The sequence below is a fragment of the Xyrauchen texanus genome, chromosome 41 (assembly GCF_025860055.1).
Source record: "Xyrauchen texanus isolate HMW12.3.18 chromosome 41, RBS_HiC_50CHRs, whole genome shotgun sequence".
NCBI classification, from domain to species: domain Eukaryota; kingdom Metazoa; phylum Chordata; class Actinopteri; order Cypriniformes; family Catostomidae; genus Xyrauchen; species Xyrauchen texanus.
In genome coordinates, this window is record NC_068316.1 from 22,180,718 (window position 1) to 22,293,598 (window position 112,881).

A 112,881-nucleotide genomic window follows, 5' to 3' on the forward strand; every position below is an offset into this window, starting at 1 on the left:
CCAATCAACAAGCATGCCAAAAGTGTCATAGCTGCACCACAAAATTATGTAGTTATCTCACATTTGCTTTTGACACTATTGTTAGGTTTAAATTGAAGGTTTAAGGAAGGTAGGTCAGTTTTGTTGATTTACGACTCAATAGAACAATATCCTTTAAAATTTTATCTTGCTTTTATCGCAACACAGTGGACATTTCACCTCAGAACTGCCACAAAACGTGTAATGAACCACCTAAAATAATATTAAAAATGTCGCCACCATCATGTAATTTTCCGCTGATTTGGACATTTAAGCCACACTTAAATATGAATGAATGTCTGTGCATTCTAAAACAAAATATCAAACCAGTGGCGTTTACTCTAAAGAAAAATTGCAAAAACACTTTGGACATGTTCCACAAAGTTTAACAACTACATAGTTAATGTGATGGAAAACACATTTTTTTACTCTGCTTGTACACCTGTATGAACTTTAGGGGAACTGACTTTATTGACTAAAAATCATCTTGAGGCCAGTTGCTTAAATGTCATTGCAAAATAGCTGTGAAAAGTTCAACATTAGCATAATTTGTTTGCAGATGGCACTTAGAATGGTAAAAAAAAATAATAAACCCATCCATTTTTAAGTGCAACAAAAACTTTTTGTGGCCACTGCATTACAATCAAATAATTCACACTATATCTGTTTGTTAGAGAGTGTGTATTATACAATGTCTGATAAAAATGAGTTTTTCTGTGGTTAGAAGCTCTTGGGTCTTCGGCCTTATAACTGTTTGAGTATGTCCGAGGTTTTCATTGCTATGCAGACAACTGCGGATGTGTGTGTGTGTGTGGTTGGCATGATCTTTCTTCTCTTGTCTCCATCTGGTCTCCATTACAACTGGGAGTATAAAACTGTTGCGCTGACAGAGAGCTCAGCAGAGCTGACAGTCTCTAAACCCACATACTGACTCCCAACACACTCTTGCAGCTATGGCCATGGTGCTATGGGTTTGTCTGCTCTGGCTGCAGGGATGTCTTCTCACACATGCTCTGGACTGCACGGACACACAGGTTACAGAGGTCAAGGTAAGCATTATTGTTTCTTTTGCGAGGTTTTGTATGGTTGGAGAATGTTATATGCTCCATTTGGGCTGTAACAGCACTGTGCTTTGCTAAAGTGTTTTTTTTATTTTTTTTTATCCAAGCAACACATTTTCAGTGGTATTTTCACAGCTGTTTACATTTTATGCATGCCGTTTTGAGTAATTACATATTAATTACAAATTAAATATTCATTTATTTCAGATTCATTACAAAAATATGTCAAAACATAACATCAGTGCACAATGCATCAGTTAGTTTCATGATAAATGTAAATCACTTAACTGACTATAGTAAATTACACAATTTGCAGTTTACAGTTTGCAGATCTAAACTGTATAATGATAAAAGCACTGGAATGTGAAACCACAAGTTTCTATTCCAGCTCTGTAGTGCATCGCAATGGTAAAGCTATAGGATATGGTGGAAAAGAATAAGACAATTATGAGACATTATGAGTATTTTTAGACATTAAAGATGGTAGTAAAGACACTGACCAGATGTGTTTGAAGTGTCATGACCACAAAGCCAGATGTTATTCCACTCTTCGCTTTCTGTCATATACTACTGTGGAGTCTGTACAGTTGCTCAAATGGTCTGTCAACTCAAAAATACCCCAAAAGAAACAAACGTCTCCAACTTTCTGTGGCATTTAAACATGTCAGGGCTCTGTTTAACTTTAACAGTTACTGTTAAAGATTTCCAAATCCTTTGTCTCATGTCCAGAGTTAACATACAGACGCAAATATACACACCTGTGCATGAACCATCTCATATACTCTCACTAAGATGGCATGTGGGCACTTCAGCTTTGGTTTTGTCAGTTAAACAGACTTCCCTAGTTCAGCAGGACTTGGCAAACAAAACTGGCTTTTTCTTGGCTTTCTTAGACTGTAATTTTCTGAGGAACTGTGTACTCATCTTCGCTCAGCACAGATGTGGCTGGTTAATAAAGCAAGGAAGATCATAAATTATATGCTGCTTCTTTGATGTCTAAGTTGTTTTAAAATAATTCAGTAAATCTTAATACAATGGGGGAGAAATGGAAGGGGAGGAAGGGGTAGAAGCGCTGATAAAGAAGCTTTAAAATTCAGAACAATAAAAAAATTCAATAAAACTAAATAGCAACTGTGTCAAGCATCAATTACCAAATAAATAATTAATATATATATATATATATATATATATATATATATATATATATATATATATATATATATATATATATATATATATTGATATTATAGCTCTAAGAGACGATATGTGCCAGTGGCCAATTATCAGTGTTTTATCAATATTTATTTGCCGATTTAATAACTCCAGAGAAAAAAAATGAAATGCACAAACTGTTTGGGTAAAGAGGTCACTGGCTTCTCTTAATGTGGATTGCTTTCTAAACAAATAAGTCTGAATGTGAAGAGTTTCCAAAGACAAAGACTCCAAAATCAACAGAGAAGCCTGGAACAACACAGTTCTAAAATGGACTGAGTTAGAATTGATAAGCTGCTGTTAAAATAATACATATCCCAAAATATTCTCTTTTTTTCACTTCCATAGGTTGAAGATGAATCCCTCTCTTCTTTGGTGAGTCCATCTTTCGGAAATGGCTTTTGGAATCTCATGACAATTCAAACATAAATTACGAGTTGGCCATTTCGTATGGTCTCGCATGCATAAACTGGTACGACTTCATCACGTGCAAATTCCCGGATGTCAAATGTTGATGGAAGGAGTTAAGGACACACTAATTAAAATGATGCCCTTACCCAATCTGATTGGTCAATCTGGCCAAATATTTTTGTATAATTATGACCGATAAACTGTAAAATTGATTGTTGTCCCTGCCAAACATATTTTCTCTAGCTGTGCTATGGTTTTTCCAAAAATTAAAAAGTCCTTGCCTCAGTAACACTAAATAATATATGAAATGTGAAGTGAGATGAATACTGTACCATGCAGAGACTTATTTTTTCAGTTAGCTACAGTACTTCAGTTTGCAGTCACACAGATTCACTTAAACGGAGTGGTGGTGGTGTAGTGGTCTAAAGCACATAACTTGTAATCAGAAGGTCGCTGGTTCGATCCCCACAGCCACCACCATTGTGTCCTTGAGCAAGGCACTTAATTCCAGGTTGCTCCGGGGGGATTGTCCCTGTAAGAAGGGCTCTGTAAGTCGCTTTGGATAAAAGTGTCTGCCAAATGCATAAATGTAAATGTAAACTCACTGAGCACTTTATTAAGAGCAACTGTACACCTACTTATTCAGGTGATTATCTAATCAACCAATCCTGTGGCAGCAGTGCAATGCATAAAATTATGCAGATATGGGTCAGGATATTTTCAACCATCAGAATGGAGAAAAAAATAATATTTTTGTGATTCGTGGAATGAATGTTGGTGCAGATGGGCTGGTTTGTGTATTTCATTAACTGCTGATCTCCTGGGATTTTCACACAACATTATCTAGAGTTTACTCAGAATGGTGGCAAAAAAAATACTGCGGACAGTAATGCTTTGATGAGAGAGGTAAACGGAGAATGGCCAGACTGGTTCGAGCTGACAGAAAGGCTACGGCAAACCACTCTGCACAATTGTAGTGATCAGAATAGCACCTCAAAATGCACAACACGTCAAACCTCGAGGCAGATGGGCTACAACAGCATAAGACCACGTCGGGCACTTTATTAGGACCTTAGTGTTCCAAATAAAGTGTTCAGTGATTGTATGTTGGGTATGTACAGTGTACATTAGTGTATAATAAGAATTTTATTTGGCCACACCATTAAAACATTTCTGGAGACGCCACTGTCTGTGCAGACACTGATCATGTATAAACGTATGCCTTTTAAGATTTTCTTATAATGTTTTCAGTTGAGGATTCGAAGGCAAGCTCAACCACATCACACAGCTCAAGTCCATAACCGGCCAGGAACCTACTCAGTCAAAGGATCCCCTAACACACTCATCCAGGTGACACAAGTAAGAAATTCATTCATGTGCACAGAGAGAAAGAGAGAGAGAGAGAGAGAGAGAGAGATGAAGTTCATGTACTCTCTGTTGCATAATTTAGGCTGACAGGTCGAGGGGACATTTGAAAGCCAGCAAGAAGAAGACCTACAGATCTCGAAGTGGCTCTTTCTCTCTGCTCAATCTCAACCATGCAACTAACCCCTTAAAGGTGCGTATCCATAACAACATTGACCCATTTGACCCCATGACTTCCAAAGCTTGCAAGAGTTGCACAAATGATCAAAGGGATATACAAAAATTATTTGAGATAAGGAATGTCATGATAACATTTTGGAGAGACATTGGAGGTTATTTCCGTTACAAAAAAGTAACCTGCTTTTTGGACATGTATACAGTGATACCAAAGACTATGGCCAATAATACTATGGTATTTGAATATGGTAATCATAGAGTGGTACTACCATCTGATACCAATTTTGGTACCATCAAAGATATTTTTTGTACAACTTATGTACAATAAACATTTTTATCAGTTGGATGGGAATTGATACTAAAGATGTGGCACCATGCTGTTATATTTGAAGAGATTTTATGGATCTCTGTGACAGGTAATGAGCGTTCAGAAACACTTTGAGGGTGACACCCATCTAAAAATGGCTGCTTTAAAGGTGAGTTTATCTCAAAGACATGCACTCAAAAATTAACAATTCAGTGTCGAAGGGAAGATGTACTGTACAGTTTCATCTGTGTTTTTAGTCAGTGAAAAAGAGGTCCCGGAGAAGTGCACCCAAGAGAAACAAGCAAGCAAGGATGAAGACATGCTCATGAGAGGTTCTTAGATGCTCCTGCCCCAACAGGAAGTTGCCTCACACTTCACTTACCTCTTGTCACTTTACACTTTCTTCCTTTTGGGACTCTGTCTGACTTTCTAGCTCATTTACACCTGTATGTGAGGTGACATACAAGAGTGAGATGAGATCACAGAGTTATGATAATGTGATCGAAACACTTGTGATCACAATTAATGAAAATGAACGGAAAATCCAATGTTTGCATTATTCCAACATAGAAAAAATGACTTAAATAGGAAAATATAGGCATATATGTAAAATATACAGCATACTAAGCTTTAAAAGCTACATTATAGTCATTTACAAAATGTTCTTTTTTATCTGAGGGGGTTCTGATGAACATTGTATAGTTATATATAGTAAGTCTATATACACTGCTTAACCAGATATATCCCATTAAATAAACATTCTTAAATTTGAATGTGTTGAACTTTATTTAAATTATTTTATCACACTGTTAAGTGTTAAAAGCTGTAATTAATATTTTAGGAAGTAAAATTAGCAAGCATTTACTTTTTGATCCGGGAAGTCTGTTGGTGCAAAACAGAGACAGAGATAAAATTTAAGACGAATGGCACAACACTGCTGTACAATTATACCAATTCATTTGTTCAGCACCAGTCCATTATTGTAGTAACTTTTTCAGATAATTATGTGCCCCTAAGCAGCACAAAAAATGAAAAATAACAGTGATTGTTTGCTTTGCATGTCAGCCAAACAATTTCTTCCTGTCTAAGTGGGCATTGGTTCTGCTAGAATAATCCGAAAGTGGAACAGACTTTATGCTGATTCAAAATTCTGGCAATGCAAGTCTAGCCAGAAGCATATTTGCTTGCACACTCTCTTTGACTGCCAAAGCATTTTGGCAGGGACTTCACTGATGGGGAAACACTCAGACTTAATTTGAGTCTACAGCTATAGACGACCCATTGTTGCAGTGTGTGCATGTATCCGTGTTACCAAAATACTAGCCCACCTGTGCATAGAGGAGCCTTTCCAGTTATGCAGGAGGAACATTGCTAATGCATTGGGCAAAGGCCTGAGCAATCCATTCAGAGAGAGAGCCAACCGTTCCTTTCAGGGCCAACTGACACAACAGACACATAAACACAAAGGCGCTTATATAAACACATTCGATTTCAGGATGTTTAAACAAGAACTGATGAGGTAGGATGGATATTTTTAGCGCTAGCCATGACACAGAGACATGGTGAGCTGCAATGTATCAACACAGACATTGTTCACACCTGTCTGCTGCAGTCCAGATAATTCAGCGCTTGTGTGTATGTGTGCAAGACAGAGAGAGAAAGAGAATGCAATCCCTTTACATTCAATAATTATATTGCTACTATCTGTAAGTGTTTTATTCTCACTTGGAACAAAATGTGTATATAATAACAGTGCTATTGCATAATACATTTCAAATTATTTGTTACAGATTAGAGCTGTAATTCTCTAAGTATGACTCTTCAGTTATTTCTATTCATTTTTTTACCAGGTTACTTAAGAGCTAAAAGCTGTTAATCTAAGAAAGACTGCGGCTGAGAGATTCTTGGGAAATTTTTAGGAAATAACTGAGAGATTGTGTGTGTGTGAATCACAGTTTAGCTTGGGTTCGTCTCAGTTGGTCTCTGATCTCCAGGAGAGTAACGGAGGACAAATGAACCACATACGGTCCATCAGCAATGCACCAGGTTCGTGCATAAGCATACTTGTATAAACAGAAAGCCACACAAAGAAAGCTTTATGAAAACACAAAAAACCTGTAGGAAATTGTTCAAGGTGCGAAAAGAACACATCACTCATTAAACATCTTTATACAAAAATCTGCTTTTGTTTTGTGTTGATTCAACAAAGCAATCAAAATGTATGGCATTACAAAAATAATTTATCCTAGTGTACAAAAACATCTCCAAGTGTTCAGAGGACTCCAAACAAATATAACATAATAATTGTACATAAGAAATAATTACACATGCAAACAAAATAATGATTTGATTTTAGCCATAAGATTTCACAGAATGAGTGCCATTTGAGTCATCATTAAGTCTTTGTCATGTACTTGGCACCATCTCCTGGTTGCCATATATAACAGTCACCAATCACATGTCTCTCTGTGCAAATATGTATGACTTTTTGCACCAATCTGTACCCAATCCAGTTGGTTTAGAATTCCATCACGCTGCATAATTTCCAATGATGTCTTCTAGGGTTGTCCCCTACCAAAGATTTTCCTAGTTAGTTTAAGCCATTAGTCGAATAGTCGCATGTTTATTATATTCATTTCATTACTTAAATATATATATTTTGGGGGCATCAGAAAATGGTTCCAAGGCTGAGAAAAATTTGTATTAGTAATATTGCTAACACTGTTCTACATTACAGAGCAATACTAAACTGTAATAATGAGCCTTTAAAATATAAATGTTACAAGTGCACGCACAAAGCGAGCTGCTATGACACCGGCAAAAGTGGCAATGATTCTGAATGTGTCGGAAAAAACAACAATAAGACTGTCTGAACATTTTGTTAATTTATAGAAAGAAATGCACATTAGGGTTGCGTCGACAGGCGATGATCGCCAATAGCTCAGGTCTGGTTCTACAGGGTTCTTGTGGGTGCTAGACGGACGTTAAAGCACCCTCAATTAAATAATGTTGGTGCATTATTGCATATTAACTTTAACTACTAGAGCACCCCCAAACTATTCAGAAGTACCCTCAGAGATTTTATCTGGAACATAGACACATAGACACGTGCTTGAAGAAATACAGTTTATTATATTATTAAGAACAGATGACAGAAAAGTTGCAGTTTCGTGGAACTCTCCATGTAAAAGGTTCTTACTCTTTGTTTCTGTCTTCTGAATTTTGTTTTGCAAGAACAGTATCGTCTATGAGTGCTGCAAATGACCTCAGACATCTCAACTCAGAAAGTGTTTTGAGTTCAGTTCGCTTTATTTCCACAGAGCAGTTCATTTTGACCACTAATCTGCAGCCTCTACATCTGTGATTAAAACATAAAATAATACAAAAACACATTCACCCCAAACAGTGATTATTATCATCATTATAATCATTATTTTTACATTTATAATTGTTTTTATGTCTTCATTTGTGTAAGTAATTTTCTGCCTGAATGTTTAGATGGATACTTGCCTGACTGTAAATGGAAAGGTGGTTACTCATATATCATTTTTTCAAACACTTCATTATTTTAATTGCTTTTTCATTTCATTTGGAGCGCAATTTGTATTTAGAAATGTATTTGATTTAAGTACACCCTCCTTGAATTCTATAATTTTACATATCAGGACACAATAAAAATAAGCTGGTCCTAACATTAGGTAAATACAACCTCAGATGAACAAAAACACATGACATATTACACCGTGTCATGATTTATTGAACAAAAATGGATAAGCCATGTGCTGCTTATCAAAAGCCCTTGATTGATTGATCATCAGCAAGTGTGACTACCTCTATAAAAGCCGAAGTTTTAGCAGTGCCAAGGAGGAAAGACATCAGCAATGATATAAAAGAAGCATTTGTTGCTGCCCATAAATCTGGGAAAGGTTATTAGGCCATTTCCAAACAATTTAAAGTCCAACACTCTACAGTGAGAAAGATTATTTACAAGAGGAAAACAAGACAGTTTGCCAATCTTCCCAGGAGTGGACATCCCAGCAAATTCACCCCAAGGTCAGACCGTGCAATGCTCTGAGAAATTGCAAAAAGCCCAAGAGTTACATCTCGGACTCAACAGGTTAGCATGTTAAATTTCATGACAGAACAATTAGAAAAAGACTGAAAAAGTATGGATTGTTTGGAAGGGTTGCCAGGAGAAAGCCTCTTTTCTCTAAAAATAACATGGCAGCTCAGTTTAGGTTTGCTAAGTTGCATCTGAACAAACCACAAGACTTCTGGAACAATTTCCTTTGAACAGACAAGACCAAAGTAGAGATGTTTGGCCATAATGCACAGTGCCACACAACACAAACACACCATACCAATTGTCAAGCACGTGGTGAAGGGGTGATGATTTGAGCTTGTTTTGCAGCCACAGAACCTAGGCACCTTGCAGTCATTAAGTCGACCATGAACTCCTCTGTATACCAGAGTATTCTAGAGTCAAATGTGAGGCTATCTGTCTGACGGCTAAAGCTTGGCCGAAACTGGGTCATGCAACAGGACAATGATCCCAAGCACACCAGGAAATCTACAACACAATGGCTGGAAAATAAAAGAATCAAGGTGTTGCAATGGCCAAGTCAAAGTCCAGACCTCAACCCAAATGAAATGTTGTGGCGGGACCATAAGAGAGCTGTGCATAAACAAATGCCCACAAACCTCAATGAACTTACGCAGCTTTGTAAAGAAGAGTCGGCCAAAATTCCTCCACAATGATGTGAGAGACTGATAAAGTCATACAGAAAATTAGTAATTGAAGTTATTGCTGCTAAAAGTGATTCTACAAGCTATTGAATCATAAGGTGTACTTTGTTTTTCACACATGGCTTCTCCATTTTGGCTTTAGTTTTGTTAAATAAATCATGACACGGTGTAGTATGTCATGTGTTGTGGTTCAGCTGATGTTGTACTTACCTAATTTTAAGACCTGCTATGGACCAGATTATTTTTACTGTCCTGATATGTAAAACCATAGAACTCAAGGAGGGTGTACTTTCTTTTCACATGACTGTATGTGTATATATATATAGTGAAGGAGGGAACAAAGCAAATTTATTCACACACACATGACATATTTTCCCAGACAACGAAATACCCTTCCGGAAGAGAATGCACAGATGAAGCAGGTTCTTTGCCAGAGAGATGTTGACAACTGTTCTGTTTTAAAGCCATCTTTCAAAATGTTGAACACAAGTTTTAATTTCACTTAATGTTTTTCCAGTTTCATTTGAATTTTTAGTTAAAATAAAGAAAGAATAAAGTTCAAAGTTTGAAATCAAGGTGTCCTGCTTTATTGTGTAGGCTTAATCCTAACCCCGCTTAACGAAAATTACCCCATAGTACCACATAACGTCCAACCAGCAGTAAAACCTGTGTTCGTCGGTCTCCTGTGGTTTTTTTTTTTTCTGTGACCAACCGACCAATCAAAACTTGGTCGACCAAGAATTGTCTCATCGACTAAAGTTTGGTCGATTATCAGGGGGCAGCCCTAATGTCTAATGATCCAGGATAGCTTAGTGTTTTCAGCCAGCAAGAAGCCAGATAGTCAGATGTTGTGTGGACATTGTGCTTCGTGTGAATTATCTAATGATCTATGCTTCTGATGCATCTATGAATACATCCTTCCTGCTGCCACTTTTATCATGGCAATCTGTAGAAATAAAACATTCAAACAAGGTCAAGATCTTCAGTAAACGTGGGTGGCAAACAGATCTTCGTGAATGCGTGTGTTTGTTTTGGCTATGTCCTTGATTTGAGTGTGGTCTAATGAAAAAGCATCACACTGAGAAGTTTAAGGCAGCAGCATCTCTACAGGCTATGCAGTAAAAGATAATAAGATTAATCTCGCTGACGGTAATCCTCAGATGTTTCGTACACTTATGGATTCATGTGGATATGGTATGCATCCAACAAGATATTTAATTTTAAATACACAGACATAGGAGGATGAATATGATATTTGAAATTATGTTTGTTCATCTGCTTGAGGACTGGTATTCTGTGCACATGTGTGTACGTGTGTAAGAGATTCAGATTGTGAACCTGTAAACTTTTAAAACCTTCCCAGCATGAAATGCTTGGAGTTTGTGGCTTTTCTCCGAATCAACAATATGAATCTAACATGAGGTGTTGTTTCAGCAATGTGAAAACAGCAGGCTGGATAACGCTAAAAGAATCGCAGCAAGCATCCATTTCATCCATTTTTACGGAAGCCTGATGCTGTGTTACCGTGACAACAGCCAGCAGGATACATTGCTATTCTCGCAGACCCTAAGGAACCTGTATTGTGGGAAAATGTCCCCTGCCAGAGCTGTGACAGAACACAGGTGCCCCTTTTCTATTATTTGGAACCATTCCACACGTTTACACCGCAAAAAAGGCAATTTGGACATCCGTTTCTTATTTATGTTGCGATGTGCAGCGTGACTCCAGACACTTTATTTTTTCTGTCTATAATACAATTATTTTATTAAAGGATATAATATGTGTGGAATGATTGCTTGGAATCCATAAGAGAAGCTTGTTCACGTGTTCTTTGGGAATGGCAGAAGGCTAGATTTTTACTGTACAATATCTTACATTCTGGGTTTTATCTCACCTTGCATGAGCCTTAAGAAGACTTAGAATATGACACACAAATCACATGGACTAGTTTTATGACGTTTTTTTGGCGTCAATTTTAGCTTTAGTCCTTATATTGTGTTCCGGTCAAAACTGACCGATTAACTTTTTTTCTGACAACGGGAGGTTATTTCACCCAGTTGGAATAAAGTTCTATGTCTTTGTTCACACAGGGCATCTGCATAAACAATTGTATTTTTTAGATAATTTTCATATCATTTTATTTGCTTTATCTTACTTTGTTACACCTGTGGTGTTCCTGGTCTAAAGTGACCGGCCACTGGATTAGACTACAAAATACTGATATATTAAGTGTTCAGGTGCATCCCAATCCTTTAGATAATCACATATGTGGATGTGTGTTTGGACACACAAAGCCTTGGACATGTGCACGCACCCACACACACGCACACACACACACAAACACAGACACAAAGTGTGTCGAGCGCCCTTTTGTGCATCGTCTTTCCATGTCCACTTTTTGCTGAATATTTAAAAATCTATTTATCGTATAATGTTGTGTTTGGGCTCGTTTGATAGTCTGACAGTCTGCCGTAAACTCCGATATGCCATTTTCTATGTTATATCTATGTTTCAGGAAGAAATAAGGACAAACGTGACAAAAAGACACTTCTGTTTATAATATTTATGTGTGTCAGTGGGAATTTCATACACAAATACTCACTGCAATCTGTAATAATTTCTCAAAGATATTATTCACAAAAAATATCTTGTGATAAAATATGCAATATGAGAGACATATTAACAATCTTAACAATTATTTTTGTGTTAGCATAAACGAATACAACACAAGGGTTAAAGTGAGCCACTATCAAATGTCATTGTATGAAAATCAGTGAACAGGACATCCTTTAAAAATCCAGTTGTGTTCTGCAAAAAATAAATAAAAAATTATAATTTCATTATGGGTTCGTAACAACACGAGGGTGAGTAAATGATAACGAAGTATTAATTATTTGCTGAATTATCACTTTAAAGTACTTTGGAGGTTCAAATATGTTTTGAAAACTCGGAAGAAGAACACGAATGTGAACGGAGAGTGTTCAGGTCTTGAAAGGGGATTTTTATCATTCTTATGCTCTGATCACCCTCATCCATTCTTGTGTCATAATTCAGGTGGCTCTACTGCTCTCTGGGTCTGATGAATCCCATGTGAACATATCACGCCTACAGACACATCTGTTGATGCACAGTGACAGAATGATCTGATGTTGGAGTGTCTCTATGCGTATGTGATATTATGCAAGGTCAGTCTGTCAGAAATGATTTCTGCATTTTTTTCGTGATCTTATGGAGTGTCAGATCATGAATTGGGTAGGAGTGACTATGATTTTAACCCTCTGTGGTCTGAGGGTATTCTGGGCACTGGAGAAGTTTTGACATGCCTTGACATTTGTGCTTTAGTCAGTTGCTTAAGAACACATTAATGGCTAAAGTCTGATAACACTGTATTCAGCTACAATAATATGTGAGCATTGAAATAAGGCCATATAACACATACTAAACATTTGTCCACAAGACTTTTGAGAACTGGATCTTGTAGCCTAGAGTTTTTGCTACAAAATTATGTGAAAACCATCCTGATCACTCACTCATTCATACAAAACAATATAGTAATTGAACTTTTGTAAGACAATTTTAGTGTTAGAAATGTCATATGCGAGGAGGGGTTAACTATCATGAATATTGAGGTAATTCACAACTGAGGAGACAAAAGACCCTCCCCTGGGCATATCAATGAGGAGTGTGACAAAGAGAATGAATGTGAGACTTAATGATCAAAATCAAATTTTAAGTTAAAAGAAGTAATCAGACTATACATTTTCTTTACATAAAGACTTTACTTAATTTTAGACCTACACTACCATTTAAAAGAAGTCTCTTCTGCTCACCAAGACTGGATTTATTTGATCCAAAATACAGTAAAACATTTTACAATTTAAAAGAACAGTTTTCTATTTAAATATATTGTAAAATGCAATTTGTGATCAAAGCTGAATTTTCAGCATCATTACTGCAGTCTTCAGTGTCACATGATCTTTCAGAAATCATTATAAGATGCTGATTTTCTAATATGGGCATATTTAAAGTGCATTTTACTCATTTACACCTGAACACATATTTGCAAGCACAAGCTTTGTTGATGATAATGAGGAATTATAAACACTAGATAGAATATAATCTAAACATTCATATTATTTTTATATCATATTACATATCATATTTATATTATACAGCATACAATTTAAATACCTGCTTCAGCTGAAACAGAATTTAAATGTAACTAAAACTTGCTTATTAGGACATATTTCAAATCTCAATACTCTGAATCCTGGCTGGCAAGTCTGGAAACAGTCCCACTTGTAAAATATGTACATGTTTATATAAAATAGCATGTCAGCTAATGAAAACTAAATGACTTACTCATCCGAAATTGTATCCTCGTCTGGATTAAGTCTCTCTTAAAATTTTTCTCATCGTGAAGTAAAAGTAGACATTTTAAGCTATCTTTAGACATATGTTTCATGTTTGTGTGATAAGTATTTGCGCAGTTTCAGTTAATTTTAGTGACGTGTTTCTGAAATATGCTCGCAAACCCAGAGAATGCTGAAAGCTCACCCTTTTTATTTTCTTTATTTTACAAAAGCACAAGGTTTTGTTGTTATTGTGAGTGTACACAAATACAAGTAGACCCTTTATAGTCTCTAATGATGTCTTACACTTACCTGTATGCCCCAAAATGACAGGAGAATTTTATGTTGTTTCCGTTGTAATGCCGAAAAAATCCAGCAGGACACGCCGGCATGTACGTCGACCCCAGAGGGTTAAACAGCATGAGAGACAGACTGAAACAGGGGGACAGCGAGAGGGAGACAGATGTCAAAGTAGTCAATTTGTTTATATCAAGTGCAAAAGTGTGCACTTTCATAATAAATGTCATAAGACAATAAATAAACCTATCAAAAGCTACTGCACTACAATCATGTGATGATTTTGTGATCATCAAACAATGTTATTGTTTGCATTAAAATGTGTGTATTGGTGTAACCAGTTTCCTTGCAGCCTTGTTGTCCTGTGTGTCCAGTGTGTGGGCCGCATGTAGCATTAACAGACATGTCTGTGAGATGGCGATTCGACACTCAGCTATCCAATGAGCTACCACCTCCTACAGCCAGGAGCACATCACAGCATAATACCTGAACAAGCAAACAACCAAACTGTCTATTTTACTTACATTTCTACAAAGTGGTGAGTAAATACATCCTTCAAATAAAAATTGCAATGCAACTCTCATCCTCTGGGTGTCACTATTGAGCTGTTTGCTCTGGGCTAACGTCAGACAGTGTCCAATCAAAACAGATACCAAACATTTATCTGGCAAACATCTTGCATTATTGAGGCTTAAACCAAACCCTACGCACAGTAATATTTAAAAAGAAAACATTTAGACTCCTTTGTAACATCAGTAAACTCTGAAGGCCAGATAATAGTTTCCCCTTGTAACAACATCAGGCTAGCTGAACCCAAACTCCTCTTTTATTATAATAAACAAATCTTACCCCAGGGGCATCTTACCACAGCTTTCCCTAACAACAAACAACACCTAACCACAACTTACATTCTGGTACAGTTTCTTTCCAAAGGTGTGTCTCTGGGCTGCTTGTTGGCATAATATCTCCAGTGCCCACTCTGCCAACCCCATGGACCTCATGCAGTGGTTAAGTCTATCTGGCCCCAGCCATCCCTGAGCTATATCAAAACCCCTCCACTCACCTGCAAACAGCCAATCAAAGAGCTTAAAAACATGTGAAGCAAATCTATTGAATAAATCTGTAACACAAGTAGCAACCTTTAAAGACATTGTTCAGATTGCTACTCAATGTAGTAATGTAATATTATATAATATACAAGTAAACATCTGTTCATGGCAAATTGACTGGGACATTTTAAAACCAGATTTGGATGTTTAAAAAAATGTGTAGGTCATCCAACCAGTAAGTGCCCACAAGGTATTTCATTTTAAAGATCATCTTGTTAAGTGTTTCCTTAAAGGCTTTTTAATCAATATCTATTATGGTTTAATAAATGAATTCCTGGTATCCCAGAAGAAGCTGACTTCATCCCTGCGAGCTAATGCCTGGGGTGCTGAAGTTATTGAAGTTTTTGTGGGCTCATTAGGCAGTGTGCAGGAAAAGCTATCTCTCTCTCTCTCATGCACGCATGCACACACGCACGCGCGTACACAGATTCCAATGGTTTAGTATCTCATCAAGGAGAATGTTGGAGGCAGGATTTCGCACGTTGTCAAAATGTATCTCAAAATGGCCCCCATGGAATGCATCTGCATCATGGTAAATCATGGTAAAAGCAAAGGCCCCTTAGAGCGCTACCCATGAAACATACAGGGGTGAATTCACTAAATATTTGCGCGTATCTCAGTGCAAAAAATGGCGCTTTATTCTTTAACTTTCCACAATCTAGTTTAACCAGGCGCTATTTGCGCTGACATAGTGCAGCGGCTTGAGTATTTAAAGGAAGTAATTTACATTCTTGTTAGCACAAACATGCCTCCTTTCTATGTAAATTTGGCTTGTTATACATTTATTTACAAAATTGAGCACTAATTTACCTGCACAAATTAACACTGTATTATTACCGCCCGTACACAGCCCACGGTAAACAGAACTTTATTACAAAGAGATGTTTGTGTACTATTGCAACCCTGGGCTTGATGCAATTTTTTTGTCCACCAGATGGTGTTGTCTCTTCCAGGGTGTTCTCAATTACCTGAGATGAGAGCTGGAATGAGCAGTCTATAAATAGGCCCTTCTCCCAAGTGTTTGCCCTCCCCCTCAACAGCACCTTGATTTGTTTCCGTTAATTTTCCTGATTTATTGTTCTTTTGTCTTTCTTTTTATTTCCTTTTCTTATTATAGATTTTGTTACTTTATCTTCAAAATAAAAACCTTTATTTTTGATTAAATCTTATCCATGTGTGGTCTCCCCTTCATGTTACTCTGCCTTGAGCCGGGTGGTTTGTAACTGTACAGTTTCTACTGATCATGGCAGCAGGAAAAGAATGCTATAACTAGAGATGCACCAAAATTTCGTCCATCGAACATTTTCAGAGAAAAATGCCATAAAATGCAGAACATCTTTTTGAAAATTTGAAGCAATCAATCTCTTAGTTATTAGTGCATTAATAAAAAAACACTTTTCCATGCTTGTGCAGAGGTGCAAAAAGGCAGAGTTTAGTGCAAAATCTCCTGTAATACATGAGTAGTGTTGGGTGTAATTCAATTACAAAGTAATTAGTTATTGTAATCGAATTACTTTTTAGTCAAAAAAGTACAATGCATTACATTTTAAACACTTTTAATCGGATTACAGTTACTGACTTTTAATTAATTGAATGACTTTTAAGTATATCATAGGGTTATACTTATTTGTAATATATTATTTATGTAGAATACATGATTTATGGCCCCGTAACGAGTCATTGCGAATGAGAAATGAGAGGTGTTGTGTATGATGTGTGTGTAACAATGAACAAGAAATAAATATAGACATTCATTGGAATTTGTTGAGCAGAAAATAGTTTTAGAAAGTAACTTAAAAAGTAATTAGTAATGTGATTACTTTTTCAATAAAGTAATTGTTAAAGTAATCTGATTATAATTTTAGTGAATTCATAAGTCATTTGTCGTGTATTACAACTCTTAAGCAACTAATCCAACATTGTACGAGTAGAGAAACGGCCTTGCAAGTGAAAATGTAGCTTCTATTACTTAAAAATCTGCCACTTCATTAAGAAATTAAAAAATATGCATTTTCCCTTTGTTGTGTATTCTTAAGCACTACATTAGCACTATCTGGGCCAACAGTTTGCATATATTAGCCAAAAGTCAGTTTTTATATCTACAGTATAAAGTCTTTCAATATTTAAAAAATGTCATCCACAATGTACATTTGTTTAAACAAAGTCTAATTTAAAATCATAATTTTGAGCCCAAGTTTGTCCAGAATTTTGATTTCAGTTTTGACAAATAATGTTCATTTCGGTGCACCACAAGTTAAAACAGGGCATACATCCAGATTTGCTGTGTAGACAAGCACACTTTCAGCATTTCAAAGTTCAGATCATAGTTGTGATGCCATGCTGAATATGCTTGATCATCATAATCTTCACAACCTAGCATTCAGCCTGCAAGATGGAGAATTGCGGAGTGCAATTTCCATGTAGCACAAATGTTTTGGAGTGTTAGTGCTGTTACCCGATTTGCAGAATTCCTGCAGAATCTGTTGCTAAAACAACACAGACAGCGCATGCACTATCAGCGGGTGCGATTCATTCTCAGTGAATTCCTCCACAATCTTTAATCCGTGTCATCTTTTCACACACTGAAAGACAGTGGTTAAAGAACAGAGAGAATATAAAAGAGGATCGTGAGAGGATGAAGGTTTTCATATGGGTAGATAGTGGTTTGGAGAGATGGTGATGCATGAGAGACTTTAAAACAGAGATGAAACGAGACAGTCACAGAGTGAACCTGAGGTGAGGATCTGATAAGCTGTGATGTGGCACAGCAGATTGTGTTACTGAGTACTCACCGTCTTGTCCGAAAACTGTGAGTGGCCTTATCATCTTCACTCCAGGTGTGTTCATAGGAACGAGGATAATGCTGTGCAGCCCATGCCTGGAAAAAATCACAGCTACATTCACACCATTACTGGCTTGGGGGGGAAAATGCTCCTCCATACTACTGAACAAATGCTAACACTTTACGGAGGCATTTTTGCAGCTCATTTGCAATAAATGGTCTATTTTGACTGGGGAGGAAGTTTTCAGTTTTGAAATTTGCAGCGTGTTTTCATAAAACATTGTATTTCTGATGATAGGATTCCTTTCAACCTTCTATAGCTGAACAGAAAGTCATTATTCAGAGTCAGAAAGTTATTCAGGGGATATCAGGATGAATCAGCAATAGCATTAGTTAACAAAGACTCAAAAGAAATGTGAAGAGTTAGATTGGAAAAATCTTTCTCTCTTCTCCCTCTCTGTATATCTCTCTTTTCTACTGGCAAGGTCACATCTCACTGCAGGGAAGATATCATTGTCATAAGGACAGAAGACAGCAAGAGATGAATTCTAATCAGAGAACCCTTTGGAGAAGAAGAAAAGCAGGAAATTACAGAAGACAGAGGGATAAAAAAAGACAGAAGTGAAAAGTTAATCTGTGCAGCTGTGAAAAATGAATGACGTCTTTAACAGCAAAAGGTGTTTAGAGTGAAGGACAGGAACAATGAAAGAGTGCAATGAAATCCATAAAACAACAACAACAATGGCTATGTTTACTAGCACATATTTTCTTCAATCAGAATAAATTCAATCCGATTGCAGATTCTGAATGTACCATTTATATGTCCCCTAAAGTTTGCGATCCGATGCAAATATTCGTTTGCATGTGCATTACATGTATTCCGGACAAAACGTCTGTGCACGCAAAAAGCATCAGTCGTTGCAGTCTGAAGAAGCAGAAAAAGGCTGAGAAAGTGAGAATGGCACCAAAGTCTGTAATTGAGATATCTAACAAATATGCCAGAGATGATTTCTTCTTATGTTACTCACTCTAATCAGCAAATGAAGAATCAGATGCAGCATCTAATACCCTGTCTGACTCAAGTCCATTCCTCCTCTAATATAATCGCAGGCATCTCTGGATGTGAGTAAGAAGTAAAGACAGGTGGGTGAGAGTTGTCCTTAAAGGAGTTTACAGATGTGGAATGGAACCAAAATAATAGCCACTTTAAGCAACAGCTGCGGACAGGATGCTACACAAAAATCATTCATCAATAATGATGGTGGAACGGGGCATTTAATAATGTATTTAAATGATTTAACACAGAAAGAGAAGGTATGCTTTCTGTGTTCAATTGTCAGAAGAAGAGTTTTACTCTTATACAATACAAATAGCCTACTTCTAAAACCTAGATATTATTATTAATAGGCTATTTACGGTGTTCACTTTGCATCATTTCTTGTAAAACCCATTCTAACATTTACTTTTCAAATCTGTCACATACGATCGACTGTCACTATGGCAAAGAAGAAATGCTTTAGAAATTATGGTTATGACGTCAGGAGGTGAATGAAGTCACATACACGCAATGGAGCACAGAACGCCTTATAACCGCACCTGCTGCTTAAAGTCCCTATTTAGAATGGCACAACGTTCTTATTTGCTTTATGTGATGTCATTAAAGAACATATGTACCATGCAGAATATTCACTGCGAGCCCACATACCGTTACTAATGTGTTTTGTCATTGCTATTAGGACCCACGACAAGTACCATGTATAAACATGCGCACCACTGCTCTGTGCATGAGCACAAGGTGTGTCAGAATCAGACTGAGAAAGTAGACGGATTCAAACGTTTACATGGCTAATATTTTTCTTTTAAACTGTTTTTTTTTTTTTTTTTATCTACACCAACCCTTTCAATCGGATAGAAATGTCATTTGGATCCAGCTCAATAGGATCATTTGTGTTTACATGAAGGCTTTTCAATCCGATTGAGCTACCAGTCGGATTAGAAACATTTGGTTGCATGTAAACGTGGTCAATGTGAATCAAAGTCAGAGATGGTGGAAAATGGTCATGTTACAACTAAATTAATTTGGTTACAGTAAAATTATTAAATATATTAGAAAGGTGTCCAATATGCCACCTATATTAATGTAAATATTGTAAATATTAGAAAACAGTAATAATTAATAAACGTATTAATACATTTAATTTAAAATATATTAAATATTTTGCATAAATATTACCTTAAAATATATAGTTCTTTTTTAACTAAAGTATCGCAATTAGCAATTTGAGTGTGCTGTGTCTTTTACATTACCGTGTGTGGTCTGAATCTTTTATGTATAGAGGAGATTTCATACTGGTCCAGTTTTAGGTCAGCAAATATTTACCTATCATAGCTCACCTCAAACATTTCCATCTCTCTACCTAAGGTCTGAACACTCCAATGCCACAGGATTTGTGGGAGGAGAGGTTGGGAAGAAAAACAAAGAAATCGAAGGGTGGTTAAACATTGAGGGAATGAGCAATTGTGGGAAGAGTGAATAAGATCATGTCTAAGGCCAGACTTAAAGGAACAGTTCACTCCAAAAACTTTTTTTAACCATCATTTAGTAATTCCAAACCCACTTCCTTTCCTATGCAGAACACAAAAGTAACATTTTGAATGAATATCCCAGTCTATCTGTTCAATATTTTCTATTCTTCAAAGCTTAGAAATGTACCGGGGGGACTTGTGAGGACTTGCATTGTTTAGCGTGAAAACCAACACAAGTTATCGCATAAATGCACATGCCACTCTAAACATTCAACGGCAATCAAGATAAAAAAAATGTTTTTTAAAACAATTACATTTGGGGTTGTTTCCTACCAAAACCTACCGTTTGCCTTCAGAAGACTTGGAATATGAAGCACAAGTCACATGGTCTACATTTATGACACTTTTTTAAGCTTTGAAGTCACACTATCAACTGACAGTGTATTGAATAGACAGACCAGAATATTCATTGTAAAAATGTAATTTGTGTTCTGCATTAGAAAGAACGTCATACAGGTTTGTAACGGCATGAGGGTGAGTACATATGACATAATTTCCATTTTTGGGTGAAATATTCCTTCGAACCTGTGTTACCACTATGCCACAGCTCCAACTAATCTCCAACCAGTTGGGTAACAGTCCGGATCTTTAACCACTACTAGGTAACACCACCTCTCTACACTTACCTCTTTAATTTTTCTTTCATAGCTGTCCTAAAAAAAAAGCCCTAATACTGTATTTCCTGTTTTGTCAAGTCTCTCTCTTTAAGACCTCTTCTAACTCTATTTATTTCATTTTATTTTTGTCTTACAGCATTGCTCCATATTCTTCTCTCCTGTCATGTTCTGAATAAAACTTCAGTTTTAATAATGTACAACCCATACTCTGTGAGTCAATTCTGTGTTTAAGTATTTCTTAGATCTACCCATTTCTCATATTTTGCAGCACTGAATCTAATACATTTACATTTGAGTAGTAAAGTAGTACTATGTAAGGTAGTAAAATGGTGTGTGAAGCTGGTCTTTCCCAAACTTTGTTTAAAGTCAGCTTTCTGGAAGAATGTAGGCAAAACAGAAATCTGTACTGACCACAAGATCTCAATGCCAGAATGTGTGTGTGTGAGTGTATGCTCATGCGCATGAGAGAGAGAGAGAGAGAGAGAGAGAGAGAGAGAGACCTTTATATGCACACAGCCTAATGAGCCCACAAAAATGTGCATGTACGCCTGATCAGCCAGTTCTGGCAATAAATTATTTTAAATGAACTTGCTTGACATTGACAAACTGTACACATATACATACAGCTTTAATATGACACACACACACAAACGCAAATTGTGATGTGTGCATGCTTCATTTTAAAAAGAACAGTAAACAAGAAAATGTGGGATTTTATACAGAACTTAGCAAAACTGTCTGACAGATAAAGTGCCATATGTCATATTTTGTAGAATTTTAAATGTTATCAATTTTTCAACCATATTATCGTCCACCAGGTGAAAACTCAATGATTGCTTAGACAAGTCACAGCACACCTCTCTTTAAAATCTTAATTATGAGTAATAGTAAAAGTTTGTATTAGCAAGCTCCTCTCATGGTCTAATGCTGGTGTAGTGGCAGTGGTGAGCAGTACCCTCTAGAGGGAACTCTTTCTCACCATTCCTGCATTTCTACATGCACATGCATTGTTGCGTTCTCTACAGTTGCAGACTCTCTCTTCCACACACACATACACATGCAACATAAGGGCTCAAAGCCCTTAAAACCGAAATAATTCACAGACCGCTATAATGTACACAATGACTCAAAGCTGCCATAATTTACAGCAAAGAGAATTGAACACAGGCCCTGTTGATCCGAGGTACAGATGGGTGTGCCCCACAATCATTATTTCCTGTTTATTGTCCAGTATTCTGTCAAAGGACATAAAGACACCAGATCAGCATGATAATGCCTAGATCAAAGCATATAGGCCATTTTTTTGTTTGTGAATGTGTAAGAGCTGGGTGTGCTATGAGCTTGTGGGGAACGATCCATTTAATGTCTTTGCATACCTTCAAATCTCCATGTATAATATGAGAAAAACATTAATAACATCATAAAAATCCCAAATGGCCCGAGAATTAGGTTGATAACTGTAAAGTGAAATTTATTTCTTCTGTGGAACAAAAAAAGGTAAACTTCCTGGGTTTATTTGCCATACTAAACGCGAATAGTGACAATATTCTGTAATACGGTATATCATGGTAATAAACATGCACAATATTGTTAACGTGGACACTTCAATATACTGTAAATAACTGGAACTAAAATGGTTAAGTTGGAAGTGTGGAAGTATTTTGGGTTCCATAAAAATGCAGATGGATTTTTAGTCAAAGATTGTCCTTTTGATCTTTGTGTAAAACATGTGGTAGAAAAGTGGCAGCGAATCACCGGAACACCTCCAACATGTTGGCTCATCTGCAGGAGAATCATCCCAAAACTAAAAGACAACACACTATGAGACAACCAGCTAAGTGACAACTAAGACGACAAAGAAAGTGAACTGTTCTTGCCATTTGCAGATAATGTGAATTGGCGGAAGAGTAGTTCGCTAGTTGTAGTAACAACTAAAATACAGTTGTAATCAGCTAATAAATGTCCTGTAATTAATAATGTCAATGTGGCACAATGATGATTCCAATATTAATTTTACGTTGGAACGCAACGCAATCGTACATTGCCATACACTTTGAGTGAACTTGCAGTTTTTAAATTTGCAAGTTAGCACCTAGCTACACTTTATATAAGCAGCTGGCTTGCTATCCAGAAAATACATATATACTATTGCTGTAGCCAGTTTGTTGTTCAATTCCTTTTTTTAATGTTCAGGGTTCTTTTCAAAGTTCTTTGTTATCTGTTAATTTTAAAGGCCAGTTTGGTATTAAAAAGTAATTAAACTTGTTATAAAAAAACAACAAAGTTTGTTAATCTTTCAAACAATTGTTGTAAGGTAATTCAATACCGTTATATTACCGAGTACCACGATAAGCTTCAGCAGTTTTCGTGATGTAAAAATATATACTGTCACATGCCTACATTAAAAGTAATTGATATGACTCATGCACATATGTTTTTGGTTTCCTTTGTGCTATGAACAGAACAAATTTTAAGTCCATATTTACACTGAAATCTGCATTATTTAATGCAAATTTAAATAACTGCATTATTTAATTTAATTTAATTATCTATAAATCTCACATGTGTTACCCTGATGGTGTTTAGTGTTTGTGTGAGTGACACTGAGCACTGTCTCTATATGTTTATTGGTCAATGCTCCTGGAAGAGCCACTATTGATCACAACGGTGATTAACAAATACCTTATGGAGTAAAAAGCAGATTTTTACAGTTTCAGAAGGCTAATATCAAGTTTATGAAATTTCTTTGCTGTAAATTTAACAGATTTTATTTTTATTACAGTTCCAGCGTGGTCATGTAAATTACAACCATTTTAAACTACAACATTTACAGGTTGTTTTTAACTGTATTTTTTACATAATTATTCGGACAACCACAGCTGCCAGTTTTTTTTTTTTTTTGTTGTAAAATCAACAGGATTTGTTTTTTACAGTGTACATATTAAATATATGTCGATAACATCAAAGCCCAATTTTAAATGACAACTTTTGTGTTCTACAAAAGACAGAATTTCATACAGGTTTCAAACAACGATAAGGTGAGTAAATAATGAAAAAAAAATGTAAAACAATTTTGGGATGAACTATCCCTTTAAATTAATTAAATAAATATTTTTCTCCAAAACATGTTTGCTACAATTATTGGGACCCAAGCAATACATATGAGTAAAATCTGAAGTATATTCCCATTCACATTTTAAAAACATTGTACACCTGGGTGACCAGGAACATGACATTTTCAATTTCCTGTTTCTCAGGGGTATATATATGAGGTAACACACAAGCCAAATTCACTTAGTCATCCATGACAATGGGTAAAACCCAAAGAATAACGTTATGATGTACGGCAAAAGGTTGCTGAGCTTCACAAAATGGGAGGTGCTATAACAAAATAGCTAAAGCATTGAAAATATCCATTTACACCATCAGGGCAATAATTAAGAAGTTCTAATCAACTGGAGGTGTTAGGAATCAGCCTGAAAGAGGACGTGTCTATGTCATCTCCCCGCACAGTGAGGAGGATGGTTCGACTTGCCAAAAGTTCTCCACGGATCACAGCTGGAAAACTGCAGAAATTAGGTGTGTCTTAGGGTCAGAAAGTTTCCAAAACTACAATCAGACGTCACAAGATGTTTGAGCCTCTGCTCTCATCCAACAACTAACTCAAGTGTCTTCAGTTTGCCAGACACTACTGGAACTTCAAATGGGACCGGGTTCTATGGTCAGATGAAACAAAAACAGAGCTTTTTGGCAGCAAACACCAGAGATGGGTTTGGCGCACACAGAGAGGTAGCCATATGGAAAAGAGCCTCATGCCCACGGTTAAACATGGTGCTGGATATTTAACATTGTGGGGCTCTTTTATGCCAGATGTCCTGTACATCTTATTCAGATACATGGTATAATGGACTCTATCAAATACCAACAGATATACAATCTTAACCTGACTAACTCTGAAAAGAAAGCTTAAAATGTGCCCTGGTTGGATCTTACAGCAGGACAATGATCCAAAACACACATCAAAATCAACAAAAAATAGTTCACTGACTACAAAATCAAGGGTTTGCCATGCCCATCCCAGTCTCCTGACCTGAACCCCATAGAAAACCTGTGGGGTGAACAGAAGAGGAGAGTCCACCAGCGTGGACCTCAGAATTTGAAGGATCTGGAGAGGTTTGTATGGAGGAATGGTCTCAGATTTCTTGCCATGTGTTCTCCAACCTCATTAGGCATTATAGGAGAAGACTCGGGCTGTTATCTTGGCAAAGGGAGGTTGCACAAAGTATGAAATAAAAGGATGGCAATAATTGTGCCACACATATTTTTGACAAAAATATTAGTTTTTTGATAAAACTTGAGTTGTTTGCAACTTTTGAAATCCATAAGAGGTTAGAATATAGAATACATTTCAAAAGGATAAACAATAAAAACACATTTTTCACAGCCTTCATTGCTCATATTTACCAAGGGTACCGATATTTTTGGCCACAACTGTAAATATGCAAGATTCCATAAAACAGACACAGACAGGGGCCCTCAATTGTTGTACACAACTGGTATAAAAAAAATGACAAGAATGTGGAGAATGTTCCTACAACTACATACACACGAACCTTTACCAGTCATTTTCTCAATATAGTATATTCTCTCTCTGTATCTATATCCTAGCAAATATATCAAAATGGCATTCCATAGACATTTTTTTTATTTATATCAAGCTAATTACAATGATAACTAAAACACACACACACATTTTTTTGTTTTTTTTACTTTTTAATAAAAAAATAAATAAAGCAAATTCCCCCAATTGTGGACATTTCTGGATGTCCCCAAATTATGTTTTTGTCAGATATAGCTAATTTCCATGGGGCAATTATTTCCCTACTATAGCGATGTAAACCCACAGTATACTAAAACATGTACCATCAGTAATATTAAACCATGATTGATGGCATTCAGTTGGAATGTAAAAGAAACTGTTTGACAATTTCTTATGTAACCATGGGATATCGAAACACAACATGGAACCACAAACCCACACATACGGTGACTCATGTGCTTTTATGAATGCATTTGGGAAGTACGCTGAATCCTCAATTCCTCACACAACTTAGATAAATACAGCAGATACACACATCCTTGAAACAAACACTCAAGGCTCTTAATTTCTGGGAAAGACCAGTGTTTTTTCTAAGGATCTATTAGCAACATGCCGGCAAGCATGTTTGTGTGTGGGTGTGTGTGTATGTACTGGTAACGGCCCTTGCTGAAACAATTCTTCTGATGAAAACGCACTTTGTTTCTCAGGGTGTGATACAGACTTGTCCTTTCATGTCTGAAAGTTGTCCCCATACCAGACAGCAAATACGTGAGCGAAACACTCCACCGTGCATTTTATAACCGCCAACCTCGGATTCAAACAAACAAATCACGAGGGCATCCGGAATGCCGTGCCAGGCCAAATAGCAGGATTAGTACATGAGCCACTGTGAGGAATTACACCAATCAAACGGGACCCTTCATCAAACAGTAGCTTAATCCACCCTTCAGAGTTAATAGACACAATGAACATGCTTTTCTTAAGAAAAATAAACAGCCACGTTCCTACGAAAATCTACCCACAGAATGAATGCACTCAGGAAAGAGCCTTTACAGGACTATAAAGATAATTATGCACACAGACTTTTCGCTCCAACGCCTCCAACTAGTTCAGGAAACATGGGAGTTGGGGGAATTTGTTGTTTCTTTTACCTCTAATTTATGTCCCTCTGGTCTTAAAGGCTTTTTCCAGATTAGGAGAGCCTGATTTTATCCTTGCCAGTTTAAGGAAACCAAAATTGTATGCATTTGATGTGCATTAACAGCACATTCTTCTGCTGTTTAACTGTACCCTTCAGATGTTACCCTTAATGAATGTTTGCAAACATCTTCGTCTGTGAAGGTTACAAATATAACTACATAGACTGGGTGTGGCATCATATATTCACTAAATAACTTCAGAGTTAGAACATATGGTCATGTAGGGATGAAAATATGAAATCTGAAATATAAACCGGATCTGCACCTGCATGCTATATTGATGTAAATTGTGTTTGAAATATTGCGATCAAACTGTTTACAGTTTTTTTTAACTGATGTTTAAATCATGGCATCAATGGTATTACCCTTATAAAAAAGTGAAAATGTGGAGTGAAAATAAGGCAAAATAATTGGCCAAATTGTGTCTAAAATGTAAGTAACTGGAGATTAACATCTTGTTTGTAGAACAGTTGTTTAAAAAAAGAAATGTCCACCGCAACTGTGTTATTCGGGCTCTGATTTGCTGTAGCCAAGTGCCCGCATTCGAATCAGAGTGGTGGTGGTGTAGTGGGTTAAAGCACTAAACTGTTAAGCAGAAGGTTGTCGGTTTGAGCCCCACAGCCACCACCATTGTGTCCTTGAGCAAGGCACTTAACTCCAGGTTGCTCCGGGGGGATTGTCCCTTTAATCAGGGCTCTCTAAGTCGCTTTGGATAAAAGCGTCTGCCAAATGCACAAATGTAAATGAATCACATGCTGATATTCAAATTCAATACAATAGCACTCTTGCTATATAAAAATACAATAGTAATAGCATCTGATACTGATCAGTGAACCATGGTACTGTCACAGTAATTTTTGGTTAGGGCAAAATCTTATTTTTTTCCATTAAGTTTTTAAGGCATAAGATAAGTGTTTATACATTTTATATGACTAATATTACATATATTACTGTATATTACTAATATTATAATATCTTATATTAGCATGCTATTATAATACAATAAAATATAATATTTAAGCAATACCACAACAGAAAGAGGGCTGGTTTCTATATCAGACCTGATCTTAAAATCTTTTGATCTGAAGGCATAAGCCCAAATATATTTTTTGTCTACAAAACTAAATTCAAACATTTAAGAATATGCCTTCAGATCAAAAGATTTTTAAGATCATGAGAAACATTTCAGTCAAGTGTTTCAAAACTTTTGACTGGTAATATATATATATATATATAAAATATACAGTGGGTACGGAAAGTATTCAGACCCCCTTACATTTTTCTCTCTTTGTTGTATTGCAGCCATTTGCTAAAATCATTTAAGTTTATTTTTTTTCCTCATTATTGTACACACAGCACCCCATATTGACAGAAAAACACAGAATTGTTGACATTTTTGCACATTTATTAAAAAAGAAAAACTGAAATATCACACTGGTCCTAAGTATTCAGACCCTTTGTTCAGTATTTAGTAGAAGCACCCTTTTGATCTAATACAGCCATGAGTCTTTTTGGGAAAGATGCAACAAGTTTTTCACATCTGGATTTGGGTATCCTCTGCCATTCCTCCTTGCAGATCCCCTCCAGTTCTGTCAGGTTGGATGGTAAACGTTGGTGGACAGCCATTTTCAGGTCTCTCCAGAGATGCTCAATTGGGTTTAAGTCAGGGCTCTGGCTGGGCCATTCAAGAACAGTCACGGAGTTGTTGTGAAGCCACTCCTTCGTTATTTTAGGGTCATTGTCTTGTTAGAAGGTGAACCTTCGGCCCAGTCTGAGGTCCAGAGCACTCTGGAGAAGGTTTTCGTCCAGGATATCCCTGTACTTGGCCGCATTCATCTTTTCCTCGATTGCAACCAGTCGTCCTGTCCCTGCAGCTGAAAAACACCCCCACAGCATGATGCTGCCACCACCATGCTTCACTGTTGAGACTGTATTGGACAGGTGATGAGCAGTGCCTGGTTTTCTCCACACATACCGCTTAGAATTAAGGCCAAAAAGTTCTATCTTGGTCTCATCAGACCAGAGAATCTTATTTATCACCATCTTGGAGTCCTTCAGGTGTTTTTTAGCAAACTCCATGCGGGTTTTCATGTGTCTTGCACTGAGGAGAGGCTTCCGTCGGGCCACTCTGCCATAAAGCCCCGACTGGTGGATGGCTGCAGTGATGGTTGACTTACTACAACTTTCTCCCATCTCCCGACTGCATCTCTGGAGCTCAGCCACAGTGATCTTTGGGTTCTTTACCTCTCTCACCAAGGCTCTTCTCCCCCGATAGCTCAGTTTGGCCGGACGGCCAGCTCAAGGAAGGGTTCTGGTCATCCCAAATGTCTTCATTTAAGGATTATGGAGGCCACTGTGCTCTTATGAACCTTAAGGGCAGCAGACATTTTTTTGTAACCTTGGCCAGATCTGTGCCTTGCCACAATTCTGTCTCTGAGCTCTTCAGGCAGTTCCTTTGACCTCATGATTCTCATTTGCTCTGACATGCACTGTGAGCTGTAAGGTCTTATATAGACAGGTGTGTGGCTTTCCTAATCAAGTCCAATCAGTATAATCAAACACAGCTGGACTCAATTGAAGGTGTAGAACCATCTCAAGGATGATCAGAAGAAATGGACAGCACCTGAGTTAAATATATGAGTGTCACAGCAAAGGGTCTGAATACTTAGGACCATGTGATATTTCAGTTTTTCTTTTTTTAATAAATGTGCAAAAATGTCAACAATTCTGTGTTTTTCTGTCAATATGGGGTGCTGTGTGTACAATAATGAGGAAAAAAATGAACTTAAATGATTTTAGCAAATGGCTGCAATATAACAAAGAGTGAAAAATTTAAGGGGGTCTGAATACTTTCCGTACCCACTGTATATAATGTTCTATAATAAATAAAAAAATAATTTACAGTTTCTAATTAGCAGCCCTAATATGATATAATCGATACACTGTATAAAATATAATGGATATAAACAGTGGAATTTCTAGAATGCAGCTTAAAGATTATCAAAAGAGCAGCACAGTAAAGAGGGAGTCTCCACAACCTGAAGCAAGAGGGCATTCCTCCAAAGATGTGTTTATTTCCTCTAACTCCCTCTCTCACTCTCTTCCTGACGCATACACACACACACACACACGTAGCTTTCCCCAGCTGTGAGGATCAACAGAGCATTTCAATCGTTTGGACTGAAGAGCAGCTCCTTCCTGGACTGTGTGTGACTAAGACACCACAAATAGAGGTAAGTCACCATTGCATTTCACAAGCAACAATTCAAATCTGTTCAAATCAGAGCTGCAGCTAAGTCAAAGTCAAAAAGGTTTTCAGATAATCACTTTGTTGAACTGTCACAGTGACAGCTGTACGAGTAACTTTAAACAATCGCCATTCAAAGTAATTGCCTGATTGAGAATACATCAAAGAAATGCCTGAAAATTAGACACAAAAGACAGGATAAATGCTGAAGTATGGTATTGAATATTTAATGCTTTCTAAACCATCAGTATTTCGTTAGTCAGTTATGTCTAAACGTCTACAACATTTATATTAGCAGTTAAGTATTCAGTATGACAGCACTCTTGCTTGTGTGATATTGCTTTTATAAAACATTTCCATAAACAAGAAGTTATTATCGAGTAGCATTTTAGATACAATCACCATTCAAAGCAATTCTGGACTACACCAAACAAATGTATGACAAACAGACCCAAAAGACATACTGTTAATGCTTAACTACTGTAATGGTAATTTAGGTATTATGCTCTCTGAACTCTCAGCATGTCGATTTCTTTAGTTGGCTTTGCTTGAAAGTTTACTGTATTCTTTTGATGTTCATTTCCTTGATGCTTTTGTATTTAGTCAAGACAAAGTCCTTCTTACTAAACCTCAAAAGGATTTGTGTGACATGAGAATGTGAAGTTCAAAATAAACAGTTAAGGTTACAAGGAAACATTTATCAATCAATCAATCAAATGTCTTTTGAATTTTTTGGAAACATTACCATTTTATGGAAAGCTTGTTTTTGCATCACAGTGAGACAGCAGAAAGGAATGAAGGTTTACTTGTACAATGTTAACCTTTTTTGACAGAATAAAAGGGTGTAACATACTCTGAGCTCCATAATAGACCGAGGTAACAAAACAACAACACAAATGATGTGATGGACTAAAGAATTAGAATAATGGTTCACCTTTTCACTAGCTTGACAAACTTCCTGTTAAAAGGTTAAAAGGCAACTTTTGCATTTGAACATAAAGTAGCCCCAAAAAGTATTCAGACACGTAATCTACACTTGATAATATATCGATTTCATTGCATTAGATAAATAAATATTAAAACATGTGGCATTTATTTAAACGAAAGTTTTCACAAAAAAGATGTTTGTTAAAAAAATATGTCAGATGCCACTTGCTTTGATATTTTGTTATTTATGCAATGAGATTTAGACTTTTTTTGGTTTTTAATCAAATGTGAGCTTAAATATCCAAGTACTTTTGAGGGTCTATGAAGTGGATTGTCTGCAGGTGTCTGTATAAAATATTATAAGCCAGAGGAAAAATGTACATCCAAAACAGTGGCTTTTCTTGAGGATACATGTTGTGGTCTAAATAAATATTGTTAAACTAAATAAATATTTTTATTTAGATTAAATAAAACATTGATGTATTTTGTCATACAAAGGCTTAAATGGTATATTATTGGAAATTATGATATTGAAAAATGTGCCATAAAATTCTAAATCCCTGAAAAATAACACAGATTACTGTCTGGAAATTTTGACTGCCAAAATATATGCTTTTATTCATTGGAATTTCTAGAACTGTAGCCAAACCATTTTCGCAAGTGGAAAAATTGACATACCAAAACAGCTTTTATGGAAGAGACATGATGTGGATCATAATTAAGTGCTAGGATGTTTTTTCAAAGTTTTCAAATGATGTTTGCTTGTTAAAAACATTTTAAACATTCAGACAGCATATTGTGGTGTTCCAATCCAAAAAATGGAACCAGCTACAGTGGGCAAAAAACATTTAGTAGCAAAACCCAAAAATAGACAATACACAACAGCAAAAATAAACATATCGGCATACCACAAGCAGGTACTCGACATCAAGTAAAGATCTTAACACCTTTCTTTATTGAACAGCTGGTCTGCTCATTACACACAGACACACACAATCTAGCGCACAGGCACACTTCCCCCGCTCTGCTCGGAGCCCCCATTTAAAGAGGACTGCATGCAAACATCAAGATGGCGCCGTGAAAGGCAGCCTCTGTGTGGAGCTCTCCAATTCTTTTGTTGTTTTTGCTTGTTTGTCCTGTGTTTAGTAATTTTTTTCCCAATCAGTTTTACCAGGGACAAACTGCTGAACATTCAGCATCACATACCAGACAATCTTTTCCCGATTTGGACTATTCAGATGTTTTGTTCGGAGGCGCAGCTGTGTTGTTTAAGCGCACTATGAGACCCAGGCGGGGGAAGTGTGTCTGTGCGCTGATCAAGCTCCGACAGCGCATCTTTCAAAAAGCTGAGGAGTATTCATCTAGTGAATCTTTTACAATGCCACTCTGATAAGCTGAAAAAAAGTTTTCAGCTAACGACCCGGCATCAGTGTGGAGAGGCCTAAAAGACTTAACTAACTTCAAGACACATCCCCCAACACTGTAGGGAACCAATAACTGGCTGACGACTTGAATCTGTTTTACTGTATATTTGAAAGGCCCAATCTCACACCACACACCCGCTCTGACCTTCACTTCACACAAATATTGACACCTCCTGCCACCTCCCTCCTCCTGCAACTCAACCTGCACTTAAGATCTGTGAAGAGGAGGTGTGCAGTGTCTTCTGGAACCAAAAGACAAGGAAAGCACAGGGCCTAGACAACTTTTCACCGACTTGTCTAAAATCCTATGCTGACCAGCTGGCCCCCATCTTCACACTGATCTTCAATAGATCACTAGAGCAGTATGACGTCCCATGCTGCTTAAAATGCTCATGCATCATAAATTCTGTCCCAAAGAAACCCAAAATCACAGAACTTAATGACTACAAACCCATCGCTCTGATGTCTGTGGTCATGAAGTCAGAGAGACTAGTGTTGGCCCACCTGAAGGACATCACTGGACCCTATATAGGTCCCCTTCAACTTGCTTATCAAGCAAACAGGTCTGTGGATGATGCAGTCAACATGGGATTGCTGTGGATGATGCAATCAACATTTTGTGGACTTCTGTTTGGCTTTCAACACCATCATCCCAGCTATTCTCTAGACTAAATTACACCAACTTTCTCTTCACACATCTATCTGTCAGTAGATCACCAGCTTTCAGAGGGACAGGCAGCAGCTTGTGAGACAGGGGAAATTCACTTCCAGCAAATGTATGATCAGCACTGGTGCCCCCCAGGGATGTGTGCACTCCTCACTTCTCTTCTTCCTGTATACCAATGACTGCACCACCAAGGACCTCTCTGTCAAACTCTTGAAATTTGCAGACAACACTACTGTCATCGGCTTCATCCAAGATGACGATGTGTCTGTATACAGAAGGGAGGTTGAATGGCTGACTCACTGGTGCAGTTAAAACAACCTGGAGCTGAATATGCACAAAACAGTTGAGATGATAGTGGACTTTAGGAGGAACACCCCAACACTGACCCCATTCTAAACAGTGCTGTGGCAGCAGTGGAGTCATTCAGGTTCCAGGGTACTACCACCTCACAGGACCTTAAATGGGAGACTCACAGCAGAGGTTGTACTTCCTTCACCAGTTGAGGAAGTTCAACCTGCCACAGGTGCTGCTGATGCAGTTCTACTCAGCAGTCATTGAGTCTGTCCTCTGCACTTCAATAACTGTCTGGTTTGGTTCAGCTATGTAATCGGATATCAGAAGACTACAAAGTAGAGTTCGGAAGGCTGAGAGCATTATTGGTTGGCCCCTGCCCTCCCTTCAAGAACTGTACAATTCCAGAGTGAGGAAAAGGACTGAAAAAAATCACTCTGGACCCCTTCACCCAGCCCAATACCTTTTCGAACAGTTGCCTTCTGGACGGCGCTACAGAGCACTGAGCATCTGAACAGTCATGCAGAAGAACAGTTTTTTCCAACAGGCAATCAATCTCATAAACAGTTAAAACTGCCCCATTGAGCAACAATTATGTGTAATACACAGCTTAGTCTAATTTATATTTATCCAACATACCCTACCTCTTCTGCCATACATTCCTTTGCATCTGTATATAACAGATTTGTATTTGTACATACGTTTATATATTTCTTTGGTTTTTATAATAATTCTTATAAGTGTTGTTGCTGCATTGCTTGTGCACTGGAAGCGTCTGTCACAAAGACAAATTCTGTGTATGTGTAAGCATACTTGCAATAAAGCTCATTCTGATTATGATGTGTTTGCCAGATTGGCAGGTATATTACGATGTGCAACTCCAGATGAGCACAGGCCAGTAGCAAAGGATTTGCAGGTTATGAAACGTAAACAACAGACAGAGAGTGATGGAGAGCATAAGCTGCAAAAATATTTAGTTAATTGGTATTTTTATCTTATTTCCAATAATTAAAAAAAATATATATAAAATAAATAAACAGATTAAGAATACGATTTGTGCAGTGTAGAAATTAGTTTCTATAATAGTCCTAGAATACAGAAACAGGAGTCTGACAATGCAAACATCCACTTAATACCTGATAGATTTCAGGGTTAAATATACTTTCCTCCTCATGCATACATTAAAGCTACATGGTTTACAATACAATCAACGTTCAGTTACAAAGCTGTCCTTGGCAGACTTTAATATTTGTATTTACATGCCTTTTTGAGCAACCATGCAAGTGTATAAAAAGATAACACCATTGCAAGTTGTTCAGATGAGGTTGGCTAACCAAGTAAACAATACACACACATGCAGAGTGAGCTCTGCTTCCAATTTCCATGTTTTCAGTCAAATAGAAATGTCAAAGTGTTGTGTATGATCTCACCCAAGACCCTCTGGGTCGTTGAACATAATTGGCCTGACAGTATGGAAGAAATAAGCATGTCTATGGTATCTATTGCACAAAGTAATCATCTTGCACACTTCCCACATTTAAAACATGCAACTTAAAAGTATGTTGTTGAACACATGTTAATAAAGCTGAATAATTCTCACACATACTATGAAGCCACAAGATAACCTGAACAATCTCAACTGAGCACAGTTGGCACAGTAAATCTAACAACTACTAAGACAGAAAAGAATAAAGCAAGCACGGACATCTAAAGTTTCAAAGTTAAACACGGTCATCAGATTGTGGTTGTTAGGCTGCAGTTATAGACAGATGTGATTTATTGAGGTACTGCATCATAGAAGATAATGTCCAAACCCTATAATTCCCAAGAAAACATATTTATTATGTGGAAAAATCAGCTGTGATAGTTTTTGAAGTTAAAACAACCTGCAATGCATGAAGATATACTGTAAAAGTGGTCTTTTCTAGTCTCACATGGCGCAACAAATAGTAAAAACTGGTTTGCCCCCAAAGGGTTACGTCCAAACTCCCACACAAATGTTGCCATCAAGTCCTCCTCGGAAGTTCATACTTACAAATTTGAGGGGTAATTAAAATGTCAAGTGAGTTCAAGTGATTTTGGTCGGAAGCAAACAGACACGTTGAGCAATTTCATGGATTTCTATTGCTTTTTCCACTTACTGGCAAGAACAGGAAATCCTATTGCAGCAAAATGAAGAGCAAAGGATGCACAGTTTTAAGTGACATTTTGATGAGGTATTTAACATGTATGTTTTAACATGAGATTGTATGTGACAAATAAAACTTTAAACATTCTCAAGCTGCCACAAAAATATTGCGCAAACCTGTCACCAATATTCACAATTTATACTTAATTCATGACCAATACCAGTTAACATTTACATGTAGCAGGGACTTACAAATGTGGAGCATAAGCCATTCCTCATACAAAAGCCAACAATATCTGCAGTATCACACTGCCATGTTCCAATATTAGGGCCCGCCATGGTTGATTGAAGACCAGAAGCACCGCCACATTCTAGACCATCCGCAGTAGGTTAATCGTGCTAGCTGGGAGGCCAGCCAACAGTGCATTGCTGTAGTCAACTCTTGGGATGACAAGAATTTGCTTCCATGATTCTTTAATTTACACACCTACAATTAAATGTACTTTAATAACAATAATATGGTGGTCATTGATGTGTGCCAACTTCATAGATATGATCATTTAAAAATTGCTTTATGCATATTTGTCCAAAACACCTATACAAACTAATGACTGTTTATTTATTTATTTATTCTTTTAAGAAATTATATTTAAGAGCTAGGTTGCATTTTATAATAAACCAAAACAAATCTTGAACCATCAAAAATGTTTATTATATTTTTCTCTTTTTAGATCAAGATGGGTGGTCCTTCGGAATTCGACCATGACTACCATTACAACGACCATGACAACAGTTCCAACCACAGTTACTATGATGATGACTTTTCAGACTACCCCACGGTCTGTGACAAACAAGAGATCCGGTCCTTTGCAGGGGTCTTTTTGCCTGTGGTGTACACCCTAGCCTTGATCCTGGGTCTGGCAGGAAATTCACTGGTTGTCTTTGTGTACCTTTCCCACAAGCGTTTACGAACCCTGACAGATGTCTTGATCCTCAACCTGGCCTTTGCAGATCTCCTCCTCCTCCTCACATTGCCCTTCTGGGCCGCAGATGCAGTGAACGGCTGGGAAATTGGCATAGCTGCCTGCAAGATCACCTCCGCCCTCTACACCACCAACTTCAGCTGTAGCATGTTGCTGCTGGCCTGCATTAGCATCGACCGTTATCGTGCACTAGCTAGAGGTTCCACTACCGCCCACGTTCTGGGCAGGAACAATGGCCGCAGGCAGAGTATAATAGTGTGCCTCCTAGTTTGGGCATTGGCCATTTTGTTAGGGTTGCCTGATATGGTGTTCTATACAGTAAGACAGCATTCTGGAGGGCGTAACGCCTGCCGGGCGGTTTACCCACACAGCATGGCGCGGGCGGCTAAAGCCACTCTGGAAATTTTGGAGGTGTTGTTTAGCTTCCTTTTGCCCTTCCTGGTGATGATGTTCTGTTATTGCAGGGTGGGAGTGGCGCTGAGTCAAGCCGCTACAGCAGGGGTACGGGGCAGCAGGAGATGGCGGGCATTTCGGGTGTTGATAGCAGTAGTGGGGGTGTTTCTGTTGACCCAGTTGCCATACAATGTGGTCAAACTGGTCCGAGCTCTGGATGTGATCTATATGTTGGTAACGGAATGTGAGGTGAGCAAAAATTTGGACAGAGTCACTCAAATCACAGAGAGCCTGGCCCTTACGCATTGCTGCCTGAATCCAGTGCTTTACATCTTCATTGGATCGTCCTTCAAAGTGCACATGCTGAAGCTCGCCAAGCACTGTGGTCAGACAGGAAGAGGTTATCGTCATGGCAATGAGCAGCCAACCGTGGAGATCTCCCTTAAGTCAGGCGAACAAAATCATGCTCACTCTTCCTCGGACAATGAAGACACAAGTACATTCACCATATGACTCAAACACTTACAGTACGTACCGTCTTTAATTTAGCTCTGGAGACTGTTGAATGTATTCTAAGATAGTGGATCTTAACAAGTAGATAGACACCCAAAAATGGGTCCAATAAAACTTAGTACTGGTGCAAAAAATGCTACATTTAAATAACAGTATTTGCTAGTAAGCAATAAAATTACTTGGAGACAGATTTCAACATCGACAGGTTGCATGACATACCCTCATCCTCCATTATCAAAACTATGCAAGGTCAAAGAAAATACAACCCACATTACATTATATACGGGTTACAGTACTAAAATCTGGTTAAACATGTAAATCTGGGTCCTCAAGCCAACCAGTTGAGAACCACAGCTTTAAGACACTATTACAGAAAAGACAAGGATGTCTAAGTAACTTTGACATTTCACACAACCACTGCTCTTAAATACTATTTTAGAAAAGGATGTTTATTTAACTTTGACATTTTCCATAAGCAGATGTCATGTACTATGTCTGGTTATATTGTCTTTGACATCATTTATGACATTTTATTTGTATATATGCCTGAAGATCAAAGCATGATATTTATCAGTAGGCCTGTACAGAATCCTTGCCTGCAGAATTCCACAGAAAGCTCTGCAAAATTTGCACACCTGTTATTCACAAGATCTTCCTAATCCTCGCATGTTTTTTTTTAAAGCAATAAACTATGAGGCCATGAGTTCCAGTGATTTTATCACGGGTAAAAGGTGTTCTTTTTTTTATTTATATTTTTATCCCCTTTTCTCTCCAATTTTGAATGCCCAATTCCCACTACTTAGTAAGTCCTCATGGTGGCGCGGTTACTCTTATCAATCTGGGTGGTGGAGGACAAGTCTCAGTTGCCTCCGCTTCTGAGACTGTCAATCCACACATGTTATCACGTGGCCCATTGTGCATGACACTGCTGAGACTCACAGTATGTGGAGGCTCATGCTACTCTCCGCGATCCACACACAACTTACCACCCATCCCATGGAGAGCAAGAACCACTAATCACGACCACAAGGAGGTTACCCCATGTGACTCTACCCTCCCTAGGAACCGGACCAATTTGGTTGCTTAGGAGACCTGGCTGGAGTCACTCAGCACACCCTGGAATATAACTCACGACTCCAGGTTATGGTAGTCAGTGTCAATACTTACTGAGGTACCCAGGCTCCCATAAAAGATGTTCTTACACTCCTAAATATGTTACGGCATAACCATAATAAATTCACTGTAAGCCTCGAGTGGCTTTTTTTTAATAATATAGCAGCAAAAGCAATATAATTAAAGGCACTAATATTAATTAAAAAGTTACATTTATTAATATTAATTCTAAACAATTGCAATATAGTAATATACTAACTTAGTAACTTGTAGTTGACCCATACATTTTAATTCTCTCATAATTTACTCACCCTCCTGCCATCCCAGATGTGTATGAACACAAACAATGATTTTTAGAAAAATATTTCAGCTCTGTAGTTCTAAACAATCCATTTGAATGGTGAACAGAAATGTGAAAGTCCAAAAAGCATTTAAAGGCAGCATAAAAGTAATCCATATGACTCCAGTGGTTAAATCCACGCCTTCTGAAGAGATATGACAGGTGTGGGTAAAAAACAGATCGATATTTAATTTAAAAATGTTTTTTTACTATAAATTCTCCTCCCTGACCAGTAGGTGGCGATATGCAAAAAGAATGTGAATCAACAAAAACAAAAGAAGAATGTGAAAGTGAAGTTTGATAGTAAAAATAATGTAATATTGATTTCTCACCCACACCTAGCTTCTGAAGATATGGATTTAACAATGGAGTCGAATAGATTACTTTTACGCTGCCTTTATGTGGTTTTGAGATTAAATATTTTGGTACTCATTCACTTGCACTGTGAGGACCAAAAAAGGTGAAATAATCTTTTACAAATCTTCATTTGTGTTTTGCAGAAGAAATAAAATCATACACATCTAGGATGGCATAAGGGCGAGTAAATAATTTTAATTATTTGGTGAACTATTACTTTAATGCATTAGAATTGAATGTGCATTCAGCATTCAGAGTTGAACTGTTTTATAAAACAAATTTTTTTCTAAAATGTTAAAGCCAATAAGTAGTGTTTTCTCTGTTGTCTCAGCTTGATTTAATACATATGACCACATTTAAATCCATTCCATACAATTCTGCGGATTCTCCCACACAATCAGTGCAGAACAGATTTCGTGTGGGCATATTTATGAACTGTACTGAAACCATGTATAGAAAGTGTCTACCAAGCTTGGGGGCCATATGTAAAAGAGATGCCCTGATAACCAGCAGTTATGTAGTTGTACAGTTAATGTCACCAATGTAAATATTTATTTCAAGAATAAAGCTTATTTTATAAACTTGTACTCGTATTTGAGTTGTGCTGTTAGAAGCTAATGAAGAATCACACATTTACTGTACTTGCATGCTATGTCCGCAAACTAATACATTTCACAAACACACATAAAAAAAAAAAAACATGTTCATGATTGTGCTTTATGCGATAGAAGCAAAACCATCTGATTCTGAATTGAATTTAAACAGACAGCTCTTTCCACACCTAAAAAGATCTTAATGCTCTGTAATGCCCAAATTACACTTTGGTCATTAGCACAGTATGCAAAGACTGTTCAAAGCCAGAGCAGCTTTTCTAGACACGCTGACAGTCCGCCAACTTTGTGCGGTGTATACACATGCGCATGATATTGATTGTACTAAAGCGTATCATAAAATATTGTGGAGTGCCAGTAGGCATGTATCTAATACGTACATACGGGCTCGTGGTCAAAAGAGTATACTTCAAAAGACTTAGCGCTTGACCATGCTTGAGACTTAACAGCTATGGATGTGTTAATTGCAACTTTACTTTTTATTATTCAACAAAAAAGTGAAAACTGAAAGAACGCATTTCATTGCATTTTTGCGTGAAAGTTTCTATACGTAGGTGCCTTAAGTCTTAACAGTTAGACGTAGAAGTGTACATAAAGTCACAATGCATCCAGAGTTCCCACACTTTTTGACAAATGAATTTGCATGACTTTTCCAGTCATGAATCCTGGATAAGGATTTAAAAAATAATTTTATAGAGACTGATCTCATAAAGAGACCTTTATAGCCAATGAATTATTGTATAGCTGAGCAAAACTGGAAAAATACATATTTACTAAAAAGTCCTGAGACTTTTTGATGATATTCTTTATTACCAAGATTTCTCCAGGCCTGGAAATCACAGATTTTAATTCCCAGATGATATTTCCAGGTTTTCATGATTATGGGAACCCTACCATTTTACTCCTGTCATACGACGTATTTCCTAATAAAACAGAATATTTAACAAGGAAAAAATGGTGATGCATCTCCTTTAAGACTTGATAGTAAACGCCCACTTTTATGATTGGCTCTCTGCTCTCTCCTCACCATCTCAATGCTCACTGAAGTGATTCAAGTGTTGATGTGTTGTTGTGAGGGTGGTCAGTGACATCAGAATGTGGAGGAAGAAGAAAATGAGTAATTGTGGCAGCTTGGGTATCAACAAATACTGTGAGAAGTTTTGAGTTCTGAAACTTACATTATGTTTTTATAGTACAATGATCTCTTATATGTCAAAATATTAGGAGCATTTTTTAATTGGATTCCTCATGTTATGACTCCTTTAAGAGATATGAACATTTGTTTTAAATTTAATCGTTATAATTGTGAAAGGCCTAAAACAGACAATTAATCATCAATTTTGTTAACTTTCGAATGGAAAAATACACTGGCAGATGTCTTAACACAGCTGGATTCAAGAACAGTTACTCTCAACTAATCTTGGGAGCAGATGGTCTGAGAATTTGGAAAGGGACAGTTCCCTGAAAAAAAAAAACAGAAGAAAAACAGAAAGAAAGAAGTCACGTATGACAGGATTATGGAACATTTTGGTCACAACTATCAAGCCACATCTAGTGAATCAGACTCAAATTCACCCTTAAAAAATAAGGGAAAAAGTAATTATGGGTGTGTCCCAGAGACTGCACAAACAGTATATCTTGATATTGTAGGAATCCATGCCAAACATTTGCACGTGTCAGTAACGTGTCAAACAAAACATTTGCTTTTGTGTAATGAACATACTGTCCTGCAAACATAGCAGGATAGTATGTTCATTACACAAAAGCAAATATTTTGTGTGTCTGTGGAGACAGTGCAGCTTTATAGTATCAAGACCTTTATAGCGTGTTGTGAAGTGGTAACTCACTCACTCAATGACAGAATATTTACTACAAATTACCAGACTTCTCCATTTATAAGAACACTTTTAATGTGTGTGGGTGTTCTTGAGAATAAATGGCTAGTTGAATGATACATCCTGCATGGGATGTAATGACACATAAAGCTCTTGTTAAAAGAGCCATTGTTTTGTTTGGAAACCCTATCCAACCTTTTATTTGACAATTGTATATAAAAAAGTGTCTTTCATTAAAAGTTACATGACAGTAGGGATGCTTACTCTTTTTTCATATGAAAAGCGCTTGGCGGCAGCTTGAAACATTTAGACATATTGTGAACCGAAGATGGACTATTTAATCAAAAAATATAAACTACAAGTCAAAATGCTTTACTGAATGTTTGTTTCTCATGACCTTAAAAACCTTTTGATCTAAAGGCTTACATGTTTGAAATTAGTTTCGTAGACACATGCCAATTGTGCCTACTTTTATATTTCATAATATACACATATACATCTATTTATAAACGTATTTTAAATAAATTAGTCCAGCAAACATGGGATCTAGACAAAGAATGTCTACTTTGAGGAAGCAAATATATATAAGACAGGTTTGATATGTTCACAAATGGAAGTATGCATAATTCTCATACTTCCATTTGTGAAATTGTATATTATGATGACTTTGCTATTATTCTAAAATGTGGATAAAGTAATAATTATGTCCTCCTTTCCACAAACTTCTAACTATCACATTCAAAAGAACCACACTGTCCTCACACAATAAGTCATACGCCAGAGGCTCCACATGCATATGGTAACACACTAAACTGCACTAATGCCTTCGGCCCTCTTCTTTCAAACGGTGAGACAGTGGTCTGGAAATCATTGCGCACAAGCACGGATGGGTAAAGGATCTGAGTTCAGGACCACCAGATATGAGCTAATCTGACCATAGGCCAGCAAGCCACCAAAGGAAATTGTCTAACCCCTGAGAGGAGAGTGAATGGAAAGAAATAGGAAGAAAAAAACAATGAGTAAGGACAGCTAGTTTAGCCTTCAGTTTTTGTGGCTTTGTGAATGCAACAGAATTGCAAAAGAAAAGGATATGAGAATGGTTAAAAGAGAAGACATGAGAAGGCCAGGGGTAAAGAACACACGGATGTCACATTCTGTTTCTGCTCGTGTGGATGATTCAATGTCTGAATCTTACAGAAATTTCATTCATACAGCAATGCCAGGAAAAGTGAAGAGTACAACCTAAATTGCCCATTCTGTGCCAACTCAGTGGTCACAAAAGACTCTAGTGAACAAATGCACATTAGTATTCAGGGAAACACAATTGATTTCCATCCACAAGTTTTGGGTACACAAAGTTATTCAGTTTTGAGACCAAAACAATTAAGTGTATATATATATATATTTTTCTCCCAATTTGGAATGCCCAATTCCCAATGTGCTTTTAAGTCCTCATGCACGCGTAGTGCTTAGCCACAAACGAATCCCAGCTGCCTCCATGTCTGAGACAGTCAACTCGTGCATCTCATCACGTGGCGTGTTGAGTGCGTTGCCATGGAGACATAGCATGGGTGGAGGCTTCACGGAGAATTAACCACATTATAGTGACCACGAGGAGGTTACCCCATGTGACTCTACCCTCCTTAGCAGCCAGGCCAATTTGGTTGCTTAGGAGACCTGGCTGGAGTCACTCAGCATGCCCTGGGATTCAAACTGGGATTCAGCAAATTCTAGGGGTGGTAGCCAGCGTCTTTATCACTGAGCTACACAGGCTCCCCAAAGTGTATGACAAAAAGTGAATATCCTAGCCATTCTTTTTAATATAATAACATGGAACTGAGTCTGTCAAGCTCCAAAATGACAATAGAGCACCATAAAGACATTATAACAGTATATTCAGTATTTAACAGTATTTCCTTAACTTTATTTACTAATAAATATTTGTTTGGTAAAGCCCAGATGGCCTTCCATAATAAACCTTCCACCAGTCTATTCCAATAAACAGTACAGTTTGGCATAGTGACAATGTCTTTTTGAAGTAAGGAACGAATAGTTTTATTATTATTTAAAACTCCAGGGGCAGGAAATGAAGCCTTTATATCAGTAATCCAGCATGGTGAACGAAGAACAGGAAGCACGGGTAAGTGAAGTAAAATGTTTTTGGACAATAATGTATTGTGACTGAAAACATAATGAGGACAGTATTGATACTTTTATTGAATAAATAAAATAGGCAACTTACTAATACTGAGAAAAAAATCTGAATATATATGTGTGACTCTAATAATAAAAACAACAACAACAATAATAATAATAATAATAGCAGCACAAAAAAATTTACTTCCCGTTCTTCGTTCGCCATGCTGGATTACTGATGTAAAGGCTTCATTTCCGCTGTAATTAATCCATATTGCGCAAAAGGTGCGCAGAATCAGTGGCTTATGATATGATTGGTTAAGCTCACATCTGATTGGCTAAAGAGTACGACAGACCCACGTGGGAAGAGAGCTCTGCCAGGAAAGTCTCAAAAACACACACACAAATCCGAGGGGATTCACACGTGAATGACGATTTGCACATTCAGATTCATGGATACACTCGTACATTTTAAACATTCGAAACTTTTTGCGACTAGTTGTATATCTATGAAGAATGTTTTGCGTTTGTAAAATGTATTTTACGTATGCATACTTTTATTTTGCGCATGTGAATAGCTTTTTGTGAATATCTATTTTTTTCACGCACGTGATTTCTTTTTTGTGTACGTGAATTAGGTTTCATGCATGTGAAAATGTCTACGCATGTGTGAATAATTTTTTGTGCGTGAATTATTAATGAGATTGATTTGGCTCCATATCTAACCACCAACCCTGCGATTAGCGGCCGACCTTCTCTACCACCTGAGACACAGCCACCCCTGTAGGTGTACAGGTGTTCCTCAAAGTGACCAGTGTGTGTTTCAGCACTATTCCAAGTCTTCTGAAGCCATACAATAGCGTTGTGTAAGGAACAGACCAAAATGTTGGTCACTGTTCTCTGATAAAATTAAACTCTGAATTGGACTATAAAAGTCATATAGACTACAAAAATGGTGCATCAACACCATTGCCACCAAATGCCTTTGGTTCTTGCATCTAAAGAAACTAAAATCATTCAATGATTTAAGACAACACTTAACCTTCCAGCAAAAAGACGCATGATTGCCAGCTCATAGATGAAAAATATCAGGTCTTACGAATAAAACATTACTGTGCTTTTAGCGGACAAACACCTACAAGATTTGAAAAGGTTGGATACCAGATAACAGAAATAGCTTTCCTTCCCAAATGGATTCACTATTGTGAAATGTAAACTGTTCGGCCATTGACTGCCATTACACCAAACTGTCTATGACTAACTGTTTGTAATTCATGCCACATGTGTCTCAACAATAAATATATGTTTAGCAGTCCCCGGAACTGATGGTGGTTTATGATAGTAGTTCACCATCTGCATGTGTTCACAAACATGGGAGATATAAAACCACCACACACGACAGCCTCATCTTTGAACAAAATGGTTTGTATTTGTCACAATGATCATTTTCTCTTTATATTGATACATCTGTACATCTGTGCGAGAGGAAACACAAGGGACATCTCAGACTTTTAACAGGACACAAAGAGAAGTAAAAAGTGTAATAATTCCCACTGCTCAAGGAAACACAGATCACTGTCGGCTTGAACTTCCAATATACTTGTAAGCTGCTGCATGGTTTTAAAAACTCATGAGAGAGAGACAAAACAGCTTTAATGACAGATCTTGCCAAATACAGATTGGATCTTGCAACTTGTGACTGTTCATATCTGAAATGTTTTCTCTTATAACTACTAACCAACCACCTGTAAACTTCAGCGTACACAACATCTGGTATGAGATTTGCATTTACAAATCATATTTCAGTGAGCAAGTTAAACAGGATTTATTAGGTAAGAAAATGATTTGGATTCATGTGAAAGAAGGACTTTAAGAGGGAAAACTGCTACATGCAATGAGTGTTGATGCAAAGACACACAATAAAAAGTTTGTCAGTGGCTTTAAATTTGTGTTTTATTAATATTTAAACTTTTTTTAACCTCTCACTTATTTAATAATTAATACACACTACCAGTCAAAAGTTTAGACCTGTAGACTGGATGCAAGTTTTGATAGGACTGATCTCACAGTAAATTCAAAGACAGCAGGTTAAAGGTTTCTCTTCTGAAATCAGTCTATGTTTACCGAAATTTGAACCATTTCCCCCAGTGGCTGAAGCTGGATGTGTTGTTCAAATTATGTGCATGTTTTAGATGTAAGTTTCCAGGTGAAATGTCCACAGAGCGGAGCAAAAAGCAAGTTTTTACTTATTTTTTAACATTTGTTTTTAGATGTAATACATTCAACAGGTATGGATATTTTACTAAACCTATCCCCTTACCTAAACCCTAAACCGGAGAGTCAGTGGAGTAAAACTGTAATTTTAGTTGCAATGCAATGCAATGTCAGTAGCGCAACAGGATAAGTTAAACACTTACGAACTGATGCAAAGATGTCTGATGGGAGATGCCACTTGTCAGTGACTCTGCAAAATGGGGTCAATGTCATGGTACCGGAACATCCGACAGCAACATGTCGAGGTTCCAGTGTGATCATGCTGGTTTTGGTTTTAAGGCTAATACTTTAATTCTTTAGATTAGCTTTGTAGACCAATTTAAATTGTGCCTACATATACATTTTAGGGCTGGGATTTCCCGATTTAATTTGATTCCAACTCTATTCGGTTCTGATCACAATTAGATATTGAGTCATATGGGTACATTTCTGTTGCAATGTTCAATTTGCTTAAAAATCGAATTAATTCTCTCTCAGCTAATGTTCTTTATTATAAAGGAAACATCTAGACAACCCTTCAAGGAAAAATTTTAAAATACAAGTTTTACTAATTCAATTGTATTATTAGTTTTTCATCAAATTGGTCATTAACGTCTTGTAATTGCATATATTATGTTGCATATGTACTGTATTTATGTTACATTTTTATAGTTAACTTGCAAAATTTGTACTATTGACCAGTATTTACATCAATAAAACACATGCTTAATCAGTACTGTCTCTTTAAGACTAACTGCATCAGCCAGTAAGCGCATATAACAAGAGAAAATGTGTGTAATTTCTTTAGCATATCCATGTGTGATTAGAATTAAATGTTTCTTTTATTGTTGTTTTTAATCCGTGGATCTCGTCTTTGGACACACAGAATGATTAAACCAAATTTTTACTCTTAACATGCAATGAAAGGACCTCTGTGCTAATAACTTCACCGTATTACTCAATCATTGTGAGTGACATCTGAACATTTACCAGCCAGTGGCTAATCACAGACATTTTTAGTCACATAGCATGAGATTTAGTTGCACAATCAAGTGATTTACTTGCATTATAGAGGGTTGCCACATAGAGTGAAAGATAGATCTTGATATTTAACTTTGGAACCGATTTTGTTCAAATGAAGATCGTGGTGCATCGGAAAATCTAAATTTTTAACCAGCCTAAATACATTCTTTACAAATTAAAAAGCAATTTGAAATGGATGAGTTGGACGATATGGTGAAGGAAAATAAGCCAACAAGTGCCCAGCTTACATGGAAACTCCTTTAATACTGTTTAAATAGTTTAGCAAATGTAAATTTAAATGTATTTTACACTAATCAGCCTCACATAGCTATAGTGGAAAGCACCGCGCTACCCCTCCCCTCTCTTTTGCTCGCACAGACTCACACAGACACACACAACCTTGTTGTTCCAATGCCGAAAAGCAGCGCATCCTCTGCTGCTAGTTCTAAAGTGACGTTTTCTAACTAGCAACGAAGGCTTGAGCTATATCAGAGCTAGACACACTTGATCAATACAACAGTTTCTATATTATCTGAAATATCTGTGGGAATGTTCTACAGGGACAATGTCTGAGAGACAAATACCAAACTATCTCTAAACATCCCATACAACTTGGAAAACGACCTTCAGCTCTGTAATCTGGATCAAATGCAATTTTAAAGCCTGATAATTGATGCTATCTCTGAAGTCCACAATTAAACAGCGTTTCAGTTCATAAAAATGTTTTTTACGATCTTTGTGTCGTGCAAGTGCACTTTGACACGTCAACAAAATGCAATTATGTAATTATGCCTGCAGAATGTTGCGGTCTGCTTTCCTAAAAATATATTAGGCAAAATTGATAATTAAAGCAAAAGAGGATATGAGTCTACAGTCTTTTCAATTTGGAGAGGACTCAAAAATTATTCAAGATGATTTCGATTTACAAATGTAAAATGAGGTAAATAAAAATAAAAAAAACAAGCCACAAGCTGGAACTTTTGCCAAATTATATTGCCCTCTCATTTGCAGTGGAAAAATCATTCCAAAAAAGTGAGTTTTCTCTAAAATTGTCAAAGACAAGAAGAGATGATGGTGGGCTTATCCTCACAGCTCAATTTGAGCTCTCAAAAGCTTGGTCGACTAATGGGTCTGTTTCTGCTTTGCAACCGTTGTGAGCACTTTGAGTTCCCCAACTCTGTGTTTATCATTCACAGATTCTGCATAGCTGGTTTGTGTAAACATCTTAAATGGTTTCTTAAATGTCAATGCAGTCATCATGAGGATCTGGACGAACTAGTTTTTTTTACAGTACGGATATTTCTGGTGATACATTTCTTTATAGCACTAATATATAAAAGCTTAGAAATCTGAACTCTCGATGTTCAGTATTCCTTTTAACATATTTGGTCTCCACATGGGTGAAACCCTAAAAATCAAACTTTATTATGTTTACAACTGACAAACAAATTATTTCTCTTGCTGTCATTCACATGCTTACCGCTGCTCCACCACTTTTTGCTGTAAATGACGTAATGGTCTTTATCCCTGTGAAGGGTGCACTCCATGTTTGTGGCATCACTTGAAACGACATCAGGCTCAAGGAGAGAGGGACAATGATAAAGTGAGTGTTAGAGAGAGAGATTGGTCTAATTTATATAATAGAAAAAGACAAACTCTCCTGAACAAACTAAAGCACCCTAGGTGAACAAAGCCTGCATTTACACATTCTTTGAGGACAAGAAAGAAAGTTACCTCCAAACCACACCCACAATTAGTTTAACAAATCATTACCAATGTTCGAATAGCTGAGTTCTCCTAGGGCAAGAATTTCTGGGATGAGCGTGAACAGTAGAAATATCTCCAAATGAACAACAGCATCAGTGAATTAGGGGAACTAAAAGAAGCCTGTTCGCCCAGTAAGTATAAATGGTAACAGTTTACAACAAGGTTCCATTCATTAACACTGGTTAATGCATTAGGTATCATGAAAAAATATATATATAATATATATATATATATATATATATATATATATATATATATATATATATATATATATATATATATATATATATATAAATGTATGTATTTTTTTTTAATCATTTATTAATCTTTGTTAATAAACGTAAAAATACTATTGTTCATTGTTAGCGTATATATATTACATGTTACCAAAATAGTATTGCTTTGTGGGGTTTAAAAGTTGTAACAAGACAGTTGAAGACTTCAGGGCCATAGAAGCAGTATCCGGTATCCTCTGCGACATGGCCGTAGTCTAGCTGAGAGAGGCCACTCTCTGCAGGAAGAAACAGATCCCACAGGCCTGCAGCGCGAGCTGAACACACAGTCCATGAAGACTCAGTGGTAATCTAATTAGGTTGATTTAAAATTAAATTTAAAAAATAATTATACTTCGCTGCAAACTTTGTGATGTAGAATGTCACAGGACTAAATTCACAACATTTGCTAAACTTTTATGCATTTCAGAGCAAAAACCTGCATATAATTAATTTGCCAATCACAATCTAGTTTATAGATATAGTTCACACAAAAATGACAAATATTTTCATCATTCACTCCAACTCATGCCATATCAGATGTGTATGACTTTCTTGCTTTAGCAGAACAAAGATTTTTAGAAGAATATTTCATCTCTGTAGATCAAGTGAATGGTGACCAGTTGAAGGTCCAAACATCACATAAAGGCAGCATAGAAGTAATCCATATGACTCCAGTGGTTTAATCCATGTCTTCAGAAGTGATACGATAAGTGGGTGTGAGAAACGGATCAATATTTAAGTCCTTTTTTACTATAAATTCTCCTCCCTCCCCAGCAGGTGGTGATATGCACGAAGAATGCAAATTTCCAAAAACAAAAGAAGAGGAGCACCAAGGAGGGCTGCTTGAAAGCAGAGAGCAGGGTTACTTTTATGCTGCCTTTCTGCTTTTTGGAGCTTCAAGTTCTGGTCAACATTCACTTGAATTGAAAGGACCAACAGAGCTGAAATATTCTTTTAAAAACCTTTGTTTGTGTTCTGCAGAAGAAATAAAGTCATACAAATCTGGGATGGCATGAGGGTGAGTAGATGAGAGAATAAACATTTTTGGGTGAACTATCCCTTTAATAAGACTCAATTGTCTTTCTGTGGTTTCTTTATTTATTTAGTTTGTAATGCATGTTGATATATGATTTTATACTTTTCTTATATGATATTCTGTTTGTAATCAATTCTTATCAGCTATAAGGTCAATGATATCTTTTAATGTCCCAGAGGGGCAATTTGTTGTACAGTCAGCAGTAAATGCACAACCAACAAACATGGCCAAAAAATGGACAATAGATACAACATGAACAAAAAAAAAAAACAAAAAAAAATCACATTGAATTATTTAAAAAGCCAATAGTAGCTGGAATAAATTAGTTGTCCTACATGCTGGCAGATTATACTGTTTCTGAAGCCAGATGGAAGTGACTTAAACTCCTTGGACAGGGGGTGGCTAGAATCAGCCAAAATGTACTTGGCTTTCTATAAAACCCTGACCTTTTACAGATGAGTTAAGTCATTCAAGATAGTGCCTGCAATTTTGCTCCACACCTTAATGATACCCTGCAATCTGTTTCTATTTTTAATGTTAAGTGAACCATACCAGCTGACAAAAGAAAATGTCACGGGTTACTTAACTGTAACCCCTGTTCCCTGATAAAAGCGGAACAAGATGCTGCGCTGATTTAGCGCTTTGGGAACTCTGTGGAGTGACCAGCAGTGAATATGTGTGCAACACGTCAATGAAATTGACTAAAATGTATAGCTTCCGCAGGTGACATCATCAGGATGCGCCATGAAAGGGGCTATAAATAGATGCGTCACAGGTGCATCGTCAGGTATTTTGTCTGAAGAGCAGTCCTGGGGCATCCCAGTGCGGCACTGAAGCGCAGCATCTCGTTCCGCTTTTATCAGGGAACAGGGGTTACAGTTAAGTAACCCAAGATGTTCCCTATCAAAAAGCTACACTTTGATGCTGCACTGATTTAGCGCTTAGGGAACGAAAATACCCACACCACTGCACTGTGGATGTCCGGACCACTTATGGTTGTGTAGTTGTGCTCACAAGAGCGCGAGAGGTCTCAGACACGAGCTTGTGATGTGGACTCAAGGACATAAGAGCCCGGAGTAGCATGAACATCCAAACTATAGAATCTTATGAATGTATGCAGAGAGGACCAGCCCGCCGCATTACAAACATGTTGCAGAGGGACACCTCTGGCCAAAGCTTTAGAGGAGGCGATCCCTCTGGTAGAATGAGCCCTGATACCTACTGGCAAAGCTTGACCACGTGCCTCGTAGGCCAGGGCAATAGCATCCCTCACCCAATGTGAAATAGTTTGCTTGGTGGTGGCCGCCCCTTTGTTATGACCCCCATGACAAACAAATAGTTGCTCTGACTTACGCCACTGGCTAGTGCGGTGGACATAAGTCTGAAGGGGCGGACTGGGCACAGTCTGTGAAGTCTTTCCTTCTCCGGCGTTATAAATGGTGGGGAGCAGAAGTGCTTCGAGAGTGACCGGATGTACGGTCGAGAAAGGAACCTTGACTTGTTTAAGTAATTCCATGAACTGAGTTACGACCCCTTTGTTAAAACTAATATTTCTCTGTATAATTGTGTTTTTGACAGATTTGGAGACCAATGGTTTATTATTTTGATAAATAGTAATTGATTTCCAGGGGATGACTAAATCCTCACAAAAAGTGATATATGCTGACAGTCTCTGTAAGTTCATCCAAATCGCCACAGACATTTTTAAACACGTCCCAGTCTTTGCCACTGGAGATATGTAACAGACTACTCCGACCAAACCGGAACTTATCGACATTCCGGCTTTTTTCTCTTCAGGACCATTTTATAGGACAAAACAAAAATACACAATATTGTGGTGAGACATAACAAGAGGAGCTCTACAAAAGGGATTTATAAGCTTCTTTGACAGATCCATAACAAAGGTCCAGACATTTCGTAAGTTGTGTCAAACAAGTCACATACTGGTAAAAGTTACACAAAGACTTTCCTGGTTTACAGGTTAAAATCACCCATGTGATTTTACCCATGTGAAATGCAGTTTTTACAATAGCTCGAGTAGCCATACCAACCTTCAGGTGAATATACGCAAGCGTAACAAATAACTGTGGAAACTACCTTGGTAAATAAAATGGTCGTAGGGATACAGTCATGAGTTCAATGTCAGGTGTGAGTAACATCTCCCTAACAACCACCGTTTTACATCAATTTTTGTCGTGGAGACACAAACCTCCACCACGTGATTTACCGGTCACTGTGAAGTCTCTGTCAAGGCAAAAAGGTACCCCGAAACCATCAATTTCCAGATCTGAATGGGAGTCTTGTTCTTTGAGTCATGTTTCCGTTAAAGCAAGAGGACAAGCGCTATCCATCAGGAACTTGACATTTGCCCGAAGCTCATCAACTTTGTTACAGAGTGACTTTTCTTCTGTGCAAGGTTACCATCAGATTTGCACAACTCGACATTTTCATCATAATCCAGGAACATTTTACACAAAGTCATAGTACTTTGCTGAATCAACCTTCTAACTTGTATAACTGACAAATTAATGATTATAGACTGATGGAACTCTTTAAAATTTGTGTAGCGATATGCAATCGCCTATAATTGATAAATATAATCTTTAATTCTTTATGAGTTATCTCATTCTACCAAGAATGGTAACTATAAGGTTTAACTTGATAAAATGCAATGATGTGAAAAACCAATATGATTTAGTAACCAGAGATGTTCATGTTTTATTACCTACACGTATAACATCCATGAAAAAATGCCATGTTTGATATCTAACATGGCATTTTGGTGTGGTGGTGGCGTAGTGGCTAAAGCACAGGGCTGTTAATCAGAAGGTCACAGGTTCTAACCTCACGGCCACCACCATTGTGTCCTTGAGCAAGGCACTTAACTCCAGGTTGCTCCGGGGGGATTGTCCCTGTAATAATTGCACTGTAAGTCGCTTTGGATAAAAGCGTCTGCCAAATGCATAAATGTAAATGTAAATGTAAATCTATACATTTGTTTGTGAATGAAGAAAAATCTGACAACAACGAATATCATGTATCTAGTACCAATCAACGTTCCTGATTAAGTATGCACTATTTTTGAGCAGGAGATTTGTTAGACTCTGAGACAAAGGGTCACAAATCAGTTGTCGGAAAGGACAGCCTAGTTGACCATGTGACTCTGAAAAGTCACTTCTGATTGGCGCAGGACACGCTTGGGGAATGTGGCCAATCTCAGTTCAAATAGTTCCAAACAGGAAGAAGTCTCTTTTTTGACTCTTGACTCTTCGTCCTCTTGCTCTTCTTTGACCTGCACGTGCTTCGTCAGGTCACGGTGTTGACGACCAGGTCCTCCCATGTGTGATCCAAGGGAATTCGGGACTCAATGTCCCGAGAAGGAGTGAGAAGGCCTTCACAGCTAACACCACAAAGACAAGCAAGTACATCTCCAATATTGTGCTCAAAGTGCTGATGAATATAATAATTTGGGTAATCCGATAGCAAATCGATGTAGACTCAAATAAGGTTAAATGGTTCTTAATGTGTTGTCAACAGAATCCATAAAGTTCATTTTCACTGTACTGATCATTTATATCACATTCTATCACTCTTTTCACCAACCTGTCTTATGTATATATGTGTTAGATTAGTTTATGTTTAGAATAATAATAAAGTTTGTCTGTATTCAAAGACGATTTGACTGCTATATTTTGATAAATAATCTCATCCCTGTTTCTGAAAGATTTCACTTCTAAGCTGTACCTAAATATGTGTGATATTATTTTCAATAAGCCATGAGAATAATATCACTCCAATAAGTGAATTAATCATAATTCCTTTATTAAAGCTAATTCCTTACAGTAGAAATTGTGAGCTGATACAACTAGCCGTTGTATTAAGATTTCAATGGTGGAGAATCTGTTAAGACAAATAATCTAGTTACTTGTCATTTATCTAATTTATAATGGTTGTCGAACGTGACTAATTCCATTATACATTTCATTACCTAATAACGACAGTTTAATATATTTCATAGCTCACATACTTCGAGACCCTAAATTCCCTCCTAAATTTAGCATGCGCGCAAATTACCCTACATATAATAGTGATGAAATGCGTGCAAAATACCCATTTTAACTGATCTCAAAATTTTATATGTAATATTCCTACAGTATCCTGCAGAACAAACCTCAAATTGGATTCAGAGTGAAAGTATATGCTTTAGGTGTGGGAAACTATCCTTCAACACATTTATTGTGTTCTGTTGACTTTTTCAATTATTGAAATGATTAGTCGACGTTATCGACAATGTAAATAAGTTGCAGAATAATTGTTTGATCTCATATAACGTAACATGAGATCAGATATGACACTAATGATGCCGTGCAAGAGCAGCACTGCAGCTCACCCCTGATTGAAGAGAGAAAACACAGCTCACAGTCCAGATGCACACCAAAATTTCCAAACAGCTTCAAGTGAAATAGATCACAAAGTAAGAGGAAATAACACAAAAATACAAAATAAGTAAAAACAGAAGCACTTCCATTGTGAAATACAGTGTAGCCGGAGCTGCCATTCCACTGAAGCAAAACTTGCATGTCAGAGCATCTTTAAAGGAAATACCCTACCATTATATCTTTAATGCATCCTTTATTAAAGTTCAAATAATAAGGAAGCAGATCATGTAAATAAATACAAACTCAGAAACTGGCATTTCTCTCTGCGTTCAGTGCCTCTTCTATAAGTCGCGTGATGTGACCCGTTCTAAGGGGGAGAGATTGAAACTACACCCCGCTCCAGTTAGATTATAACGTGATGTCTCACCACAAAGTCAATCATAATACATGTGTTGCGGTGTGTATCTTATCGTGAAGAAAATCAGTGATATACAGCTCTATTATGAAGAGTGAGTTTGTGTTTTGAGACTTAAAGATGGATTGATGTGAACAAAAAGGTGAGAGGGTATTCTTTGCCCCATTATATACACTGCAACTAAATAGGTTTTTTATTTGTTGTTGATTTGGCTTTAAAATAAAGTACATTTACTACTAATAGTGCTATAATGCAGAAAAACTATTTGCTGTCTGAGAATGTTGAATATATTATAAACTATTTATATATTTTAAAATATCAAAGAATCCTCAAAACAAGATACATTTACCCCAAGAAACATATTACATAACAACATACAAAATATTAAGACGTTCAGAGAATATATCTTGAATAAAAGTATATTTTGACTTTACTGCCCTGGCAGAAGAATAAATAAACTAATGAAAAATACAAAATACACTTATATTCAAGATACATTCTCTGAAATCAAGTCTACATATATTATACTGTATGTTGTTTATCAGGTAAATGTACCTTGTTTTAAGGACTTTTAGATATTTTTAAATGGAAAACAAGACAAAAGAGATTTTTTGCAGTTAATTTTCTACGGAATTAAAAATTATAAAAAGTATTTTTCCCCCTTTAATTCAATGAATGTTATTTAGAGGTGTTTTCATAAGATGATTTTGTCCTCTTTATTATTAGTAAACACGTTTATTCCAAACTTTTAAGTCAAGGTACTCGCTAAATAATCACTTAAGTGCTAGTGATTAATCGTTGCAATTATCGCCCAAATAATCATTCTAATAATCGTAAGATTAGACTTACGTAAGGTTGCAGCCCTAATATACAATATGGAGTAATAAAAAATCATAAATATTTATTTCTTTATTATTTTGCATTTATTCAGTATAATTTCAATAGATTTTATTTAATGTATTACGTTTTACTAATTGAAATTGTTATTCCTTTTACAAACCATCTGATTTATTGCAGTTATCTCCATCTGCTGGATTGTCATGCATCAGTTTGTTTGTATTTTAATGCCATGCTTCTATGGGCATTTTCATGGCAAAATCCAGGTTAAAATCTCAAAATAGGTCATACAACTAAAAACCTACTTAAATATCGATTAAATGGCTCATTCTGTGGCGGGAGCAGATCCTGAAACTTCATCGAAACACTTCAATTTTAGAATGCAGCTACCACTCTTGTGGGATGCAATAATGGTATGTGAACACAAACAATCAGTGTGCACATCATTACCTTCAGTTCCTCTATCACAGGAGGTGTGAGCCATCTTTCAGGTATGTCCTTGTGCTTGGCGTAGTATTCATGAACCTCCTAAAACAGACAATGAGAAAAGGGAAAAGTGTTAGGTGGAAACTTGGTATACACACCAACTCTTACAATAATAATGAAAATGTCAGAATACAAAAGACATTTTCAAATGTAGGTCGTGTTAACGTGGTTTTCATCGAGATGACGGCAGTGCTGACCTGTTGGGCAGGAAGTACGTACTTTCTCATGAACTCCCTCACATGTTGAAGGACAGCCTGACCTTTGGGTGACTGTAAGAACAGCTGACCGGAGATCAGATGTGGAGATGCAGATGAGAAATACATCACCTTTAGAAAATAGCATTTTTATTTATAATTATATAGAATCACAACCTTCAATTACATAACCTGACAATAAAATAACAAACGATAATTACGTACCATGATTATATGGCAACACCACCTTTAATTACATCATTTGATTCTTATGGATCAACATCAAACACCACCAACAAAATACCACCAGTAAACACTTGTCGTGAGCAAGAAAATACAGAAATCTTAAAGAGTCGTTTTGGACATTGAAAACCAGGAAATAATCAATAACAGAGGATTTGTCATGATGCTGCTTTTGAGTGTAGATTGTGATCATGGTGTTTTACCTGAGGGCTCTCTGTAAACTGAGCTCAGCCAACGGTCCAGCGCTCTCTCCAAACTCAGCTGTGTCAGCAGAACTGGCATTACCCAAGAGAAGCCTCACATAGATCCCCTTATCCAGAGAGAGAGAGACCGAGAGAACTACATTACTGAATGATATTTAGCCCTAGTATGCTTTCTTCATGAAGAACCCTGCTGCATCCTCTGTGTTTGGTGTTTATATGTGTGTTTTTCTTAAAGGATTAATTAGTATTGATATGTTTCTTACACAAAACTGATTTGCTTCAGAAGACATTAATTGATTGACTGGAGTCATGTGGATCACTTTTATGCTGCCTAAATATCAAACAGACAGCAGCCTCACGGCACCCATTCGCTTTCATTGTATGTGACACAACAAAACATGTGTCATTGCAGAGCTGAAGCTTCATTTCCGTTATGCTGAAGAAGGAACATACATACACAGACATACACATTTGGGATGGCTTAAAGGTCAGTCAATCATGAGAGAATTATAATTTTTGGCTGAACTAATCCTTTTAGGTTGCATGAAAGAAAGTTTTTTTAGTCATTCAATGGACCTTTTCACATATCCGGGTTTGGAATGCTGGATTAAACTATAGAATGGTAAACTTGTATACTGGTGAAAGGGAGAACACAGCAAAGATAATTTTTGCTTATCTGTTTGCTCCAACAGCAAAATAAAAAATCCACTATTATGCTTTCACAGCTTTTCAAAAGAAGAAAAAAAATAAAGAGAGGTGGATTGCAGCAGTCAGAAGAGAGAATCAGGCCAACTTTTCTGTCACTTCCTCAGCAGCTGTATGAGAAACCTCACTGCAGCTGTGGTAACTCTTATAAATGTTATACACAATATAACGAAGTATAATGTTATAAATGTACACAATTAAAAAATGGCAATATACAAAGGTCTGCTATATTATACTGCTAAATGTGATGGAAACACGTCATCAAAGTCTGGGAAAAGGGACCATATCTACGACATTCTAAGATAATTAATTAAAGGGATAGTTCACCCAAAAATGAAAATTCTCTCATTATTTACTCACTATCATGCCATCCCAGATGTGTGACTTTCTTTCCTCTGCAGAACACAAAATGAAGATTTTTAGAAAAATATCTAAGCTCTGTAGTTCCATACAATGCAAGTGAATGGTTACCAAAACTTTCAAGATCCAAAATGCATATAAAGGCAGTGTGGCAGGGCGGTGGGCGGGGCCGGGTCGTGATCCTACACACCCGGTCCCGCATTAGGGTAATCAAGCCTCCGTGAGGGATAACGGTCGACTGCAGAGGATCGTGCGAGAGAGAGAGAGAGAGAGAGAGAGAGAGAGAGAGAGAGAGAGAGAGACTTTGACTTTTAAGGGGTCTATTTATTTGCAAAAAATATATATATATATTTTTTTTTTTTTTTTTTTTAAAAGCGTTAATTTTTCACATTAACAAATTTTACAAGATTTAGATTTAAAAAAAAAAAAAAAAAAAAAATTATTATTATGTATACATATAAATAAATAAATAAATACGTTCCAAACACAGATACACTTAAATATACAATTCCAAGCAACCATCATTATCAACATCACAAATACATTGATTAACCCCCATTTATATTTAAACATTTCCATGTCTCCGACCAATTTATAGAAAGTAAATTCAATTTTAATGCTAGATTTTAGTAAACCCTTTAAAATGGACACCACATCAGTTGATGCATCACCACTCAACAGCTTTTTCCGTGACAACCATATGGCCAATTTTGCCTGCCCAAATAAAAAATTGATCAAAACATGAACTTCCTTTCTATTACTTCTATATTTTGGTCCATAAATGAAAAAAGTCGGTGTAAAAACTTCCCCAGAGTATTACACCACTCTTCCAATCTATTAAAAAGGTGTTGAAGCCTTTCACATTCTAAAAACAAATGAAAAACTGTTTCCTCTTCTCCACATAAAGGACAACCCCTCCCTGCCTGTGGGTCAAAATGTGCTCTGTGTCTGTTCGTAGCTATAATCCCATGTACAATTCTCCACTGCAGATCTCCAGATCGCTTCTCAAGGGGTGGTTTGTACACGGACCGCCAGCTACCTTTAGGGAAGCGCCCAGCCCAAACATCTCCTGCCATTTTGACTCTTTGACACTCTCTAGTGATTTGAGATGCCGTATTTTAACACATAAGGTATAAATGTCTTTCTTTCCAGCATCTCGAAACAGAACCAGCTGTGGTGTCTTAAAGGATAGCAAGCAACCCTCCTTTTCTTGCCATGTCCCAGCCTCAGCAGAGACACTCAGCTCTGGAAACACACATTTGTCCACCTCCTCTTCAAAGGTTTCTAGTGCCAGTCTATAATCCTGTGGCAGAGACTCTAAAATCTGATCCAACACTTTCTGTGCTAATCTGATTGATCTTAGTCCCAATTTAAAAGCCAAACTTTCAGCAGTTATCCATTTTTGTCTTTCCATTAAATGTCCAATCTTTGCAATTTTTGCTTCCCACATGGCTTTTCTGAGGGTGTCTGATTTAGAAATGTCCAAGTCTAATTCAAGATTAAACAATAGCGGTTCTTCTGTCAGCCATAATTTCTGTGTCCCGTCTCCACTCCGTGCAGACCTAAAAAGTGTCCATGATCTTAAAATTGATCTATAAAAAGAGCTCAGTCCAGAAAGGTCCAGTTTATTAATTTCCATAAGGAAAAGATGACGGTCTAGACCCATGTTTCCCGCTCTCCTCATGAGTGCACAAGCAATTCCAGCCCAGCTCACCTCTTCTCCATACAGCAGTCTCTGTGCCGTCTGGATTCTGAAGGCCTTTATTCTAGTCGCGACATCGATTAGCCCCTGGCCTCCTTCATGTGTGGGTAGATAAAGAACCGCTGCCTTCAACCAATGATGTCCTGTCCAGAAAAACTCCACCAGTTGCTGCTGAATTTCTCTTACCAGATCTTCAGGAGGTTCAAGTATTGCCATTTTGTGCCATAACGAAGATGCAACCAAATTGTTACAAACCAGTACCCTCCCCTGTAGGATAGCTGGGGTAGCAACCATTTCCAATTAGACAACCGAGCACACACTTTCTCCACTAGGCCCTCCCAGTTTTTTCTTTTGTACTCTTCTGTCCCTATAAAAACCCCTAAGTATTTAAAACCTGCTCTTCCCCACTGTAAGCCACCAGGAAGTACTGGACCTTTAACATCTTTTCCACACCACAAAGCATCACATTTACCCCAATTTACAACTGCTGAGGAGGCTTTACCATAACACTCTAAGGCCCCCTTAAGCATCTGAATGTCATTTTGTTCCCGTATTATAACAGTGACATCATCAGCGTATGCGGAAAGTTTAATATTCGAGATTGCAGTGTCAACCTTTAGACCCATTAACTCTTTCCTCAACTTACACAGAAAGGGTTCGATTACAATACTGTACAGTTGACCTGAGAGAGGACAGCCCTGTCTGATACCTCTTTTTACATTTATAGGGATACTCAAGCCACTAGACATTTTAATCATACATTTTGCCTCAGTATATAAGAGTTTAATTTTTGAAATAAAACTATCCCCAAAACCAAAAGCCTTCAAAGTATCAAAAAGAAAAACATGGTCAACCCTGTCAAAAGCCTTTTCTTGATCCAAAGATAGCAGACCCACATTTACATCATTACAGTGGGTAAAATCAAAGACATCCCTTATTAGGTGAAGATTATCTGTAATGGATCTATTCTTTATACAATAAGATTGATCCTTATGCACAATTTCTTGTAGCACCAAATTCAGTCTATTGGCCAAACATTTAGAGAGTATTTTGTATTCAGTGCATAAAATCGCTACTGGCCTCCAGTTCTTTAAAAGTGTCAAATCACCCTTTTTTGGGAGCAACGATAAAATAGCACGTTGACAACTTGTTGGAAGAATTCCATCAAAAAGCATTTTTGCAATATTTTAAAATAGTCTTCACCAATAGTGTCCCAAAAGAATTTATAGAATTCACCAGGAAGTCCGGTCGAGTCCTGGAGTACGACCTGAAGAGAGACCCTTTACGGCCGAAGTTACTTCATCGAAAGTAAGCTCAGTCTCTAGAGAAGCCTTTTGTTCTTCAGTTAAGACCGGAAGATCCTTGAGCAGCTCATTCCTGCAGTGTTCATCTGAACTTTCAGCAGAGTACAAATTTGAGTAAAAAGACACAGCAAGTCTACGCATCTCCAGCGGATCTGAGGTCACATGTCCGTTGTCATCCTTCAACGAGTACATCTGTTTTTGTTGGCTCTTTTTACGTTCCAGATTAAAGAAGTAGGTAGTAGGAGCATCCATGTCTTTTACAGTCAGAAAGCTGCTTCTTATGAGAGCTCCTTTAACTCTTTCATTTAAAATTGAGCTTATTTGATTTTTTTTCCAGTCCATAATTCTTTTAGATTATCAGCATCATTATCAGTCATTTTTTTTCAATATCACAAATCTCTCTTTCCAGCCACTCCAAAGTTTTTCTTAATTGAAAAGAGGAATGAGATGCATATTTTTGGCAAAAATCTCTAATATGCACTTTCCCGACCTCCCACCACTGTATAATACTTTCAAAAGACATTTTTCTGTTTTCCAGGTCTCCCAAAACAATTTAAAAGTTTCACAAAAATGTTTATCTTCCAAAAGTTTTGTATTAAAATGCCAATAACAACTTCTGTGTGTGTTTTTTGCCAAAGAAACTGCAACAGTAATGAATTTATGATCAGAAATAGCATTAGGAATGATATTTACATTGATCTGACTCTATTTCTCATATTGTAAGACAAATAAAAACGATCCAAACGAGCAGCAGAAATATTTTCCTTACAAACTCTCACCCATGTATATTGCTTTGTAAGGGGATTATGTTCTCTCCACACATCTAATAACCGTAACTTTTGTATAACACCAGCTAAACAGGAGGCTGACACTGCATGAGGCTCCTCCCCATTTCTGTCTAGTGTAAAATCAAGAGTACAGTTCCAGTCTCCTCCAACAACAATAAAAACATCATCTTTTTTCTTCCTTTATTATACTTTCTAACCTGGTGAAAAATGGTAAACGTTTCGCTCCAATGTTAGGAGCATAGATATTCACAAACAAAAAAATTAAATTACAAATTTCAGCCTTTACTATTAAACACCTTCCTGGCTCCACTTCATTTTTTGATATAATATTGGCTTTAACAGAAGGGGAAAAAGGACAGCTACACCGGCACTTAGATTAGTCCCATGACTCAAAACATAGTCTCCTTTCCACCATAATCCCCAATCAACTTCATTATTATGAGTACTATGGGTCTCTTGTAGGAAAGTGACACTTAAATCCTTCAATTTAATAATTTCTGATAATATCACATTCTTCCTCCCATCCCGCATCCCATTAATATTAAGAGATCCCACCCTCAAACACTCCATTAAAGAGAAGAGGAGAAAAAACAGAAAAGAGAAGCAAAGTTAAAAGTCATCATAGTAGTTTTGTTGTTCCCCTCGTTATTCTTTCTCTTCCTATTTTCTTACCCTGTCTTATAACAGTTAAATGTTTTTTAAGACGGAACCTCTTTTGTTGTGAGATTTCTTCATAACTACTCGTTTTTCTTACCTTCATCACAGAATTAACAAACTTTTCAATGTCAGGGAAATAATCATCAATTTCAACCCCAGATTTTCCTTTTGTCTTATCTAAGAAAGCATTAATCTCTTCAACAGTGTATAGATCATTATCAGTCTCTCCATCTGACCACTGCTCACCCTCTTTCCTGCCATCATCAGTAAACTGTGAACACTCCTCTACCTCATCAGCAATGTTCTCCTCTGAGCCTCCTGCCTGAGCTCCCTCATCAACTATCTCTTCTAAAACTCCTTTTCTTCCATCATTCATCACAATCATATCAGAATCAGCAGCATTCTGTGAGCCAATCTGTACAATAGCATCAGTATCATTCACACCTTCAGCATTGACACTCACCTCCTCCTGTCTTTTCGCCTCCTCTATCACTCCTTCATCTTGTTCCACACTCTGCTCTACTACAGCATTATTGTGATGTTCAACAGCTCCAGTATCATCTCTAGATGTGGACGGCCTTTGCTCATCTCGATGTGTACACGCGAAACGTTTATGGCCCAAATTACCACACTCGAAACACTTCAAACTCTCAGTGCTCGCGATAAATCATGAACGAGTTTTCTCCGTGATTCACACGGAAGGAAACTTCAAGAGTACGCGTGGGTGAAATGAGAAACATATAGAGCTGACGTCTAAAAGAGAGTACATGTTTGAGTGCCGCATTTTTACACCCGAGGGGAATCATTTTTACGGGACTCGCGATCTTACCGAACCTCTGCAACTCTTTCATAATCACTTCATTCGACACCGAACGGAGGCGCGTTTGATATGGTGATTTTAGTTGCTGGAGCGGATAACGGGCTAACAGCAACAAACGTTTCCTTAACCCATAACCCACTCACAGTCAACTGATTTACTAGCGGTTCAGATTTCAGAAATACCACAATCGCTTTATTCATTCGTGATGCCGACACTATATTATCGAAACCGATCTGCTCACCGATAACTACGAGCAGATCCTCCACTGTCACTCCAGGCTCTGGCACACACCTGCATCCATGCCGGAGTGATAGAGCTGACCCGGGAACAGATTCCATACCGGCGTCTGTCTGACGCACGCGGTTTGAAAACCGCGCCTTACCGTTCTCTAACCTCTACCTAAAACTAGAAAAGAAAAACGAAGGGAAGAACAAAAGAAAAAAGTAAAAATATATATATTTAGAAAAAGCACGATAAAGAAACGCACTCGCTCCCAACAAACACTCAAGCTTCTCACACACTCCCAGCATGCCCCAGAGAGAGAGAGAGAGAGAGAGAGAGAGAGAGAGAGTTTACGGACATGTCCGTCATGTGTGTGTTTGTCTTTTAAGTTTGTCATTAAAACTATTATTTATATTATCAAGCCGGTTCTCGCCTCCACCTTTCCATTGATCCCTTTTTACAGGCAGCATAAAATTAATCCATAAGACTCCAATAGTTAAATCCATGTCTTCAGTAGTAATATGATAAATGTAGGTAAGAAAAATATCAATATTTAAGTCCTTTTTTCCTATAAATCTTTCACTTTCACTCTCTTCTTCTTTTGTTGTTGACATTTCGCATTCTTTGTGCATAACACCACATACTGGGAAAGAAGGAGAATTTAAAGTAAAAAGTACTTCAATATTGGTCTGTTTCTCACCCACACTATTATATCACTTCTGAAGATGTGGATTTAACCCATGGAGTCAAATGGATTACTTTGATGCTGCACTTATATGCTTTTTAGTTTTTGGTCACCATTTAGTTGAACTGTATGGAGCAACAGAGCAAAGATATTTTTCTAAACAATTTTGATTGTGTTCTGCAGAAGAAAGAAAGTCGTACACATCTGGGATGGCATGAGGGTAAATGAGAGAATTTTCATTTTTGGGTGTAATATCCCTTTAACAGTGTCAGATTTACTTGTAAAAGTGAAATTGCATTTTATGTGGCTTTTAGTCACTGCATCTTAGCTTTAAGACCATCTACTATTGTACACCAAAAACATCTTGCAATATAATTTTTTTTGCAGATTTACAGTCTCTCTCTTGCAGGTATAATCAGACTAAAAATAAGATGACTTAATCCAATAAAGTTCAGGGTTCCCACTCTTTTCATGCCACAAAGGACATTTCCAGGACATTTATGTTCCCAACGGGTGTAATAATTATACAAAAATACACGAGAGGTCAAGATGTCTATTGTGTTTTGTTTTTTTAGACAAATTTGACATTTTGTCTAGACAAATTAATTAATTCTTTCATCAAATGAAAATATAATTATTATCATTATTATTATTATTTTTTTACATAACATTATGTAACAATCCTCAAAGCACAATCCAAAACAAAACTGGAGATATTTCTGTCAAATGAAATTCTGTTCTGCACTACAGAACATCACAAATGTGAGAAATTGCTTTAATACATTTTAATGATCACTATTTAATTACAGTTAACATTACATTTGTCATGATTCACTGTTGTTTGCCATGTGTTTTGACCCTGTCATCTGTTCCCCCGGACTACACTTCCCATAATTCCCTGCACCGATCACTTCCAGCTGTTCCCTATTGTTTTCAACTCTCTTTTCACTCATTACCCATTGTGTATTTAAAGCCCTGCTGTTTGCTTAGTCTTTGTCAGTTGTTATGTGTTTTGACCTCCTGTTTATTTACCTATTCCCATCGTGGTTGTTTCCTTTGTCCCTGTGTTTTCCTATCGTGGATATTTATTTTGTTACTGTGTTTACCCCGTTACACTGTACTTTGTTTATCTTATTAAATACAGTTTTGAATGTCTGATTCACAGTTTAATAGAGCAGCCTAGCAGAGCCATTATGCATTCTTAAAGGAACAGTTCACCTAAAATTATAATTCTCTCATCATTTCCTCACCCCTATGCCCTCTAACACTGCTGTTTACTATGCTCTGCGCATGCGTCAAGTACGGGTGCAAATATAATTGAGCTTCAAATCACAATCGATAAGGAGACTGCAAACGGCAAGATTTATTGTGAAAAAGGAGTTACATCTTGGTCTGTTTCTCACCCAAAACCGATCGTATCACTTCAGAAGACATGGATTAAACCTCTTGAGTCGTATGGATTACACTTATGCTGCCTTTACGTCTTTCTTGGAGCTTGAAATTATTGGACTTCATTGACTAGCATTGTACTGAATAACAGACATTTTTTTACGTCTTTACGTCTTTCTTGGAGCTTGAAATTATTGGACTTCATTGACTAGCATTGTACTGAATAACAGACATAGTATATCCTTCAAAGAATCTTCATAGGTGTTCTGCAGAAGAAAGTACGGCAGAATGGTAAATGATGAGAGAATTATCATTTTTGGGTGAAATATTACTTTATAGCTTAATACCTGTGCAACTGCAGCCATTTTGAAAATTGCCATGGCGATGTAAATGTTTTGCTGAGGCAGAGAGTTTGGGATCCCTCGACAGTGGCAGTAGATGGAGATCAGGTCATCTGGAGAGGGAATTACAGTAGAAATAAAATGCACAGATGACCAAACAGACTTAGTGGATGAATGGAGAAACATAAATGTGATAATAATGAAATTAAAAAATAACTAAGAACAAAAGCATTACCTGAATAAGCCAACTACAATCTTAAAAGGAATGTTATGGGTTCAATACAAGTTTAGCTCAATCGACAGTATTTGGGGCATGATGCTGATTACCACAAAAAAAAAAAAAAAAAACACTTTCACACATAAAAGCATGTATGGAAACTGGAATATTCTTTTGACTAGAGAAATCTACAGAAATTCCTGTCCTCTCTACTATCTATGAGAAGAAAACCTCAATAATACAATTTAAATGTGAAAACAAAGATATGTCCCACCCTCTATTCCTGTGACTCTGCCCATTGTGCTGATAACATTGTAGTAACTAGGACAATAGTGTTGCATGAGGAAGTAGGCCAAGTCTGCTATTGTCTGTCCAGTAGTGGACAGTTCCCAGTCCAGCACAGCCACCACACGAGTCTGCAGAGAGACAAAAAAGCCCCTCAGGAGATGTGCCACCAGATAATTTTATAGGAATAGTTCATCCAAAAATGAAAACTCTTTCATCATTTACACACCCTCATGCCATCCCAGATGTGTAGGACTTTCTTCTGCTGAACACAAACAAAGATTTTTAGAAGAATATCTCAGCTCTGTACTACAGAGCTGAGATATTCACACAATGCAAGTGAATGGAAACAAACTTTGAAGGTCCAAAGTGATTAAATCAATGTCTTCTGAAGCGATCCATTTGGTTTTGGGGGAGAATAGACCAAATTATGACTCCTTTTTCAATGTACATCTTGCCATTACAGTCTCTACAGACAATTTGACTGACTGATATCAAGACTGATAATGAAAATTGTTACATTTTGGTCTGTTCTCACCCTAAACTGATTGGATCACTTCAGAAGACATGGATTAAACCACTGGTGTTTTATGGATTGCATTTATGCTGAGTTTATTTGCTTTTTGGAGCTTTAATGTTCTGGTCACCATTCATTTTCAATGTATAGACATACAGAGCTGTGATATTCTTCTAAAAATCTTAATTTGTGTTCAGCAAAATAAAGTTGTACACATCTGGGATGGCATAAGGGGGAGTAAATTATGAAATAATTTTCATTTTTGGGTAAGTTATCTATTTAATGATTTTATGGGAGGTGCTGAGATTTTTGGTTTGAGAGACAGAAATATATATATATACATTTAAGGATTGGTTCAGCCAAAAATTATAATTCTCTCATGATTGACTGACCTTTAAGCCATCCCAAATGTGTATGTCTGTGTATGTATGTTCCTTCTTCAGCATAACGGAAATTATGCTTCAGCTCTGCAATGAAATATGTTTTGTTGTGTCGCATACAATGAAAGCGAATGGGTGCCGTGAGGTATATAAATTACTTATCGCTTCCATAATACAGAGAAAAGTGTTTAATAAGCTTATTAAGCGAGTTCTGATAAAAAGACATGTTATAAAAGGGGGTTAATATAAGACTTCATCTGCCAGTTGGTTTTAATTCACTTGATCTTTACAATTTTCTCTGTAATAAATCATTCGCTGACGGAAAGGAAAGCTGGAAAAGCCACAAGTCTCTGATTAAATCAAGGTAGGGAAGGCCACTGTTATAAATAATAATTTCACTTTCCATAAAAGTTGATTCAAAGGACTCTTTCATTGCAGTTTTTTATTTCTCCATATATTGAAAAAGAATGTTGACTGAGATGAATTTATTGTCTAACATCTCTGTGTGTTCCACAGAAGAAAATCCTACAGGTTTGGAACAACATTGCGAGTGAGTAAATGATGACATAACTTGCTATTTTGGGTGAACTATCCCTTTAAAATCACACACGTTTAAAAATTATATTCATATGGTGAAAAACGATATAATCTACTGCAAGTAAACCCAGCAAGTCTTCAGTCATAGCTATTCATTTGAACAAATTTAACATTCCAATATGTCTACTCCATGCATAACATGTGCCCTCAAGCACATCCCTGTTATCTGTTACAGTCAGTTTACACGATGCAGACGCATCGCAACCCACATAACCCATGACCAATTTGCACATCAGCACTTGCTCCGCTCTCATTTTTGATTGGACTCTGTAACTTCCAGTTATTTGTGAACAAAGCTGAATTCCAGCCTTCACCACACAGTTCGCCCTCAGCATCCTCGCAATGACAGATACGTGGAAAAATTCAGAGGATACAGCAACACCCTCTGCTCTCTCCAACAACAATTTCTCTCACACACCTCGACATACTGGTAGGAGTGATGGAACAGGATTACTCATACTAAACAACTGGACATTTTCACCACACTCCTCTCTATGTAACAATACTTATTTTGAATTTCATGCTATTACTACAATGCAACCCACAAAAATCCATATTGTTGTCATCTATCACCCTCCAGGTCAGATGGCAAACTGTCTTGAGGAGCTGGATGTCCTGCTATCCTCCTTCCTTGAAGTGGGCAGGTCACTTGTGTTTCTTAGGGATTTCAACATACACCAAGACAAGCCCCAGGCCACTGAACTTCAAGCTCTTCTGGCCTTGTTTGACTTGGAAAGAATAAGTAATACAGAAACTCACAGATCGGGTGGCTAGCTGGATCTCATTTTTATACACAAATGTACCACCATTAATATTCTTGTTACTCATTTACATGTCTCTGCTCACTACTTTGTTAAATTCTACATGACACTAACATCTACATTAAAACAGACTCCACATTTGGCTTCCTTTAACCATAACCTCCGTTCTCTTTCACCCAACCGCTTTTACACTGCTGTCTCTACCTCTCACAAAATGATTTTCCACTCCGGATGTAAACACTGCCACAGACACACTAAGCTCTACATTAACAATCTGTCAAGACAACATCTGTCCTCTCTCCTCTAGGTCAGCAAGTATGAAAACGCCCAGCCCCTGGCTCTCTGATATTCTTCGCGAACATCAGACTGACATCAGGGCGGCTGAGAGGAGATGGTGGAAATCTAAATATCCAGCAGATCTGCGTATCAGTCTCTGCTTGCTTCTTTTTCCGATAACGTTAAATCTGCAAAAACCTCCTATTCACAAGATCAACAGCACCGCAGACACTTGCAGCCTATTTAGAACATTCAACACACTCCTCTGTCCTCCCCCTCCACCGCCTGATACTACACTGACAGCAGATGTCTTTGCCAAATATTTTACTAATAAGGTTACAGCCATTAGCAATGCATTCTTAAAACCCCACCATTGTATGCACCTCTTCTATCTCCATGTTCTCTCCTCTGACTGACACTGAGGTTTCTAAACTCCTCCTTTCCAACCACACCACCATCTGTACCCTTGACCCCATTCCTTACCACCTTCTCCAAGTTATCCCTCCATCCATCCTACCTGTACTCACACACATAATGAACACATCTTTACTTACATGCATTTTTCCCACTACATAAATGCAGGCTTGAGTAACCCCGCTGCTTAAAAATCCTGCACTTAACCCCACACAAGTAGATTACTACAGACCAGTCTCTCATCCCATTCATGACAAAAACACTTGAAAGGGCAGTTTTCAATCGGATCTCTGCCTATCTCTCACAGAACAAGCTGCTGGATGACAACCAGTCAGGCTTCAAAAGTGGACATTCCACCAACACTGCCCAGCTGTCTGTCAGAGTCGATGAGACAGGCGACAATCTGGATACAGATCATCCATCCTGATTCTTCTGGACCTTTCTGCAGCCTATGACACAGTCAACCATCAGATCCTACTCTGGAATCACAGAAACTGTGCATGGCTGGTTTAAGTCCTATCTCTTGGGTAGGTCCTTCAAGGTAGCCTGAAGAGGTGAGGTGTCCAAGTCACATCAGCTAATTCCTGGGGTACCTCAAGGCTCAGAGCTTGGCCCACTCATCTTCATATACAACATAACTGAGACCATCATTTAAACACATGGGTTCTCTTACCACTGCTAGGCAGACGAAACAAGAGATGGCATTGAGAAAATGTAAACATTGTGTTCTACTTGTCTTTCCAGCCAAATGATACCATGGTGATGGCTCAAATCTCAGCCTGTTTGGCAGATATCTCAGCCTGGATGAACACCACCTGCAACTTAACCAAGTGAAGACTGAGCTTCTCATCTTTCCAGCCATCCCTGCTGTTGAACACAACATCACCATTCAGCTGGGCTCAGTTACAATAACGCCTTCTAAAAATGGTCAGAAATCTAGGTGTAATCATTGATGACCAACTCTATTTCACAGACTACATCACAAAGACAGCAGGATCAAGTAGATTTACACTCTACAATGTCTACAAGACCCTTCCTCTCTGAACAACATCTTGATCAGAAGCTAGTCATAACCAGAATAGATTACCGTAACGCTCTCATTGCAGGCCTCCCTGCATAAACAATTAGGCCCCTACAAATGATCTAGAATGCTGCAGCACTTCTGGTCTTCAATGAACCAAATTTTAAAGCACTCCTTGTCTCCCTTCACTAGCTGCTGGTTGATGCATGTATCAAATTCAAGGCTCTGATGCTGGCATACAGAACAGTCACTGGGTCTGCACCAGTTTACCTAAAATCATTTCTGCAGAGCTACGTTCCCACCAGAAGACTGCGGTCAGCTACTGATGGCACCATTTCGGTTTCACTGTACCTCATAGGTGGTAGGATCTTCCCAACTCCATCCATCAAAAAAATGGCAATTAATCGCAGTGTGATAAGGAAGATTCCTAGAGAAATGCAAGCTTGTAGTACCACCTAGTGTTGGTACTCAATCAAAAAATTATTTACGATACCAGAATTTCTGAAGGTACCGGGGTACCGAGTACCAGGTCTACCCGGTACCAATGCAGACTGAATCATGTCGAAATGAAAAGTGGAAAAAGCCAGGTAATTTGAGGCTGATGAAAAGGGAAACATCACAGATCAGCAAAACCTGTTTTTAAACGCTGCTTTCGCAATGTTCTGACGAAATGAGGAAATAGATCAAACTTAATAAAGACAGACACCCATATTTATTCAAGCAAATAAAGTAAGCGAGTTTAAAAGCGTATTATCATTTGCATTAGGGCTGAAACGTTTAGTCGACATTATCGAAAATACAAAATTTATGAGAAAAATGTTCGTTGTTGAATAGTCCTTTGATCTCATTTAACATAACATGAAATCACATTAAACTGTAACGATATCACATGAGAGCAGCAGTTCACACCTGACGGAAAAGAAAAATTACACAGATCAGTCCGAATGCACTCGAAACTTTCACAGTTTATTTTATATAGATCCCAAAGTATTAGGGAATGATTAAAAAAAAAGTACATTCAGAAGCATGTACCGTTGTGGAATAAGGCGGAGCTCTTAAAGGAAACATCCCGGCGTAACATCTTAAATGCAGTAAAATTGCTTTATTAAAGTTCAAATAATACAGAAGCAGATCATGTTAATAACTATAAACTCAGAAACTGGCATTTCTCTGTGTGGTCGGTGCCTCTTCCATGAGTTGCGCGAATGTCCCGATCTGGGGGAGAGATTGAAACTGCATCCGGCTGAGAGAGACTCTGCCTCGGGGAGACTCAGCCCTCGCTTGTGCGCATGCTTAATGCAGCTTGATTAGAACTTATTTAATCATAATATCTATATATATATATATATGTCACTATGCATTTCTTATTATGAAGAAAATTGGCAATATGCTTCTTTATTAATAAGAGAGCACTTTGCACATTAGTTTGGAAATAGTTTTTTATTCATTCTATTGTCTGCTTGTTTATTTAGTTTTTTTTAGTACTTGGTAAAAAATTAAAAGTTGCAAAACTTGAAGCAAATCTTATGTAAGTGTTCAAAAATACTTTAAGCATACATTGTTCAGTTTTGTTATAATTAAAAAATAATATATTTAAATTAAAGTGTTGCTCAATGGCATATTTCTGTTCTTAGTTCTGCTGCTAATGTTTTGTAGACTTTGTTAATAAAAGAGTGTTGGTTAGTAACCTGTTTTTGCTTTTTGCATTTAACACGAAAATGGTATCAAGTACTGTGAAATTTCATTGGTATTGGTACCGACTACTGAAATTTTGGTACCGTGACAACACTAGTACCACCTGTTTACTCCAGAGGGCAGTAAGTGAAACTTCAGCTGTGTGGTAACGCATAGTTTATACAGTGAAGAAAACGACCATCCGGCAGCCAACACAACACAAACATGTGTTACGTTCTTGGGTTCAAAACACTTGGAGTGCAAATCCGAACTAAGAGATCTCAAGATGTGTTTAAAGTATTAAACTCTATTTAACTTGACACAGTGACCTAAAAATTCATGTTTATGACGCAACGCACCCGAGATGCTACACAAGCATGTCTGACGCAGGTGTACATTGACAGGATGTTAAACAAGCCCTCATAATAAATCTCCAACTGATTGACAAATTCACTTGTGAAATGGATTGCTGTGAACTGTGTCAATGATTGATTTATGATCAATAATATGGTAGTAAACAATACATTGTATTCTAAAAATGCTTTTTGTATTGTCTTATCAATGATTAACTCTGTTAAATTATCTGAATATATATATATATATATATATATATATATATATATATATATATATATATATATATATATATATATATATTTTTAAATATTTAAAGATAACTATGTATAATTATTTCATCATTATATATTGAATTATTGTTATATGAGGGGGTTTCTCAGCAAATATTTGTATATGTGATTAAATGTGATTAATCGCGATGAATTAATCGGGACACCATTTAATTAATTCGATTAAAAATTGTAATCAATTGACAGCCCTAATATATATATATATTCTTGTTGCACTCTAATCTGTCTTGGATACTACTATTCTGATGCTAGTGAAACTTTGTAATGCAGCACTTTTCATACTGCTGTCTCCTTAAGATTTATTGCTTATTATGTATTATTCCTCTTTTGTCAGTCGCTTTGGATAAAAGCGTCTGCCAATGAATAAATGTAAATGTAAATTGTTATGCGACAATACCTCTGTAGGGTGCAAAATCAGGTTGTCAATTTGGAAATCCCAAGAACACGGGTCACTTCATTATCACTGGTTGGCAGGTTGTGGCTCAACCAATCAGAAATTTTCTCCATGGCAGGTAGATCTTTATGGGCAGAGCTTTGTACTGCTTGGTCCATTTGGATACCTAAAAACGAGAAATAAACTCTTAAAGCTTGAAAATTATTACCTTTATGGATCAAAAGATGGGTCACCTTAGCGTTGAAGTATAATAAGAAAGATTGTAAGGAGGATTAAAGTTAATCATTTCAAATCAAAACATTGTCATTACCTCACCTGTCTCTTACAATAACCTGCCACATTCCCGTATCCCAAGAAACCAAGTGTACCATGTCCAGAGAGTGAAGTTTGGATACGTCTCCACTGCTGCCACATACAGAGCCACCCGTTCTGCCACACTGACCCGTGGGAGCCTTAGGTCTCTGAATATACATTCCTTTGTGTACACACACATACACAGTATAATATCATCATCCCTCTATTCACATTCCATTAATAACTACTATTGATGACCTAATTTTAGTTCTTAAAAGCAATATGTGGGTGCAACAAAACAAAATATTTCTATCTATCTATCTCATTTATTCTATTCTTTAACTTATATAAACTCATCAAAAAAAGAAACGTCCCTTTTCAGGACACTGTATTTTAAAGATAATTTTGTAAAAATCCAAATAACGTTACAGATCTTTGTTGTAAAGGGTTTAAACAATGTTTTCCATGCTTGTTCAATAAACCATAAACAATTAATGAACATCCACCTATGGAACGGTCGTAAGACACTAACAGCTTACAGACGGAAGGCAATTAAAGTCACAGCCAAAAGATTGGTACATCTGAAAATCACACCTGTGGGACAGGTACAGGATGGCAACAACAACTGCCAGATTTACACCAGGAATACACAATCTCTCCATCAGTGCTCAGACTGTCTGCAATAGGCTGAGAGAGGCTGGACTGAGGGAAGGTCCTTACCACACATCACCGGCACAAACCCACTGGACCAGACAGGACTGGCAAAAAGTGCTCTTCACTTACAAGTCGCGGTTTTGCCTCACCAGGGGTGATGGTCGGACTCGCATTTATCATCGAAGGAATGAGCATTACACAGAGGCCTGTACTCTGGAGCGGAATTGATTTGGAGGTGGAGGGTCTGTCATGGTCTGAGGCAGTGTGTCACAGCATTATTGGACTGAGCTTGTTGTCATTGCAGGCATGACATGATCCTCCAGCATGACAATGTCACCAGCCATACTGCTCATTCTGTGCGTGATTTCCTGCAAGACAGGAATGTCAGTGTTCTGCCATGGCCAGCGAAGAGCCCGGATCTCAATGCCATTGAGCAAGTCTGGGACCTGTAGGATCGGAGGGTGAGGGCTAGGACCATTCCCCCCCAGAAATATCTGGGAACTTCTAAGTGCCTTGTTGGAAGAGTGGGGTAACATCTCAAAGCAAGAATTGGCAAGTCTGGTGCAGTCCACGAGGAGGAGATGCACTGCAGTACTTAATGCAGCTGGTGGCCACAACAGATACTGACTGATACTTTTTATTTTGACCCCCCCCTTCTGTTAGTCACATGTCTGTGAAACTTGTTCAGTTTATGTATTAGTTGTTAAAACACACAATATACAAATAATGAATATATCATTTTTGATTTGCCTTTTTTTTACTTTCTATGTGAAGCTAAACTAGGCATCAGAATATTACAATAGAAATTAGTAGAGTATAAGCTAAACTGTTTTGTAAGAATTACAAAAAGAATATACTCCTTGATATGATCTGCTTCCAATATTGGCATATTCAGACAGATTGACAAAACAGCCATCCATCTACGTTAGCTTGCACACATCCATGAATTATGTGCTTCTGTCTCCCTCTAGTGGTGCATTAATAGAAATAAATACGTTTGTTTCGTTGTCAAGTACGGCAGTAACTGGTGTCAAAGTCCTCGAAGCATGTTCACAACATGCTGTATTTCCTGTTTAATTAGTAATTATTACAGTTATTCTCTAAATCTCTTTCAGATAGTATATATATATATAGCCAAATTGTGATGGCTAGACGACTGCGTCAGAGCATCTCCAAAACAGCAGGTCTTGTGGGGTGTTCCCGGTATGAAGTGGAAGGACAACTGGTGAACCGGCAACAGGGTCCTGGGCAGCCAAGGCTCACTGATGCACGTGGGGAGCGAAGGCTAGCCTATCTGGTCCAATCCCACAGAAGAGCTACTGTAGCACAAATTGCTGAAAAACTTAATACTGCCATGATAGAGAGGTGTCAGAACACACAGAGCATCACAGCTTGCGGTGTATGGGGCTGCGTAACCACAGACAGTGTCCATGCTGACCCCTGTCCATCAAAGAAACGGGCACGTGAGCATAAGAACTGGACCATGGAGCAATGGAAGAAGGTGGCCTGGTCTAATGATGGCCAGGTGCATCCGAGTCGTTTACCTGTAGAAGAGATGGCAGCAGGATGCACTATGGGAAGAAGGCAGGCCGTTGGATGGAGTGTGATACTCTGGGCAATGTTCTGCTGGGAAAACTTGTGTCCTGGCATTCATGTGGATGTTACTTTGACACGCATCACCTACCTAAATATTGTTGCAGACCGCATACACCCCTTCATGGCAACAGTATTCCCTAATGGCAGTGGCCTCTTTCAGCAGGATAATGCAACCTGCCACACTGCAAAAATTGACATCAAGGTGTTGACTTGGCCTCCAAATTCCCCAGATCTTAATCCGATTAATTGGGTTTTCCACTCAAACTGTTATTCTGATGAAACCATTTGTAATTAAAAATAAACTATTAAATTAGAAAAATGCAAAATAGAAACATTTTCACAAGAAGACTCAAACTTCAGTGAGGTTGGCACAGCCATTGACCAGGAAAATAAAAAAAATGGCACTCAACGTGAAAAAGGTTGCCGACCCCTGATCTATGGGATGTGCTTGACCAACAATTTGGGATGCACCTTATCCACCTGTCCCAATACCCACACTTGCGGTCTTTATACTTAAGTGTGCGTGCATGCAGCAACGAGTAAGTGTTCAAGGCTATCCCATATCTGAAACATGCCAAAGCTCAGTGCACTTAATCCACACTAAATCCACACAGGCCCGAATACCGCTTCAGAGTGGTCTTTCAGGCTAAGCATTTCCCAGAGTTCATCACATTCAGGAGCCGACACCATGTTTGCCCGAGTGGTCGCCATATCTTCGCCATGATGATGTCAAGGAAAGCTTTTCAATACAAGTTATTTATAATCAGATGTTATGACGTAAGTGAAGCATATGTTATTGTTTTAAGTATGAATATATTTGACATAAAGTGCAATATTATGTTCACAACTGGTTGGGATGACTTAACAGCATCATTATTACTTAATATTTATGTGTATATTTACAGTACCACCTGTAAGCAGACTACACAGTCTGTGTAGGGCACCAACTCCCTAGTGGGGCACCATCTTATCCTAGGAGGGCACCAGAAAGTCCGCTGGCTGCCCTTACTCGCACATTATATGTTATTAAAGCAGTTGTGGAACACAGATGATCGCTTCGCGCTCATATCACATGAGCTTGCATAGGTAATGCTCTTGCACATTTTAGAGTTGATTGACATGTTATGTATGTATCTAAAAAAATATTGGTTCTTTTAACTGTAAGGCAGGACTTCCTATCTACATCCGTTGACCATTGGGTGCTCAGAGTTTCTTGGTCGAGCATTCCAATATCTCCCATTCATTTTAATAGAAGTGGCCCATCTCTGCTTAATAATCTATGGTAAGACAGCCGTTCAGCTGTGACATCAATTTGTAGGCGAACCCGGAACTTGGCGATACGTAGACGTTTTGTTCTGCGTGTAAAAAAAAAAAGTGTATAATTCAATATGGCTTCAAAATTAACATTTGAGTTATGATTGTGTGCAATCTATGTTGGAAAACAAAATGACCACGTATCGTCAAGTAATGTTTAACACAGACTTTATTTTACTCATAAGTTCAAAAACCGCATTATAAAAACCCATAGGACAATACAGAGGGAACCCATGGCAAATTCTCTTCCCGGTTTTTGGACTACAAGCTGAATAGAGCTAGTAGGCAAGTCCAAACCGCAAGTGGGGGTATTGGGACAGGTCCTGTATCTGTATCTGTATTCGGATATAACCGGATGCGGGCGGGGCTTAAACCGGAAGTGCGTCAAAACTAAATAAAATGCTAACACTATTAGATTTATATAAATAAAATATGCCTTTTATATGCATAGTCATAAAATATTAATAATAATATCATTTATTATTATGATTAGTATTATTGTTAATTAATTGTATTTTAATTTTAATCTTTTATTCTTACCAGATGAAGCTGAATATGTAAGCTAGGGAAGTATTTATGAACTGAGAGTGGCATGCATATGAAACTGCTAATTTGAATACCTTTCTCTGAATAACTTTGATCGAAAGGATTAGGTTTGTTATTATAACCCAGTGAAACCAGTCTGAGATTGAAGAGAGACCAAAACATAACACAAACTCAACACTATTTTACATAAAAGATTTTATGGCATGTCATTTATAAATTATTCACAAATATGCATTTCATTTCAACTATATGAAAAATTTAGCAACACATAATGTGATGTACCCTCTTTGAAACCCACCCAGTCAAAAATTAACCATGATATTTAAACTAAGAACTTGTGCTTCATATAAAATATGAGAGACACAGTAAAAAATAACCTTTCCATTTAATGCTTATAGAAATTATCATTACATGAAATAAAAATTCAGTGACCAGAAATAACTTCTATAAAATCTTTTGTTTCTGACATACAATGCGCTATGCGGTCATGTCTTGCTGCAAATAATGTACTTTAATCAGGCATACACACTCCATTCCTTTGCCCTATGTCCTATGTTAAATGAGACTTGCATGAGTGCAAGATGAAGGCAATGCTCTCGTAATCTAATTTGTTTACAGTTCAACACTTATGAGAAAACTCGTTTATACTGTAGTGTGCACTGTGCAGTCTAAGAGCATCTTCTGGTATTTTGCATGAGAGGCAGGAGAATGTATTGGATGTCACAAAGTCACAAAGGAATGTTTTATGGCTGACCAGTCAATGTCTGAGGCTTTGATCATAGTGAGACAAATTCAAATTAAATTGGTTCATTTGCAAAAGTCTATAAATACAATCTCAAATACCATTACCAATTCTTCCGTAGTATAAAATGCATCCTTAATGCTATTGATGTTTTTATGCTTTGTATTTCAGAGAAAGAGAGGGAAGGGTTAGAAAAACAGAAATCTGTGAATTGAAAAAAAGAGCAAAACTTTCTCACGGGTAGCAGGGAGATCATGGCTGAATTACAAATAGGGGTGTGTTTGTGCATGTGTGTGTTTGTGTGGACTAAGAGCCTTGTGCCAAGTGTGTGCATGTCCTTTGTATACACAGTTCTTCGCTAAAAGACCATAAGCAAGTATTTAGTATGCACTGAATAAAATTCTCAAAAAAAAATTTCAGAGAGGGATTTAACAACAACAACAACAACAAGTTACATTTATATAGCGCTTTTCTCAAACTCAAAGCGCTTTACATAGTATAGGGGGAATCTCCTCAACCACCACCAGTGTGCAGCATCCACCTGGATGATGCGACGGCAGCCATAGTGCGCCAGAACGCCCACCACACACCAGCTATTGGTGGAGAGGATTTAAAAGAATAGTTCACTAAAAAAATCTCACCCTCATGTCATTCCAAACTTGTATGACTTTCTCTCTTATGTGGAACACAAAGGATATGTTAAGAACAATGTGAACCTCAGTCACCATTTGCTTTCATTTCATATTTTTTCCATACAACAAAAGTGAATGGTGACTAAGGCTAACATTCTGCCAAACATCTCTCATGTTCCACAGAAGAAAGAAAGTCATATGAGTTTGGAACAATATGAGGGTGATTAAATGACAGAATTTTCACTTTTCAGATTTGCTACAGTGTTATTTATCATACCACACTTGTTAGATATTAAGATTAAAGGAAACAGATCGGATACATGTTTAGTCATTGACTGTTTATCATTTTAAAATGTTATGCTGATGTAGGCATTTTCTGTTGTAAACACTTTTCTACATACTGTTGAGTCAAAAAGTGAACACACACATAAAAAGATTACACAGACACAAGTTTTGATTGCCTCCACAAAATGGTCATATAGATGGTCGAAATTTGCTTCTTGTTTTTGGAGTGATGAGCAGGGTCTCATTCAAGACTGAGATCCCTCAGGCACATCAGCCATGCTGTTGCATAGTGAGGAGTGGAGTTTGGATTCTAAGAAAATAACACTTTCTCCAGCATTACACTAAAACAAAATGGCTAAAAAGCATTTGCGTAATTTTGCAATTTATTTTTATTTATTTATTTTCTTTTATCCCATTTTCTCCCAATTTGGAATGCCCAATTCCCACTACTTAGTAGGTCCTCGTAGTGGCGCGGTTACTCACCTCAATCCGGGTGGCGGAGGACAAGTCTCAGTTGCCTACGCTTCTGAGACCGTCAATCCGCACCTGTTATCATGTGGCTTACTGTGCATGACACTGCAGAGACTCACAGCATGTGGAGACTCATGCTACTGTTTGTGATCCACGCACAATTACCACCCACCCCATTGAGAGCGAGAACCACTAATCATGACCACGAGGAGGTTACCCCATGTGACTCTACCCTCCCTAGCAACTGGGCAAATTTGGTTGCTTAGGAGACCTGGCTGGAGTCACTCAGCACACCCTGGATTCGAACTCACGACTCCAGGGGTGGTAGTCAGCGTCAATACTTCCTGAGCTACCAAGGCCAATTTTGCAAACTTCTTGAAATGTAAACTTTTGTGCATTCATAAAGCAGTAGTTTGTGAACAAAATGTATGGTTTTGGTTTGCATTTTTTATGAAAAGTTGCTCGTTGTTGTAAAAGTGTAATATTTTGAACAACTGCCTCTTTCTGCTAACAAGATTTTATTCAGAATTCATCCAAATCAGAACACAAGTGCACCTTTACATATTTGAATAAGAAACATTAAAGGTCGAAGCCTGGTCTCATTACAATTCATAATAATAGTACGAGAGTGTGAAATTGTAAGAAATCATATGATTTGGCTCGTACAAAAACGTACAACTTTTCCTCAGAGAAACTTTAATGGTCCAATGAAACATTTTAGCACAGTTTTTCCTAAATTAATCCCTTAATCTAGACTTAACTAAAAAGTCTAACCCCATACCCAAACACTAAACATAACTGAAAAATGACTTCTGTGTACCATGAAGAAAGAAAACATCTGGGTTTGTAACAAAAGGACAAATATTACAGGTCTTGACATACATCAGTAATTTGTATTGCATGACTGTGAATGAGTAAATAAGTTTATCACTGATATTTCCTTGCTTAAAAGGGTCATGACATGAAGAATAAAATATTGCTTTTTTGGCATATAAGAGGTAATTGTAGTATAAAAAAATACTGTAAGTTTCAGAACTCAGTACGTCCTCCTCACTGCAAAAAGCTAATTTTTTGAAACCAAGATGCCAAAACGTCTCGATATTTACTTCCTCCACAATGTGATGTGATATGAGGCTAGCTAAAATGTGACGCCTGTATTGTGAATGTAAAGTTATGTTTGTTGATTGGTTAGTCTCTGTGGGAATAAAAGTCGTACCATTTTGTACAAGCCAAGTCGCAGAATATCTTACAATTTCGCCATCTTTTACAAATTATTACAAGTTGTCATGAGACTACTGGGGTTGAAAGTAACCAAAATTATTCCCCTGGAGAAAGTAAACAAAAGTTTACTCTAAAAATAATCTTCCTGCTCTCCACCATGAAATTAACCTTTTATTATACAATATGTAACTAAAGGGCAAATTTGGGAGGAGTGTGTGAAAGTTCATTACGGAAGCCAGATCAATAGAACCAGTCTTCCATAACAGCAAGGCTGATTTTTTTTTGTCAAGAAAATACTAAGCATTTGGCTATTTTAATCCAGTCTGTAAGTTCCAATGAGTTCCATTATGATTGCATCTTCCATTTTTATATATATTCTTATGCTGATCTGCTTCTGCATATACAAAGAGAACATAACCAAAGTCACAGGATTGTCAGAAAGCTTCTCACAGCATAGATTCTTTCTGGAGAATAATATTCAGGCAGGTTTTCTGGCAATCAAGCCTTGGAAAAACAGGTCAAATGAATCACAACTTCTAAAAAAGTCAATGCAGCCCGGACTTTAAATAAAAAGCCAGTGTTCCAGCCCTCCTCAAATCTGTACTCCAGAAATAGCAGAATTCGTCCTAATCCTTATGTTTGTTCCATGTATGGTGTCTTGTCTGCAGCTTGATATTAAGTTGAAGAATGAGGCACATAGGTGAGTGTTATTATGGGCTCAGACCAGCAAATCTGATCAACACAGAATGCAGTGAGTTGCTTCTAAGTAAGTGTTAATCCTTGCATTTTAAAAATATCCTTCTCTTACTGCCATCAAAAACACTACTGAGCAGCAGAAGCATATAAACTGCAGAGCATTCCCATCGCTGTAGGGGACGTGGGGTGCAGTATGCCCCAGTAAGTTTATTCCCATGCAGAATTGTACGCATCACTCCAGGATATCTGTTTCAAAGGGAACCAGGTGGTAGTAGGAAAGGTTAGTGACGTAAGCCTCTGGGTCATCATCACTCAGATCTTGATCCACCGGATCCAGGGATTCTCTTCCATCTTCATCATACCTACATGTTCAGAGAGAATATGGAAGAGTTTTAAACAGTGGCGATTTTTAATCGCATTCCACTCCTAATTAATCTACAAAGGAATAGCAAAAAAAAAAAGTATCCAATCACAATGTATTCCTCGATGCTTACAAGCAAAGTTTGAAAACTGTTTCACAAATCGCACGCCCGAAGTCGAGCTCCTTAGCCAAAGCAGCACGTGAATTTGTTCTCCACCCCATCAGACCTTCAGAATATCCACAGAATCCCTCAACAGTGTAAGTGAACAGACATCTAAAGTCAGATTGTTAGATTTATCAACCAATCAGATTGATTTCTTTGATCTTGTAGGTGTGGTCTTAAGGGTATATCCCAGTTCAGGCCTTCTAGCTGGCCTTGAGTGACGCAATCACGCTTTAAGTTATGTATGTATTTTTAAAGCGAAAAGCACAAGATTTTCCAAGTGTAAATTAGGCTTTTGAGCATTCAGTGTCGGATCAAGTTTTGAAAAGGCAAACGTGTACCTTGATGAAACTAAATTTATTGCAAGCAAAATTTAAATCGCAAATATTATTAGACAGTTTGTTCTTGGTATTAGACCTCCTTGGTTCTGGTTTCATGCATGGACGTGTTTTTAAAATTTCAGTTGGTATAATTACTTGACTTTCACGTAATGTATTATAGGCATATGGTGTCTTATTCATTGTGAAACAGTATAAAGTCATTGCATAAATCACACTGAAGGCCTAGACTTACAGTGCACGGGCCGCGGTTGGTTTTAAATACATGCAGTGATGTAGAAACTGAAGAAGTTATTTTACAACACCAACCTAAGCAGCATTTTAAGGCATTCACAACTTTCAAACAGAACACAATAGTGCTGCCTTATACAGTAGGCTGACCGTATAAGATACCTTGTTTTGGCCAAAATCTAAGGCAGTTTAGCATTCGTCAATCCCAGAATGTTTTTGTGACAAGCTAAGTGGAAAAATACAAGATGGCAAATAGATTTGAGAGAGATCAGAACATACTATAACTTCATTCAATAGTGCTATGCATCAATAAACATAGTTAAATTTCACCCACGATTTACGTATGCTATGTATGTTTCTGCTAATTAGAGTATTGTGTGGTTAGCTTAGCAACATGCTAATGTCAAACTAAATTTACATGGGAATCAACTGTGAGCATTAGTCAATAATTCCCGAGTCAATTCGAGTTCTATTTGTATGATGTGCATGAGTGACCATTAAGAAAGTTACGTAGAGCTGCCTGTGTTCCAAAGTTCTAAGTATTTCAATTCAGATACTTATGAGATTCCATGAGGGTTCGGTGCTGCCTTAGATTATAGCTCCCTATGTAGGCAATAGGCAGAGAGACAGCTCACTAGGTTTTGGGACAGAGTCTCTATTTTAAAGGGGTCATATAATGCCATTTTTGTACAAGTTAATATGAATCTTTAGGGTCTAAATTAAAACTTTGTAATATACTTTTATTAAAAATTCTCATTAGTATTTTAAGAAAACACAAATTTTACCTGCTCAAAAACAGCTCTGTTTTCAGCACGCCGTTTCAGAGCATATGACTTTAAATGATAATGAGCTTTGGTCACCCGCCCTCGTTCTGGAGTTATTCTCCGATAACTGTTTTTTTGACATTACTTCTTAATCAGTAACATACAAGTAAACCAGGTGTAACTTAGTGTTACCATGTTAACTGTAACACCTGCGTACACAGTTTTTAATAACACAATAACCATAACGCTTTGTTCATTATAAAAGTGGGATTATGAATTATATTGAGAACGTCAGTAACGTTATGGAAAACATGCCGTAATGTACCCTGAGTGTAAACATTAGCCACATTCATTGTGAAGCGTGCAAGCGATTTGCAAAGATTAATATAAAGGTTAATAAAACGTTACACTTACTTCTTCTGGAGGTGCAGAGGGAATATAAATAGTTGGTACCGAATCTTTTTTCAGCAGCAGCTTCTTAGCAAAACCAGCTTTATACTGACCCTCGTTTATAAAGCAGTCTGGTGAAAAATGATTCAGCGCAAACATGAACGCATTGACGTTGCTCGTGGGGAATATTCCCATCGTAAACAAAACTCAGCCACTGCGTCTTCAGCGGTTCAGATTTAGGAACATCAAAATGACTGCTGTGTTCGTTATTACACCGAAGAACAGAACACCACAATCGCTAGGCGCCATTCTGCTCCAGTGTATCAACAATGATGACGGACTATGATTGACAGCTCGCTCACGAGCGAGGGCGGTCTGTGTTGAAACACTGCTGTCAATCAACTATCCTGGGAGGGGCGTCCGACCGTGTGACGTCACACGGTCGAACGGCTCGATTTGAGGCAGGGGAAAATATATAAGGAGATTAAAACAAAAACACTGGATGGATTTTTATCATAATAGGATGGTTGTGTACAGGCACAGCCAACACACATTTCAGTACAATCAACTTGAAAAAGTGCATGTACCATTATATGACCCCTTTAAGGCATAATGACACCATTAATACAGTTAGCCTATTATTAACAGCAAGAGTCATGCCTAGACCAGTAACAAACCAATGACATAACATGGCCAGAAACAATACAAATAGTTATTAGTGTATAGTAAGTGCTCGAACAAGAACATGACTTTGCATGATGTATTTGTCAACAATGTTTCAGAGGGAATGGGATCAGTGTATTACTGTGGAAGTTATATCTTTAGATGTCTATGAGGGAGAATCATTCATTGAGGTTCATTCCAGAGATTCCTTCCCACTCCCAAGGAAGGAAGTACCACTTCCTGTGTGACAAACCACTGTGCACTCAAGGAATAACTACTACACATGTTGTCATTGGCTTATCTATTGTAATAAAGGTCCTTGTACAACAAGGCTTAATCAATATACATTTCCTTTATTTATATGTATTCTGTGTTTTGTACTGGAATGACAGAGGGAATGTGAGACACTTACGAGTGCTGGGCTGAGTCAGTGGAGGAAGGTCGCTCTTTGTCCAGTGGAACGCTCTCATCAAACACAATGGTCTCTGTGTTTGCCAGGCAAAAGCCATTAGACCTCATGATCTCTGTAAGAATGTCAAGAACACTCAGAAATCAAATAATCAAAATGATCTATAAAAACTTGGGGTCACTTTGGGACTTTATCATGTTTTTTATTGTTTCTTTGTTTTTGTTGTTTTTGTCGACATTATAATTACAGTAATAATAAAAAATTGTAAAATGTTTTATATTCATAATTTACATTTAAAATATTTTATATTTTAATATATATGTATTCAAGTGGTGTAAACAATACAAGTGTTTAAAATATTTTCCTGGCAACACGTCAGTGAACTTTAATTTTTTTAAAGGTAAACAAATATCTTTATTCACAAATATAAAGTTTTCTTATGGTTACTTAGGTTTTATTGACCAGAACAAAATAGCATTTTCATAACAATTTAAAAATATCTGAGATTTAAAAAAACTTTCATAATAATATAATATAATATAATATAATAACAGTACTTTAAAAATAAAACAAAATTGTTTCTCTTCTTTTTTTATTATTTAAAGAAATAATACAAATATTATTCCAAACTACTTAAGCTAACGTTTAATTTTTCAAAATATTCAGCTTTTAATGAGACTTAAATAAATATATTATATAATATATTTGTCCATCCATCCATCCATATTCAACCGCTTATCCGAAGTCGGGTTGCAGGGGCAGCTGCTCCAGCAGGGGGCCCCAAACTTCCCTATCCCGAGCCAACTTCCCACCCCAGCTCTGACTGGGGGGACCCCGAGGCGTTCCCAGGCCAGTGTGGAGATGTAATCTTTCCACCTAATCCTGGGTCTTCCCCGAGGCCTCCTCCCAGCTGGACATGCCTGAAACACCTCCCTAGGGAGGCGGTCAGGTGATCATCCTTACCAGATGCCCAAACCACCTCAACTGACTCCTTTCGACGCAAAGGAGCAGCGGCTCTACTCCGAGCTCCTCGCGGATGACTGAGCTCCTCACCCTATCTCTAAGGGAGAAGCCCGCCACCCTTCGGAGGAAGCCCATTTCGGCCGCTTGTACTCGTGACCTAGTTCTTTCGGTCATGACTAATATACAAATATTTTTATAAATATATTATTATACATATCAAAATAATTGAGAAAAGTAAAAGTTTCACAGTAGAGGTCTATTCAAGTAACTGTTTAGTGTGAATTGCTTTTGTAATATATTTTTTAATAAATTAATAGATTCAGACAAAATATTTGTATAACATCATTGACACATGTTTTATATATAGTATATATAAAATTATAATATAAAAGCCTACCTGAAATCTTAACTGGACTCTGAAAGCATGGCTGAATCTTGTGGACATTATCATTCTTCAGGATTTGATCTAGCGGTGAACGTTCAAAGAATGTTAAGACAACCTCTGACCTAGAAAACTGAGAAAAACAGCACATTGATTTATTATGCAACATCTAATAAAACTTCCAATAAAGGGGTGGTGACACTACACTTCATACTCCATTCACTCCCATTCAAAAGCATCCCAATGTGGAAAACCAGAAATGCAACATCATGCAAAGAAATTTCTAACTATACTGCATATCAAAAGTTAAAGTGTGGTGAACTCTGAACTATGAATCTGTATGACGAGAGGACACGTGACCAATAGGAGATTGAAAAGTCACACGCTGACCTCTTGACTCAATACAAAGAATACGTATTAAAAAATCTTTTTTTTTTCTTTTTTTTTGCAGGAAAGTGAGTAGAAAATATATTTTAACATTTTAAATACATTATTATTTGTGATGTATTATTTAATTACACCAGAAGTGCTCCCGTGTGGCATCATATCCTGGTCCGTTGCATGCTCAAAACCTAGTGTAACTGCCTCTTAAGTCATTCAGTAAGATGCTAGTCACCAAACTAAATTGTTAGCTGGTAAAGGGTAATAAAGTCACTATAGAGTACAGATGCCCTGCCTGCTTAAACCAGCCTAAGGTGCTTTGCTGGTGTTAGTTGAAGTTGGTCTGATGAGAGGAAACCAGTTTGGTGGCCAGCTAAGATCAGCAAACCACCTCAGGCTAGCTTAAGCTGAGCTTTCTTGATACTGATGTCAGCAGTTGGATTTCTCACCTTCAATGGCATGTTGATGGCATTCTTCAACAGTCTCTCCACTTCATTTAGCTTTGTCTCAATGTCTCCCGCTTCTTTAACTTTCACAAGTCCTATGTGAACATAAACAGAGCACAAACAGCATAAACGACAGCATATCTCGCCTTTTTAAGATACTTTTTATCTTCAGTAAAGCACTCTGCCTCTCAGTTTAACTGTTTTATGCACAATCTTAATGAGATGTGGCTCATTGGCTTATGTAAAAACAGGCCAATAACTATTTTACCTCTTAATTTATGACCAAACCAATTATTGTGCAGTCTAGACAAGCGTGTGATGATACCCCCTTAGGCCAATCTAAAACATAATAGTATAATGAATAGCACACTTCCAGCCACACATTTAAATGTTAAGTAAACTGACTCCATGAAAACAATACAAAGGGCACTGAATATTCCAAAAGTACCCCTGAAGTTCTATAAAAGGTTGCCTTAGATATAAGCATGAAGCTGAACAGATGAACTGATCTTTTAACAATACTCAATCCAGTATTAGTTCCAGTAATTCTTTACTGTAATTTCATAAATGTATACTTTTTTACAGTAAAGAGAATCTAATGAGAATCACCATTGAAAATAATGGGAATTACAAAAAACACAAAAAGTAAAACATCCATCTCCATTATGGTAATGAAAGTTGAAGAGGAAAATGTGCTTAGCCCTTAAATGCATATCCCGGGTCTTTAGTGTCCTGGAACATCATTCAACCTAATTTACCTCATCCATTTTTTGGAGTTATGTCCAAACTTCCTTAGTATTCCTCAACCTTACTCTTATGAATCGTCTAAAAATGAAAATGTTTTTGTTTGTTTATTAAAAACAAATGAGTGCCATATTCATACAAAATACTAGTAAATCATGTTGATTTTCCTTGCAATGTTGTTGAATTATCAGTATTGCACATGAGTGTACGCATACATATTATACATGTTATTTGTTACTCAAGGTGGCACTGTTGTTTCAGTGATGGATTTGATTTATGTTTGATGTTGCTATTTGACGAAGAAGCAACATGGAAGTAAACTATAGCAAGTACAACATGTGAACTGTATGATATGGCTGTTTACATTGACATGCCTGAATAAATACATATGTGTAACTTACGTATAGCATATTTTTTGATTGTAGGAATGTCATAAAATCTTGATTATTGATCGGCAAATTATTTTATCATTATATTTTTGAGGCATTCATATATTAACATCAGCCAACATTTAAATTAGAAGCCTAATTTGTGTGATTTCTATTTACTGTCAGTTGTATTCCATTCAGTGTAGTCTGGTGTAGCTTTGGGAGACCACAAGGGGGTGACATAACATTTACTGAAGCCTGTTGCAGTATGGACAAGACACAGATATCTCACACACATTACGAGCTGATGGCAGTCCATAGTTATGAAGGTTTTTGTACTTCTTCAAGAATGAACAAAATGATGTTGATGAGTCTGCAGGTTAGTGTATGAAACTGATGTAATTGTGCAAACTGAACTATTAGAAATGGTGTTTATTATGCCATTCCCCTATTCGTAGCATTGAAAAGGTCTTTCGTTCAAGCTGTCAAACCACAAAAAGACATACTAGTAACTGAAAATACAACGTGTAGGCTCTATGAGTCTATGAGGCTCTAAAATACTTAAACACAATATATCATCCAGTAATGATGAGAGTAAATAAGCTTTGTCCTTAGATAATGATTTGGGTCAAATTTAATGGAAAACTATGCTAATTGAGCTCTGTGGCGCTGCAGATTTTTGAGCAGCCTCCAGAGACAGTGTGCAAAGACTATTGTGCAATGAGCAGCCCTACATATATCTGAAAAAATCCTGATATATATCGATAATCATCAGGAAATTCTTACGATTACTGATACGTGAATAGATCAGCATTGACCCAAGCCTAGTTGATTATAGCACAATGTGTTTGACAGCCAGTTGAGTCTCATAAAATGTCAGCATATAAGTAATAAATCCATTTCTATCATTTGTTGCATCATATATTGACATATAACCAATAAAACACCAAAATATAACAGAATATATTCTATTGAATTATTTTACAATTGTCTTATCTGGTGTATATACGTTCCACGTCGCTAAAGACCCCAGGTTTGTAATAATGTTTGGCGAAAAACACCCTTGCAATAAGGGTTAATGCAAAAACATTTAATGATTCTAAAAACAGGTTTCATTTTCTTAATGCAAAATGAAATTTTTTCTTTTGATTTTGGCATGAAATGTGACCTGGACATGTTTTTGTGATATTTATCATGGATGAATACAGGCTTATTATGGAATGGGCCAATTGAAACCCAGCTATTTTAAAGAAAGTCAGACTGAAAACAACTATGCATCTGTGCTGTTATTCATCAACACATCAGAGCTTTAATTATAATGATGACAATAGACTTGACAACAGTGACCACAATCTTTGGTTACACAAAGAGTTTATACAGTAGTCTCTTCTTATAGGGGCTGCAAACTTGTCCACAAAACTCCAAACTGATGTAATGACTGCTATTCATGACTAATTCTCAAGCTGATGACCTCACCTCTCAGGGCAGTACAGAGGTTTTAGGTCATTATATCATCTTTGGATCATAATGAGTCTACCATCCCTAGTTGTGTTACTCTATGGCTTTCAAAGCTTCGATGTTTACCATTATCATACATATAAAATATCCTTCTTTACATAAAACAAATAAGACGCTTTGACTCGCTGACAGATTAAACCAATATGTCATTATTTTTACAGCACTAGTTTTTCAAGCGTCACACTTTCATTCACATCAGTAAGACAAAAAAGTTAAATATTCAGAAAACCTCTCTGGAATTAACAAAGACTACTATTAGTAAGCCATTTGTAGGTTAATGTCTGTCAAAGTGTAACTGTGAATCTGTGGCAATATGAAAATTGCTGTTTGGTTGAGCATCCTGACCAGCCTAATATAGCAACATTAACTCAACCAATGGTATTACTTCGGGTCAGAACTTTCTGTTCGGCCAGCCAATGTGAAACTGTGGGAGCGTTTGAGAAAAGAGCTTTAAAAAAAACGATTTAATATTTTATTATTGCAGTACCATTTAGTTGACTTTAGTGATCAGAAATTACACTTCAGCTTAAATGTCATTGTGGCCAGTCCGGTAATATGTAATCTGAACCCAAATGATGTTCTACTGAGATCCATGTAATTCATATAATTTGTTTTAGATATTAACATTTCACCAACACGAGTCAGACATCAAACAGATGCAAAACAACATTCACGTTGCAGCAAACCAGTCGAGATGCTTATGAAAGAAATAGCTCTTTGAAACAATACACTAGCTAAAACATACCAAATCCAGCTGTGCGGTTTGTACGGACAGATATTCCTCTGCTCTTCCAGCCAGGATTTGCTGTGGAAGTGTCTGTTTCCTTTGTTCAGACTATGTAGGGTAAAGATTGCTGTGCGGCAGTTTGCAACCAAACATTTAAGCCCCCTATCATTGTCATTCTCCCATTGGGACAGACCACACATCCGATCCATTTCCATTTTGCCACCATTTGGTTCTAACTATTTCCATATGGATGACAAAATAGACACCGTGTTAAAAGCCAGCTTCTCCTGAGCTCAAAACACCAAACAGATGGGGGAACCACTCTGACACCTGGTCTTTCATTGTGTTTATTGATTTTATCCCCTAACCAGCATGCACAATTAACAAAACTGCCCCTCAGACACAATATAACACTTTCAGATAAACATTACTCAGTAAATAATGTTGTAGTAAACACTCAGCTAAACAAGGACTTCACTGTAGCAGATGTACTGAAGTCAGGAAATGATAAGGGCAAAACTGTTTCAAAAGAGATCTGTCTCATGTTGAAAAAGACAGAAGTACAATATGAACACAAACTTTTGTCATCTTGTTTGTCACATTATCTACACATACCTGCTGGGACTGTTGCACATTTTTGCAGTCAGTTATCTGACCATGGATCTAGGTGTTTGCATTAGTTGTCCAATACAACACAAGCATACTTTGGTAGCGACGCAACAATGATGTTAAGATAAAAGGTTTGGCTAAAATGATAGTATTTACAAAGAAATGCAAGTCATATATAACTTTTAAAAATAACAAGATTTTAATAGATTATTCCTTAACATTTTTTGAAGAAAATGTGAGTGTTGTATGCCCCTGCAGAAGTCAGTAGCCCACCCAAGTCCAACATGATCACACAGGAAATTGACACGTTGCATGTTCATGTAACCTGAAATCAACCCCCACTCAGTCGAATTACTGTCATTTACAACTAAAAATACAACTCACTTTTGGCACCACACTGTGGACATTTCACCCGGAAAATAGTGCTCACACTTTCCCACAAGATTTAATGTCACCGATACCGAGTCTGATACCAGTTTTTTTTCTGAACTCCATATCAACAGTTTATTTCAATTTTATCATCAAAATGGTGCTTAAATAAATTCATTAAAACTTTACTCAAATGAAATTATAACAATTAATTGTCAACATGATATTGTATTATTTTAACAAATGAAGAGATTTTATACAGAACCTCACAGCACTATCTAAAACACAACATTGGACAACATTTTTGTCAAATAAAGTGCTGCATAACAGCACTTAAGGTTCAAAAAATTTACGACAAAAATTGTAATTGACGAATAGTCGTTTGATCTTATTTAAAATAACATGAGATCACATTAAACTGTAATGGTGATGCGCGAGAGCAGTACTGCAGTTCACACCTGTCTGTGGAGAGGAAGAATTACACAGCTCATGGTCCAGATCCACTCTAAACTTTCGAAATAGCTTCAGGTGATGTAGATTGCAAATTATGAGGGAATTATAATGCAAAAATACAAAATTAGTAAATACTGAAGCACTCTCGTTGTGGAATAAGTGGAGCTGCCGATCCGCTGAAGCAAAACTTGCGTGTCAAGCATCTTTAAAGGAAACACCCCCGGCGTTACATCTTAAATGCAGTTTTACTGTGTTATAGCTTAATTTAAGTTCAAATAATAAGGAAGCAGATCATGTAAATAACTACAAACTCCAAAACTGCCATTTCTCTATGTGGTCAGCACCTTTTTTATGAGTTGCGTGAAGTGTCCCGATCTGAGGGGGAGAGATTGAAACTACACCCGGCTGATGCACACTCTGTCACTCTGATGCTCATCCCTCGAGTGCACACGCTTAATGCAGCTAGATTATAACGTGATGGCTCACGACATATTGATTCATAAAATATGTCATTGTGCATTTCTTATCATGAAGAAAATTGCCAATACGCAGCTTTATTAATAAGAGAGAGATTTTTTTTATGAATTGAAGATGGATTGAAGTGATATAAGCCCCATTATACACTGCAACAAAATACGTTTTGATTTATTTTTGTTTTGGCTTGTTTTACAATATAAATATCTGAAACTCCTTTAAAACCATGTACATTTTCTTTAACAGCTATACTGCAGAAGTAAAACTGTTGTCTGAGAATGTTGAATATAATAGTAAAAATACAAATATTTTAAAATATCGAAAAAAAAATTTTTTTAAATATTCACATGAGAAGCAGCATATAAGATATTTAGACTTGCTTTTAGAGAATAGATCTTCAATAAAAGTATATTTTGTCTTTACTGCACTTGCAAAAGTATAACAAAGTGACAAAATACACTTATATACAAAATACTCTTATATACAGATATATTCTCTTTAAGCAAGTCTAAATATCTTATATGTTGCTTCTCCAGTAAATGTACGTATCTTGTTTTAAGGTTTTAAGAAAAAAAATTTATGGAAAACAAGACAAAAACATTTCATAACAATAGGATTTTTTGCAGTGAATTTCTTTACTGAATTAAACTTAATAAAAAAAGTTGTTTTTCCCCTTAAATTCAGTGACTGTCATTTAGAGGTGAGTTTGATGATTTTGTCCTCTTTATTGTTAGTAAGTATGTTTAATACAAGCGAGGGCACAAGCTGAATAATCGGTTAAGAGCTAATGATTAGTCATTGCAATAATCGCTGAATAGTCTAATAATTGTTCTAATAATCGTTAGATTAATTGATTATCAAAATAATCATTAGTTGCAGCCTTATTAGCCATGGAGTTTGTTGGAGAGGCAAATGGACTCTAATAATATATGCAGTAAACAATCCTGTGTGTCGGTCAGGACACGAATAGTGAAGAGACTGGACATTCATTTCCAAAGTATTGATAGTTTATTATCAATAAATCCAAGTCAATGTACAAACATTCTATTAATCCAAATGAACATCAATGAACAGTCTCTCAGACTCTTTGATACCTCTGCGTGGTATGTAGCAGCACCAGACCTTCCTCAGGTCTGCCTCAGGTTCCGGCCAGGGTGGAGGCTCAGGAAAATCTCCATCATCGGCGAATGCAGCCAACTCATACTGGTCTATGTGGCAGGGAAAACTGGATGGCAGTACGGAAGCAGGTTTGCTCGAAGTGCTAGAGCAACTTTAACTAGTTCTTTGAACTCCAGCAGATCAGCACGGAAGGCTTGCTGCGACTGAAGAACTTTTGGCATTCTCTCTATGGATGGCTTGGAGCTCATTATGGTATTCAGGTGCAGGATAACTGTTCCTCAGGACTGAGGATAATGATTGAGGTAGGTGCTCACTGTGCTCTGGATAACTGAAGCTAGGTGGTGCTACCTGTATGCCTGTGTGATGAGCTGTATCACCATAGTGGTTGTCAGGATAGTTCCATGATGACTGGAGAGGTATCAATCACATAGACAGGTGTCTCCCAGGGAGGTGGTATAACATTTTCAGTTACAGGTCTGCCCGCTACATACTGCACTTAAACATCGTGGAGTCAGGCTGGTGGTTGTGTTTGGCACTGGGGTCTGGTTGCTCTACTGATCTCATCATCTGACTCCATGGTGTCAGATATGAATACTGCATCCAGCTTGAAGGACAAACTTGTTGGAGAGGCAAATGGACTGTTAGGTTCTGACTTTACTCATATAAGCAGTAAACAATCATGTGTGTCAGTCAGGACACAAATAATAAGGAGACTGGAGCTTCATTTCCAAAATGTATTGAATCATAGTTGATTCAAAGTCGATTGCTAGTTTATTATCAATAAATCCAAATCAATGTACAAACATTCTGTTAATCCAAATGAATGCCACCAAATGAAAATAATACAGAATAACCCTTCTGCAGTATCAATAATTTACAGATTACAGGCAGATTACAAAGTAAACTGTAATATTTAGCTCAATATTTATCACAGGCAATTTATACAACATAACTCCTTGGTTCCCTGTGATGATGGGAATGAAATTTGTGTTTTGCTAATGCATATGGGGAGAGTCCTTCCACACAACCTAGCAAAGCTGTCCACTATAAAAGCTGGCATGCAAACGCCATTCCTCAGAATTGTCTAGTCAGACAAGGAGCACATTGCTCACACCTAAAAAGAACTCTGAGACCTGGCCTTGTCCCCTTTGTCTCGGGGAATCAAGGTTACGTACAATTCCGTTTTACAAACACAAATGAGGAACAGAATCCCATCAGTCAGCACTACCCGTCATAACCTTCCAAAGAGGAAACATGACACTGCAGTCCAGCTGGACGCCGACCGACATGAGCACAGATTGTGCTTGATAGTTGTAAACACCAGCACTGACATGCCTGTGAGTACTTGCCACACATTTGTGCAGCAGGACAGCAGGCTTATTAATTCATAATGAAACAACCTCTATCGCATTCTTCGTGAGAAGATTGTGTATTTCAGCTCATAACACTGGGGCGTCTTCGGACAGAACCGAGGAAGACAGAACACCGTTGAAACGGGGTGGCCGACGTGCAAGTTGGATCGTATAACCATGTTGGATTGTTTTATTAGCACCCAGTCACAATGCCAGTAAGAGCTCGCCATGCGTCCGCATAATGGGACAGTGGGCAATTTGGTATGTTCATAACATTATGATATAAAAGCGTGCGTGTGTCGTGCGAGCGCAGTACTCTTTTTGCAATCTTTGTATGTTCATGCATGATATAAGGCATCGCTCACCATTGTGAAGCGGTTGTGCATAATGTGCAAGCTTTATTGCATGCGATTAATGTGAGACACAGAAAACAACATATTGAACAACATTTTGAACAACAATATTCCTTTCATGACAAACAGCAGTGGGGAAGAGGGTAATAGTATTGTTTGTCAAGACCACTTTTGCTGCTCGGGGGGGTCCGAAGCATCAAATAGATTGGCTTTTCCTATGTCACGCATTTCCGTGAGGGTCAGCCAGATGTGACGATCCCAAAACACCAGTTTGCTCATTGATTTGCCAATGGCCTGTGCAGTTACTTTCGTGTCTCGTAGCGCTAAGTCTGTAGCGGTGGAGCTCTTTGAACATCTCTGGATCCTAGCCTTGCTCATCCATTTGTTTGTGGAGATTAGCTTGAAAAACCTGGAGCACCGCCATCACGAGGAGTACTGAATCAGTTTGGCCCACCACTGAGTATGATCTTTCAGCCAGTGCGGACATAAGTCGATACATCTTAGAAAGATGAATGGTCCGTGAGATCCACGCCCTGCTACTCGCCAGGCAGAGGTTTGCAAATACTGCCTCTTTCAGGGGGAGTAGTTGGGCATAACTGATTTGTTCCTTGTGATCCACATTAGAGAGGATGTATGGTGGGCTGCGTGGGCGAGCTGAATAGGGTGCGTGAGGATTTTGACAGTTTGCTATTACAGGGCGATTCGCAAGCAAAGCATCTTTAGACTCATGAGAAAATGGTGTTTGCATGGTTGCTTTAAAAGCAGACAGATTCGTGCCTAAAAAGGAGAGGCTCAAACACCATAGCCAATATTTGAATACAGGCATTATTGTAGAGAGGTAGTGTGGAAGGACACTCCCCATATGCGTTATCAAAACACAATGTCAAATGAACTGAGTCATAAGGGAACTAATTACCAGATGAATAGTTATCTATCACGCAATCACACATGAATCGCAGCATGTCCGTGCATGCACGGGCAAGAGCATAATGTTAAATAATACACTTCAAATATGGTTAAAACAAAGAAAACCAATAACCCTTACTTTATGGTCATGTACTAACACTTCACCAAAATAAATCCGAATAACAGGCTGGAAAAACTTTATCCACACCTCTGTAGTTCTCTCGGTATAACACAATGAATCAGCAAGCAGCGAACTAAAATAATACTGCCTTCTACAAGTAGTATAAGGAATTGCAACTTTTGTCAAAATAAAAGTCCTACAGTTAAAAAGTCTCTTATTGGGAGCCTTTTATACAGAGTTGTTAAATCAGAGTAAGCGAGCAGTACCATGTAACAATACGGAAGCTTGTACAAGTGTTCATCTTCAAAATTCATAATTAACTATAACACTTGATGGTCTCATGAATGCACACAAAAACATGAGCCATTCAATATTCTGCTGTATCATAATGACACAAACCAAAGAGTAACATTGCAAAATGCAGCTATTTTTTTAGCGAATAAAGAGTCACCCTGAAACTAGTAGTAACAGTTCTCTTACGAAAGGTTCTCTCGTATTGCATAAGCTAGCATACGCTATGGGAAAGATTCATCTTTTCTGAGATATTGAAGCCAAAAAATTATCCTTAATTTTGTATCCATTGTCAACGCAGTGCAGCAACTGCATACCTTGAGCGGGCTAACTAGCGAGCTCATAGGTTGCTCTGCGGCAACTGCTGCAGCCTATAGACGAACTTGAGTGAACCTGTGTCCAATGACAGGCGCCCGCGCCGTCACTGTATCAAAGCCCGCCAAAATGGGCGTGGCTAGAGTGCATATAAGCGTAAGTTCGTAGGCTGGAACCCTGATTTTCATCTGTTCAGCGAAGCTCTTCGCATCTCTGAACTGCAGAAGCCGCGTTGCCGTTCGAGGGGCATCTAGCAAGCTTGGACAGCGCTCGAAGAAGCCGGCCGTCTTCGCCACCTTCAGCCGTCCTGCGAGCTACGCCATCCGGCGACGTATCCTTTTTAGAGCAAGCTAGTTCCTCAGCGAACTTCACAAAAAGAGCAACGAGCGTCTTTTTAAAGATGCCTCGCACCACCTGCACCTCATGCCGCGCCCCTCTCAGCGCCGGAGACCGCCACCTCATATGCGCTCTCTGCCTGGGACTGGAACATGCAGAGCTCGCCCTCGCTGACGGCGGATGCGACCTCTGCGAGGAGCTTCCGATGTCGACCCTGCGGGCTCGACTCGAATCACTCAAAACCGAAGCCGCCGCGCCGCTTCGTTCGCCCGCGCAGAAAGAAGCGCCGCTCCCAAAGGCTGCCGGAACCGGTGTTAGAAGCGACTACCTCGCCGGAGCCTCTCCCTCGAGCCTCGCTTTCACCCTCCCGCCCCCGGACGCACAGTTGCCGCCGAGCGGCCGCACTGTTGCCATCTCGGATGACGAGGCGGAGGATAAGGGCTGCTGTTCCATCATGGCTTCGGACAGCGAGGAGCGGTCAGGCTCCCAAGCCTCCTCCTCGGCCCAGGAATCCAGCAGGACCCGCGCCGGAGTCGAGGAAGAACTAACGCGCCTCCTCACACAGGCCGTCGACCGCCTCGGGCTCGAGTGGTCACCGCCCTCTGAGCAGGCTCCCAACAGACTCGACAGCTGCTTTCTTCAGAGCCGTCGCCGCGCGGCGCCCGCGGCCCAGGCCGCTCCCTTCCTGCCGGAACTCCACGCCGAGCTCTCTAAATCGTGGAACGTGCCTCTCTCGGCCAGGAACCGATCCCATGTCTCCACCTCTCTTGCTTCGGTGGACGGCGCCACCAAGAGGGGCTACTCTTCCATCCCCCGGTCGAGGATTCGGTAGCAGCACACCTTTGCCCGCCCTCCGCGAGATGGCGGTCTAAGCCAGTGCTCCCGTCTAAGGCCTGCAGAACTACTTCCGCCTGTGTTGGCCGCGCCTATGCTGCCGCCGGCCAAGCCGCATCTGCTCTGCATTCCATGGCCGTTTTACAGATCCTCCAAGCGGACCTTCTTCGAGAGTGGGATGAGAAAGGCAGGCACCCAGAGGCTGTTTCAGATCTAAGGAGCGCGACGGATCTCGCCCTTCGCGCCACCAAAGCTGCAGCTCAAGCCCTAGGGAAGTGCATGGCTGCGCTGACTGTGACCGAGAGACACCTATGGCTAACGCTACCTGACATGGGAGAAGCTGAACGCTCCACGTTCCTCAACGCGCCGCTCTCTCCGTCCGGTCTCTTCGGTTCCGCGGTGAGTGGCATTGTTGACCGTTTCTCGGAAGTCCAGAAAGCCACCCAAGCCATGAATCTCTTCCTGCCTCGTCACGCTAGCTCCTCTGCAGGCCGCCCACGTGACCAGCCTCCTGCACGAGCCTCTTCACAGCGCCCAGCTTAGCAAAGCCAGACTTCTCAGCGTCGACAGGGTGGCTGCCCTAGAACGTGCTCAGACAGCCGCCGCAGACCGCCGCCCCCCGCGGGCCTCGGCCTAAGATTGCGCTGAAACTTGAGCAACCGAAGTCCTCCTAGCTTTGTTAAGGACACGACGGCTCGGTCCCGCCGCGGCCGGACCACCGTCAAAGCTTCGCCCCCTGTCAGTCCCCTTCTCTCAGGCTACTGCAGTGGTGGATTCAGCAGCCAACAAGCCGGTGATACTGCCCGCTTGCCTGCACTCAAATGCCATTTTCACGGCGACCCAAAGAAATCTTGTGAAAAGCAAACATGCCTTATGTGTAGAAAATGTGCCCACAATTCAGTGTTCACCCCTACACACAAGCATTACACTTCCCGTGTCCCTATCAGAGCCCACTCACATAAAGCAGGCACAGCCAGCTCGAGTGTTAGAGTCAATAAACGCACCCACGAATCCGTGCGCGCGCCCCTTCTCTGCCCGCTCTGTCACACAGCCAGCAAACACCTCTCTGTATGTAAGTCCCATGCTCATGACTATGATCGCGCATCACTTCACAGATGTGACACTTTCCCCATTCACCTCAATCGGGAAGTCACTCACAGAACAGCCTGTCCCTGCTGTCTGCGAGCAGTCATGCATAAGCACAGTAAGCGCGCTCACACATTCTGTTCAGCTCGCTGTGTGCGGCAATCAGGCTGACTTGGCCATTCACCCTCTAGCGCTACGCTTCAAAGCGTGGAAAGCTATCCCAGGGATATCCAAATGGGTGTTAAGCACAATAAAACAGGGCTATTTGCTACAGTTCGATCGCCGCCCTCCCGCTTCAGAGCTGGCTCGAAACTACTGTGAACACGGAAGCAGCCTGCATGCTTCGTTCAGAAATAGCAAACCTTCTGTGCAAAAGGGCCATAGAGAGAGTGCCACCTTCTCTGAGCTGAGTTGGGGTTTTACAGCCGTTATTTTCTTGTCCCCAAGAAAGACGGCGGCCTCAGACCAATATTAGATCTCAGGGTTTTGAACAAGGTGCTCGCAAAAGACCGCTCAAAATGCTTACAATCAGGAAACTCCTCGCGCATGTGCGCCAGGGGACTGGTTTATTTCTCTCGATCTGAAAGATGTCTACTTTCAGATTCAGATAAATCCCGTCACAGGCCATTCTTGAGATTCGCCCGACGTCCAGGTTTATCAATACACCGTCCTTCCGTTCGGCCTGTCTTTAGCACCCGTACTTTCACGAAGTGCATGGATGCGGCGCCGCACTCCCTGCGGAGTCAGGGCTTGCGAATTCTGAACTATTTGGACGATTGGCTGATTTTGGCACAGTCATATATGGAGCTTCTGTCTCACAGGACAGTTCTCCTCAGTCATCTGAACAGTTTGGGTCTTGCAGTCAATTGGACCAAGAGCTCACTACAGCCCAGTCAGGCAATTTCCTTCCTTGGAATAGAACTAGACTCCATGGCGATGACGGCTCGCTTATCTACACAGCGCGCGCGCCGTGTTCAGCGACTAGCCGCGTCCTTTCAGATGAACAGCCTCACGCCTCGCCCGCTTCAGCATTGGCTAAACACCCGCGCATCTCGCCGGGCTTGGGCCACGGGCTGCCAGCCGATCAGAGTGACTCAGACCTGTATCTCAGCTCTGCAGCCCTGGGCAGTGGCCGAATGGTATCAGCGGGGAGTGCCGATGGGAGCTGTATCTCGCCGAAAAGTCATCTCGACAGACGCGTCCAACACGGGTTGGGGCGCGGTCTGCGAGGGTTCTCCGGTTTTTGGCCTATGGTCAGTTCAGGAAAAGCTCCTTCACATAAATTGTCTGGAAATGATAGCGGTCGAGTACGTGCTTGTGCACTTCCTCCCGGTCATTCAGGGTCACCACGTCCTGGTCCGTTCGGACAACAGATCTGTGGTATCTTATCTAAACCGTCAGGGCGGTGTCAGATCCAGGAACCTCTTCCATCTGACAAAACGCATACTGAGTTGGTCCCAGTGCCACCTGCGCTCGCTGAGGGCGACGCACGTGCCAGGCCACCTGAACGACGGCCCAGACAGACTGTCCAGAGACAATATTTCCCCAGGGGAATGGTCCCTGCACGCTCAAACAGTCCAGAAGTTATGGAGCATATTCGGCAGAGCAGAGATAGACCTCTTTGCGTCAGAAGAGAACTCTCACTGCCCAGTATTTTTCTCGAGCGAGGACGCCGCTGGCCCAGGACTGGCCCAACCGCCCACTTTACGCCTTCCCTCCCGTCTCGCTATTGCCACAGGTAATGCAGAGGATCAGGGAAACGCGTCACTCGGTGCTCCTCATAGCCCCGCGCTGGGAGAATCAGACATGGTTCCCGGAGCTTACGCAGCTGTCACTGACAGCCCCGTGGCCCATTCCAGTGAGAGCAGATCTCCTCTCTCAAGCTCGTGGCACGATCTGGCATCCCCACCCAGAGCGCTGGGCGCTGCACGCGTGGGTGATCAATGACTACCCGTCGCTTTGCCAGAAGGAGTAATAAACACTATCATACACGCTACAGCCCCTTCCACGAGAAGACTCTATGCGTCCAAATGGTCTGTGTTTTCAAAATGTGGGAAGGGAGACCTTCACGCGCTGTCTGTCAGCGCTGCGTGTCTTGAGTTTGGACCAAGTGACTCCTAGATGGACACGGCTATGTCCCCAAGGTGATCGGTACTCCTTTCAGAGCACAAATCATTTCCCTATCGGCGCTGCCAGCATCCGATAGCGAACGCGACGCCAATCTCCTTTGCCCAGTCAGAGCACTGAGATTGTATACTGCTTTTCGTTTCGTTCGGAGGGCACACCAAAGGTTTCGCCGCCTCGAAACAGACACTGTCTAGATGGATAGTGGACGCTATTGCTGCCGCGTACGCGTCAAAAGACCTACCATGCCCATTAGGCATTAGGGCTCACTCCACTAGAGGCATGGCCTCCTCGTGGGCATGGTCCAGCGGGATTTCCATTCACGACATATGTGTGGCAGCGGGCTGGGCTTCCCCCTCCACCTTTGTCAGATTTTACAATCTGGAAGTGCCCGCCCTGCAGGCAAAACTACTAGCGGTTTATCACGCTACAGCTCCCCTGGTGAGCTGCACTGATGGGACACATTCCACACAGACCGGCACCGCCGCTCTGTCTTTTCCTTCCCACTATGTGCTTATGTATTACACACACACTGGCCCGCACTCTTGCCGGCAAAATATTATTCCCCCACTCACAAGGGCTCCCCGGTCCCCCCACCCCGGGGCTCATGCAGTGGATGCTTGACGCGACGGCGTTGACAATGGGTTCCCGTAAGCGTAAGCTAGCTTACGCAATACGAGAGAACCTCTCGTAAGAGAACAAATCGGTTACCTTACATAACCTCGGTTCTCTCTAGAAGAGGGAACGAGTATTGCGTAGCCGGCCGTGCTCGCGCCATGAGCGATTTTCGCTTCATTCAATGAAAACCAGGGTTCCAGCCTACGAACTTACGCTTATATGCACTCTAGCCACGCCCATTTTGGCGGGCTTTGATACAGTGATGGCGCGGGCACCTGTCATTGGACGTAAGTTCACTCAAGTTCATCTATAGGCTGCAGCAGTTGCCGCAGAGCAACCTATGAGCTCGCTAGCTAGCCCGCTCAAGGTATGCAGTTGCTGCACTGCGTTGACAATGGATACAAAATTAAGGATAATTTTTTGGCTTCAATATCTCAGAAAAGATGAATCTTTCCTGTAGCGTAAGCTAGCTTACGCAATACTCGTTCCCTCTTCTAGAGAGAACCGAGGTTACGTAAGGTAACCGATTCGTTTTTACCAATTTAGTTATAAACCATTATTTTTTTAACATTATCTTACCAGTCTCAGTAACTTTTGCTGAGGAAAGAAACCATTGTAGTGTATTGTAAAGCTACACTTTGTAACTTTTGTCCATCTAGCGGTTAAATAAATAAAACAGCATGTGTCTTGCGGAAGGACATTGTTTTGGTTGTGGTTCAGCTTTGCTTCTCTGCACGAATGAATGTGGTTCGAGGCACCGGTGTACACAAGACTACAGAACATCTTATCAGAGCAAATAGAAAAATAAATAACATAATAAAGGAAAAGACAACTATCTGAAAACATGTCATCTGAACAGTAAGTGCCATATCTTATGCTGTTGTTTTGACTTATTGGAAACATTGATGTTTTGAAATAACTTCACAAAAGTTAGGCAATGTTCGTTAACATTAAATTTATGATTGCTAGTCTGATATGGTCAAACGTTGTAAAGTTTTTATAACATTTTTTTATTCTGGCCAAACAGACCACGGTAGAAACTAATTTATAACTTGCCATTGTTACCAACCAGTGGTCAACATAATTTCAAGACTCATATGTCCTTGGCAATCCTAGGACTAAAGGATTTATTTGTACAGTTTATTGCCGTTATAAAGAAAAATACACACGTGCTAGCAAGTGAAATTATCTGCACCGATTACAGTATAATTATTGTATTTCACTACACACACACACACACACACACACACATCTGTGTGTGTGTGTAGTGAAATACAATAATTATATCCTTTAGTGTGTGTGTGTGATTACACAACTATGCATAAACCAAATCAATAAAATATCTTACCTGTTGAGTAAGAAAAAAGGTCGCTTTTAAATCCTTTCAGATGAGTCCCTCCAGATGAGTTGTTGCCACCTCTGAAAAGCCAAGCCGCTGTTGATTCAGGTTTTATTACGAACTCTGACGCTTTCCCTGTTTGATTATAGATTCTGCTCTGTTCGGGGTTTCTTTGTTTTTACAAAGTGATTTCCAGGAGGTTTGCTGTTTTGAATGATCCATGGTCAATTTTTCTCATTCGTTGTAACAACAAACTTTCAGCTTCACGCTACTCCCACACATACACGCACTACAGTAGCCAGATTTTATTTTCTCTTTTTATGGATATGACATCGACATGCACGGGCGAATGACGTATGTATACAATTTCCCACGAAATCCGTCCCGACAGCTCTAAAATATTTATAATATACTGTAATATCATCATTATAGGTTTATCAAAGTGTATTTGAGTAAAGTTAATACATGGTTTGGGAGATTTTGTTGCACTCACTCATTAATAACAAAATAACAAGTCACATAGTGTAGCATTCACCATTTAAACTAAACAGTGGCTTTTAAGTAGTGTGTGACATGTTCTAACTTGTAAAGTCTAAAAGTGGCTGATCTATATTCAGAAAGCTCAGGTCATTGACTCATCAATGTCAAAAGACAGGAGCCACATGATAGGTCTGGTTTGTGTGTCACTGTATCTAGTTCAGTGTGAATTATTAAGCAGACTATTTGAACCTTGTTCCCATACATGTTTGCTTCCGGGTGGCTCATCATTTCCTGGTTTCTGAAATAGTAGGACTAAAACAGAGTAGGCTTAAGTAGAGTAGAGTAGGGTGATGCAGAGTAGGGTATGATAGAATAGAATCAAATAGAATTATAATTAGATTAGAATACATTAGGGTAAAGCAGAATAGAATAAAACAGAATAGAATACATAAAAAACAATTGCCTATTTTTAAGATTTACACATTTACACAAATTTAAATAAATTTGAACTGTGCAATTTAAAACCAAATTTAAGATCTTTACATTTAATTTAGTTAAATATTACTCAATTCAGTTTGATGGAAATTTGTTGAGAAATTGAAATGCCTAAATCTTCAACATATTTTTGAGTGTAGAGGACATTAGAATAGAATAGAATAGAATAGAATAGAATAGAATAGAATAGATTAAAGTACATTAAAGAAGGGAAAAGTGGAGCTGAGTAAAGAGGATGCAGTGTCAGGTAAAGGCAGGGTAAAATAAAGCAGAGAAGAGTAGAGTGTAATAGAATAGAATAGAATGTAGGAGATTAGATTATAATTGTACAGTCCAATAGAACTGAGAAGAGTAAACTGTATTTACAATGACAGACTGACTTTTGTGCAGCACAAATTTGGCACCCACCTTCTATCAGAGGAGACTTGGATAAATCTCTTCTCTCTTCCGGGAAACAATCTACAAGTCTTTTTAAAAGTCTTCCCAAGTCCGAATAGCTTCTGTGCAGGTAGAGAATATTTCTGTCCGACCATTCGGTCCTTATCTCAAAGAACTCCTCTTCCTCTCCCCTTATAATGAGTCTGCGAATCCCGTTAACCCAGCAGTCCTTCACGAACATGTTGACCAGGGATGTACCCTCAAAAATCGCAGATGCCATCTTCCGTACCTTCAGTCCAGCATTCTGTAAGGAGTGTTTTTCTGCTTCAGTTCAGCAGCATTAATGCAGTGAAAGTCACTCAAGATGACTCGTGGTCTAGTTTAAAGAAAACTGCATACGCGCAAAGGTTCAAAAACATCATACTAATCATAAACAATCATGTGTTGTAATCTATGATGCCTTTGTTTAGAGGAACTTGACAGTTTCGCCTTGTTTGCGTCTTCAAACCTGGCAGACGAACATCTCCAAACAACAACTCACAAGTATTTTTATTTGTTATCCAGAAAAAAAAAAAAAAAAACTTTTGTCGTTTTCTCAAATGTCTAAGGGACCGTTCACACAAAAAACGTTTTTGTATCCACCGGCGCGGTTTTCATTTGGCATTTGTAAACATGCAACTATTGACCGTGTTTTTAGACGCCTCGAGTCTCTTTAATCCCATTAGATGCTGTTAATCACCAGATACAGTCCAGAGTTGGAACAGATGTGCAGACTGAATGACGCAGAGAACAGGCCGAGAGTTTTGTTACTCAGATTTAAAAAAACAAAACAGACAGCGTTTCCTTCAATTGGCAGAAGTTGAGTCTTCTTACCCCTCCTTCCGTCTCATTCTCTTCCACACAGAGCGCTATGCGAAGAATGCTCGTCTCAGCAGGGAGAGAGAGAGAGAGAGAGAGAGAGAGAGAGAGAGAGAGAGAGAGAGAGAGAGAGAGAGAGAGAGAGAGAGAGAGAGAGAGAGAGAGAGAGAGAGAGAGTAGAGCTGGACATTTAAAGAGGCTGATCACTCACACACTCAGTGGAACGTCACACTGTGAACATGTCCACTATATTTGGCAAGTGTAATCATTTTACATGTGTAGGCAATTTGCACCTTGCTTTATAACCTTTTAAACTCTACATTAAATACAGACAATAGACATATCCATTATTCTATGTATCCAACACTGAAACTAATTAATTTAACACCACTAAATCAATTTCAGTACATCATGTTACTCCAAGAAAACAAATTGTTAGTGTTAGATTAGCTAGAAATAGCTCCTTAAAGGAATAGGTCACACAAAAATGAACATTCTCTCATCATTTACTCACCCTTATGCTATCACAGATGACTATGACTTTCTTTCTTCAGAACACAAATGAAGATTTTTAGAAGAATTTCTCAGTTCTGTAGGTCCATACAACACAAGTGAATGGTGACCAGAAATTTGAAGGTCCAAAAAGCAAATAAAGGCAGTATAAAAGTAATCTATATGACTCCAGTGGTTTAGTCAATGTCTTTAGAAGAGATGTGATAAATGTGGGTGAGAAATATATCAATATTTAAGCCCTTTTTATTATCAATCGCACTTTCACTTTCTTCTTCTCGATTCACATTCTTTGAGCATAATGCCCGTACTGGGTAGGGAGGAGAATTTATAGTAAAAAAGGACTTAAATATTGACTGTTTCTCAGCAACACCTATCATATAGCTTCTGAAGACCATTGGAGTCATATGGATTACTTTTATGCTGCCTTTATGTGATTTTTGAAGCTTAAAAATTTTGGTATCCATTCACTTGCATTGTATGGACCAACAGAGCTGAAATTTTCTTCTATAAATCTTCATTTGTGTTCAGCAGAAGACTGAAAAGTCATACACATTTGGGATGACATGAGGATGAGTAAATGATGAGAGTACATTTTTGGGGTGAACAATCCCTTTAAGGTATATTGCAGGTTACCACTTTTTACAGTGTATTTGCACTCTGTTTATTGTGGCTTATATTGTATATTTATTAAATAAAGGCTATATCTTCATTTTGAAAGTAGGCAATAACAAACATCTTGTAAAATACGTTTGCTTTATAATGTGCTTATATAGTCTTTTATAAAGAGATTTTATTCTGAACAGTGCTGCTAATCACAATTTATCAGCTGTGATAAGGATTGAGTAAAAAATAATTAGGACTATGTCTGATTGGTAGTGCAATTTCTGCATTGAGAAATCTTCAAGACTTAATGTGCAAACATCACATTTGAGATAAAAAATAAACTCTTAAGCTGTCAAACTGTTTATACATTTACACAAAAATTTAAAACAATCCTTTCAGGTCTTTAGGGATCCCATCAATCCTTAAGGGAAGGTGAAGAGACAGACGGAGAAAGGGAGAGTTATTTTCTTCTTTCATGGCCCATTTGGCATGAGAACGCTGTAATGTATTTCTGATGGGGATATGAGTGCTTTCAGTATGATCGTATCCTCCGCCCAGTCTGAGACAGATCTCTCAGAGAATCATAATGGCCTCATATAAAATCCTGTAAAGTCAGCCTTAATTAAGGGCCATCTTTAATCAAAGGCAGCGGGAAGACACTGCTAATTACTGCTATTTAAATGCTGGGGTAATTGAAAGCAAGAACAGATTATTGTCAAATTATTCATATTTCACTCACACACACATGGCTTCATATGCTACACATTAAGTTCTGATTTATTAAAGCAATTACCTTAAATTAGAATGGGTGTAAGAAAGGGTGAAAAGGTGTCATAACAGTCAATGTAGAAGAAATGCATTGCTAGTCTAAGTATGGGGAATGTATAATGTAATAAAGGGAAATATGACACCATGTAGAAGATTTGTCATATATACAGTAGTGTCTAAAAGTCTGAGTCCACATTGAAAATTTGGATTCAAAATCTCATTTAAGATAGGAAATAGGCAGAAGCATGATATGATTTTGATAAATGTAAGATTGTATGCTATTTCTAGGTTACTTATCAAATAAGCAAGTTTGTGACATTGACTATGTTAACTCAAAGTTTCCAAAGGTCAAATGTCCTTGCTTCCTTTTAATCATGCAAGATGCCCTTTGGAATAATCTCAAATCATGCCGGATAACATGGCTCATTAGGTTTTGCACAAATTTGTGCTTTCCATTCCAGCTGTGCATGTAAATGCTTTCATAAAAGCAAAACCAGGACATACCAAATACTCAGAAATTCTAAAATCCATGCACAGTTTTCAATTAAACTTTTGACTCAGCTTGTTTAGCAGAATTTGTAATGAAAAATGTTGCATTCAATTAGAAAAATGCAAGCAAAAAATAGAAGCATTTTCAGTGGTCTCAGAAATGTAAGACCCGTTGAATGGTTTACTGAATATGGTGATTTATAGACGTGAATCTATTCAGTAATTGAAACATTGCTCACGTCCTCCTGAAGAGATGCAATTCAACATCTAATGTTGTCAGACAGTTTCAATTACAGAGAGATGCAAATGAAGCCTCGTCCATCCAAGTCCTTTTCATTTTAAATTAAACAAGTCTTCATGCACTGACAGTAAATAAGTATAATTGTAGCTCATTCGTTACTTGTTGGAAGCAGGAAAATCTTTGGTCAATTGGCAGTTGACAATCTCTGTAGGAGGAACAGAATGTGATAGTGAACAATGCACTGGTAATTTCCTTTCAAATTTCAGATTCAGTAAGACATTTTTACTGACACATTCTCTGAGTCCATTCGTAGTACTGGACATGAAGTCTCTGAATAGATCTGACAGACCTGTCACATTGAGTGTCGTAAGTACAGCTTAATGAAATAGTTCCTCTGTCATCATTTACTCACCCTCATGTGAGTCACATTCTAGACCCATATGACTTTCTTTTTTCCATGGAACAAAAAGAAGTATTTCTGAAGAATGTCCTGGCCACTCTTTTCCATATAACAAAAGTAAAAGGGGAATGGGGCTTTCGAGCTCCAAAATGTCCAAAAAAGCACCAGATATGTCATACAAAAGCTTTGTGTGTCAAACAGACCGTTATTCACTGAAAATGTTCCCCTGTGTTCCACTAAAGAAAGTCAGGTTTGGAACAACACAAGGGTGGGTAAATGATAACAGAATTTTTATTTTTGAGTGAATTATTTCTTTAAACAAGCTCGAACATTAGGATATATTTCATGTTGGAATTTGAATGTAGCGCAGACTATGACATAACAATAAAGCTTTGATAGCCTACATGAAACCATATGCCTTAAAAGGGGAATGACAAAAAACAGTACAAACACAAACATACAAAATATAATAGGCTATAAGTTTCATGCTATTGTTGATTTCAATAAGACTTCTTACAAAGCAAATACTTAAAAATGTTTATTATTTCTAAACCAGCCACATCCATGTGAGCAAATCTATAGCTTTAAAAGAAATGCTTGCATTTATGTGCATTAATAAACACTCCCATAGCTATAACACATTTGTCATGGATATAGAGACCTACATGTCTATTCCTGTGCACTTAATGTTTCTCAATGTCTACTGAGACATAAAAATTAAAGGCTGACATAATGACACTCATTCACACCTATGTAGGAACGTACACCATGTATTGGCTTTACACTCTAGTCCCTGCTCAACTATTATCCATATCTCATAGTATTTTGTGGAGGTTACAAGAGACTTGCAAGTTAAAAAAAAAATGTGTTTAAGTTCCTTTATTATTTTATGCACATAACATACAGTATTTTAAATAAATAACTAAATTATACCCTTTATTATACAAACTAGTTGAAAAGCATGCACATTAGAATAAACAAGAAATATAATTTTTTTTAACAAAGTTTATTTTTTTCTTTGTTAAAACATTATAAAACTATAGGAGCATCTGTAAAAAGCTTATTGTAAATTGATCGAAACATTGTTGATTAATATCAATATAATATAACTAAGCAATAGCTGTTCAGGCAGATATATAATGTATTCAGTAAAGTAAATTAGCCCATTATGTTTCATTAATTAATGGAGTGCATTTACATAATAATATGATACATCCTTCTATTAATCTATTCAATGTTTAAGTGATGTGGCATTAAAAAAAATATGATTTTTTTTCATAATAATTCAATTAAAAAACACTATTCAGCAGCCTGTCCATATCCATGCAGTCTTAAAGGTGCTTTCTTCATTCTTCATCCAACCGTGTCATCTTCATCTCCTTAAAAACATTTTAATATTATAGGTGCATAATCAGCAGCCATGAAATTTCCAGCATCTCCCAGCATGAGTTAAGACTAATCGACTATTGCAGAAATGCTCTCCCAATTTAAGAGTTTGATAGATTCCCTTGTAAGAAGCGTGATAAATTATGCATAAAAATGTGCAATAAACACCCCTTATAAATCCTTAACTCCAGCCCAAGTGTGATGAATTATATGGTCAGGGATGCATTCAAGGAATACTAAATATGCTGTGCATGAGTAATCCAAAGAAGAAATACTTTCTGGGCAGGCAGATCCTTAGCTCATCCGTAGTACCACGGGAGATGAAATAACTCTGTAAAAAGTCCTAGTGGAGCACACTTTCCAAACTGCTCACAGCAGCAGAATATTTATCATCCCTATTTGTGTTCATGCAGTTTTGGATGTGTGGAGAGCAGAGAGGCAATCTAAGACACATGCACTGCACTTGCATGTACTGTTTATTCTAAACTAGGAGGCAGATGATTTCAGGGAACTGATGCTGGAAAGAGAACAAATGTCTTTCTTCCATCAAGTACAAATGAGCTTTAGAGTCTAAAGAATAGAGAACGAGCCACGCAGGATTGTCTTACATTTTCAGTTTATAGGGATAGTTCACACAAAAATGAAAATGATCTCATCATTTACTCACCTTCATGCCATCCCAGATGAGTATGGCTTTCTTCTGCAGAACACAAACAAAGAATTTTAGAAGAATATTTCAGCTCTGTAGGTCCATACAAGAAAATGTTGACCAGAACGTTGAAGCTCAAAAAAGCACATAAAGGCAGCATGAAAATAATCCATACGACTCCAGTGGTTATATCAATGGGTGCGTCTCAATTATCTCCCGAGTTGAGTAATCAGGGAACTGATCAGAGAGTTGGTCATTATAAGGGGTGTCTCAAACTCTGAAGCATTCGCCCCCTAAAAAAATCCCACAATGCACCATAAAAACCAGGGAGCATCATTGTGTGTTTCACTGTATTCCATTAATGGAGATGTATTCTGAAGTCTGTCAAGCTGTTAAAAGATGAGCACAAATGTAAATATATATTGTCTAAGCCTTATTTTCTTTTTAAAAGAAATGTTGTTTATAATGTCTTTCATCCATAATGACCATGAAAGGGAAACATTCTTATAAATAAAAGAGTTGTTGAAAGTAGGTTTAAATTACACTCCTTTATACTTTCATAAGAACACTGTATGTTTGAATATCTTCAATGAAAATGAACGATAGTGTCATACAGCAAGAGAAATGATAAATAACAGCTGTGCTTGAATGGGCAAGCTTGCCATCGTGTCGCAGTTCACAGGTAATTGAGCCATAAGTGTCCCAATGTTCAGTAGACGAACACACTTGCCAGTACCAGAATTCTTGTTCACGATATACTGATTCACAACATAGGGAGCTAAGGAGCCGCCTGAGATGCACCCCATGTCTTCAGAAGCGATATGATAAGTGTGAGTGAGAAACAGATCTATATTTAATAGGGGTGTAACCGTCCATCGATCTGGATCTGGATACAACACGTGAATATCCATATCGAATTTATTTTTAAGTTGTACCTTTATTTTAATACTCTCATGTCAGCCACGTCCGTAAGCACGTACATCAGGCGAAGAAGCAACCATATTACATTTATTTGCCTTTATGAGCATTAAATATGCTTTTAATGTGGGACACGGATGTGTGCAGGGTCTTTGAAGCCAAATCGTACCGAAATGCCAGCTCCATTGACAGGATCCATGTGAGCGCGTCAACCAGGCACTCCTTAAGATGTGAGCTCTCGTGACAAACGCAAAGTGGCTCACATGCGTTTTTGATATTGTTGCACATGTGACCCATTTTAATTTTACATGAGAATTTGCTATTTTAAAGTACCATGGAGAAGTTCAACCATGTGAAACAGCACTAACGGGGGAAAGAGAAACACCTGCTAATCACCAGCATCATTTATAAGACTTAACACAATCTTACTAACATTTACTCCAGTTAACTGTAACAAAATTTTTCATTACAACTGTGGCAGTTGTAGCCAAGAAGACAATGGACAGCATGGATAGTTGGAAACAAGTTATGGGTATGTAAGTATTTTGAATTAGACTATACCGGAAATTTAGCTGTTATTAAATGAGAGATGATCACTTGTGTGTGACATTATTTTTTATATTATTAACTGTATAATTTTTTTCAACATCTGAAGTAACTTATTTTGTTGTGGATGTCCCAATGTGTATACAGAGAGCTGAATAAAATAATACAATTATATTTTGGTTGCATTTTAGGGCTAAAAAGTAAAAATAAAAATTTAAATAATTGATTGTGTGAAACAGGCACATAATATCGGAATATTGATCACTGGCCCCTGAATCGACTTTGGCAGAAAATGGCAGACTTTGAAGTATCGGCAAATATCGTATGGCTGGCCAAGAGAATCGATTCAAGATTGTATCGTGATGAAACGTCCAATTTACACCCCTTTTTTACCTTTTTTTATTTTATTTTTTTACCAAAATGTGATAGAATGTGAAAGTGAAACTGCAGGTTTATGGTAAAAAAAGGACTTAAATTCTTATTTTTTTTCTCACCCACACCAATAATTTTGCTTCTGAAAATATGGATTTATCCACTGGAGTCTTATGGATTACTTTTATGTGACCTTTATGTGATTTTTTTGGAGCTTCAAAGTTCTGGTCACCATTCACTTGCATTGTATGGACCTACAGAGCAGAGATATTCTTCTAAAAATCTTTTTTTGTGTTCAGCAGAAGAAAGAAAGTCATTCACATCTGCGATGGCATGAGGGTGAGTAAATTATGAGAACATTTTCATTTTTGGGTCAACTACCCCTTTTAGAGAAATGTGACATTTTGAGATATGCCAGCCAAGCAGCAGTGCATTAAATATTTCAATTAACCAATTTGATTGATAGAACTGATTAAAATAAGTAGTTCTATTTCTGTTACTTACTTAAACATAAATAACATCTATGAAACTTGAAGCTGAAGTGTGTAATTGTATTACTTTCAACATTGCTGTTTGAGCACAGGAATTACACACTTAATTTTTTTACATAAAGTGCAGTTCTTTTTTTCCACACACAAGTTTAAGATAAAAAATACGTTCTTACTAACAGTAAACAAAGTGGTGTTATTTGGAAATGAGGAGGACGTCTATAAAAA

The 112,881-nt window shown here is 38.1% G+C and overlaps 2 protein-coding genes and 1 pseudogene across 2 annotated transcripts; 1 reads left to right on the top strand and 2 right to left on the bottom strand.

Moving 5' to 3' along the window:
• Positions 1 to 10,201: 10,201 nt before the first annotated feature.
• LOC127634378 (acyl-CoA dehydrogenase family member 11-like) lies at positions 10,202 to 76,326 on the bottom strand (annotated as a pseudogene).
• On the top strand, positions 29,944 to 39,806 carry LOC127634333 (atypical chemokine receptor 4-like). Its single transcript, XM_052113835.1, has 2 exons — positions 29,944 to 30,072; positions 36,255 to 39,806. The coding sequence occupies exon 2, from the start codon at positions 36,261 to 36,263 to the stop codon at positions 37,410 to 37,412; it is 1,152 nt and encodes a 383-aa protein (XP_051969795.1). The 5' UTR covers positions 29,944 to 30,072; positions 36,255 to 36,260; the 3' UTR covers positions 37,413 to 39,806.
• Positions 76,327 to 77,680: 1,354 nt separating the features above from the next.
• LOC127633986 (PX domain-containing protein 1-like) lies at positions 77,681 to 104,997 on the bottom strand. Its single transcript, XM_052113364.1, has 5 exons — positions 104,453 to 104,997; positions 87,017 to 87,108; positions 86,202 to 86,319; positions 84,845 to 84,956; positions 77,681 to 81,884 (listed from the first exon to the last, which is right to left on the bottom strand). Exons 1-5 carry the CDS (start codon positions 104,700 to 104,702, stop codon positions 81,755 to 81,757), a joined length of 702 nt encoding a protein of 233 aa, XP_051969324.1. The 5' UTR covers positions 104,703 to 104,997; the 3' UTR covers positions 77,681 to 81,754.
• Between the last annotated feature and the right edge of the window lie 7,884 nt (positions 104,998 to 112,881).

Bases quoted from the DNA above. Each gene is read 5' to 3' on its own strand.
- LOC127634333 (XM_052113835.1), top strand. From the start codon at position 36,261: ATGGGTGGTCCTTCGGAATTCGACCATGACTACCATTACAACGACCAT.
- LOC127633986 (XM_052113364.1), bottom strand. From the start codon at position 104,702: ATGGCATCTGCGATTTTTGAGGGTACATCCCTGGTCAACATGTTCGTG. The intron at 87,109-104,452 runs GTGGGTGCCAAA...ATGTTCACATAG, and splicing joins CAAGTCTCCTCTGATAGAAG to GACTTGTGAAAGTTAAAGAA. The intron at 81,885-84,844 runs GTAAGTGTCTCA...CTGAACATGTAG, and splicing joins ACTGACTCAGCCCAGCACTC to GTATGATGAAGATGGAAGAG.